Here is a 139,976-nt window from a genome sequence, read left to right on the forward strand (position 1 = left end):
ACAGATATTCTAAAGCCCAACTAGTGATGAAATTTGATAAAACAGCTAGCAACCAAAACAGACCCGTCAGAACAGAAAGCTTTATATAAATTACAATATTGTTTCGTTCTCCAGATTGTTTTCCTTGTTGTTTAACGCGAGAGATGGAGATAATTGTCAACAAAAAGAAAACAATATTTAGGATAATGACAAAACAAAACAATAGCCCACAAGTTGTTTAGAGGATAGATAACACACATTACCCCCATAACTTATCTCCATTCCCCCTGACAACGTGACATTTGTAATAATTATACAAACTATCAGTATCATTGGTAACCCATTGGCATAAGCAATGTATTTCAGTGTCTGAATACCGTGAGACGGAGCAGAATTTCTGACCAGTTTCTGTAAAACAAATACCTTGAACATGTGAAAGGTACACACATTCATCCATAGTGTCATACCGAGCCAAAGGTAATGGATGCTTATTCCAATACTTCTACACAATATTTTCTTTTGTGTTTGATCCAGGCCCGTAATTACAGTTAACTGAGCAAGAAAAAGATAAAGCATTAACCCTATGTTGGTGATGCCTGGCTGTGTTCTCATTTCTGGGAACATACCATATGTTATTAAAGCTATACATATAGATATCAAAGAGAGAGTGATCAAAACAATAGTTAAATACCAGAGAATCCAATCAAACTTTGTGTGGGTGTCATAGTACTCTATGGTTTCGTTACTGTGCGTAAAGTTTTTTTTATTGAGAAATGTCTGAAAACATACCCTAAAGTCATCGTGAAACACAGAAAACTCGTCATCAGATAAGGTAAGGTTGAGATGTTCAACAGATGCCAATGCATTATCGGCATCAAACGCTTTGTTATAAAATTCAATAAATGAACAGGACATCTGGTGGCTTATTGGTTCATAGTTGTATTTAGCGGCTATTACTTCTCCGACCTCTGAAACAGGCTTTTCGGAACAACACAGCTTCGTGGTTATGTTGGAGACAAAATGTCGCATAATAGGCTGCGAGTGAGATACGTATGTATAATTTATTTTACTATCAAGTGATAAAGCTTAAGCTTCGAAGTACCCAGCACCACTCCTGGAGATAACAGTTTCAAAGTCCTCTAATGTGATGTTGCTATTTACGATAAACCAAACATTCATATAGACATAGGAAGATCCCCCGATCAACACTGGTTTAGAAGTAGTGACTGTATAATCAGTAGAGTATATCAGTAACGATATTGATGTCATCATGTTTCCTATCATTTGTTTAAAGAATGGAACCCGAGCTCTGGTTGGTATCTTTAAATTAATCATCATTTGATAGGTATTACCCAATGCTGTCATATTATCATACTCACACTCTCCACCTCGTAGTACCTTATTAGAGTAACACTGAATGGGTCGACATTTGTTCTACAAATACAAAAAATAGAACAATAAATACACATGCCGCAGTTAATTAGTAATTTGAAGTAAATCGTACTAACACCAGCAATATAATCGTAAGTATTGTACGTACAAGTTCTAAAAAGTGATCACAAATCAAATCAAGTTGTTTTTTTTATCTTAAAGGGACCGTGAATTTAACCTGACCCTCAAAGACGATTGAATTAAATTTAAACGTATTGGGGCACAATTGGTACCCAACGGATTAACCATCACTTGCTGTGCTATCTATATAAACCTCAACCCCAGACTCAAGGTCGCATGTGACATAATCATACCATACATTATTAGGCGAAACAGCGTCGGGCTTAACCTTGACCCTGTGCATAAAATTTATAGGCACTTAATGATCTTTTTTTATAAATTTATTTCAAGTCGCCATCTTTATGAATTTGTAATAATTTTGAATTATGACATATAGGTTACGATATGTTAATCATTCTCATCATTTGATTGCATGTGACATTATCGGTGTTTAACTCTTATATCATACTATCAATGTGACATTATTGTGTTTAACTCTTATATCAAACTATCAATGTGACATTGTTGTGTTTAACTCTCATATCATACTATCAACGTGACATTGTCATGTTTATCTCTCATATCAAACTATCAATGTGACATTATCGTGTTTAACTCTTATATCAAATTATCAATGTGACATTGTTGTGTTTAACTCTCATATCATACTATCAACGTGACATTGTCGTGTTTATCTCTCATATCAAACTATCAATGTGACATTGTCATGTTTAACTCTCATATCATACTATCAACGTGACATTGTCGTGTTTATCTCTCATATCATACTATCAATGTGACATGAAATCCTCGCAGACAGCAACCCTCTTCCTATTGTATTTACATTTGCCTCGAATTTTCCAATTTGAACATGAAGTTTCTTTGTTAAGAAATGCACATTGATTGTTGATGTATGTTTTGCCAGTTTGTGGACAAGAAAAAGGTAGGACCGTAGGGTCACAGTTTTCTATAAACCCATCATGGCGTTTATAGTTAGCAACCATATAGAAACAATCAACGTTTGATAGGTCTTTAAATTGTCGTGTTTAATTCTCATATCATACTATCAACGTTACGTTGTCATGTTTATCTCTCATATCAAACTATCAATGTGACATTGTCGTGGTTAAAGCGAGAATTTCATATTTTCTAAGAAAGTCAAAACATAATTATTTCTATGTCTTTTGCTGTCTAGGTTGTCAACTCACTATTATACGATCATAGGTATCATCCTCACGCTTAAAAATCATTCACCCCGGAAATAATAACACAATCACCTCCCTTGTTTTTCTATTCCCCCCATGGAATAGCTATCTTCAAACGTTTGAATTTGAAGTTGAAAATGATATTTTTGCCAATTTCTCAACTGGCAATAGTGAATTATAGAATTAATAGGAATATTCTTTAACAAGGTAGGACTGTTTATACATACCATCTATTTTAAGGCTTTATTTTAATAAATTTTAAAAATATAACTTAAAAATATAAAATTATCGCTACTGACATTGTCATGTTTAACTCTTATGTCAAACTATCAATATACGGGCATATGATTTTAATTTATACCAGAGGTCGAATTCAGTGTAATATTATACTATTAAGATACTTACCGCTCGAATATCCATCCAAGAAATCCTTCCGTCGCATGATTTCACCGATTTATCAAACTGATCCGTGAAACCAACTAGAGTTTTCACAGGATACTCTATTGGCAATACAGGACCGCTAGGGAGTCGAATAAAAAAACCGTTGCACAAAGCACAATAAATGTTCCTGTAAACTTTATTGTTTTCTGGGTCCTGGAAGAGGACAAAGTATTTGGCACAACTGTCAGAATATTCTTGGTATGATGTTGGGAATTCCGGATCGCACTGAGAAATTATTGGTTCCGATCTCCGAATATCACAATATCTCAACTCTGCAAATTTTGGTGGTACAATGTAATCCTCGCAGACAGCAACCCTCTTCCTATTGTATTTACATTTGCCTCGAATTTTCCAATTTGAACATGAAGTTTCTTTGTTAAGAAATGCACATTGATTATTGATGTATGTTTTGTCAGTTTGGGGACAAGAAACAGGTAGGACCGTAGAGTCACAGTTTTCTATAAACCCATCATGGCGTCTATAGTTAGTAACCATATAGAAACCATCACCGTGTGATAGGTCTTTAAATCGGAATTTTGAATCGTTGGGTGTTGTGATGCACGTGAAATCCGACTGTATTTCCTGTGTGTGAAGACCGTTATTAATCTTTATATCAACACAACAGTCTCCGTAAAACAGACATTCCTGATCACACATACAACGAGGACACCACATTTCTGTGGGCGAGAAAACACACTTTTCAAGACATTTTGGGCACTTCCAGAGAAGACCCACATCGTCAGGAGAAACGATTGGTGGCAAGGTAACAACTACAATATAAACTAAGATTTTCACAGCTTTCTGAAATTAAAAATAAAAACTAAGATAAATATTTGGTTGAATTATCAGATAAAGTTGATTTCAACGGTTCAAGAGGCGCTATCGCTGTCACCAAGAAAATAAATGGAATTAATTTTAAATAATATTATATTTCAAATTAGCCTAGACCCCCCCCCCCCCCCCGCCTTTTTAATTTAAAATCCGAACACTCGGCTAGTTGAGGGTGGGGTATTTAGACCAAAACCCTTAAAATATTTGGACTCTTAAGTTGAAAATTAAAACATTTATATATCAGGAATAGCTGGATAAAGTTGTAACAGATATTGAGTACAATCTAATGTTGAGTTACATCACATCAATCGAAAGTTATTTGTTTTACTAACCGACCAAGCTCTAATTTCTATTTTAAGATCGGGCGCAAATTTAACTTGCCAGACAGGGATTTTCTTCAAGAATATATAACGTTTTACATGGACGATCGTGTACATGTGGCGTGCGAAACGAACCCAAAACAACGAAACACAATCTTTCGACATCAAACAAAATATACGTATACCGAAACAAAACGAATTAACAAAATACTGAAAAGAAACCTACTAAAAGGTAACGAGAGGAGAATGGGCGCAGCCCTCGTACGTCCATCAGTGCTTGTATTCACTTACTCTAATTGGAGGTACAAACGATTTCTACATGTATTTATAAGTACAATATAGGTTACTTGTTTTAACAACAAATACCTATCAGAGAAGAGAAATAAAACTCACCTTCATGATTTGTATATTGACGATATGGACATCCTTCCTTTAGTAATCGCAGTTTCAAAATAAATGTAGCTGGTAGAATAATATGGTTTTGTGGGAAATCATTTCACCATGAAATATTAATGAGCTAATTTAATAACCACCGTTTGCAGCAGAATATTACGTTTTGCCAACAAAATGCAATAGAGGTATGTGATATTTAGATTGGTCTGATCCGATGTTTAGAGTTAATGTCATATACTAAGCAGCAAAGGAAACGCCAGGTTGGTATGTTACTCTGAATGCAATAGAGGTATGTGATATTTAGATTGGTCTGATCCGATGTTTAGAGTTAATGTCATATACTAAGCAGCAAAGGAAACGCCAGGTTGGTATGTTACTCTGAATAGACGCATTGCATAAAACTTGTCAAATGTTTTTATTGTATTTTTGTGACCACATCTCCAACTTTACCAGAGCAATAAGGCTCCTTCCCAAACATAGAATTGAACCCAGGACATGTTCTCAAAACGCTACCTGACTTCTGAGATGGTAATGTGTTCTCCGTGATTTTCATGTAACTAATGCTGCACGTGCTGTTCACTGGGACCACCCCTATAAAATGCACCCCCCATTAAACCTGGTTGAATCATTCACACTACAACGTCAGCAGCATGACACGACTCACGACAGCCCAGAGGAACAAGGCGCTTGGAAGATTCGACGCTGGCCACACTGCCCAAGCCGTTGCCAATCACTTCCAGGTCAATGTTCGAACAATCTATAGGCTTCAGCAACGCTTTCGGGCCACCAACACCACGGATGATCACCCCCGAACTGGTAGCCATGGGTTACCACAAGGCGACGAGACCGCCATGTTGTGCCACAGCACGTGCAGAATCCCTTCACGCAGGCATCTGAGACAGCATGTCAGACAGTGGGAACACACGGAAGACCCATCAGTACCGATACAGTGCGCCGACATCTCACCAGAGTGAACATCCATTACCGAAGACCTTACCGTGGACCGATCCTCACCCCTCGCCATCGACATGAACGTCTACAGTTTGCCCAACAACACCAGAACTGGCGACACAGGCAATGGAGAACTGTTCTGTTCACAGATCAGAGTCGGTATTGCATATCAACTGCAGATGGCAGGACCAGACTATGGCGTCGACGTGGCCAGCGTCATTATAACCAATGTGTCATGGAACGAGACTCATGGGGTGATCCAAGCATAATGGTTTGGGTTGGAATCGACCTGAACCAGAGAGTGGGTAATGTGGTGTTCCAAAACCTTGGTCCAGGGAGAGAAGTCAGTATCACAGCAGTGCGCTACATCGATCAAGCTCTACATACCACATTTCGCACGCCATCGAAACAATGTTTTCCAACATGACAACGCCCGTGCCCACACCGCCAAAGTTACTCGGGAAAAACGGTGTCGACGTTATGCAGTGGCCAGCCCTTAGTCCCGACTTAAACTCGATTGAACATCTTTGGGATGAAATTCAGAGGAGACTTAATAACGTCGTACCGAGACCAAACACAGCCTTGGGTTGCGCCAGGCCTTTCTGATAGTGTGGTTCCAGTTGTCAATGGCGTTCATCAATCGTCTGGTCCACTCCATGTACAGACGCTGCGCTGCTGTTATTGCCACTCGCGGTAGACACACCAGATACTGGTGTATAGACTGTGTACAGACTCTAAACCTTCTCGTAATGCCTTGGAATTGTGATGAATTAATCACTAATGTGTCAACATACGGTTCACAAAAAATTGCTTTGATCCATTTAGTAAGTCGTTTTCTAGAATGATTTTATTAAGGTGCCTCTCTGATTTTGAAATCGTACTGACGCCTTTTTTGCTGTTTAGTATATATGAATTATTCAAATGAAATGAAATGGTGTTTACCGTCCTACTGTTCTGCTCCGACTGGGCTATGAAGACGAACATACGCCATACAGTGTGCTAGTAAGTAAATTTTGTCAGAGCAGCGGCACTATGGCCTACTCTTATATAGAATTCCAACTGCCAAGGGATCTTTTCGTGCACGCCAATGTATACACGGAACCTCGGTTTTTGGTCCCATCCAAACGACTAGACAGCTGTCCTTGTCAGGCCCTCTGTCCTACCCGACTGGCAAGGGGAAACCACGTCGGAAAACCCCAATGAACTTTCTCGGTCAACGCAGGGATCTAACATGCGACCTCCGGGCTAGCGAGCCAGCGTCTTACTGATTAACCACCGTGGCTCCTTCTACTCAACCACAAATACGGTAAGAGGGAACATTTGTAGATTATTGAAAATGGTTGTGACCTACCTTCATACTGAAGATATAAACATGCCTCTTCTAGAAAGTAAAATTACATAACAAATGTATCTGTTGCAAAGCATTATTTGTGTGAATTTATTTCATGCTGATACTAGTAATAAACTACCATTAATGATCATTAACCACTGTTTAATTGTTTGTGACATTTAGATATATTCTGGTCAGACATTTTGTTTTAATGTCAAACGCTTTATTTTATTTATTACTATTTAAAACCACAGAAACGGGCGTGATAGTGACAACATGGGGAGAGACACTATGCCTTGAGTTCCTCTCCCATAAGGCGGATGGATGGCCGAATGGTTTGCAGGTGCGCGCTGTATCATAAGGTCTGTCATTGGGTCAACTGGCGTGGTTTCGATTCCCCGGTTGTAGGTGACAAGAAGCAGGGTCGCCTGCCCAACATCTTGGGTTTTCTCCGGGTCCGGGTCCTCCGGCTTCCTCATACTGCTATAAAGACCCCTAACTGGACTAATGTGTGCACCAGATGGCTGGACATCAGTAAACCATATCCAGAAATAGATAGTAACAGAACTGTCAGTCGGTTGATCTGGGAATAATGCAAGGTACCTACTTAGCCCAGTTCTTGTTGTCACACTTTTGTTTAACCACTTCAATATATTAAACAGAACACCTTTCATAGAACTAAAATAACCCTATAGAATATATAGTATTACAGTTCCCCAGGCCAATAACTTGCCGTAGCACGTTGTCGAGATCCGATTGTGAAATAATGTGTTTGGGGGAAAAATGTATTTTTTAAAAAATTAAAATGAAATGACATGGGGTTTAACGTCCTACTATTCTGCTAATGAACTGGGTTAATGAAGACTGGCATACTCCATACAGTGTGCTACGAGGAAAATTTTGCTCGGACAGCGGCACTACGCCCCTCCGTCTTGCATCACTGACAAGGGGGAACACCCGACCTCCAGGTTAGCGAGCCAGCGTCTTACCCACTTAGCCACCGTGACCCCCCCTTTTAAAATTGAGCCCTGGAAGAGAAAAAAAACAATTACTGGGATATCTTTCATCCGGCTTCTGTGGTACTAATAGTCACAATCAATATAATACGTTCGACATTAAAACTAAATGTTGGACCAGAATATATGTAAATGTCGCGTTCTCCCATTGCGTTGTTGTGATGTGTTTCACAGTAAAGGTGGCTATTAATAATTTAGCTCATCACTATGAAATAAATCTACACAAATCATGCTTTGTAACAGATACATTTATAAAGTAATTTCACTTATTAAAAGAGAGAGATATTTATCTTGTCAGTATATGACGACAGGACTCTACCATTTTCATTAATTAACAAATTTTCCCTTTTACCATATTGCAGGTGCTGTGCACATTAAATGCCAAAATCATCAGTAGATCAATTTGAAGTTGGTGTTGGGGGAGGGGGCTTTGTACACAGTATGGAAGACCAAACAGCTCTTTATTCAGTGTTCTTAGTCCTTATTTCTTAATTCATATTCCTTAATTCTTATTTCGTCAATTTCGACATTTCTACACTAAAATTAACATTTGTATCTTAAAATCACTAGATCAATTTGAAGTTGGTGTTGGGTGTACACAGTGACAGATCTAGGGGAAGGGGAGGGGGCAAGCTGTATTGATCCTGCATTCGACACAATCTGATTAAAACACAGATCCTATTTCGTTTCGTTTTTATAGTTTAAAATTTCGTTTTACTTGTCTTTACTACACTAGGATCTAGAAGAGTGGTTATCATTGACGTGTTCTGAATGGTCTGTGGGATTGAAACGGTTTGTTACGGCGAGCTTTAGGCGGGTTTTGCTCGGAACTGTGGGTAATCCACTAGTAACATCAATGCTGATTGGTTAATCAAATGTCTGACGTCATAGGGTCAAAAGCCGCTCGTATGGCCTCTGACGCGACCTATCGCTACAACCGATCTTCATGTAGTGTAGGCCATCGAAAGTATAAAAAATCCTAACGAATTATAGATCTGTATTTTAATCAGATTGCATTCGACAGGGCACATTTTACACCAAAAAGGGCTTCGTAAGCAATTTTGACTTTGTTTTAGTCTGAGCGAAATCTATTATTGGCTGTATTTTTAGTTACACAACAAGCCATCTTCAGTAATTTGAATAATTCATATGACATTAACTCCAAACATCAGATCAGATCAATCTAAATATTACCTACCTCTATTGCATTTCGTTGGCAAAACGTAATATTATGGTGCACACTGTGGTTATTAAATTAGCTCATTAATATTTTATGGTGAAATGAATTCCCACAAAACCATGTTATTCCATCAGATACATTTATTTTGTAACTGTGATTACTAAAGGAAGGATGTCCATATCTTCAATATAAAAATCATGAAGGTGGGTTTTATTTCTCTTCATAAAAATATAATTGTTTTATTTCACTGTGTCAAATTGTAAGTAATCTTAGGTCAATCCACAGGTCCATGAGATAGACATAAAACTACTTATGACACAGAAGTAATGTTGATCATGGTGATAGATATTTTCTGTTAACTAGTAACCTATCTTGTGTTTATAAATACATGTGGTAATCTTTTGTACCTCCAATCAAAGTAAGTAAATACAAGCACTGGTGGTTTCCTTTAATTATTTGTTAATTCGTTTCGCACGCCACGGGTACTCGATCGTCCATGTAAAACGTTATATATTCAAGACGTATTTTAACCTCCGTTTTCTTGAAGAAAATACCTGTCTGGCAAGATAAAATTCGGTTGATAAAACAAATAACTTTGAATTAATGTGATGTGACTCAACTTAACATTAGAATGTACGCAATGTCTGTGACAACTTTATCCAGTCACCCCTGATATATAAACGCTTTTATTTTCAACTTTACGAGTACACATATTTTAAGGGGTTTGGGCTAAATACCCCATCCTTAACTAGCCGGGTGTTCGGATCTTAAGTAAGACGGAGGGTCTAGGGTTATTTGAAATATAATATTATATAAAATTAATTCCATTTATTTTCTTTATCTGATAATTCAACCAAATATTTATCTTTTTTTTTTAATTTCAGAAAGCTGCGCAATTCTTAGTTTATATTGTAGTTGTTACCTTGCCACCAACCGTTTCTTATGGGGATCTCTTGAAGTGCCCAAAGTGTCTTGGTGGAAATGAGGGTTTCAGTTTCATTGGGTTGGAATGTCTTCGTTGTATGTGTGATCAGGAATGTCTGTTTTACGGAGACTGTTGTGTTGATATAAAGGTTAATAACGGTCTTCACACACAGGAAATACAGTCGGATTTCAGGTGCATCGCAACACCCAGCGATTCAAAATTCCGATTTAAGGACCTATCACACCGTGATGGTTTCTATATGGTTGCTAACTATAAACGCCATGATGGGTTTATAGAAAACTGTGACCCTGCTGTCCTGCCTGTTTCTTGTCCCCAAACTGGCAAAACATACATCAACAATCAATGTGCATTTCTTAACAAAGAAACTTCATGTTCAAATTGGAAAATTCTAGGCGAATGTAAATACAATAAAAACAGGGTTGCTGTCTGCGAGGATTACATTGTTCCACCAAAATTTGCAGAGTTGAGATATTGTGATATTCGGAGATCGGAACCAATAATTTCTCAATGCGATCCGAAATACGATAGCATGTCTAACATTTGTGCCGAATACTTTGTCCTCGTCCATAATTTCGAAGACAACAAAATTTACAGGAACATTTATTGCGTTATGTGCAACAATTATGGATTGATGGGAATGTTAGGCCCATCAGGGTACCCTGTGAAAACGCTAGTTGGTTTCGCGGATCAGTTTGAAAAATCGGTGAAATCATGCGACGGAAGGATTTCTTGGATGGATATTCGAGCGGTAAGTATCTTAATAGTATAATATTACACTGTATCGCGTCTCTTGTAGGCCTATCCAGTCAGAGGCGTTTTGTCTTGGGGGCCCATACACTCATACAAGTTGTGAGGATGAAATTGTCTAAATATTCAGATAAAAAATTATGACTGTGTGAAATCACTAAATACTTCCATTCTCACAGCTAGATCATTTCGAATTCGATTTCTGGTATACACCTTACACTATATACTCGTATAGTGCATTGATAGTTTGATATGAGAGTTAAACATGGCAATGTCACATTGATAGTTTGATATAAGAGTTAAACACGACAGTGTCACATTGATAGTATAATATGAGAGTTAAACACGACAATGTCACATTGATAGTATGATATAAGAGTTAACCACGACAATATCACGTTGATACTACCCTTGTGTTATATCGTTAATTCACATGCATTCAAACCACGAGAATAATTGTCATCATGCGTTAACTGTAAAATACGATATTTAAATAAAAAATAATGAGAATAAATAAACCCGTAACGTTAATGGCATGATTCAAAATTATAACAAATGCATAAAAAGAGAGAGGAATGGGTTTTAACGTCCACTCGACACAACCTAGGTCATTTCGGGACTAAAATATGGTTTTTAAATTTTATTTCAATAATTCGCTTGCGCATAGGGGTCTTTAGCAGTGGGAGGAAACCGACGACCCTACTCATTGTCACGTACAACCGTGGATTCGAAACCCCGCCAGTCGACTCAATGACAGACTTTATGATACAGAGCGCGCACGCTAACCATTCAGCCACCCCCCCCCCCCCCAAATGAATAAAGATGGCGACTTGATATTAATCGTTAAAAAAAAGAACACTAAATGTCTATACGTTTTATTTGTAGGGGCAAGGTTAACCACGACTCTGTCTCGACTAATAATGTACATCCTCGGTATCCCCAGTGTCCTCATTCCGTTCTACTCAACTATACCCTGGTTTAATCCATAGGGTTTCCATGATTTCAAATTATCTGTCTTGGCGCTGTAAAGGTAGATAAGGGTAGATAACCATATTCATGTCCATTTACTGAATGATTTATGTAAATAACGTGCGGTATATATTTCTAATTCATTTACAATTAATTGTATTTTCAAAATATGTAGTATGTTTCCCTGATTTCAAATATGTATAACATCTATATGTGTGGCTTTTGTTATTATTGTTACTGTTCGTTCTTTGTCTGAAATGTTTCATTCTGTTATGTTTATTATTATTGAACTATACTTGGCAATTTGTTTCCCAATCTTATGTCCATGATATCACGTCGACGTAAAACTCCGGGAACGAATGAACGATTCTCAAGAAAACTCTTGGCCCCACATAGATATAAACGTCCGGTATTCATTAATTTAATATTATATAATTTTTTGTTAAGAAAGTCGCATTTAGAATAATTTGAACTTCTCTCATTTAGGCTAACTCTTCCTTTTCAATTAACGATGTATGGGATTGGTCGAAAAAATCGCACAGTTATCAAGGGCGAATAATTTGAAAACGTTTCTCCCCCATAGATTAACCCAGGGGTAAGTGGAGTAGAACGGAATGAAATCACTGGGGATACCGAGGATGAATAATGTATGGCATGATTATTTCACATGCGACCATAAGACTGGGGTTGAGGTTTATATAGATAGCACAGCAAGTGGTGGTTATTCCTATGGGTACCAATTGTGCCCCAATACCTTTAAATTTAATTCAATCGTCTTTCAGGGTCAGGTTAAATTCACGGTCCCTTTAAGATAAAAAAAACAATACACTTATGTTTAAAGTGATTTAGAACTTGTACGTACAATACTTACGATTATATTGCTGATGTTAGTATGTCCATTTATTGTTCTATTTTGTTTTAATTTTTAGAACAAATGTCGACCCATTCAGTGTTACTCTAATAAGGTACTACGAGGTGGAGACTGTGAGTATGATAATATGACAGCATTCGGTAATACCTATCAAATGATGATTAATTTAGAGATAAAAACCAGAGCTCGAGTTCCATTCTTTAAACAAATGATAGGACACATGATGACATACATGTCGTTACGGTTATACTCTACTGATTATAAAGTCACTACGTCTAAACCAGTGTTGATCGGGGGATCTTCCTATGTCTATATGAATGTTTGGTTTATCGTGAATAGCAACATCGCATTAAAAGACTTTGAAACTGTTCTCTCTAAGGGTTTTGGTGGACTCGGCCGGTATTCAGCTTTAGTAACTCATCGTGAAATAAATTATACATACGTATCTCACTCGCAGCCTATTATGCGACATTTTGTCTCCAACATAACCACGAAGCTGTGTTGTTCCGAAAAGCCTGTTTCAGAGGTCGGAGAAATAATAGCCGCTAAATACAGCTATGAACCAATAAGCCACCAGATGACGTGTTCATTTATTGAATTTTATAACAAAGAGTTTGATGTAGATAATGCACTGGCATCAGTTGAACATCTCAACCTTACCTTATCTGATGACGAGTTTTCTGTGTTTCACGATGACCTTAGGGTATGTTTTCAGACATTTCTCAATAAAAAAAACTTTACGCACAGTAACGAAACCATAGAGTACTATGACACCCACACAAAATTTGATTGGATTCTCCGGTATTTAACTATTGTTTTGATCACTCTGTCTTTGATATCTATATGTATAGCTTTAATAACATATGGTATGTTCCCAGAAATGAGAACACAGCCAGGCATCAACAACATAGGGTTAATGCTTAATCTTTTTCTTGCTCAGTTAACTTTAATTACGGGCCTGGATCAGACACAAAATAAAATATTGTGTAGAAGTATTGGAATAAGCATCCATTACCTCTGGCTAGGTATGACACTGTGGATGAATGTGTGTACCTTTCACATGTTCAAGGTATTTGTTTTACAGAAACTGGTCAGAAATTCTGCTCCATCTCACGGTATTCAAACACTTAAATACACTGCTTATGCCAATGGGTTGCCAATGATACTGATAGTTTGTATAGTTATTACAATGGTCACGTTGTCAGGGGGAATGGAGATAGGTTATGGGGGTAATGTGTGTTATCTATCCTCTAAACAACTTGTTGGCTATTGTTTTGTTTTACCCTTATGTCTCGTCATTATCCTAAATTTTGTTTTCTTTTTGTGGACAATTATCTCCATCTCTCGCGTTAAACAACAAGGAAAACAATCTGGAGAACGAAACAATATTGTAATTTATATAAAGCTTTCTGTTCTGACGGGTCTGTTTTGGTTGCTCGCTGTTTTATCAAATTTTATTACCAGTTGGGCTTTAGAATATCTGTCTGTAATTTTTAATGCATCTCAAGGGGTCTTCATTCTGTGGTCCTTTATATTAAAGAAATCCGTGCTTTCTAAATGGAAGCAACGACTATTTAGTGAAGCTGAATCTGGCGACAAAATCTAGGCAACTTAAGTCAGTGTAGATCCGGCTTGTAGTATAGTCAGGGTGTTCATCCATCGTTGACCCACTTAAAGCTCTGACATACTTAACCCATAAGTGCATAACCATTTTTGGTTCCCAAACCCCTTTCGGGCATAAGCCTTATTCCTGGCATTGCAGCGGAAATTGGTGCCAAATACAAAATTGAGGAAAAAAGTATTTTCTGACAATGACAGACCCTACAAAGTATATATATTTAGAAAGAGTATAAAAAGGGCTTTCTGAATCTCTAAAGAAAATAAGGGAAATATTTTTTACATGAATGTAGGTGGAGGTAGAATTGACAACTTGAAATCAGGAAAAAAAAAAAAAAAAAAAGTTCCCAATTCTGAGTGCAATAAAAAATATTTATTGATGCAGAGTGATAGAAATGAAGTATGCTACTGTCAGAGGCATCTCTTTGGACAACAATACAGTAATTTTTTTTTGAAAATATACAATAACTTTACAACAGCAGACTTTTGAAAAATATATGGTGGTCCAAATTTTTCTGGATAAATTGTCAAATTTACATGTAGTTAGTTACTGATATAAAAATGCATGGCAACCATTCTGGAAAAGGCTATATCACTTTCAAAATCATTTGAATACATGAATAACAATGAAATGACATAAAAAAATGCATTCTGACCAATTGTGCATCAACAAAATCTGAAATAATGTAATATAAATGGTATGAACTAAAAAAAACTCACCCAATCTTGACTTTTGGTACTACATATTCAAATCCAAAGTGAATAATTACAAAACTGATAAATGTTAATGTGTGATATCCAAATTTCCAAGATAATTGTGATGCTACAAAAATATCCACTAATCTACATGTAAGAACATAGAACAACGAATAGAATAGACGACACAGCTAGCCAAAGCACAACAAAAATCCTCCACCATTCACAAAAAGCAACGTTTACAAAATACACAAAATACAATGCACTAACTAATTTATATTCTAAGTATGAATGAATGGTTCCTTTGTTATTATCATGAGTAAAGCAGAACTACTTATACTTTCATTTTCTTACGGACTTTTGGTTTATTGCGTCGATTTGGATCATCATACTCGAACGTGTCCAAGTAATGGTATCTAAAGAAACAGGGATCAGGACACATTCTAACCTGACATACCCTGCAAATATATGATGTCTCACAACGTTGCATGTGTATTCTACAATTTACAGAAGTTGTCATTTTTTGAGGGGCATGTTGCAGAGTGTGATCTCGGCGTTGGTCATCATTACGTGGAGCGGCATCAGAGTGTTTGCGGTATGATCGACCACCCACAAGTCCCGTACTCAACGCCTCAGTGGGTGACATTTGATTGGCACTATCAGTATTATGCCTAGTAGTAGTATTGTCAGCTACTTGGTCTACGGCGATATCATCATTATCAAAATCGTGGTCTAGGCCTATATCATTATCAATATCGTCATCTGATGGCAAATCAGAACCTGAATCTGAGAATATCCCAGAAAGTTCTCCCCGGTTCAGAGAAGTAGCAGCCCTCTTATTCTGGTCATAAATCCTTTTGGAAAGGCCTAAGGGGATATCATCATCCGAGTCACTGCTGCTGCTGTTATACATTTTGAACACTCATCAAACTAAACTGAATCACAAATTTTAAATATCTACGATTTCTACGTGAAGCAGAAAACTGGACAAAATATCGCTATTTTGCGTAAAATTAACACACAAATGTAGCGTAATCCAACTCACACAGTAGTCCTTGGCAACTATGAATGACTGAATGGGATCCTGTACAAGTCTTGTCTTAAATCGGAGAAAATTCGCGAAAAATTACAGAAATTTTACTCAAAACATTGCCAGGACGGCCATGCTGGTTTTAAACAATGTCGTCACAACCGGATATCCCGTGTAACCACCCGTAGCGCGGTAAATTCAAGCGGTTAAAAACGATACGGGAAATTCCGTAGCCATGCAATTTCAGCCTTTGTTTACTCTACGGCGTAGGCCGTAGCCATGCACTTATGGGTTAAAGCTCGGAAATACTTAAAGCCCTGACTTTAAACACCCATAGCAGCTACATGTTGGTCTGGCTGGTTGTAGACATGACGTTAAACACTCAATACAATAGTATACATGATCATATGTACAGGACATTCAACGTTCAACACAATACCTAGAGGACTTCATCGTGGGAGAACGCGAGTGACGTTTATATAGTGTAGTAGTAGTAGTAGTATTCGTTTATTTCTGTATTCTCTAATAATAGTCTTAAGATAACCAGATGTTGGTTTAGTGATCACCTATAGGTTCCAGTATAGATCACTGGAATTAATATATATATAACTTGTCTCCAATAAATACACTGGAATAATATATATAACTTGTCTCCAATAAATACAAGTGCTTGTTTAACAATACAACTTTATAACCATGTTTAATAAATAAACCATAATGTTTGGCATTTAGAAATAAATTGTAATAATACCCTTAAGATTTTATTATATATATACGTAACTGTTTTATCAATTTAATTACTTGTAATTATTATCCTTGAGGGGCATGTTTTAGCGATATACTTGTAATATAAAACTAGAATAGCTGGTATGAATAGAAGCTCTAGGTTGTGGTATGGGCATGTGACCAAAAATAGTATGATAATCTTTCTCTTTTTGTCAATTTCATTACTTGTAATTATATATTGTCAATTATATATTGTCTATTATGTATTGTCAATTCCATTACTTGTAATTATATATTGTCTATTATATCTTGTCAATTATATATTGTATATAATGTATTGTCAATTCCACTACTTGTAATTATATATTGTCTATTATATCTTGTCAATTCCATTACTTATGTATTATCTATTATATCTTGTCAATTCCATTACTTGTAATTATATATTGTCTTTTATATATTGTCCATTCCATTACTTGTAATTATATATTGTCTATTATATATTGTCAATTCCATTACTTGTAATTATATATTGTCTATTATATAATGTCAATTCCAATACTTGTAATTATATATTGTCTATTTATTATATATTGTCTATATATTATATATTGTCTATTTATTATATATTGTCTATATATTATATATTGTCTATATATTATATATTGTCTATTATATATTGTCTATTATATATTTTCTATGTATTATATACTGTCTATATTTTATATATTGTCTAGATATAGTGTTATCAATTTTAATAAACTTTAATGTAAATTACTAATGATTTCTGATTATACTCCCTTCTTCGACTTCTACTAGTTTTTAACGTCAGCTTCAACAAGTGTTGTATCGCAGACAAATTGTCTTATTTTTATTCTATTATGGCATGCGCAGCGAGGTTGAGAAGGCGTCACTATCTCCAAGCCACATACGCTCACACCAGGGATCGAAATCACGACCAGCTAGAACTCGAAGCGCAACACTTTAGACCACTAGGCCACCCCAATGCCCACTCACTGGTCTCTTGTATACCCATGATTTCGGGGATGCGCGATTTATTTATTATTCGATTCGATAAATGGCACCGATACCTTATTTCGAGAATCTGACCAACCAATATTTCCTTATATAGAGATGGATTTCCTAATATGGTCAGCTAGGTATATTACGTCACCGTCCGTGCTATAAGATACGAGTATATTTAATTCTATCTAGGATTCATACCATTTCTATTGGACAATCATGCTTTTAGTTTGGTGAACCGGGAATTAAGGCTCAAGATGACGGTAAACTTTGACCGGACGTCCGGACCATACGTCCACATGAAAATAAAATATTTAGATCTGTCTTTGTATCCGACTGGATAAAAGAACAAACAAACAAAACTTACCAGTTTCACAGCGACTTCCGGTATATCCAGTGTTACACTGACAGGAACATGTACTGGTATCTAAACTTCCACAATTACCACAAGATGTTGATGTTAGACCACATGGTGCTGTAAATAAATATAATTATTACAAAATTACCACAAGATGTTGATGGTAGACCACATTGTACTATAAATAAATATCATTACTACAAAATTACCACAAGATGTTGTTGTTAGACCACATGGTGCTGTAAATAAACATTATTATTACAAAATTACCACAAGATGTTGCTGGTACACCAAACGGCTGTAAATAAATATCATTATTGTAAAACTACGTCTACTTTTTTTCCCGTTTTTAACCATTTCCCATGTCCTATGCTTTCAGGACGTAGACTACTAAGATAAATCCTCAAAACATCACCTTCCAAGTCATAGGAATAATCTTAACTAACAAAACTTTTACGTTTCGCGAAAGAAATTGCAAGCAAATTCTTGGTAACGAATGGTACAAAGGCGGCATCACAATTACATAATTTATCAATGGTATTTCTAGAGGAACAATTATATTCAATTGTAGTAATTCAATATGGCGTGGATTACGTATCATATTTAGAAAATCAATTGAAACGATTCCTAGATAACGTTACTTCTAGTTGGAATAAATACTTTCCCAAATTCACAATTGAAACCAAATATCAGGTCCTTGTTTGACGAATAGGATGCAGTCTCTGGTACTCACGATATACTCTATAAAGCACTATTTGTCAGATTTCATGGATATCCACGACCGCAATACTAATATCTAGACACAGGAATATTCAAATATAACGTACGAAGTTGACACTGTGTACCAGAATATCCCTCCAAACAAACACAAGAACACGAATCAGTAAGAAGAAAACCCTTTACACCACAATAACTCGAGGGTAAATTACAAATTTCTTAAATTAGAGAAACACCCACATATCATTCAGAGTACACCCACATTTTGCTAGAGATCGTCCTCTCATGATCTCAACGCTTCTAACCAAATTTGAAAAAACAATATGTTAAAAACTCTATTCACAATGTATTACTAAGTATTCGACTAAGGGGACTTCCTGAACTCTGAAATGAAAGCATCCAGATCGCAAAATTTTGATTTCCCGGTGTTGACTCCCATTGTCAGTGATGCAGGACGAAGTTGTTCGGATGGGAATGCAGAGTTTTTAACAGTGCCCGTCTTCATTAGTTCAATCGGAGCACAACAAGTAGGACGTTAAACCCATTTCATTTTCGTCTATATTAGCCCAGTAGTTGCAGAATAGTTGGACGTTAAACCCCATTTCATTTCATTTTCGTCTTCATTAGCGATTGTTGTGCAATAGAGATATATTTGAACGGTTATAATAATCGAATACAAATTGTGACCTCTAGACGGTCCACAAGGTATGTACGAAATTTCGAACAATTAGAGGCAATAATCAAGGAAGTTACAGTCTGACATGTGCTAAAATCTCACCCAACAGATTTAGTTGATATAAAAATGAATTTTAAGTTTGATAATAAATATTGGATAAAAATTATGACCTCTAGAGAATCCATACGGGGGAAATAATCCAAGACAGGTCGATACAATATGTGCCAAAATCAAACCCATCCAACATTCAGTACAATATGTGCCAAATCAAACCTATATCTATGACCTTTAGAGTGTCCACAAAAAAGTACGGGTGAATAAAAAATGAAATTAAATGTAATGTAATCAAACTGGATAAACGTGAAACAAACCAAAAGTTACCAGTTTCACAGCGACTTCCGGTATATCCAGTGTTACACTGACAGGAACATGTACTGGTGTCTAAACTTCCAAAATTACAACAAGATGTGTTGTAAATAAATATTATTATTACAAAATTACCACAACATGCTGCTGTTACACCACGTGGTGCTGTTAATAAAAAGAAAATGGGCGTGGCTCTGCCCCTGGGGGTTGGACATGACCCAAAACGAAAGGGGTATTCCTGAGGGTACAAAGAATATGTATGCAGAGTTTCGAGATGATACGTTAAGAAATGCGGCCTGTAGACGACAAACAAATAAATACAAGAAATGGGCGTGGCCCTGCCCCTTGGGATTGGGTATGCACCAAAAACAATAGGGATCATCCTTAAGGTATAAGGAATAAGTATGTAAAGATGATCACTTAAGAATTGTGGCCTGTAGGCGACACACAGACACACAAAAAGAAAATGGTCGTGGCTCTGTCGCTGGGGGTTGGACATGCACCCCAAACGATAGGGATATTCCCTAGCGTACAAAGAATAAGTCTGCAAAGTTTCAAAATGATACGTTAAGAAATGCGGTCTGCAGACGACAAACAAACAAATACAAAAATAATGGGCGTGGCTCTGCCCCTGGGGATCGGGCATGCACCAAAAACAATATGGATCATCCTTAGGGTATAAATCGAGTAAGAAATGCGCCCTGTAGGCGACCCACAGACATACATATACACCCCCTCCCCCACACACACAGATACAGGGACGACGGCATAATAAAGTGTGGACGTATAAAAATAATTCGTCGAAAACTGTAGCCTATATTTTTATACGCCCACATTTTCATGTGGACGTTTATTGTCGTTGCCCCTGTCCGTCCATCCGTCCGTCTGTTTGTGGACACTCTACAGGACACGATTTTTAACCGATTTTGACCAAACTTGAAATATAGGCCTTTCTCCAAAAGATCTCGGTTCCTTTCGATATTGGCATGTATTGGACCATAACTTCATGGATTATGACCCCTGACTGTACGAAAAATCACTTTTTTAGCTTGTAGACACTCTAAAGGTCACAAGTTTGATCCGATTTTAATGAAACTTGAAATACATGTTATAACCCAAATATCTCGTTTACTTGCGATATTCGCACATATCGGATCGTAACTTCCTGAATTATGGCCCGTGATTGTACGAAAAATCGCGTTTAAAAATCGTTTTAATATATCACCATTACAACCTAAAGATGCTTAAGTTCGAATTTCGTGAAAATCGGACAAAAACTGACGGACATAATGGCCGCCCCTTGTACGCAAATAGTGCAAAAATATGGTATATAAAGGTTGTGAACCCTCTAGAGACCATAGTTTTCATCCGATTTGGATGAAACTTTAAAGGAGCTAAATCGCTAACATTTGGGACCTAGAAATTGGCACAAGTGGGTCTCAACTCATATAATACGGTAATATGAATGTATATAAACTGATATACATTCAATGGTTTCCGTTTTTACTCTAATTTCAAATCAGTTATGTTCCGCGAAATAAGCCAGCAGTCTCAAATTTCTAGCGCCTGGTTATTCCAGTCTACATACGCCGTTTGGTTTGGTGCAATATGTTTAGCCTCGTTCCTCGAGTCTCTTGCTAGAACTGGGGCTGAAACGTATTATGGTACACGATTCGTGTACCAATGGTAAAATGTTTATTTTGTCTTAAATATTGGATATCAGAAGCCCATCTTTTTCCGGTAAGATCACAGCATTAATCTTGATTTAAGTTGGCAAATAATTTGTGTTTTCAATGTTGAAGATTTTGGATGATATTGAGTTAGTGACTTAGCTACTTTAAATATATGTTTTTATCATAAAGATCTTGGTTCCTTTTGATAATCACACATATCCGAACGTAACTTCCTGGATAAAAGGCCCTGATTGGTCGAAAAATCGAATTTTTAGCTTGTGGATTCTCTAGAGGTCACAGTTTTTTTTTCGATTTTAAAAACCGTTTAGATGTATCACCATTCCACCATAATGAAGGTTGAATTGGAATTTCGGGAAAATCGAAATGAAAATGACTGCCAAAATGGCCGCTCTTTGTACGCAAATTGTGTATAAGTATGTAATACAAAGGTTATGGACCCTCTAGAGGTCACAATTTTTATCCGATTTTGATGAAACTTAAAACATATCTTTATATTTCAAAACTCTGAGTTCCTTTTGATATTTGCGCATTTCAGACCATAACTTTCTGGATTATGGCCCCTGACTGTACAAACAAATCGTTTTTGTTTTTAGCTTGTAAGCTCTATCCACCGCTTGCAAAACGTGGGCGTATCCTGCCTAGCAGCCGCTGGTTTTCATCGCCTTCACAAGGTTTTAAGGTAATGTGGGATAACTCCGGAATGGATAGTTGTAGAGCCTGACAAGTTTTAATGTGTATTTTAATCAGACTGAATAAAAATTACCAGCTTCACAAAAACTTCCGGTATATCAAGCGTTACACTGACAAAAACATGTACTGGTGTCTAAACTTCCAAAATTACCACAAGATGTTGTTGTTAGACCACATGGTGTTGTAAATAAATATCATTATGTATTCATCTCAAAACATCATCCATAGTCATCTTGACTAACAACACTTGTAGGTTTGGTGAAACGAAATACAAACCAATTCTTGGTATAACGATGGGTACCAAGTCGGCACCACAATTACATAATTTATCAATGTAGAAATTCAATATGACATGGATTACAGATTGTATTTAGAAAATCGATTGAGACAATGTATTTCTTATTTGGAATGAACAAATTGAAAGTGTGCATCCATGCGTAAAGCTTACACACACTACACAATAAACATATATATCCCCGACCGAAATACTAGATACAAGAAAATTCAAATATAACTTACGAAGCTGACACTGTGTACCAGAATATCCCCCAAAACAAACACAAGAACACGCATCAGTAAGAAGAAAGCCCTTAGCACCACAATAACTCGAGGGTAAATTACAAATCTCTGAAAATAGAAAAACACCCACAAATCATACAAAGTACACACACATTCGTTCTCTCATGATCTCAACGCTCGTCACCTAGTTTGAAAAATCTCTGATAAAAACCCTGTAAGGTCTTTATCGAATACGCCAAGCATTCGGCTTAGGGAACTTTCTTAACTCTGAAATGAAAGCTTCCGGAAATCAAAATGAAATGAAATGATATTGGTTATAACGTTCTACTGTTCTGCTCAGACTGCCATACAGTCAGCTATGAGGGAAATTTTGCCGGGACAACGGCGCTACGACCTTCTCTTATATCGATTTCCAACTGCCAAGGGTCCTCTTACGTGTAGGCCAATGTGTACACAGGACCTTGCCATGGTTTTCCGTCCAATCCGAACGACTAGACAGCTGTTCTTTTCAAGCACTCCTTCTTGCACCATTGACAAGGGGAAAACTACGGCGGAAAATTCCGATGAATTTTCTCGGCCAACACCTCCAGGCTGGCGAGCTAAAGTCTTACATACTTGGCCACCGTGGCTACCAGGAACAAAAATTTGTGTATTCCGGTGTGGTTTTCCAATGTCAGTGATGCAGGGCGAAGTGCCTAGTCGTTCGGGTTGGAATTCAATTGCTGTCTGGGCAAAATTGTCCTCATAGCTCACTGTATATAGTATGTCCGTATTCGTAAGGTCAGTAGCTGCAGAATAGTAGGGGGTTCAACCCATTTCATTTTCGACTTCATTAGCCCAGTGGAGGGAGAAGAGTAGGAAGTTGAACCCCATTTCATTCATTCTTTTTTTTTCCCATCATTGTTGTGTAAACTGTGTAATAAACATATATTTCAACGGTAATAAAAATCAAATAGAAACGCGATTTTCGAACAATCCGAGAAATAATCAAAGAAGTTGTAGTCTTCGCTGTGTTAAAACCGAACCCAACAGAATTCTTTCATATAAAAATGAATTTTAAGTTTGATATAAAAATTGTGACCGCTACGTACAACGAGGGACAATAATCCGGGAAGGGTCGGTACAATATGTGCCAAAATCACACCCACCCGATATCCTTAGGACAGGAAGAGATATATGTGGGCGTATAAAATTCGTGGGCGTATGTGGGCGTATAAAAACGGAACTAAATGTATTTTAATCAGACTGGATAAAAGTGAAGAAATCATAAAACTTACCAGTTTCACAGCGACTTCCGGTATATCCTGTGTACCACTGACAGGAACATGTACTGGCCTCTAAACTTTCAAAGGTACCACAAGATGTTGATGTTAGACCACATGGTGCTGTAAATAAAAATTATAATATTATTATTATTTTAAAAACGGAAGACCGGCGAAAGCTGAACAAAGATAGGGTTCGTTCTCTAATTAAAACCTCAATGCGTCATGCCAAAGTTGAAAGATTCCGTTAAAATCAATAATCGCGTTCACAAGTTATTGGCTAAGGGGGGTAACTCCAGAACGAAATATCACGTAACGCTGAATACCACATTAGAAAGAGAGTTATTGTGTCCGAATCGTTTGACAACATTATACAATAAGTGAATAAAATGTTCAAAGAAAGAATTTGTGCCCTTTTTCTTTACGGAGTCCGTAAGGTTGATACGTTTCATAACATGCATGGGGGATCAAAGTAAATAACATCCCAAGGTGTGTTAAAATAAATATTATTATTACACAACACAAGATGTTGTTTGATAACATGGTGCTGTAAATAAATAATTAATGATTGCGACCTTTTCTTTCGATAGACGGAACCATCTCCCATGGCGTATGATTTCAGACCGTAGAATATTGACTTGACATATATTCTGAATGCAGTAATGAGATAATTTGTAAAAATATCCCCCATAGAGTCATCCCCACTAACAACACTTGTAGGTTTGGTGAAACAAATTACAAAAAAAAATATTGGTATAACGATGGGTACCAAGTCGGCACCACAATTACATAATTTATCAATGGTATTTTCAGAGGAACAATTATAGTAGATTACAGATTATATTTAATTTATTAGAAAATAAATTGAAGCGATTCCTAGATGATTTGTCTTCTATTTGGAATGAACAAATTGGCAGTGTCGCAGATTTGAAATAGATAATTGTTCGACGAATTGGAAACAAGGTTTGGTAATCAGGATATACTCTATAAAGCACCATTTACAGTCAGCTTTTCATAAAGAATTATCTTGCTATGAGGGAGAGGCCCCGGGATCCCCTCGCTGGTGTGGCCCTCACGCGGGCAAGTCTAGCGGCATCCGACCCCATGTCCATCAGTGGCGGCGCCAGCCGTCGATGGTTAGAGGGGCAAAGCTGGGGCAAAGTCCAAGGTTAAGGGGGCAAAGGCACGAGCTTCAACTAGGGGTAAGGGTGTCCCCCCAAATTTTTTTGAAAAACAGGTTACCGGAAATGCAGCCTGGCAGTATTTCAGGCACTGATAGTTGAGGTAAAGTGTCAAACGAACGGACTTGCGAACATCGACGTAGCCCACTGACGAGCGCCAAAGTAGGTAGTCTTTACGGAGGGTACGGACCTCCCCCAGAAAATTTGAAAAATAGACTGTCAGAAATAATGTGTGACAGTATTCAGTCAGGCACCGATCGTCCAGATAAATTTAATAGATCTGACCAGATACCGTCCGTCGCCTGATCACTAGTTTATCCAACCAAGGAAAAAATGTCAAACGAACGGACTTGCGAACCTCAACGAAGTAGCGAGTCCTAGTGGACCTCCCTAAGAAAAGTTTTAAAAATAGACTGTCGGAAATGCTGTCTGACAGTATTCAGGCACCGAATGTAATGATAAATAGAGTTCATCAGATGCCGTCTGTCTATCCGACCAAATACTTTTTTTTATTATTTTCTCAAATTATTGAGACCAGATGCCCCCCCCCCCCCCTGTAACCTTGCTGGTTACTTTTGCTTGACTCAAGGCCGAGAGCCTCTAGCCTCTCTTGCGAGGGACTAGATATGGATTACTCTCGAACCTTCTAGACCGCCCGTTGTGAAAACGGTCTAATTCCGGGTATTGTTCTGGCTGTATCGTTGTTTGACTAGTGGTTAGGACTATTCTTCTTTATTTGGTTCGTTTCAAGTTCCACGAGATAAATTATCACAAACTTCCAAATGGTTTAAATAGTTTATAGTTCCGTTAAGCACTTTACAGGTTTACAAAAGATTGGTAATAATCACACGCTTGACAGAATTCAATAACTTATACATAACTCTATGTACGTCTACAGCAATAACTTCACGTCCGATAAATTCCTAACTAGGAATTATCGTACTAGTTAGATTACGTTAATAAACTAACCTGTCTACAAATGTAGAAACGTGTGGGTCAAGACTTAGAGCCGTATCTTGACTTGCTGTACGTACCTGATATCCTTCCTATCGTAGACCAAAATCTAAGACAATCGTTCAAATTAGTTTAGAGCTTATATACCTTATTGTCAATTTCGTGATAAATGACACGTAAATTAAGAACAACTTGCTTACAACTTTTCCTGTCTATAAAGAAGACATATAGGTTGTGATTCACCGAATTTAATGATACGATTTATGTAGAAATGGCAAAGTTACATAGTTGTATCATTAAGCTAATAGAATTCTGTCAAGTTGGTAATAGTATACATACGTTCGTCATTATAATTTACTTCTAATATAGTTAACAGTGTAATTGAACGTCCAAAACCCACAGCTACAAAACTATCATATTTGTGAGAATTCGTTAGACAGCAGCTTGATTCCAGAAGGAGAAAGATGTAGCAATTTCTATCAGCAGAATAGCCCATATCGAGTCTGGCTGGCTAGGGTTTGAGAATGACTTTAGTATTCTAATCTATACTATGTTTGTGTCTATGTATCCGGCTATGCTATATAAAATGTAAAACCGAACTGTTGCATTGTTATAACTACTGAGAAAACAAACGTCTTATGAAAACAGTAAGAAGTAAATACACAACGTGAAGCAGAAGCAAAGACGGCTAGAGACTAATTCTAGACGATCACAAGGCTATTAAGATATGTAGTAAGAAAAGATGCAGGGGTCATACGTAGGATGTGGCGACCGGTCCGCAAACTCCCGCTCTCCACGTCAGACAGAAATGCCCATGGTGCTACATCGTGTACGCATTGACAGTTCGATATAAGAGTAAGTCATAGCGCCGCTGTCCGTGCAAACAAAAATTCTCCCATAGCACACTGTATGGCGTATGCCCGTCTTCATTAGCACAGTCGATGCAGAATGGTAGGACGTCTTACCCCATTTTATTTCATTTCATTTCATTAAAAATAGCAATATATCCAATAATGTTAAATAATATACTAACTGATACCTACCCGTGGTACAGAATTCACCAGTATAGCCATTGAAACAAACACAGGAACATGATGTTATATTGAGAAAACCATTAGAACCACAGACCTGGGGTTGTACATTACACGTCGGTGTTGGAGCTATTTACAGAAAAACAAAACAACATGGAGATAGGGTATATATAAATATTGAAATTTTATATACATCACTATTAAAGACTATATGCATCATTTTAAACAATAGGAATCCCTTGTATTATGAAGATGAATCTCTGATGGGAATATCAGTCCAAAATGGTTCAACACCGTTCTGTATTTACAAAATTATGTTGGACTGAATATTCATAGATCTATTTTAGTAGGTACTTCAATTTTGATTGGCTAAGCACTAAAATCAATCTAATATTATCCAATCAAATTACTAAAATTTGGGTTATATTTTAGTTAAAATTTCGTGAAACAGGCCCCAGAAATGATAGGCCTTTTTAAAATCCAGCTGAATCCAAGCAATTGGTATTTTTGATAATATTTTCTAAACTAAATGTTAAATGATCATATCAGTGTCGATTAATCAGTGAGAAATTTGATAATTAGTGAAAAATGTATATAACGCATGGTTATTGTTTAAAATTATCATATATTATATGATACACAATTCAATTGTCGTTTACTCGAGTTTCACTTTAAATTGAATCTAACGTAATAGTTGATTTTAAAGGAGTTAAGTCTCTAACTCAATATTTTCCATAATATTCGAAATTAAAAACACAAATTAGAATTCAATATTGGTCCATTTCAATCCATATTGATGTTGTTACGTTGCCGTGAAAATGTCGGATCCTAATATCCAATATCTAAGACACAATGAACAAAGAAAAACATATCCTTTTTTACAATACGTCACTAAATAGTAATGCCTGATTCACAAATCATAAAATAATAATTAGGCGTTAACGATTGTCGTTCGGTTTGGACTGTTCGCGAACTCTATTGTGCTTTACAAAGCTAAAACCTACCCGTGATACAGAATTCACCAGTATAGCCATTGAAACAAACACAGGAACATGATGTTATATTTAGGAAACCATTAGAACCACAAACTTGAGGTTGTACAGTACACGTCGGTGTCGGAGCTGTTTACAAAACCCCCCAAAACAACATGGAAATAGATCTGATGTTAATGATGGTATAGACCCGGGTTTGTTTGTTGCGTGTCTGTGTACATTTCATTTTTACAGAGAGAGATTCGGGGTTTAACGTCCATTTGACACAAACCAAGTCATTTCAGAACTAACATATGGTTCAATTTTATTTGAATAATTTGCTTGCGCGTAGGGGTCTTTAGCAGTGTGGGAAAATCGGAGGACGCGGAGAAAACTCACGAGGTTGACAGGCAATCCTACTCCTTGTCACGTACAACCGGAATATCATAACCGCGCCAGTTAAATCAATGACCTTATCATACAAGGAGCACGCGCTAACCATTCGGCCATCCAATCCCCCTTATTTGTCTATGGGAGTTTGATACTAGTCTATATATTCATTAGAACCCTACCCAAACCTTACGCCCTGAGACCCCATGACTCCGCTACATTTTAGAGAGAGAAAACATGTCATGATGTAGCCAAATTTCAGAAATAATAAATAAAGCTAATACAATTTTACCAATTTGACAGAATTGTCCAGTGTATCCTTGGTTACAAGAGCACGTGCATGTCTCCTGTATTAAAGAACCAAATGGTGTACATGCTGTTGGCGATAAATCACATGGTGCTAAAATAAATTTATTCATAAAATAGAATTTTATCTAGAATTTCATTTAAAAATGAATCTTGAGCTGCATTGAAAGGATGCTGTAATAACAGTGCCACCCGTTTCAAAAAAACCCTCTATATTTATTGAAAGTGTTCAACGGAACCGACCATTTATGTTATAAAAGTCTAGTCCTTTAAAAATTATCTTTACATGAATTATTCGAGTCATGAGTTGGTTTCGCATTTGCACCCAAACCAACTTACGATGCTGACACCGTTTCGATGCTACAGTAAACTTACGCGTATCACAAAAACTCAATTTAATGTCGGGTAACTACTTTTTTAAAATCACATAGTAAACATACGCGTATCACAAAAGCCCAATATATTACCGGGTAACTACTCTGTTTTAATCATATAATAAACTTACGCGTCTCACATAAAGTTCCGGAATATCCATTAATACAATTACAGGTACAGCTATTGCTTTCCAGGTTTCCAAAGGTACCACAAGATGTCCCCGTGAGACCACATGGCGCTGTAAATAAAAAACATCCTTCACTTTCCTATAGATCGACAAAAGTTTAGTGATTGAAACAAAGAGACATTTTAGATTTTTAAAAAAAAAACCTTGTAAGTTTGGCATCCTGGTCCATTTTTATTTTAAATCTACTAAACCGGCATTATGTAGGAGCTAAATCTGCCTATTGTGGGCCTTAAATGTTATACAAATTCTTAATTAGACATTTTTTTACATGGCACGACTATAATCATCTCTCGATGTCATCGGATGCCTCCGATTTTCAGTAGATTCGAACACTTCAGTCATTTAATGATTTAAGTTAAAATTGGAGAAGCGAGGCCAATACTCGAATGACCAGTACGGTGGCTACGATCAATACACATATCTTGTCAAAACTACAAACATTGACTACTTCTCCAAAAATAACGTATTTTTCAATATTATTCATTTTGCATTATCTTTTTTTGAAATAGTAAAGCGAGAACGGCCCGCTCTTTAAGTAAATCTTACATAATGGATCTTTAAGTAAATGTCTAGGAATCGATATATAAAATGAGAAGTCATTGCTCCGAACTGGGATAATGAAGACGAGCATACGCCTTTGGATGGACTGTATATGGTAATGAAAACTATATTGAACGCTGCTCCCCAAAGGGCATCGTTTCTTTATCCAAAGGAAACGGAGTCGTTTACGTCTCTCAATCGTTCACCCGTCTCCAACCCATGCGAGATGAACCTCTTATTTGCCTCGTCCAGCAATTTTCCAAGTATATTAATGTCTGCGATATCACTTTATACGGAAGCGGGCGTTAAGCCTCAAGAAAGAAGAAGGAACGACGTTGGTTCCAGTCAGCAGATCAGGCAAGAGCGAATTCAGAAAGAGACCTTAATTTTAGAGATCCGCTAGATTATAATTTGTGCCTTTATATGTATTATATTTATGTTATATAAAGACGTATTTCAAAGAACGCGGTTCTTCTGAGTTTTCGTGTTTAACGACCACAACGTGAAGTCATTGATTAAGTCATCTTAAAGTCCCAATGAAGTCCATTTTAAAAGACAACGTATTCATTTACTTTTTTGAATTATCAGATATCCTCTCACAGCGTCACATAACAACTTTTGGTCTTAGAAGGAACTATTAGAGAGCAGAAATTCACCAGTCACTTCAGTCAGTTATATTAAAGGACAACTCGTGTTTTCCTTTTGCGTTCGTCACTTCCCTTTCTTGAAAGTTTCATAACGCATCTATCGTAGCAATGATCTCTGTGTTAAAATTATATTTGGAACGTGTTTAACCAGTTCTATCACATATGTGATAATGACTGGCACCAATCTGGTCTTTTAAGTTGATAAAGACATAAACATTAGGATAGAATACGGAAAACACAAGCGCTATGTCAACAGCAATCTGATTGAAACACAGATCATATTTCGTTTTTGTATTTCAAAATTTCGTTTTACTTGTCTTTACTAAACTAGGATCTGGAAGAGTTGTTATATAACACGCATTCTGGTTGATGTGATGGATTAGCCAATGAAACGGTCTGTTGCAGCGGGTTGTTGACGTGTGATACACGGAAGTGTGGGTATCCTACTAGTAACATCAACGCTGATCGGTTAATCAAATGTCTGACGTCATAGGGTCAAAAGCCACTCGTATGCCCCCTTACGCGACAACCACTACAACTGTTCAGATGTTTGAAGGTATAAAAAAACAAAACGAAATATATATCTGTATGTTAATCAAATTGTGTCCACCGATGCTGAAACAGCGTTGACAAGGTTTTTGGAAAAGTGGTATACATATCGATAGGGTCCGTCATCTCATGTCCTCCATAATCCACAACAAGACTGTAGCGCCAGTTGCGACAAGAGGAGGTAACTCCGGAATGGAAGGTCGTGAAACGCGAAATATAAATAGTGAAATTGGAGACTCTACCTTCAACACAAACGAATCGTGAATGTTATCCAAAAGAAATACACCCATATACTAATATCTACAAGACAATGAATGATATACCTTACGTATTTGACACTGTGTACCAGAATATCCCTCAACACAAACACAAGAACACGCATCAGTAAGAAGCTGACCTTTAACACCACAATAACTCGAGGGTAAATTACAAATCTACAAATCTCTGAAATTAAATTTAATAGAATATAATATTTACACGACATGCACGGTTATTAAAAAAAACCAATGCAACGTTTATTGATATACGCATTTCTATCAATCTGAAACAATTTTAGTATAATTCATTTCCCAGGTACGTAATTATTTACAAAAATTATAAGTACATTGTTTAAAATTAGAATTATATAAAGAGATATTTTAAAAATCACACAAGGAAGGATGTATATCATCAATGGGGTCATGGCGGCTAGGTTGGTAAGACGCTGGCTCGCTAGCCTGGACGTCGGTGTGTTCCATTCCTGCATTGACCCAGAAAGTTCATCCAGGTTTTCTAGCGTGGATCCCCCTTGTCAGTGATGCAGAACGGGGGGTCTGACAAGGACAGCTGTCTAGTCGTTCGGATTGGACGAAAAACCGAGGTCCCATGTACACATTGGCGTGCACGTAAAAGATCCCTTGGCAGTTGGAATTCGATATAAGAGTAGGCCGTAGTGCACTTGTCCGTCTCCATTAGTCCAGTTCGGAGCAGAACAGTAGGACGTTAAACCCCATTTCATTTGTATATCATCAAAGAATGGTATTGTGCAGCTACTGTGTTATCGGTTGATAGAGTCGTTTGCCAGTCCACTGTTAGTGTCATCTTTCCTCATCACTCGGCAAACCTCGTCAGATTCCGTTACTCTACATCTAGCCTCGGGTGTATGACGGCAAGAGACATGTACCTATGCCTATACAATTGCGATGTGGCACCGGTTTATTTATTAGGAAACTTGCCGCTTTTAAAAAATAAGTTGTCAAAATTGCGTCGTTCGAAGCATGTGTAGAATTTTTAATGCAAAAGTGTCATTTTTTGAAGAAAATGGGATAAACTTGAAATAAAAACAGCTTCAGACTCCGTTGGAAATCCGGGAACTTAAAAGTAGTTCCAATGGCGGACTTCGTCATACAGCCTTGGCTAGATGTAGGGTACTGGAATCTGCTGAGGTTTGCCGAGTGCTGTTCTCATAATATTCAGCTTAGATGAATTTAGAGATATTTTTTTATGACATTGGTTTTGCAAGATTGATATTTTTAGATTTGTATTTGGACATTGGTTGTTCTAGATTTGTTTTTCGTTGAAATGTAAATGCAATTTTTTGATTTCGAAAAGAAATTTTATCCTTATATAAAAATACAATTAAATTAAACAGAGATATAATTTAAAAATCTGATATGTCAAATGTCTGATTTGTAAACAAATATTGATTCTAAGACACAAATGTTAATTTTAGTACACAAATATCGAAATACGACAACACACGAAGAAAGGGGATTTTACTATGAATTAAGAACACTGAATAAAGAGCTGTTTGGTGTTCCATACTCGAGTATTACCTAATTGGACGGGTACATGTTCTATTCAGTTTCATTGGGCGATATGACGTTAAGTTCGGATCACGATTTATGTTGTTAGAATACAATCTGATTAAAACACAGATCCTAATTCGTTTCGTTTTATATAATTCAAAATTTCGCTTTACTTGTCATCACAACACTCGGATCTGTAAGAGTTGTTATAGAACAGGCCTTCTGGTTGATGTGAGGAGTTAGCCAATGAAACGGTCTGTTACGGCGAGTTCTTGGTGTGCTGTGTACGGACCTGTGGGTAAACACCCTGCACGTTTCAAGTCAGTAGCTTGAAGCGTATATATGGTATTAGTGTCAGTGGCTTGTGGCACGAAGTAACAGTATATTGTCGCATACACAATATATTATGTCAACGCTTGGGCGACATAATATATTGTGTTGACGCTCCAAGCGTGTTAGCATATTAGACCTGTAGACTCAGTGGAATGTACGCGTCATCAGAGCGGATCCAGGGGTTGGACCATGGGGACCGGTCCACCCCCTTAACAATAGAAAGTGTCCCTGTAAATAAAAGAGGGCATCCTTATCAGAAAAAGGGCACCTGTGATGTCAGAATTTCAAAAAAGGGCACTTTTCTTTCGGATTAGGGTTAGGTTTAAGAATTTGGGGGGAGAGGTTAAGTCTCCACATAAGCACTGACCTAGGATGATGAAAAATTAGTTCGTGATATTTCCTAGTTTTATTAAAATACATACAATACATTAGATTTATATACAAAGGCGATTTCACTGTTTATTGGTGTTGGTGGCGCTGATGGTCTTCCTTGGGTGGTGCTTCTGGTATTCTGGTATTGTTGTTTCTGAAGAGAAAAGAAAATAAATTTGAGGCTCTCGGGAGAGAGCCACATTAGTGTGTTTCCTACAACGGATTGGATTTTATAAAAAAATCGTGTTTGTTCCACATCACCGGGTTACGGCTAGGGATTCTTATATCTACTTGATTTTAATTACTAACGGTTAGGCATAGGATTTGATATATGGTTTGTTTTGGGTCAGGGTGGAGACTGGTCTTATTTAATCTAATTTACTGTGCACTAGGATGTCGTTCAGATTTTTATTTTTAGAATATGCAATTATAAGTTTCTGTGTGAATATTTTCGGGTGATTTTCTTGGAGATCAGTATAGTGTTTTCTGATGATTTTGGACGCACTTGCTGCTGTTGCGCTAAATGGAACTACAAAAGGAGCTATTGCGCTAGCCGTATGAATATTCAAACCTAGGGGGGCTGTTGTTTTCAATTTGTCAATCCAGAATTTTTCTCTTGTTAGCCTAAACGTTTTAATTTCTTCTGAAGTTTCAAAGTCGCTCTTGGTCTTTTCTATTGGCGTGACAATGAGATCTGAAATGTCATGATTTGGTTGGTTGAAATGAATTGAGACAGGTTTGTCTTTTTTGGTGACTATGTCAGACCGGTGACCGTTAATTCTTTCCCTAAGTGCATTTTGAGTCTCCCCTACGTATTGCTTGTCACATTTTCTGCATGAGATAAGATAAATTATGTTTGAACTACTGCATGAAAGTTGGTCTAATATTGGGAATTTTGTGCCAGATGTTTTGTTATGGAAATGGTCGGATATGTTTAAGATTTTGCATGTTTGACATCTTGGATGGCCACAAATATTGGTTTTATGTGCTGATTGTATATTATTTGTTTCTTTTGCGGCAAGCTCAGCTAGAGTGTTGTTTTTTATACGTCGTAGATAGCGTTTGGAGTATCCCCTTTCCCGTAGTTTGCTAAATACCAATGTACATGCTGACTCAAAGTCGGTCTTCTGAGTACATATCCTATGAAAACGGAGAATCTGAGATTTTATGATGCCAGAGAATGTATGTTTTGGGTGAAAGGAGCTTTTGAACAATAATTGATGTGTGTCGGTTTCTTTGAAAAATACTTTAGTTTCCAATTGGCCTGTGATTTTGGTTTTGTTACTTTTAAAAACGGTAGTATCAAGGAAATCTATGCTGTTATGGCTTACATTTGCGGTTAATTTGATAGATGGATGATGATTGTTCAGGATGTTGAAAAACGTCCAAAATTCGTCTAGTGTGTAGGTCCAGACTATGAAAACGTCATCTAAAAACCGCCCATAGAAATCTGGTTTTAATGGACAGAGTGGCAGAACTTCCCTTTCCCACTCCGCCATGAAGAGATTTGCATAACTCGGGGCAAATCGTTTTCCCATCGCAGTTCCGGAAGACTGAAGGTATACTTGGTCGTTAAAAGCGAAGTCATTCCTCCTCAGACAAATGTTGAGTAATTTGAGGATTTCTTCGTCCGGCCTGGATGCTTGCGGGTTCCTAAGAAATGCTTTCCTAACTGCTTCAATACCTATGTTATTATCAATGTTCGTGTACATGCTTTGTACGTCGATTGATATTAAAACGGTGTGTTCGGGGACTCTTAACTGTTTGATTTTCTGAATGAAATCGTTAGTGTCTTTAAGGTAGGATGGGTGTTGGCATGCTAGGGGTAATAAGAAATGGTCTATATATTGTGATACGTTGTATGATTCGCTGCCACAGTCTGATATTATTGGGCGTCCCTTGGGTATTTTATTAGGTATAAACCATTCTGATTCTGGATTTTTATGTATTTTTGGTAGTGTATAGAGATGTCTTTGTCGGCAGTCAGATTTAGCAGATAGATAATCATATTGTTTTGCTGTTATGTATTCCTTATCCTGCAATTCATATAAGATGTTGTTTATTAAATTTGCGGTGTCCTTAAAGATTGGTTGGTCTAATTTAGTGTAATGTATAGGATTACTTAATTGTTTTTCTGCCTCTGAGATATAGTCTGCACGATTCATTATGACACAACACGAGCCTTTGTCGCTTTTCTTAATTATTATGTTTTTGTCCTTTTTAAGGGTGTTTAATGCCGTTTTAGTTGCTCGGTTGAGATTTGGTTTTTGTGACTGTGGTTGAATGGATGATATTTCTATATTCATTTCGTCGAAAGTTTTTAGGATGGCTGGTGATAATGACTTTTTAGGTGGTTTCCATGTGGATTTTACTGTGAATAATTTTTTACCTCTGCCGGGTTTGTTCCTAAAAAAATAAGTCAACGAAAGTGTTCTTTGGAAGCGATCGGTTGCCTGGGTGATGGGGTCTATGGATGTTATTGTGGGGGTTGGGATGAATTTAAGGCCTTTATCAAGAATGTTCATTTCTAGGGGGTTGAGAAGTCTGTCGCTCAAATTGACAACTGTCTGTCCTAAAGACGGCTTCTCATTCCTTTTCCCTAATCCTAGTTTAAATTCCTCATCCAGCAGTTGATGATCTCTCTGGCCGTGTCTGGGCTCCAGTGGATTGCGTCGTTACCTTTCAGTTCTATTTTGCCCTTGAAGGTTGGTAATGTGGTGGCGTTTGGTGAGGGTGCAGTGGAGATCAGTTGGTTGTAGCTGGTGATGTTTTGGTAGGCGATCGGATTTTCTTGTCGGAGTCGGGAAGAAGTGGGGATCTGTGTGGCGAAGAGCTTGGTTGTTGGGAAAGCTGCTCTGGTCACCTTGAGTAGATCTAGCATCTGCTCGTGTATCCTTGGTCCACTTTCCTCCCTGTTGTTGAGCCCGACGTGTATCACTAATTCCTCTGGTGCAGGACCCATGTAGTTCTGGATTATCTGTCTGATGTGGCTGATCTTGGCTCCAGAGTAGCTATGGATCTCCCAGTCCCCGACGAAGGATGCAATCCTAGCCAGGTTAGAGGATCCAATAACCAGGGTCTTTGCCATGACGGGTGGTAGGAACCATAAATCCTTCTCGTCTTTACCTTTGTAGCTGTGAGGTCTCTTTAGGGATAGGTTGAGTGATCGCCTACATCTGGTGGAAGATCTGGTGGCGATTCTAGGGTTAGGAATGATGGGCGATCTAGGGGACAGACAGTCGACAAGCGCGTTTAGTGGCGATATAGATCCCGAGGAAGTAGGTGAGCCAGACACAGCCCGGGGCGAACTGGTTGATCTAGCTGCACGCTTCGAGGGAGTGTTAATGCAAGTGCCTTCTCCAGGGGATAATTTTCTCTTGTTGGGTGTGTATCGTTTTGGTGTGTCCCGGAGAAGGTTGTGCGTTATGTGCATGGGTGATGGGGGAGGGGGTGTGACAGTTTTAGAGACCGTGGACAGTAGGCGGTGGAACTCTGTCTTCACACTATCCTGAAGTCGCTTGCCGTAGGACTTCTTGGCCCATGCTAGGGCGTGGCTAGAGTACTCTTGTACAGCATCTTTGGAAAAGTGACGTGACTTCAAGTACTCCAGTTTCTCCGCTAGCATGGCTCGGTAGTGTGTCGACAGGGATGAGGCGACGTCCTTGGCCCATTTCAAGTTCAATGTCTCAATGGTAGTGGCTATGGTAGGCGTCTTCATGGCCGGCTTCACGAACTTATTCAGGTCTTGGATCTTCCAAGTGAAACTTCTGGTTGGTGTTCCATTCTCCTGACTCTCCATAATGGTCAAGTGGTGGAGGCATTGGAGGACCTGAAAGAAGGCTTTCACGACACCTGCATTTTCTGGGGGTGGTTGGCGCTGGTTTGGTTGTCGTTTTGGTTGGCGCTGGTTTGGTTGTCGACTTGGTTGGTTTGGTTGTCGACTTGGTTGGTTTGGTTGTCGACTTGGTTGGTGCTGGTAGCGGAATCCGGGTGGTGGTTGGTGGAATCCTGGTGGTGGTCGGTTGAAGCCTGGTGGTGGTTGGTGGAATCCTGGTGGTGGTCGGTTGAAGCCTGGTGGTGGTTGGTGGAAGCCTGGTGGTGGTTGGTGGAAGCCTGGTGGTGGTTGGAATCTGCTTCGTAGCTGTGGCCATTCCATTGGTAGTTGAGTTGGTGTGGGAAGGAGTGGGCGTCTGGTGCGGGGCCTATCCATGTTCCAGTAGTGGTGGGATTGGGGGAAAAAACTGCTTGTGTGGACGTGCAAATGGGACAAGATAAGAAAGCTGTAAAGACGAGATACAGTAGAGATTGAAGAGAAGAGGGGGGGGGGGATAAAATGTATCTATATAGAATGTTGTGCAGTATTTGTTTACTGTGGTATTTGTTCTAAGAAATGGAAAATGCGAGACAAAAAGTAAATTAGCAGAGAGACAATGTTAGATATTCGACGTATGTGAGTAGATTGGTAGAAGAGCTCGTGCTCAAGCGTGTACTGATTTCACAATATGTACTGGTAACGTAACGGAATGAAACTAGAAATATAACACGTATGAAACAAAGGGAAATCGTTTGAACTTTGAGGTTTATTAATTACACAGTATAGTATATTGTGTAATGTCAATTGTTCAATTTAAAACTATTAAAAGATATAAAAATAAAAATACATAAAAATATAAAGAGAGAAAAAGAATCTTACATATAATATAGATGGGTCGTTCCTCGATTATATCGCGATGCACATTTCGGAGTGGTATCCTTTATCAAGCGATGATAGTCTAACTTAATTGAAACTTTCTAGCCTATTTGTACCCATCAAGAAGAGATAAGCCAATCAAAATTAGTTTGGGCAAGCCCTGATTCTAATTAAACACATGAGTGATATGTTTGTGAGTTATTGAGCGGGTGATTAAGTAGCGGCTTTAATTGAAGCGATGAGTAAATTGAACAGATTAAGATGAGTATTCAGTATGGCAGCTCATTGTTTTGATTGACTTGAAACGTATCGCTGCGGTAAACCACTATAAAGGCCAACGCTGATTGACCAATCAATGTCTGACGTCATAGGGAAAAAAGCCGCTCGTATGACCCCTGGCAAGACCTCCAACTACAACTGGTCAGATCTTCATATAGCAAAGGCAATCGAAAATATAAAAAAACGAAACGAAATATAGATCTGTATTTTAACCAGATTGGTTAGCATATGGATGGCGTTTAGGAGCGTGCATGAGGCTGCGAAGAAAGTGGGCACGTTATTGACGATGGGCGGACATTGGGAAGCAATATGGTACTATAAGTTAAATAGAAATAGATACATTATGAAAGAATCAATCTGCCTAATGTAAGTCTTTTTTCAGCTTCAAATATTATATAAACTATTTAGACATTTATTCACAGAACAGTAGGACGTTTTATTAATGATTGGGGAGTTGAAACTTGCAGTAGATGTTTAATGGGCGCATGCGGTTACTGAAATCGACAATGAGCATTTTTCGCTTAGGATTAGAAGTCTTTCGGGCAGCCAGTCACAATCGTTGGATCACAATAAGGCTGCTTCTATAATTGAGATAGAAATAATAATACATTCATTAATGTGTTTATCAAGGAACAAAGGGAAGGGGGTGGGGCGAATGGTTAGCAAGTGCGCGCTGTATCATTGAGTCAACTGGCGCGGTTTCGATTCCCCGGTTGTTCGTGACAAGGAGTAGGGTCGTCTGTCTAAACCCGTGGGCTTACTCCGGGTCATCCCACTGCTAAAGGTCCCTACGCTCGAGCGAATTATTGAAATAAAATTGAACCATGTGTTTGTTCCCAAGTGACCTGATTTGTGTCGAGTGGTTGTTACCCCTCCCCCCCACTTTCTCTCTAGCTGACCATATTAGGAAATAACTCCAGCTAAGTTACAAGTAAATGTGAATATCCATCTCTATATAAGGAAATATTGGTTGGTCAGACTCTCCAAATAAGGTATCGGTGCCATTTCTGGCACCTTTTAACAAATTAACTAAATAAATTGCGCATTCCCGAAATCACGGGTTTAAAAGAGACCAGTGCGCGGGCATTGGGGTGGCCTAGTGGTCTAGAGTGTCACGCTTCGAGTTCTAGCTGGTTGTGGTTTCGATCCCTGGTGTGAGCGTATGTGGTTTGGAGATAGGGACGTCTTCTCAACCTCGTTGAGAGTACTCAGGGTTCCTCCTACAGGAAAGATCCACTGCGCATGCGGTAACAGAATAAAAATAAGACAATTTGTCTGCGATATTACACTCGGTGGAAGTGGACGTTAAAAACTAATAGAAGAAGAAAAAGGGAGTATAATCAGAAATCATTAGTAATTTACATTAAAGTTTATTAAAATTAACAACACTATATCTAGACATAATGTAATATATAGACAATATATAATAGACAATATATAATAGACAATATATAATAGAAAATATATAATAGATAGACATTATATAATATATAGACAATATATAATTACAAGTAATGGAATTGACAATATATAATAGACAATGTATAATTGGCAATGTATAATAGACATTATATAATATATAGACTATATATAATATATAGACTATATATAATATATAGACTATATATAATATATAGACAATATATAATTACAAGTAAAGAAATTGGCAATAGGAAAAAGATTAGCATACTCACAATTGTTGTTACTATTCTGTCCATACCACAACATAGTTCTTCTATTCATACCAGCTATACTAGTTTTATATCACAAGTATATCGTTAAAACATGCCCCTTAAGGATAATAATTACAAGTAATTAAATTGATAAAACAGTTACATATATAATAAAATCTTAAGGGTGTTATTACAATTTATTTCTAAATGTCAAACCTTATGGTTTATTTATTAAACATGCTTATGAAGTTGTATTGTTAAACAAGCACTTGTATTTATTGGAGACAAGTTATATATAATAATTCCAGTGATCTATACTGGAACCTAAAGATGATGACTATATCAACATCTGAAGTCCTCTAGGTATTGTGTTGAACGTTGAATGTCCCAACATATGATCATGTATATATAAGTTAATGTTCTGTCTACAACCAGCCAGACCAAAATGTAGCCGCTATGGGTACGTCGTATTGTATTGGGTGTTTAACGTCAGAGCTTTAAGTATGTCAAAGCTTTAAGTATGTTAACGATGGCTGAAAACCCTGACTAAACTACAAGCTGGGTCTACACTGACTTAAGTTGGCTAGATTTTGTCGCTTGTTCAATGGAGCCAGATTCAGCTTCACTACATAGTCTTTGCTTCCATTTAGAAAGCACAGATGTTTTTAATATAAAGGACCACAGAATGAAGACTCCTTGGGATGCATTAAAAATTACAGACAGATATTCTAAAGCCCAACTGGTAATAAAATTTGATAAAACAGCGAGCAACCAAAACAGACCGGTCAGAACAGAAAGCTTTATATAAATTACAATATTGTTTCGTTCTCCAGATTGTTTTCCTTGTTGTTTAACGCGAGAGATGGAAATAATTGTCCACAAAAAGAAAACAATATTTAGGACAATGACGAAACATAAGGGTAGAACAAAACTATAGCCAACCAGTTGTTTAGAGGATAGATAACACACATCACCCCCATAACCTATCTCCATTCCCCCTGACAACGTGACATTTGTAATAATTATACAAACTATCAGTATCATTGGTAACCCATTGGCATAAGCAATGTATTTCAGTGTCTGAATACCGTGAGATTGGGCAGAATTTCTTACCAGTTTCTGTAAAACAAATACCTTGAACATGTGAAAGGTACACACATTCATCCATAGTGTCATACCAAGCCAGAGGTAATGGATGCTTATTCCAATACTTCTACACAATATTTTATTTTGTGTCTGATCCAGACCCGTAATTAAAGTTAACTGAGCAAGAAAAAGATTAAGCATTAACCCTATGTTGTTGATGCCTGGCTGTGTTCTCATTTCTGGGAACATACCATATGTTATTAAAGCTATACATATAGATATCAAAGAGAGAGTCATCAAAACAATAGTTAAATACCAGAGAATCCAATCAAACTTTGTGTGGGTGTCATAGTACTCTATGGTTTCGTTACTGAACGTAAAGTTTTTTTTATTAAGAAACGTTTGAAAACATACTCGAAGGTCATGCTGAAACACAGAAAACTCGTCGTCATCAGATAAGGTAAGATTGAGATGTTCAACAGATGCCAATGCATTATCGACATCAAACTCTTTGTTATAAAATTCAATAAATGAACAGGACATCTGGTGACTAATTGGTTCATAGTTGTATTTGGTGGCTTTTATTTCTCCGACCTCTGAAACAGGCTTTTCGGAACAACACAACTTTGTGGTTATGTTGGAGACAAAATGTCGCATAATAGACTGTGAGTGAGATACGTATGTATAATTTATTGTATGATAAAGTGTTAAAGCTGAAGCCCCGAAGTATTCAGTACCACTACTGGAGATATTAGTTTCAAAGTCCTTTAATGTGATGTCGGTGTTCACGATAAACCAAACATTCATGTAGACATAGGAAGATCCCCCGATCAACACTGGTTTAGACGTAGTGACTGTATAATCAGTAGAGTATATCAGTAACGATATTGATGCCATCATGTTTCCTATCATTTGTTTAAAGAACGGAACCCGAGCTCTGGTTTTTATCTCTAAATTAATCATCATTTGATAGGTATTACCCAATGCTGTCATATTATCATACTCACACTTTCCACCTCGTAGTACCTTATTGGAGTAACACTGAATGGGTCGACATTTATTCTAAAATAAAACAAATAGAACAATAAATGCACATGCAGTTAATTAACAATATAATCGTAAGTATTTTACGTACAAGTTCTAAAAAGTGATCACAAATCAAGTTAAGCATAAGTGCATTGTTGTTTTTATCTTAAAGGGACCGTGAATTTAACCAGACACTCAAAGACGATTGAATTAAATTTAAAGGTATTGTGGCACAATTAGTACCCATAGGAATAACCATCACTTGCTGTGCTATCTATATAAACCTCTACCTCAGTCTCAAGGTCGCATGTGACATAATCATACCATACATTATTAGGCGAAACAGCGTCGGGCTTAACCTTGACCCTGCGCATAAAATTTATAGGCACTCAATGATTTCTTTTTTTATAAATTTATTTGAAGTCGCCATCTTTATGAATTTGTAATAATTTTGAATTATGAAGTATAGGTTACGAGATGTCAATCATTCTTATGATTTGATTGCATGTGACAGTGTCGTGGTTAACTCTTATATCATACTATCAATGTGACATTATCGTGTTTAACTCTTATATCAAACTATCAATGTGACATTGTCGTGGTTAACTCTCATATCAAACTATCAATGAGACATTGTCGTGTTTAACTCTCATATCAACCTATCAATGTGACATTGTCGTGGTTAACTCTCATATCATACTATCAATGTGACATGTAATCCTCGCAGACAGCAACCCTCTTCCTATTGTATTTACATTTGCCTCTAATTTTCCAATTTGAACATGAAGTTTCTTTGATAAGAAATGCACATTGATTGTTGATGTATGTTTTGCCAGTTTGGGGACAAGACACAGGTAGGACCGTAGAGTCACAGTTTTCTATAAACGCATCATGGCGTTTATAGTTAGGAACCATATAGAAACCATCACCGTTTGATAGGTCTTTAAATTGTCGTGTTTGATTCTCATATCATACTATCAACGTTACGGTGTCATGTTTATCTCTCATATCAAACTATCAATGTGACATTGTCGTGGTTAAAGCGAGAATTTCATATTTTCTAAGAAAGTCAAAACATAATTATTTCTATGTCTTTTGCTCAGTAGGTTGTCAACTCACTATTATACGATCATAGGTACAGTGTAATACTATTAAGATACTTACCGCTCCAATATCCATCCAAGAAATCCTTCCGTCGCATGATTTCACCGATTTGTCAAACTGATCCGTGAAACCAACTAGAGTTTTCACAGGGTACCCTGTTGGCCTAACAGGCCGCCCTCCGGGTCGAAAAAAACCGTTGCACAAAGCGCAATAAATGTTCCTGTAAACTTTATTGTTTTCTGGGTCCTGGAAGAGGACAAAGTATTTGGCACAACTGTCAGAATATTCTTGGTATGATGTTGGGAATTCCGGATCGCACTGAGAAATTATTGGTTCCGATCTCCGAATATCACAATATCTCAACTCTGCAAATTTTGGTGGAACAATGTAATCCTCGCAGACAGCAACCCTGTTTTTATTGTATTTACATTCGCCTCGAATTTTCCAATTTGAACATGAAGTTTCTTTGTTAAGAAATGCACATCGATTGTTGATGTATGTTTTGCCAGTTTTGGGACAAGAAACAGGTAGGACAGTAGAGTCACAGTTTTCTATAAACCCATCATGGCGTTTATAGTTAGCGACCATATAGAAACCATCACCGTTTGATAGGTCTTTAAATCGAAATTTTGAATCGTTGGGTGTTGCGATGCACGTGAATTCCGACTGTATTTCCTGTGTGTGAAGGCCGTTGTTAACCTTTATATCAACACAACAGTCTCCGTAAAACAGACATTCCTGATCACACATACAACGAAGACACCACGGCCCTATGGGCGATAAAACACCCTTTTCAAGACATTTTGGGCACTTCCAGAGAAGACCCACATCGTCAGGAGAAACGATTGTTGGCAAGGTAACAACTACAATATAAACTAAGATTATCACAGCTTTCTGAAATTAAAAATAAAAAATAAGACAAATATTTGGTTGAATTATCAGATAAAGTAGATTTCAACGGTTCAAGAGGCGCTATCGCTGTCATCAAGAACATATATATATATGGAATTAATTTCATATAATATTATATTTCAAATTAGCCTTGACCCCCACCTCCACCCCTTTTTTTGATTTAAAATCCGAACACCCGGCTAGTTAAGGGTGGGGTATTTAGTTCAAACCCCTTAAAATATTTGGACTCGTAAGTTGAAAATAAAAGCATTTATATATCAGGAATAGGTTGATAAAGTTGTAACAGATATTGCGTACAATCTAATGTTGAGTTATTTGTTTTACTAACCGACCAAGCGCTAATTGCTATTTTAAGATCCGGTACAAATTTTAACTTGCCAGACAGTGATTTTCTTCAAGAAAACTGAAGTTACGAGTAAAATACGTGTAGAATATATAACGTTTTACATAGACGATCGAGTACACGTGGCGTGCGAAACGAACCCAAAACAACGAAACACAATCTTTCAAAATGAAACAAAATATACCACTATAAACCTCAGAATGCCTCGTTTGGCATTTTTGTCCAAATGTAACAAAAGCGTGGTAAAATTTCTGCTACGATTTTGCCACGTTGTAAGTGGCAAAACAATTGCCACGTTTGTCTCGAGTCCCGAAACGTAGTTTTTTTTTTAAATTGCCATGTTTTTGGAGCGTGGTATTTTGTCCAGAACGAGGCTAGGTGAAAATGCATAGTTTACTAAACGTAGTCTTTTTTTCAAGATAATTATTAGCGGTATTTGCTATCACCAAAAAAAGAGCCACACAAATAATGTTCCGACCATCACGTGACCAATGACAGATCTACAAATTAGATTATTTATTGGGAATGATATGATTCATTAATATGATTTACTTTACTGGAATTCTATTCTAGTACGAGTGACGCAGTCAGGAGCCGAGCACCATAGGTGCGAGTTTTGTAGGGGCCATGTGAAGTAGCGGATGTAGATAGGGGTGGGGGGGGGTGGGGGCAAATCTAAGGCGCCACCCCAGCCACAATCCCACCCCACAATGAATGTCAACAAAATACTGGCTATAACATTAAGCGTCCTGATAGAACATAGATAGTATTGTATAATTATATAGTTGTTTGCCGATCGTTGTCTCGCTGGAAAGCAGTTTTATTTAAGTTGACATAAAGTTTATGTCATATATGATTGTGCATATAACACTGAGCAACCTGAGAACATTATGAAAAATTGAGTCAATATCTTGGCATTTAAGGTCATTGCTGGGAGAAATTCTTCTGGACGAGAGGACCAGACATGTGAGTCAATTAGACAAAATCTCGAGATCTACCCCTGTCAATTCCGCCTGTTTTGCAAGAGTTGACAGTGGTACTACTAACATAACTAGGCAGTTCAGTATAACCGTGAATAAGATATTGCTGAGACAGTATAAGACAACAGAGGAGTGGAAAAATGATGTTATAATGGAATCGAGCGCCGCAGGCGCGAAAAAATTTCAGATGTGTAACCGAGCTTTTGATTTTTGGGACTGGGCCTGACAATTTCAGTCAATGTCATGGCAAATGGATCCAAATTCTCGTTAACAAGAGGATAAGAAATGAGACAGAATCTTGAGGCCTATCTGTCAATGTCGCCTGTTTTGTGAGAGTAGAACTAACAATTCTACAGTCTTTTGACCAACGACTCACTCACTAGTTGTACTACTAACTGGACGATTCACTTTAACTGTGAATATGATAGTGATGAGATAGTATAAGACAGAGAAGGGGTTGAAGAATGATGGCATAGTGGAATTGAGCGCCGATATGTAACTGAGCTTTTAATTTTTGAGGACTGGGTCTGAGGGCACTTTAATGGGGCGCTTACTTGGTCTCTGAAATGCCCTGGACTTTGGGGAGAGATTTTGCAGAATTATGATGGTCAGAAAACTCCCCATAAATTCATTTAGTCTGAGACTGACTGCGGTGAGCACTTTTTTTTGAGACCGACTATTTTTTTGCCATGGGGTGAAAAACATTTTTTTCAAACAGGATAAGTCGACAAGGTTATTTTATACTAAAGTTTTGCGTGAGTAGAGTGACGTGTGCAGCGAGCACTTATTTTGATACCATCTGCTCATATCTTACGACCGACTGCACTGATTTTGCGACCGACTAGTATTTGGGATCTATTCTGGCATTATTTGTTTACCTCATTAATTCACTATGACAGCGATGCATAATTTTGAGACCGACTGCAGTGACTGCACTTATTTTGAGACCGACTATTTTTCTCCCTGGAGGAAATTTTGTTCTTAGACCTACATACTCACAACAGAATAAGAGTGAAACACATCATTTTTTCAAACATGATAAGTTGACAAGGTTATTTAATACTAAAGTTTTGCGTGAGTAGCGTGACGTGTGCAGTGGGCACTTATTTTGATACCGACTGCTCTTTTTTTGCGACTGCACTGATTTTGCGACCGACAATTCTTTTTCCTGGGGGGGGGGGGGGGGTTACGCCCCTGGTTGTAGGAAAAATTGTGTGTTCCCCGTGGTTCACACAACAATGAATAACAATGCCGGTTTTATGATATCGTGGAAGTGTAGGGGTCGGCTATATAAAGGGTGGGGTGTGTTGGAAGTGGATTTATTGGAACAAGAGAATTAATTTTCCGAAATCAAAAAATAGATGACTGGAACATTTATTGAATGGAAAGTGGATAATTTGTATTCTAGTCTGGGCGGATTTGTGATTTGAATCCATGTAACGAAGACAGTAAACAATTCGATTAAGGTACACTATTTTAAACTTTTATAGGATATTAAGTTACATATAGGCCCTATTTGTATTAGCTTCTTGTCAAATATCTGTATTATAATACTGCTTGTGAACTATACAATATCAACCTTCGTACTGTCCATAAATTCAGTGGCATTTGCTAGTCAAACCCGAAGTCAGTGTTTTATACATTTTATTATAAAATTGTAATAAAGATTTTACATGAATGAACAAAGTAAAAAATAAAATCAAAATCTACAATTTAAAACATGTTGGGATTGGACGCCCTACTAATCAATGAAAGTATAACTAGTGTCACTCATCAAAGTTTTTTTTTCAAATGCAGCAAATTCCAAGTCGCAAAGCCTACTGAACTGGTTTCTTCTGTTGTATTTAAGTTATTTTTTTTAAAATATATTAAAAAAGAATACGTATTTTACAAATTTCAATATAACCACAAATATGTGATTACTTTGATACATACTGTCATGCTAAGATGGGTATTAATGATTTGTATTTGGAAAATAAATTATACAAGAGAAAAATATTTAATTATATATTAAAATAACGCCTTTCTCAGTTACTGCTTTGAAGAAGATCGTTTGATAATTTAAGTGATCAGCCCTGAACACCGTTTTGCTATGTTATCATTCTTGAATGAATGGGGTGGAGAGTATATTTAATTAGGGGATTGGATTGGGGGATTATAGCTACCACCTTATGCAGGTTTAATGTGTGGTGAATTAACGGTCTTATAAAGCTCTATTCTTACATATAGTAATTAAATGGTAAAGGTATGCAACTGAGGTCTCCATTTATTTATATTTATTAAGGGTATATAGTTATTGAAATATTGAGACTTAATGTGTTCTAATTTAGATCTAAATATATAGTAAAATCTCATTCGTATAATTGAAGAATGTTACTTCTGAATACCCGAAATGGATTTATTATGGCTTAATGTTATATTAAAATTACGTGTAAGGATAATTTTTAGCATTTCGCTACAGCTTTTTTTCGTTCAGAGGGTGGATTGGGTTAATTTTAATTTACATAGTATCGCGTCTGTATATGTTTTTTTTATAACTACATGTATATTGATATTGGAATTCTAGAGTGCAAGATTAAAGATCGTTCAATTATTTCGATTTCTAATTCTTGTTCCCATTTACCAAAAGCCAAAGGTTTTACATTAAATTAAACGGATTGATCCGCGCGGAATCGTGTTAGCCGTGATCATTTTAAATCATGTGTCTGCCAAGATGTGGGTAAGTATTTATTTTTACCAGAAAAGTTCCACGTTTTCAGAAATTTTCTGTCGACTAACGTACTGTTTATGTAAAGTTTACAATATTAATCAGTTCTCTTGAACTAGTTTCAATAAAATCATACATTATAACTATTTTTATCCTTTAATTTGATTCTTAGGATGTATCAAGTTATAATCAACGTGTTTATTTTATAGTGGGGGAGTTGGATGGCCGAATGGTTAGCACGCGCGTGCTGTATCATAAAGCCTGTCATTGAGTCAACTGGCGTGGTTTCGAATCCCCGGTTGTACGTGACAAGGAGTAGGGTCGCCTGTCCAACCTCGTGGGTTTTCTCCGGGTCCTCCGGTTTCCTCCCACTGCTAAAGACCCCTACGCGCAAGCGAATTATTGAAATAAAATTGTAGGAAAGTTCTACATATATTGAGATGTTAATGTCTAATATTATTCCTATTTATTTGTATATGTTTATGCATACTTTATTTATTTATTTACTAATTATTTTGATTGTAAAAAGGTTGGTCCCAGTAGAATACACACCTGAGGTATTTCGGCTACCTTGTTATGAGTAGCTTATCTTGTTCAATGGACGGACAAGGTCACTTTAATTAGTACATTGTCTTGTTCTATTGAAGGTGGACACACATAAAAAAGGTTTGGTATTGTATTTTCGTGTAATCCGCAGTTGTGGAATTTTATGTTATTGTTTCTGTCAGAAATAGATTGATAGAGCATGACTTGTTTACATCCTCGGCTACCAATATAAGTGAAGATCTCTTCTTCATTAAGAGCTGATTTTGGTCTGTCTTCTCAGGTGTCAAGACGTAGTACCCGTTTCTTTAGGCAAACGGAGATTATCTACCGAAGTAATTCTACTGGGAGCCACCTCGAATAATTCAACAGTAATAAAGTTTACTTAGAAGATATACTGTGTTAGTCGTACAAAATCAACGTGAAGTCCAGATCAAATACCATAGACGATCACAGGTCAAAACAGAGAAAACCTGGGAGATTTAATAGACAATTTGTTGGACAATCTGTGACAACAACAACACAACGAACATCACTCTGTTACAACTGGTGCCGCTTGCAGGATAAAGGAGAATAATTCCTGGAATCATCATATTGCAAGAAGAAGAAGATATAACAGAACCGGTAAGTCTCTCTCTTAGATTTGTCGAAATCTACTGGCCACACGAAAACTATTAGTTTAAGCGTTATATTTAGTTAAGATTTTTTTTCATTTTTATTTAATTAAGTTATATTTTATATTGTGATAATATGGCAGAAGCATACGCTGAGAGTTTTCAAGCATTACAACTTGAGCTACGCGCACAAGGTTTACCTCAACAAATTAAAAATTAAAACCGAACGATTTCACCGATGGCTTAATGACACGATTGCCAAATATGTAAATAACAATCATACTGATTAGGACACCTACTTGCCGGGCATTCTTTTAGGGTATCGCACTTCCATTCAAGATAGTACTAAATATACTCCATTTCTTTTAATGTATGGTAGAGACCCTCACTTACCCATGGATACTTTACTAAAACCTAAACTAAAGTATATGGGAGAGGACTATGTTCCCACAATGCTTCAACGAATTCACAACGCGTATGTGGATGTGAAGGACAATACACGCGAAAGTCGCGAAAATAATAAACGACTATATAATGCTCGCGCGCGTAACACAACGTTCGCGATTGGTGATCCGGTTTATTTTTATGATACAGCAACCAAGTTACATAAGTCTTCAAAATTAACTAATCATTGGCAACCATATTATCGCATTATCAATCAATTTTCTCCTGTTAATTTTAAAATCAAACACCAACAAATCGGCATCACAAAATTAGTCCATGCGGACAAATTACGACTGGCACACCCCGAAAATACTTGGGATGCAGAGCGGGATGCATTTGAAAGTATTTTAAGCAAGTATGACAAATCTTGTAAAAAAAGAGGCTATCCCCTCTGCGCGTACCCAACCTATGCGTACCTGCAGAGTAGTCCACCCAACAAGTTTAAATGACACGCGGTCTATGACTTGTAATCCCAGCATAACCGGTGCTGAGGACGTGGGGAATAAATTGACTAGTAATGACATTACTATCCCTGACCATGACACCGAAGACAATGACCAGACAGCGGAGGTTCAAGATGACTCCCTGCAGTGAGGACGACATTCCTCTAGCGGACCTTAGATCACGACTGCGGGAAGATACAACTGCTGATCACAGTTTCTCCCGTCACCCTAAACGCTCGTTCAGTTCTTCGCTTAGTCCAGAGTTGGCTCGAAAACGCGTTCGTTTAGACGATGTGGTCGTATCATCCGACGATGATAACGACATGGATATTGAGACTGAAGTTTCTCATCGGAATACTACCAGCACGGTAGCTGACATGTTCGCACTTTTCATAAGTGCGTTGCGAAGTCTTTAGTAAGAGGCTATTGTAGGACTACGTAGTGTTTGCGCTACTTATAGGTTATTTAGTTTCATTCGCGGTGGCACAGTCTTGCGGGAATTTTGTATATAGTTTGTTAGACCTTGTATTTTATAATTATATATTTGTTTTCCTTTGGCTTGCGGTCAAAATTATTATTATTTTTACAGGATATCATGCAAGTCGGTCGCTGTCTCTCATTCATTTTTATTCTTGTTTTCAAATATTCTACGGCCAACGAAAATCTTAAATTTGTACATGTAACGGACAGCTATGCATCCTATAGTAGCTGGCTATTAACGTTTAATTTTGATTTGAATCCTATTAAGAAGCTGATATTCGATCTCTACCTCTGTATCCCTCGAGTGATCCTGAGATTCCTCGAAGCCATTCAAACCTTACATCTGTTATGACTATCGAATATTATCAGTTACAAACTGAATTTACGAAATTACGCCTTTCCTATAAAAATTTGGCTCTTCTCATTTCAAAGCGGAACACGCGGAAGTCTCGACCAAAACGCAGTCTCATATCTATTGGTGGTTTCCTGTCCGATCTCTTTGGAACCGCAGATCAGGCAGATGTCGATAAAATAAAAAGCCAAGTTGCAGAGCTTAAGACATCTCAGAAGGCCATAGTTCATGTATTAGAAAATAGTATTTCTGTTTTAAATGTCACTAGTAAGCAAGTAGCTTTAAATCACAAAGCCATAAATGCATTAATTGTACATGCCAATGATGTTACGCTTAAGATTACTAAATTGTATCACCAAATAACTGAGGGTTTACAACCCGCCATAGCTCATACGGCTGCAGTTCAACAATTAAACTTAATTTTTCATTTAATTCGGTCAACTATGTCCAACCTTCATTTAGAAATAACTACTTTACATGGACATGTAATTGATGCTCTGTCAGGACAATTGTCATCAACACTTGTCTCCCCTAAATTATTTCTGAAGGCATTGTCAGGCGTCTATGAACAGTTACCACGTACTTTGCAAATGCCCTATCCTTTGTCAACAAATACTTTGCAATTGTATTATAAAAGTTTAAAAGTTTCTATTATCCCCGATTTTAACGCTTTTCAAATTATTGTAGCTTTACCTTTATTACAAAAGTCAGGAATGTTTGAAATTTATAAGATTGTATCTGTACCCTCACTATTACCTAGTAATAATGATACTTACATTGTTCCGTAAGAATCAGAGTATTTAGCTGTTTCCCAAGATCGAAATACGTACATGATGTTAAATGCTTCGGATGTCATTTTATGTAAACATCCTATGATAAATTTTTGTAAATTTCAAAAACCTATCTTCTCAGTTCAGTCTAGTCCTTCATGTATTTCTACCTTATTTTTTTCAAGATATTCAAATGATCTCTAGACACTGTAAACATGTATTAACAACCATGCCCCCAAGACCAATAATCCGATTATTACGTCCAGGTCATTGGTTAAGCTTTCTGCCTCGGCCAACTGGTTTAGACTTAGTTTGCCTTTCTAGTAATACCCCACCCCCTGCTATTGCATTGGAACGGGGGGTAAACACAATACAGTTACCTGCTAAATGTTTTGCTCATTCGCCCTATTTTAGTTTACCCTTTACTATGGAAAGAAACTCAACTTTCACGGTACGAAACACACCCTCCGATGCTTTCGATCTATCTAAGTATCTTTCCACATTCCATACTATTAACATAAGTCGAGTTTCCAATGTTCAACTGGCGAATAATACATTATTATCGACTCTATCGCCATTTGTTGTTCAAGATTCTCATTTAAATTCTTTATTTAATGACTTATATTACCTCAAACAATTGAGTACCTATGATACTCCCAAGTTTATTGGCCATTTACCATGGAGTGTATCTCTTGCCATTGTATTATGTATCTTTCTTATTATAGTTCTATTTTGTTGTTATAAGCATAAGTTTGTAAAATATTTTCGTGTGGCCAAACATGTAGATAGTAGGCATTCCTTTATAGAGAGAGACACGACCGCTGCCAACGACACGATTGCTGACAACGACACGACCGCTGAAGACGAAGCCATGGATACTACATCTCATCCTCTAACACCTACACCCCTGATGTTAAAACGTCTCTTGCCTGAACCCACAGCCGATCCTTCACCACTCAAGAAATCCCGTCTGTTGTAGCTGTACTACCAACAGCCCAACTCATGCCGTGTTGAGCAATTATTTGCACGTGAAGAACTATCATGCTTGTGTAGTGCTCTATATATTTTATATATCTCTATATATATAAAAAAAAAATCAAAAAAAAAAAAATCATTTTGATTTTTTTTCCCTCGGGGGTGAACGTATATGTAGGAAAGTTCTACATATATTGAGATGTTAATGTCTAATATTATTCCTATTTATTTGTATATGTTTATGCATACTTTATTTATTTATTTACTAATTATTTTGATTGTAAAAAGGTTGGTCCCAGTAGAATACACACCTGAGGTATTTCGGCTACCTTGTTATGAGTGGCTTATCTTGTTCAATGGACGGACAAGGTCACTTTAATTAGTACATTGTCTTGTTCTATTGAAGGTGGACACACATAAAAAAAGGTTTGGTATTGTATTTTCGTGTAATCCGAAGTTGTGTAATTTTATGTTATTGTTTCTGTCAGAAATAGATTGATAGAGCATGACTTGTTTACATCTGCGGCTACCAATATAAGTGAAGATCTCTTCTTCATTAAGAGCTGATTTTGGTCTGTCTTCTCAGGTGTCAAGACGTAGTACCCGTTTCTTTAGGCAAACGGAGATTATCTACCGAAGTAATTCTACTGGGAGCTACCTCGAATAATTCAACAGTAATAAAGTTTACTTAGAAGATATATTGTGTTAGTCGTACAAAATCAACGTGAAGTCCAGATCAAATACCATAGACGATCACAGGTCAAAACAGAGAAAACCTGGAAGAATTAATAGACAATTTGTTGGACAATCTGTCACAACAACAACACAACGAACATCACTCTGTTACAAAATTAAAACCATATGTTAGTCCCGAAATGACCTAGTTTGTGTCGAGTGGACGTTAAACCCCATTTCTCTCTCTCTCTTTATATAGAGTGTCAATTTTTAAATGTCAATTTTTAAATTAGGGAATAAAAATGTTTTTAAAGCAGGTCATATTTTTTATATATCTCTCTACCATAAATATTACCCCAGGCATTTCACAGAATATCTGGATTTAACTATACTAAAAGAAATATAACCAGTTTTTATTGTCAGTTTAGAATATTGAGCAATTCAGATATGACTGCGGAAATTGTCACGAACACGCAGGTTTATCAGGCTAAAGTCTAACCAGAAAGCTTACATAATTATATAATTTAAATTAAACGTGGCATTTTGAGGTTTATAGTGTAAATGCACCACACATTAAATCTGCATAAGATGGTAGCAATAATCCTCCAATCCAATCCCCTAATTACACCTCACCCCATTCATTCAAGAATGATAACAGCAAAACGGTGTTCAGGGCTGATCACTTAAATTATCAAACGATCTTCTTCAAAGCAGTAACTGAGAACGGCGTTATTTTAATATATACCTAAATATTTTTCTCTTGTATAATTTATTTTTCAAATACAAAACATTAATACCCATCTTAGCATGACAGTATGTATCAAAGTAATCACATATTTGTGGTTATATTGAAATTTGAAAGACATATTCTTTTTGAATATATTTTAAAAAAATAACTTAAATACAACAGAAGAAACCAATCCAGTAGGCTTTGGGATTTGGAATTTGCTGCATTGAAAAAAAAAACAACAACTTTCAGTGACACTTGTTATACTTTGAGTGATTAGTAAGGCGTCCAGTCCCAACATGTTTTAAATTGTAGATTTTATTTTATTTTTTACTTTGTTCATTCATGTAAAATCTTTATTACAATTTTATAATAAAATGTATAAAACACTGACTTCGGGTTTTGACTAGCATATGCCAATGAATTTATGGACAATACGAAGGTTGATATTGTATAGTTCACAAGCAGTATTATAATACAGATATGTGACAAGAAGCTAATATAAATAGGGCCTATATGTAACTTAATATCCTATAAAAATTTAAAATAGTATACATTAATCAAATTGTTTACTGTCCTCGTTACATGGATTCAAATCACAAATCCGCCCAGACTAGAAAACTACAAATTATTCACTTTACATTCAATAAATGTTCCAGTCATCAATTTTTTGATTTGGGAAAATTAATTCTCTTGTTCCAATAAATCCCCCACCCTTTATATAGCCCACCCCTACACTTCCGCGATATCATAAAACCGGCATTGTTATTCATTGTTGTGTGAACCACGGGGAACACACAATTTTTCCTAGTCATTTATTGAGTGCATCCACCAGATAATTCTTTTACGTACCTGCCTTATTATTTAACTATCGTTTTTCGCCTTGTAATGGTACAGGCCGGGTTTAATAATCAAACTGACAGCCAATTCTTTTTTTGAATTGTCAGATATCCTCTCATCGTCTCATATAACAACTTTTCATCTTCAACGGAATTATCAGTGAAATGAAATTTGATCGTTTGTCTGCTACCGCTCGTTACTTTAGTCAGTTATATAGAAGGACAACTCATGTTTGTCATGTTTGACGTCACTTCCCGTTTCTTCACGTGCTTGTTACACATCTCCCATAGCAATGATCGCTGTGTTAAAATTATATTTGGGATATATTTAACGAGCTCTATCACATAGTTTATAATGACTGACACCAATATTGTCCTTTAACAGAAGTTGAAAGTCATTTATGAGTGCATCCACCAGATGATTCTTTTACGTAACTATCGTTTTTCGCCTTGTAATGGTACAGGCCGATTTTAATAATCAAAAAAAAGAACGACTTTATCCGCCATAATATTGTTATGTGTTGTTTCGCTTGGGAAGCGTTTACTATACACGATATAATTCCACTAAAGTAAATCATAATAATGAATGATATCATGTCCCAATAAATAATCTAATTTGTAGATCTGCCACTTGTCACGTGATGGTCGGAACATTATTTGTGTGGCTCTATCTTTGGTGATAGAAAATACCGCTAATAATTATCTTGGAAAAAAAATATGTTTAGTAAACCAGGCATTTTTACCCAAACCTCGTTCTGGACAAAATGCCTCGTCCCAAAAACATGGCAATTTAAAAATTGCGGGACTCCAGACAAACGTGGCAAAATCGAAGCAGAAATTTTACCACGTTTTTGCTACGTTTGGACAAAATGCCAAACGAGGCATTTTGAGGTTTATAGTGATACCGAAACAAAACGAATTAACAAAATACTGAAAAGAAACCTACTAAAAGGAAACCAGGGGAGAATGGGCGTAGCCCTCTACATCCATCAGTGCTTGTATTCACTTACTCTAATTGGAGGTACAAACGATTACTACATGTATTTATAAACACAATATAGGTTACTCGTTAACAAAAAATACCTATCACCATGACCAACAGTACTTCTATGTCATAAGTAGTTTTATATCTATCTCATGGACCTGTGGATTGACCTAAGATTACTTACAATATGAGAGAGAGAGAGAGAAATGGGGTTTAACGTCCACTCGACACAAACTAGGTCATTTCAGGACTAACATATGGTTTAATTTTATTTACATAATTCGCTTGCGCGTAGGGGTCTTTAGCAGTGGGAGGAAACCGGAGGACCCGGAGAAAACCCACGAGGTTGGAGAGGCGACCCTACTCCTTGCCACGTACAACCGGGGATTCGAAACCACGCCAGTCGACTCAATGACAGACTGTATGATACAGCGCGCGCACGCTAACCATTCATCCATCCAACCCCCCTCTTACAATATGAACATAGTGAAATAAAACACTTATATTTTTACTGAAGAGACATAAAACTCACCTTCATGATTTGTATATTGACGATATGGACATCCTTCCTTTAGTAATCGCAGTTTCAAAATAAATGTAGCTGGTAGAATAATATGGTTTTGTGGTAAATCATTTCACCATGAAATATTAATGAGCTAATTTAATAACCCCTGTTTGTAACAGAATATTACGTTTTGCCAACAAAATGCAATAGAGGTATGTGATATTTAGATTGATCTGATCCGATGTTTAGTGTTAATGTCATATACTAAGCAGCAAAAGAAACGCCAGGTTGGTATGTTATTCTGAATAGACGCATTGCATAAAACTTGCCAAATGTTTTTATTGTATATTTGTGACCACATCTCCAACTTTACCTGAGCAATAAGGCTCCTTCCCAAACATAGAATTGAACCCAGGAAATGTTCTCAAAACGCTACCTGACTTCTGAGATGGTAATCTGTTCTCCATGATTTTCATGTAACTAATGCTGCACGTGCTGTTCACCGGGACCAGCCCTATAAAATGCACCCCAATAACTGGTTGAATCATTCACACTACAACATCAGCAGCATGACACGACTCACGACAGCTCAGAGGAACCAGGCGCTTGGAAGATTCGACGCTGGCCACACTGCCCAAGCCGTTGCCAATCACTTCCAGGTCAATGTTCGGACAATCTACAGGCTTCAGCAACGCTTTCAGGCCACCAACACCACGGATGATCGCCCCGAACTGGAAGACCAAGGGTTACCACAAGGCGACGAGACCGCCACGTTGTGCCACAGCACGTGCAGAATCCCTTCACACAGGCATCTGAGACAGCACGTCAGACAGTGGGAACACACTGAAGACCCATCAGTACCGATACAGTGCGCCGACATCTCACCAGAGAGAACATCCATTACCGTAGATCTTACCGTGGACCGATCCTCACCCCTCACCATCGACATGAACGTCTACAGTTTGCCCAACACCAGAACTGGCGACACAGGCAATGGAGAACTGTTTTGTTCACAGATCAGAGTCGGTATTGCATATCAACTGCAGATGGCAAGACCAGAATATGGCGTCGACGTGGCCAGCGTCATTCTGACCAATGTGTCATGGAACGAGACTCGTGGGGTGGTCCAAGCATAATGGTTTGGGTTGGAATCGGCCTGAACCAGAGAGTGGGTAATGTGGTGTTCCAAAACCTTGGTCCAGGGAGAGAAGGCAGTATCAAAGCAGTGCGCTACATCGATCAAGCTTTACATACCACATTTCGCACGTCATCGAAACAATGTTTTCCAGCATGACAACGCCCGTGCCCACACCGCTAAAGTTACTCGGGATTTCCACACCAGAACGGTGTCAACGTTATGCACTGGCCAGCCCTTAGTCCCGACTTAAACCCGATTGAACATCTTTGGGATGAAATTCGGAGGAGACTTAATGACGTCGTACCGAGACCAAACACAGCCGATGGATTGCGCCAGGCTTTTCTGAGAGTGTGGTTCCAGGTGCCAATGGCGTTCATCAATCGTCTAGTCCACTCCATGTACAGACGCTGCGCTGCTGTTATTGGCACTCGCGGTGGACACACCAGATACTGATGTATAGACTGTGTACAGACTCTAAACCTTCTCGTAATGTCTTGGAATTGGGATGAATTAATCACTAATGTGTTAATCACTAATGTGTCAACATACTGTTCACTAAAAATTGCTTTTATCCATTTAGTAAGTCGTTTTCTACAATGATTTTATAAAAGTGCCTCTCTGATTTTGAAATCGTACTGACGCTTTTTTTTGCTGTTTAGTATATATGAATTATTCAAAAGAAATGAAATGGAGTTTACCGGCCTACTGTTCTGCTCCGACTGGCCTTATGAAGACGGGCATACGCCATATAGTGTGCCAGGGCAGCGGCACTATGGCCTACTCTTATATAGAATTCCAACTGCCAAGGTATCTTTTAGTGCACGCCAATGTATACACGGGACCTCGGCTTTTCGTCCTATCCGAACGACTAGACAGCTGTCCGTCTTGCCCTCTGTCCTACACGACTGACAAGAGGAAACCACGTCGGAAAACCCCAATGAACTTTCTCGGTCAATACAGGGATTGAACATGCGACCTCCAGGCTAGCGAGCCAGCGCCTTACTCACTTAGCCGCCGTGGCTCCTTTTACTCAATCACAAATACGGTAAGAGGGAACATTTGTAGATTATTGAAAATGGTTGAGACCTATCTTCATACTGAAGATATAAACATGCCTCTTCTAGAAGTAAAATTACATAACAAATGCATCTGTTACATAGCTTTATTTGTGTGAATTTATTTCATATTGTTATTAGTAATAAACTACTATTAATTATCATTAACCACTGTTTTATTGTGTGTGACATTTAGATATATTCTGGTCAGACATTTTGTTTTAATGTCAAACGCTTTATATTATTTATTACTATTTAAAACCACAGAAACGGGCGTGATATTGACAACATGGGGATAGACACTAATGCCTTGAGTTCCTCTCCGATAGGGGGATTGGATGGTCGAATGGTTAGCACATGCGCGCTGTATCATAGTCAACTGGCGTGGTTTCGATTCCCCGGTTGTACGTAACAAGGAGTAGGGTCGCCTGTCCAACCTCGTCAGTTTTCTCCGGATCCTCCCAGATCAAGCGAATTATTGAAATAAAATTGAACCATGTGTTAGTCCGGAAATGACCTAGATTGTGTCAAGCGGACGTTAAAACCCATCTCTATCTCTATCTCTCTCTGTCCCTCCTTTTGAGAATACCATATGATGTCTGACTGGAAGTTAATCCCGCCGCTCTTTAATTCTTTTCAACTGTTTGGCTATTAGGGCGGGAGGCAGCTTCTTACGTCAACTTTATTGTATATAATTGGACTAATGTGTGCACCAGTATTGGACAACATTAAACCACTTCCAGAAATAGATAGTGGCAGAACTGTCAGTGAGTTGATCTGGGAATAATGCAAGGTACCTACTTACCCCAGTTCTTGCTGTCACCCATTTGTTTAACCACTTCAATATATTAAATAGGGCACCTTTCATAGAACTAAAATAACCCTATAGAATATATAGTATTACAGTTACTCAGGCCAAAAACTTACCATAATTTCGCCGTAGCGGGTTGTCGAGGTCCCAGTGTGAAATAATTTGTTGGGCGAAAAACGTCTTGTTTTAAAAATTGAAATGAGATGAAATGAAATGGGGTTTAAGGTCCTACTGTTCTGCTCCGAACGGGGCTAATGAAGACGGGCATACGCCATAAAGTGTGCTAAGAGAGAAATTTTGCTCGGACAGCGGAACTACGAACTACTCTTATATCGAATTCCAACTCTCAAGGGATCTTTTACGTGCACGCCAATGTGTACACGGGACCTCGGTTTGTTGTTCCATCCGAACGACTGGACAGCTGCCCTTGTCAGGCCCTCCGTTCTGCATCACTGACAAGGGGGAAACACGCCGGAAAAATCTGGATGAACTTTCTCGGCCAATACAGGGATCGAACACCCGACCTCCAGGCTAGCGAGCCAGCGTCTTACCACTTAGCCATCGTGACCCCCCTTTTAAAATTGAGCCCTGGAAGAAAGACCAATTGTTGGGAAATCTTTCATCGCAATTCCAGTCGGCTTCTGTGGTTCAAATAGTAATAATCAATAAAATACGTTCGACATTAAAACTAAATGTTGGACCAGAATATATGTAAATGTCGCATTCTCCCATTCCGTTGTTGTGATGTGTTTCACAGTAAAGGTGGCTATTACTAATTTAGCTCATCACTATGAAATAAATCTACACAAATCATGATTTGTAACAGATACATTTATAAAATAATTTCGCTTATCACAAGAGAGATATTTATCTCGTTAGAATATGAAGACAGGCATTTTATCATTTTCAATAATTTACAAATGTTACGTTTTACCTTATTTGTGCTGTGCACTTTAAAATGCTGAAATCATCAGTAGATCAATTTGAAGTTGGTGTTGGGTGTACACAGTGACGGATCTAGGGGAAGGGGAGGTGCCAAGGTGGGGCAAATGACCCTGTCTCCGCCCCCCCCCCCCCCCAGTGGTTGACCGAGAGATTTTAATACAAATTTAACAATATGAAGGTTATTCTTCAGACCGTATTCGACCCACTGTATGGACCCTATTTTAACCCCTGTCTGCTGCATTCGACAGGGCCCCTTTAATATTAAAAATGGCTCCGTGGGCAATTTTACTTTGTTTTATTCTGGACGGAATTTATTATTGGCTGTATATACTATATGTTTAGTTACACAGCAACCCATCTTCAGTACTTTAAATAATTCATATATGACATTAACTCTAGACTGGAATCAGACAAATTTACTTATCATATAGCTATATTGCATTTTGTTGGCAAAACGTAATATTCTGTTGCAAACGGTGGTTATTAAATTAGTTAAGTCCGTAACTCAATATCATCCAAAATCTTCGACATTGAAAACACGATTTTTGTTGCAATTTAAATCAGCATTAGTGATCTTACTTGGAAAGATGGGCTTCTGATATCCAATATTTAAGACAAAATACCATCGTGTACTATAATGCGTTTCAGCGCCATTTGTAACAAGGTGCTCAAAGAATGAGGCTAGACATATTCCACAAGTCATGTCAAACGGTGATATCATATTCTTATTTGGAGAGCATGCGCAATAAATAATATCGGTGTTGACTGGAGTAACCAGACGCTAGAAACTGACTTGCGGTTGAGACTTCTGGCGTATTTCGCGAACATAACTGATGACAATTCACAGTAAAACGGACACGATTGAATGTAAAACAGTTTATATAAATTCATATTACATTATTATATGTGTTGCGACTCATTTGTGCGAATTTCTAGGTCGAAAATATTAGCGATTTAGCTCCTTTAAATTAGCTCATTAATATTTTATGGTGGCATGAATTCCGACGAAACCATATTATTCCATCAGCTACATTTATTTTGAAACTGCGATTACTAAAGGATGGATGTCCATATCGTCAATATAATAATCGTGAAGGTGGGTTTTATTTCTCTTCATAAAAATATAATTGTAAGTAATCTTAGGTCAATCCACAGGTCCATAACATGAGGAGATAGACATGAAAATATTTATGACGAAGAAGTAATGTTGGTCATGGTGATAGGTATGTTTTGTTGTGTTTATAAATACATGTAGTAATCATCAGGGTAAGTGAATACTTTCATTATTTTGTTAATTCGTTTTGTTTCGGTATATTTTGTTTCATTTAGGAAGATTGTGTTTTGTTGTTTTGGGTTCGTTTCGCACGCCACATGTACCCGATCGTCCATGTAAAACGTTATATATTCTTGAAGAAAATCCCTGTCTGGCAAGTTAAATTTGCGCCCGATTTTAAAATAGAAATTAGCGCTTGGTCGGTTAGTAAAACAAATAACTTTCGATTGATGTGATGTAACTCAACATTAGATTGTACTCAATATCTGTTACAACTTTATCCAGCTATTCCTGATATATAAATGCTTTTATTTTCAACTGAAGAGTCCAAATATTTTAAGGGGTTTGGGCTAAATACCCCACCCTTAAAGGACAATATTGGTGCCCATCATTATCACATATGTGTTAGAGCTGGTTAAACACATTCCAAATATATTTTTAACACAGAGATCATTGCTACGATAGCTGAGTAATACAGGTTTCCCGTATCGGAAGTGACGAACGCCAAAGGAAAACACGAGTCGCTGCTCTTTATAACTGACTGAAGCGACGAGTGATAACAGATACACGGCCGAATTTCTACTCACTAATAATTCCTTCCAAGACCAAAAGTTGTTATATGGGACTGTAAGAGGATATCTGACAATTCAATTGAATGTCATTAGATAAGAGAACACGAGAAAAATAGAAATAGTCCGTACATTTCCTTGTTTATATTCATTATATACCTTATAAAAACATGGTAATGCACGGACTTTTTCTTATTTTTATCTAGTGGCAGTCAATTCTTTTTATGAATTGTCAGATATCCTCTCACAGTCTCACACAACAACTTTTGGTCTTCGAAGGAATTATTAGTGAGCAGAAATTCGGCCGTGTATGTGTTATCACTCATCGCGATAGCTCCTCTTGAACCGTTGAATCTACATTATCTGATAATTCGACCAAATATTTATCTTACCTTTATTTTTAATTTCAGAAAGCTGTGATAATCTTAGTTTATATTGTAGTTGTTACCTTGTCACCAATCGTTTCGCCTGCGATATTTACTGTATTGGAATCCGATCTAAAAATGGATAATCGAGACTATTGTTTTATCGGACCGACTTTATTAATTATGCTCGAGGCTAGGCAAAAAATAAAATCCCTAAATTTTCGGTTCAGAGTGGATCAAAGTGACTAAAAGTTTCAGCAAATTCCCTTTACATAATTCCCTTTATCTAATCTCCCATAAGGTATCTTTAAATGTTTATCGATCGTCCTTCAGTGTCTTGTATGTATGTGTATATATATATAAATATTTTACCAATACTTTCACATTTTGCTAGTCACTTGGTAAATAATCCACCTTTTATATATTGAATTTAATTGTCTGCGATACCACTTCGGTGGAAGCGGACGTTAAATAAAGCTATTTAACACACACACACCCACACACACACGCTTTGACAGTCTCTATTCCCATTTCAACGCTTCAAGCTGTACAGATCAGAGAGAGAGAGAGCGAGCGAGAGAGAGAGAGAGAGAGAGAGCGATGGGGTTTAACGTCCACTCGACACAAACTAGGTCATTTCGGGACTAACACATGTTTCAATTTTATTTAAATAATTCGCCTGCGCGTAGGGGTCTTTAGCAATGGGAGGAAACCGGAGGTCCCGGAGAAAACCCACGAGGTTGGACAGGCGATCCCACTCCTTGCCACGTAAAACCGGGGAATCGAAACCCCGCCAGTTGACTCAATGACAGACCGTATGATATAGCGCGCGTGCTAACCATTCGCCCATCCACCTCCCCCGCCCCCCCCCCCCCTGTACAGATCAAGCCATTCAAATATAGTAGTTCAGTTGTCCCCTGTGATTCGTCATGTCTCCATGGAGAAGTGTTAGAAGCAATGTCCGTGTGATCCAGATACTAGTACTGCTCGAAGATCACCAAGCCCCAGTCTCCCTAGCCCTAGCAGGATCAAAGTACGGTAATTCCGTTTAGAGCACGGCACTTCCGTTCGTAGTACGGCAATTCCGTTTGTATTATGTCCATCTCGTTTCAAGTACGTTGTCACTCTGTTTAATTGAAGGACTAGGACAATTTTTGAAAGGGCTCAACGTTCTAGGACACCCTTACCGTCCAAGCCGGTCCGAGTCCATCCATGAAGTTGTTAAAATATCGTAAACAGTTGCTACTACGTTTACATTTTCTAGAACTAGTCTCGTGTAACGGGGCGGAGCGTAAACAGATCGATTATATCCACAAGGTATAAAAGTTATCGAATGTTTTTGATAAAACAGTGTTATAGAGAATTACCCCGAGGGTCATCATTAGTAGATAAAGGATTTAAACACACAGGTAATCCGTAATACACGTCAACATACCTTACAGCAAGCTCATTATTACAGGTGTTAGTCGGAGAGAAGGTAAGTTCTAAAATCTAAAATAATAATAATATCGTTATTTATAAAGTGCGTTAATACAGCAAGCTCGTTATTACAGGTGTTAGTCGGAGAGAAGGTAAGTTCTAAAATCTAAAATAATAATAATATCGTTATTTATAAAGTGCGTTAATACAGCAAGCTCGTTATACTATAAAATTTGGATTTTATCTTAGCTAAAATTTCGTGAAATAGGCCCTGGGTTTTGAAACAAGAACGTTTCTAGTTAAGAGTTTAAATTGCCCGCAGACGTTAACTGTTTTATTGATTTTGGTAAATAAATAACTGTTTTCTATATTTAATGCATTTGGAAATGAACTGAAAAGAAATGAAATGGAAATGAAAAATGAAGTGAAATGGGGTTTAACGTCCTACTGTTCTGCTCCGAACTGGGCATACGCCATGCAGTGTGCTATGAGGGAAAAATTTGCATGAGTGAAATTTTGCACGAGGAGCGCCACTATGACCTACTTTTATATCAAATTCCAACTGCCATCTTTTACATGCACGCCAATGTGTACACGGGGTCTCGGTCTTTACATCCCATCCGAACGACTAGTCAGGCCCACCGTTCTGCACCAATGACAATGTGAAACCATGTTGGAAAATCCCGATGAATTTTCTCGGCCAACGCAGTCGTCGAATACGCCACCGCCATGCTAGCGGGCCAGCGACTTAATCCTGTATCTTACAGGAGAAATAATTAGGTAAATAAACTAGATTTAAAATACACGAATGTTGGCATATATATATATATATATATATATATATATATATATATATAAACGTTATACATAGTGTTCCCAAAAACATATATATATATAAGTGTAGTAAAGGGTGGGGGTCGGGGTGGGGGTGGGGTGGGGTGGATTATAATAAAATAATGATATATTATTATCTTATAAATGTTCGTGAACAAGTTCCTGGAGGTAGACAGGTGTTGATACGTTACAGTCTGATTAAAATATAGATCTGTATTTCTTTTCGTTTTTTAAATACTTTCGATGGCCTACACTACATGAAGATCTGACAAGTTGTAGTGGAAGGTCGCTTCAGAGGACATACGAGCGGCTTTTCACCCTCTGACGTCAGACATTTGATTAATCAATCAGCGTTGATGTTTCTAGTGGGTTACCCGACAGTTCCGTGCACCTCACACCAAAAACTCACAGTAACAGACCGTTTCATTGGCTAATCCCTCACATAATCCAGAGCACTGGTTATTTAACATCTCTTCCAGATCCTAGTGTAGCAAAGACAAGTAAAACGAAATTTTGAACTATAAAAAATGAAACGAAATAGGATCTGTGTTTTATTCAGATTGTTTATTTTAAACACAGTAATTTAAATTCACTACATTCAATGATAAAACAGAGTACATGTGGTCATGAATATACATATTTAAACAACATTTTATTTACTTACAGATGCTAGCAGGGAAAATCCAAAAATCCCTTACATTAATATTTGTTGTATGTAGTATCGTACTTTACTTCATATATCTTAATGGAAATATTGGTTTTAAACCAGTACCTGTAAAAACGGTGGTTATAACTACTCCAACCGCATCTCCATTTGTTTCCCCAAAACCCAACCGAAAGATGCCAGCCAAAAATAAGACTCTGGTGGAATGCCCAAGAACCCCGCCCAATTTAGGTAAGCTGTTAAACATACATTATGCAAGAGCTAAATCTGTCTATTGCAGGTCTTTCTTTAGGCCTGAAATGTTATCTAAATTATTAATTAGACATTAATTAACCTATCCAGACCATATTTAACTCTAGATGGCATTGCTAGCCTGTGATCTTTAGTGGATTATGAGCCGATTTACAGCATACCGATTAAATGGATAATCGAGAGTATGTTGTTTATCGTACTGAATTTAGTAATGATGATCGAGGCTAGGCGGAAATTTTAATCGCTTAGTTCTCGGTTCATAGTGGATCAATTTGAATGAAATTTTCAGCAAATAGCCTTTACATTATCTAGTTTTTAACTATTATAGTGAAAACTGCCAACTCGTTATCGAATCGTCCATAACATATCTTTAAGTTTCTATAAAAACGGAGTTGAGTGTGAATGGTAATACAGCCGATGGCGCAAACTATCGGTCAATAATGCAACGGGTTTCATGTTGTGTACCACTTCTCAATTATTGTTTAGGGTGTGGACATGGCTTACACTTCATCACTCTGTAGTCTGGGTTTTTAACCCTTGTGCGGACACGTCGCTCGAAAAACATTGTCGGAAACAAGGGGTAATCTAAGAACCCAGACATAAATTGGTTTTTGGATGCATGATTTTATTCGAGTTACAATTGAAGTCACAACAATGTATTTATCTCCAAAAATGGCACCGTGTGAAGTCTGTCGCTGGGTGTCTTGTCGTAAACAAATAAAGGATGTGTCCAGACCCCCCCCCCCCCCCGCGCCCATATTCTGGGAACTACAACATCACAAAAGGACTTATCGCAGACAAGGGGTCTTATTTTATTACTTTTCGCGCACGTGTCTTTCCTGTGGTGTACCCGGAGTAAATCCAAGAGGTTGAGAAGGCGCCTCTATCTTCAAACTACATACACTCACACACTCAAGCCACCCTCAATAACTTTGGGAAGAAAGGCAAATCTTAAAGTAGCTAAGTCTCTAACTCAATATCATCCAAATCTTCAACATTGAAAACACGATTTATTTGTCAAATTAAATCAACATTCATGTTGTGATCTTACCGGAAAAAGATGGGCTTTTGATATCCAATATTTAAGACAAAATAAACATATTACCATTGGTAACGAATCGTGTACCATATTGCGCTTCAGCCCCAGTTGTATCAAGAGACTCGAGGGACGAGGCTAGACACATTCAAACGGCGTATTTAGACTGGAATAACCAGACGCTAGAAATTTGCACTCGCTTGAGACTGCTGGCTTATTTCGCCAAACATAACTGATTTGAAATGGAAGTAAAAACGGAAACCATTCAATGTAAATCAGTTTATATACATTCATATTACAGTATTATATGCGTTGCGACCCACTTTTGTCAATTTCTAGGTCCCAAATGTTAGCGATTTAGCTCCTTTAAGTATCTTTAATTTGATTCATAAAGGTATTAACACCAGATTGTGGGGTTACCAATATATTTACCGGTACACGCATTAAATTATTTATTAATTGGCTTAAAAGAAATTAAATGAAATGGGGTTTAACGTCCTACTGTTCTGTTGGTTAAAAAGGATCTTCGGTGTGATATTCATGTTATTCCATTATTTCTCAGGAATCACGAGTAACGTATAAAACATGATTTTTTTCAAAACCTCAAAAATGTCCTCATTTGTTTTTTCTTTCGATATAACATAATATTTAGTGGCGTTTCTATTTTCAAATTTTGATATTTATAATACATAACGCAATATTGCTACCGAGATGGCCTGGTTTGTATCGATTGGACGTTAAACTCCATTTCATTGTCAGTAAGTGTGATATTACTAAAACAGAACAGCAGGTTACATTTCAGTAAATGAAAAAGATGATCGGATGACATCAAATAACCACTGATTTATGATCAGCTAAAAACAGCAGCTATTGTGTATAATTGTTAATATTCATCTGAAATCAAAGACTGGTGTTTCAAATAACTATTTTATTTTGCAGTCATTGGAAACTTGTAATAAAAATGTTAAGCTCACATAACCTCATGTTTCGATATCAGTTAAACCTTTACTTTTTGTCAAACGAAATGAAATGAAATAGGGCTTAACGTCGTATTTGTCTGCACCGATGGGCTAGTGATGACAATTTTTACAGCAGAATAAAAAATACGCGGAAAGTAAAGGAATCCCGATCATCAAGTCGCAATATCCCTATTTTTGGCCTTTGCCTTTTTGAGATACCGTTTGTTTCTCTATCTCAGACATAGTATTTGGAGGTGAAGATCACAACATCAATGTTGATTTAAATTGACAAATAATTTCTACGGGTCCTCCGGTTTCCTCCTAATGATAAAGATTCCTACGCGAAAGTGAATCGTTGAAATAAAATTAAACCATATGTTAGTCTCGAAATGACCTACTTTGTGTCGAATGGGCGGTAAACCCCAGTGCCACTGTCCGGGAAAAATTTCCCTCATAGCACACTGTATGCGTATGTCCGTCTTCATTAACCCAGTTCGGAGCAGAACAGTGGGACGTTAAACCCCATTTCATTTAATTTCATATCTATTCATATCTAATACACTTAAATAAATGAATGATGGATTGACACATAAAACCAAAAACATACCTGGATCTATGTGAACAACAGAATATGTTTTATCACTTGTGTTGGAAAATTCCTATTGCATCCATTACTATTCCTATAGTAACCAATCATCATGATAATTACGTAATATTTGTAAAATTAAAATGTTGTAAATTAGATATTTTAAATTTGGCATCTATCAAAGCAGAACGTGTTTATTTTGCTGAATGGTTAATCCATCTCTGGGCCCAATCGGCGCAGAATAGTCAGGCGTTTAACTCCATTCCATTTGTCAATATACTTTGCAGTTGGTGATTTTCTATATAATAAATTTAGAGGAAATGTAAGTGAATTGGATATTAGGTATTTACCGTATAAGCCTGGACCTGGAGGCATGTTTAAACCAACCACGTGTAAAGCCCGACAGAAAGTAGCTGTAATAATACCCTACAGGGATAGGTGGCGAAATCTCATGGATTTTTTATCGAACGTACCACCGATGTTAATACGTCAACAAATAGAGTTTACTATATACGTCATTGAACAAGTAAGTATAACTTTATTTATTTATTTATTTATTTATTTATTTATTATCTCTTATATTAATCTTTATTTATTTATTATTTATTTGCTTCAATGAGTAAGACGCTCGCTGCTTAGGGTCCAATTTTCTGCACCGGTTGGACTAATGAGGACAAACATAAGCCATACAGTGTGGCATGAGGGACATTTTGCTCGGACATATTCTGATATCTGCCAAGGGTTCTTTTAAGTGGACGCCGGTGTGCATACAGGACCTCGTTTTTTTACCATACGAAGGACTAGACACGGATTTTGTTAGACCATCCCATCCTGCACCACCGACAAAGGCAGATCACACTGGAAAATCCCGACTAAAACCGGGATCAAGCCCGAGACGTCTCAGCTTCTTAATCACTGAGCCACAGGTGTTCCCTCATTTGTCGGATGTCAACTACAACATTGTAAAAGTTGAAACTCTAAAAGCGGTTATCATTGCAGATCAGTCCAAAATTGTTCAATTTTGTTCGATATTTACAAATATATGTTGAGTTGATACTGTCCCGAAATTCGGCATTCTGCAGACGATAAAAATGGGATACGGTCAAAAGCCAGTCCAATCTGTTCCAGTCGAGCGCACAATCTTAATATGGAAACCACGCCACTTGACTCTATGACAAACTTTATAATCTACAGCGCATGCGTTAGACCACTGAGAGGACGCATAACCCCCATTATTTTATATAATCGTATAAAACTTAGATATGGTAGATTTACATCAGTTGTCACTGTAGGGCATTGTCTGGATCACCATACGATACTGATCTCAAAGCAATACACGACACGCTCGTTAATTTTTAGTTATGGATGATGTGAGCGCTAAATCTGTCTATTGTAGACCCTTTTTCAGACATCATATAAACTGTTATTTAGACATTTATAATAATAATAATGACAAAACCTCAATCATCACTCGGGGATCACAGTGGCTAAGTGGGTAAGACGTTGGCTCGCTAGCCTGGAGGTCGGGTGTTCCATCCCTGCATTGGCCAAGAAAGTTCATCCAGATTTTCCGGCGTGGTTCCCCTTGTCAGTGATGTAAGACGGAGGACCTGACAAGGATAGCTGTCTAGTCGTTTGGATGGGACGAAAAACCGAGGTCCCGTGTTCACATTGGCGTGCACGTAAAAGATCCCTTGACAGTTGGAATTCGATATAAGAGTAGGCCACGGTGCGGCTGTCCGGCTAAATTTCCCTTATAGCGCACTATATGGCGTATGTCCGTCTTCATTAGCCCCGTTCGGAGCAGAACAGCAGGACGTTAAACCCCATTTCATTTCATTTCAATCATCACCCTAGGACATCGGATTATGCATGGATTGGATCATCCTTGAAATTTGATAAATTAAAATGATAAAATGGATAAGGTGAGTTGGGTGGCCAAATGGTTAGCACGTGCGCGTTGTATCATAAGGTTGATCGTGACAAGGAGCAGGGTCGCCTGTCAAACCTCGCGACCCTCCGATTTCCTCCTACTGCTAAAGACCCATAATTGAAATAAAATTGTTAGTCACGAAATGACCAAGGTTTTGTCGAGTGGACTTTAGCCCCCCCCCACCTCTCTCTCTATCTCTCTCTCTCTCTATTTATTTCAGGATTCCCGAGATTATAATTGAATATTGGCCATTTCAGGATTCGTCAGCTACATTTAAACGAGGGTAATGCTAGGAATCGTGGCTTTAATCGTGGAGTAATCGTGGTGATCCTTCAAGTCTTATCATATATTGAGGTCAGTCGTAGCAATCGTGTTGACCGCATCGAAACATATGTGTAGCAGACCATGGACTCAATAGGGAAAATCCCATTGTAAAGCATCGCACGACAGTGGAAACCTGGCATTATTAATGAATATTCATCAGTTATATTTAAGCGGGAGATTTTTTTTTAATGAATATTGGATATTTCAGGATTCACCTGATATATTCAACCGGCGGTTATTAATGAATATTCATCAGTTATATTTTAGCGGGTGGTTATTAATAAATATTCATCAGTTATATTTTAGCGGGAGGTTGTTAATGTATATTGGATATTTCAGGATTCACCTGCCATATTCAACCGAGGGTTATTAATGAATATTGGTTATTTAGAAGCCCTAAAGATAGACAATTACACCTGTTTTATCTTCCACGATGTCGACCTGTATCCCGTCCATGATTATAACCTGTATAGATGTGATTCTAAACCTCGTCATATGGCGGTGGCTCTTCAAAAAGCAGGATATCGGTATGTTTCTATTGAATCAATTCCTAAAGTCATATCTAGAAATATATGAAATGAAATGGCATGAAATGGCATGAAATGAATGAAATGAATGAAGGATATCGGTATGTTTCTATTGAACCAATTCCTAAAGTCATATCTAGAAATGAAATGAATGAAATGAATGAAATGAATGAAATGAATGAATTAAAGAATGAATGAAATGAATGAATGAAATGAAATGAATGAATGAATGAATGAATGAATGAATGAATGAATGAAATGAAATGAAATGAAATGAAAATGACATGAAATGGCATGAAATGGCGTATGCCCTTCTTCATTAGCCCAGTCGGACCATGTAATGTACCATAAGAAAAACCTTCCGCCTATACTATTCAATGACTTCAACGATCAGGGGTTATTTAACGTATTTCCTTCACGTCCTGCACAACTGAAAACCAAGTTGTTAAAATAACCATCGTCGGAATCGAACCGTGAACCTCTTGGTTAATAAGCTAGCATCATACTCACTGGGTAACCTTCGCTCTATCAAGGTATATTGACAATATCTTTTCCACCTTGAATGATTACACTAACCAACTGCTGTGCACAGTTCAAGATTTAAGATTAAGCGCTCGTAGCAATTATTGAAGGCCAGAAATTTGGATTCTATTATTCCCAGTTCTCACGCGCGATACAAATTCTCCGATTGGGTATAATCGAGAGGGAGAGAGAGAGAGAGAGAGAGGGAGAGAGAGAGAGAGAGAGATATCTTTAGTAGTGAAGGAAAACCTGGGACCCTGAGAAAACCAATGAAATTCGACAGTTGTGTCAATGACAGACCTTATGATCGAAAGCGCACGCGTTAGACTATTCGAACCCTACTATTTGCCCATAAAGATTTAGGACTGGATAAAATTATATCGAATATGTTCTTTACAAAGCTGAGAAGTGAATAATATGATTAATTTCCGTGGCAGAATTCGCTTGTGCCTAGGGGTCTTTAGCAGTGGGAGGAAACCGGAGGACCCGGAGAAAACCCACGAGGTTGGACAGGCGACCCAACTCCTTACAACCGGGGACTCGAAACCACGCCAGTTGACTCAATTACAGACCTTTCGGCCTTCCAGCCCTCCACCCAGTAAACTTCAAACTGGTTATGTTAAAATACGCGGGATATAATTTTAAGCAACATTGTGATAACCTCGACCCTTTCACATCTCAGCATATATTTATTTCAGACTTCTGTTCGAGGCAAACTTTGGTGGTATTACAGCTTTTCACAAGAAACATTTCAGCATGACTAATGGTTTCTCAAATTCATATTTTGGCTGGGGCGGCGAAGATGGCGATCAAAGAGAACGGTAATAAAATAGCTTTCATATATTAAACATCCCCGCATGTAGTTTAAATCACGATTCTAAAGTATTCCAGAACAATTCAAATCCTCCCCATTCTTTATGGTTTGATGTCCGAATGGTTAGCACGTTATTATTATTGTAGTAAGATCTTAGTATTAATATTATTGTAGCTTAAAATCTTGGTATTAATATTTCAGAGTGAAAAAAGTATTTGGAAATTTCTTACGTTATCCCCTTGTATATGGTAGATATGCTACACCTTATCACAAGGGAGACAAAACAAATCCAGCTAATCCGAAGAGGTAAATATACCCTACCTTTCCATAACACTTGATTGTATCATACCACGATACTACAATAAATTACTCACTGCATTGGCCGAGAAAGTTCATCCAGATTTTCCGGCGTGGTTCTCCCTTGTCAGTGATGCAGGACGGAGGGGCTGACAAGGAAAGCTGTCTAGTCGTTCGGATGGGACGAAAAACCGAGGTCCCGTGTACACATTGGCGTGCACGTAAAAGATCCCTTGGCAGTTGGAATTCGATATAAGAGTAGGCCCTAGTGCCGCTGTCCGGGCAAAATTTCCCCCATAGCACACTGTATGGCGTATGCCCGTCTTCATTAGCCCAGGTTAGGAGCAGAACAGTAGGACGTTAAACTCAATTTCATTTCATTTCATTTCCACTAAATTACTATACAAATTTAAGTTTTATCACCCTTGCCCTAACATATTTTGGATAAAACAGTTTGACCTTTCATTTTATGTCATAGTGCACTGAGCTTAAAGGACAATATTCAACCGTGTGTCTGTTATCGCTCGTTACTTCAGTCAGTTATATAGAAGGATAACTCATGTTTTTGACATTTTTGTCGTCACTCCCCGTTTCTTCAAACGTTTGTTACACATCTACAGCAATGATCTCTGTGTTAAAATTATATTTAGAATGTGTTTAACCAGTTCTATCACATATGAAATAATGGCTGACACCAATATAGTCCTTTAAACTTACAATGCCAATTTTCGATTAATGAGAAACACAAAGCTTAAGGGGATGGGGCGGGTGGATTTTTACAGATACCGTGGCCTTGACACCCTCGTCGTTCATCGAGTCCCCATTGGTCATAATTTAACCAATCGATCAAGGAATTACAATTCCTGTAGATATCGGTGTTGGTGTCGAAGATTTTTTTACTTTTACGATTCTTCAAATCGGGAGCTGCGGTGTCCCAGTTATCAACTGGCTCACTACCCAGGAAGTCTGGCGTTCGATACCGGCGTTGGCCGAGAAATTTCCCCGGGACTTTCCTACGTGGTTTTCCCTTGTCAGTAGCTTGTCAGTAGTTAAGGATGGAAGGGGCTGGCTGGTAGGAAAAACCGATGTACCGTGTACACGTTGCACATAAAAGAACCTTCGACGGTTGGTATTCAGATAATCGTAGGCCGTAGCTCCTCTGTCTGGACAAAATTTTCTCATAGCACACTGTATGGCGTATGTCACTCCCGATTTGTCCAGTCGATGCAGAACAGTAGGACGTTAAACCACATCCAATTTCAATTTGTATTTCAGATTCAAGCTACTTCAAAATGCCGTGAAGAGAATGCCATATGATGGTTTAAATAGTATTGTATATACAGTCAACAAGATGCAGAAGTTAAAGATTTATACTCATATACATATATCAGTTGATAGACAAAAAATAGAACAAGTAGGTACATATTTACTGATTGTCCTAGAGTTGTATATATGTGGGAGGGTGGATGTGGCGTATGTGTGAGGGTGGGTGGGTGTGTGTGTGTTGGGCGGGGAGAGGGGATTAACACGTAGAACAGGTAGGTACACTTTACTGAGTGTCTGAAATCTCCTTTTATCTTAGGATTGTGTGTGTGGGGATGGGCGTTTGTGCGTGTGTGGGTGTGTGTGTGTGTGTGTGTGAGGGGGGAGGTTGAGCGGGGGGGGGGGGGGGGGTTAACACGTAGAACAGGTAGGTACACATTTAGTGATTGTCTGAAATCCCCCTTTATCCTCTGTGTGTCTGTGTCTGTGTGTGTTCTGGGGGGGGGGGGGGGTAACACGTGCGCGTTGCATCATAAGGCCTGTCGTTGAGTACAATGGCGTGATTTCGATTCCCCGCTTGTACATGACAAGGAGTAGGTGGCCTGTCCAACCTCATCCGGAAATGACGTAGTGAACGGTAAACCATTTCTCTCCCAAAAACCTGAGGAACTTTCTCGGCCAATATCGGCAGCGTGTCCGTCTGTGCGAAATAACTTCCACCGAAATGATATCGCAGAGAAAGGCACGGAGCCCCAGAGCTCCTGCTTATTGAACAAACGCTATACCCACCGAGTCTAGGGTACAGGAGCAGCAATACTGTCGAAGATTTAAAGAGGTTAGAAGTAAAGGGCAATAATCGGGCTTTAACTATATCCCAGTAATTGTATCAAGCACATATTCGGTACCCCACTATACCATGGGTCCATCCATTGGTATTGACGTATTCAAATTATCTGTTCTTGACCGCAGCGCGGCTCTACGAACCAGTCAAAAAACAGTTTACAAACCAGTCTTAGCCCCATTGTTAACGTTCACAACAATATGGCAGCTTGTCAACTCGATTATGCGAACATTTGCACGAAATTTAAAATAAAAGAATTGACATGCACACAAAAAGATGTCCTGAAACATCTTTTGAGTAGGAAAGATGTTTTTTTATGTCAGCCATAACAGGCAGTAATTATCAAGTCTCCCCCATGGATAAACCCAGGATATATGGGTGTTTAACGGAATGGGACCACTGGAGAAATCGTGGATGTATCACACCCTGAGCAATACCTTTGTAGATAAACCGCATTATAAATACACGCAGTACTATTATTCATCATTGTCAATTTCTGTATTTCAGAATATAAGCAACAAGAAAAAAGAGATAGAAGAAATAAGAAAAAGAAATGAAAAATTAAAGACAACACTAAGACCCAAATGAACTTTAGAATGTTATTTATTATGGTGATCTACGTTAATTATTTGAGTAAGATATATCTGGACAACAAAGATAAATTCTGTTGAAAATGTTGAAGTCTGCCTTAAGGCCTCGAAGCGTTTACTGCTCTAAATAAGACATTGGAACATAGCCTGGTTTATTTATTGTTTTAAGATACATTATGGGAGATTAGATAAAGAGCTGGAAGTTCTGACTATAATAGTTAAAAACTAGAAAATGTAAAGGGAATTTGCTGAAAATTTCAGAGAATATAGCGATTGAATTTTGGGTCTAGCCTCGATCATCATTACTAAAGTCGGTATGATAAAAAAACCATAGTCTCGATTATCCATTTTTTGATTTAATCATCAATGAGCGTTGAGCAGTAGATCGGGTTCTAATCCAGTAAATATCGCAGGCTAGCGATGGTATCGAGAGTTGAATCTGGTCTGGATAAGTTAATAAATGGCTAATTAATAATTTAGATAACATTTCAGTCCTAAAGAAAGACCTGCAATTGGCAGATTTAGCTCTTGCATAATGTATGTTTAATATGATTATTACAATGACATCATTATTAATGTGACGTCATAATGTATGTTTAATTTTGTTGTATTATTGAATCTCTTGTAACTTACAATATTGTGAATGTTGAACAAGGCGATTAAATCGTTAAAATAGGTTGGGTGCCATTTTCGCCAGGAGGTTCGTGTAGAGAAATAAACTATTGTTAAGGCTGGTGATAATGGAGGGCAAACACGATATTGATATCGACGGGCTTAATATAGAGACAAAGACGAATGAAATAAAATGGGGTTTAATGTCCCACTTTTCTGTATTAACGTCGAACAATACATAATTATCTAACCTTTGTTGCTTCTCAGGTAAAGCGTAAATCTCTTAATCTCATAATCTCTTTCTGTGATCATAGTTATCTGACTATCAATTAAACAATGCGTTTCTAATTAAACGTCTAAGATAGTATTTTTATAATTGAAAGTAAGTTGTGGGTTGTAGGTATTTTACTCTACTACAATACGGTGTACTGGGAGGAGGGAATTCCCACTGATACCGGGTAATATAGAGACGAGGCGATCTCTGTCTAAATAACCGGTCTCTATATTAAATGGGTGTTGGATTTACTTACAAGAACAACTGATCCGTCCAGTATTTTAATACGCATAGGGAGTCACGGTGACTAAGTGGGTGAGGCGCTGGCTCGCTAGCCTGAAGGTCGGGTGTTCGATCCGTGCTTTCGGGAAAAGAGAGAGAGAAAGAGAGAGAGAGAGAGAGAGAGAAGGAATTACTAGTGATCATATGAAGTTTAAAGACTTTGTTGCAGTCCGTCTACAGTTATTAGTATGTAGAGCATCCATAGTAACGGTCTTCAGCTATTATTTACAAGCATTTCGTTCCTCTTTTGCCACTCTTGCCATAATCTTACATGCCTAAAACAAAATAAACGAGCGAATTTTAATAAAATGTTATTCTAATCTCCTGCTGTAGTGTTTTCAATAAGCAGGCCCGTAACTAAGGGGGTGGTGGGTGCCCCACTACAAAACGTCCCCCTCCCTGTAAAAAAATAGATATACATTGTCCATCAACATTACAGCACCCCCGAGAACACTTCAGCTAGTTACGGCCCTGTCAATATGTAAGATCACCCTTCAATAGCTAGCTGGTTTTCTCCGAGACTTCCGGTTTCCACCCACTACTAATGATCCCGATTAGATCTATTTGATAAGGCCAACATCAAGTTTGGTCAAAGGTCACGAGATGTAAACAGGGTTATCGCTTATCCCAACCATAAAACGTAACCCTGGATCTAGCCCAAATGCTTACCCTAACCCGAACCGACAAGTTCGCCAACAATCACGTACCCTAACCGTGTTTACATCTCAGCGACCATGACATCATTTGAGCTGGCCTTAACAAATAGATTTAGCTAATGATCCCTAGGCACAATGGCTTCTTAAAATAAACTAGTTTGTTTTGTGCCAACGTTAAACAAGGTCTGCCCCCCACCACCCGCCCACTTCCGCAATTGTATTTTTGTCAGACGGATAAACCATACTTTACTTGGATCGTCTAAACAATTGATATTGTTGTATATAAAATATATGTAATTAACCAGAAAAGATAAAATATCAAAACAGATTTTTGTGAAATGCGCATAACGGAACTTTTTATTAACGAAATGAAATGAAATGAAATGGGGTTTAACGTCCTACTGTTCTGCTCCTAACCTGGGCTAATGAAGACGGGCATACGCCATACAGTGTGCTATGAGGGAAATTTTGCCCGGGCAGCGGCGCTACGGTCTACTCTTATATCGAATTCCAACTGCCAAGGGATCTTTTACGTGCACGCCAATGTGTACACGGGACCTCGGTTTATCGTCCCATCCGAACGACTAGACAGCTGTCCTTGTCAGGCCCTCCATCCTGCATCACTGACAAGGGGAAACCACGCCGGACAATCTGAATGAACTTTCTCGGCCAATGCAGGGATCGAACACCCGACCTCCAGGCTAGCGAGCCAGCGTCTTACCCACTTAGCCACGTGATCCCCCTTTTTATTAACAGTTTTGGACAAAACACTTAAACCTATTTATTGAATAAAGAATACTAATTATAGAAACATACAAGACTTAGAGTACCATCGCAGAAACCAGTTTTTCAATCTGATTAAAATACAGATCTATATTTCGTTTCGTTTCTTTTATAATACTTTCGATGGCCCCTACTACATGAAGATCTGACCAGTTGTAGTGGAAGGTCGCGTCAGAGGTCATACGAGCGGCTTTTGACCCTATGACGTCAGACATTTGATTAACCAATCAGCGCTGATGTTTCTAGTGGGATAACCACAGTTCCGTGCAACTAACGCCAAAAACTCGCCCTAACAGACCGTTTCATTGGCTAATCCCTCACATCATTCTGAACACGGATTATATAAGAACTTTCTAGTGTAGTAAATACAAGTAAAACGAAATTTGGAGCTATAAAAAACGAAAGAAAATAGGATCTGTGTTTTAATCATATTGACCAGTAATTGTTCAACCTTGTAGAATTTTCAATTACTACACGCCATTCACAAACGTTTTTATAACCTGAAGGAGAGGTTCATTCAATGGTCATTTATTTGAATTCGTGTTTACCATAGTTTCTTAAATGCCCCCCCCCCCCACTCAAAAAAAAAAAAAATGATTTCGGCGACGAGGACCCCGCTCCATAATACTCTCGACACGCACCCAAATGACGTGTGGTTATCTCCGTGCAAGGACAGACGAGGTTGGCTTTTTATAAATCCATAACAATATGTTTACTTTAAGATTATTAAATGTAGGTATTACCTCGATAATTTCTTCTTTAGTAGATAAAGCATAAGCTATTCTTACATATGGAGACGCAGGTTTTCCGGCTGTTGCGTTAAAGCCACCAAGAACGCTCAGTCCTTGTTGATCACATTTTTTCATTATGTCTGTAGCGTCCATACAATCTTTAAATCGTAACCATAAAAACATACCAGAATCTGGAATGGTCCATTCTGCAACGTCTGTAATACAAGTTACAATCGAGAACAATAATCGATGTTATACCACGTTACAATCGAGAACAATGAGCGATGTTATAGTACTTTACAAGAGAGAACAATAAGCGATGTTATAGCATGTTGCAATCGAGAAAAATAAACGATGTCATAGTACGTTACAGTAGAGAACAATAAGCGATGTTATAACAGGTTACAGTAGAGAACAATAAGCGATGTTATAGCACGTTACAGTAGAGAACAATAAGCAATGTTATATCACTTTACAGTAGAGAACAATACGCGATGTTATAGCACGTTACAATCGAGAACAATAAGCGATGTTAAAGCACGTTACAATCGAGAACAATAAGCCATGTTACAGCACGTTACAGTAGAGAACAATAACCGATGCTATAGCAAGTTACAATCGGGAACAATAAGCGACGTTATAGCACGTTGCAATCAAGAACAATGATGTTATAGCAAGTTACAATCGAAAACAATCAGCGATGTTATAGCAATTTACAGTAGAGAACAATAACTGATGTAATAGACAGTTTAAGCACACGTTACAGCAGTGATTCTCAACCAGTGTACCGCGAGATCCTCCTAAGTGTGCCGAGAAATTTTGAACGGCACACAAAGAAAATACGAATAACCACGTGATCCCCATTGAGTACTCACTGGTGTCTACTGATAAGTTCATAGCTGTATTTTATTTATTTATTCATTCAATTTGTCTATGGCTAGCCTCTGTCCAGACCTCGGATAGCCGAGATTTTAATGAGTTTGAACAAACGATACAATTGATAATCGAGGCTAAGTCTCGGTTATCAAGTACGGTTGCTACGATAATACACGATCTACGCTACATCTTAAAACAGTCATAAATTCGCCCCGAATAAAGTAGTTTAAATAAATTTTCAATATATTCATGTTGCATTATCTATTTGTGAACTATTATATCTAAATCTTACATAAGGTACCTTTAATATAAGTTACCTGATAAATATATTGTTGCAGCATCAACGAAATAACTTGCGTTTTGTTTCAGAAATTGTGAAACTCTGTCACATTGGTGCATAAAGCCTTCATAACCCCATTTCTTAAGAATGGCCATCAATGTCATCTACGGATGTATAAATAATATATAAACATATATAGAGACATTAACTAGAGATGTACAGAATTAACAGGTAGAGATGTACAGAATTAATAGGTAGAGATTGACTAACGATACACAGAATTAACTGACTAGAGATTGGATGGGGGATACAGAATTAACTGACTAGAAATATACAGAATAAACTGATAGAGGTTGAGTAGACATACACAGAATTAACTGATAGAAATTGATTGCGGGACCCAGAATTAAAAATATTAGGAGATCGGCTGCGATTAAGACTAAGAAATGAAATGTGTTTGTAACGGCCTACGTTTCTCCTTGAGTAAAGGAGACTGATATATACTCAGCCAAATTAAAAACTTGACACTGATGAATTTCAACAAATTTTTTTTTCTGGTAAGTCAAATAAATTTTAAAGTGTTTCTAACGATAGTAAGTAGTAAGAAGCCTTTAATTTCATAAAATTGTAAAGTCACGTGGATCACATGACTTTTGAGCATATAAAGATGAAAAACCTGAAAAACACGTGCAAACACAAACTCGTGAGGTCAATCGATGCAAGTTTGCTTAAACTGAACACGCACACGTAACTTGAACTGGAAAAACAAATTAAAATTGTTATTTTCATCTTTGTTAGAAAATGCCACGCCTTTCAAATGTAGAACGTCTACGTGCTATAGGTAGGCTCTATGCTGGTCAGTCTGTGGTCACTGTTGCAAGAGCCTTTAATTGTTCACGCCAGACAATAATTAATCTTAGAATGAGAGTGCTTCAAACTGGACATATTGCCGACCGCCCAAGGACGGGAGCGCCACGTGTGACGTCACTCCAGGAAAATCAAGCAATACGATTACGTCATCTTAGAAACAAATTTGTCACTGCAACCTCCACAAGCAGAGAGATGTTTGGTGGAAGAGTAACTGCACAAACGGTTCGAAATCGCTTGCAGACTGGTGGTCTTCGAGCTCGGGGGCTCATAATGGACCAATATTGACACCTCTCCATCGCCGTAACCGACTTGTGTGGGCCACAAGACACATAAGATTTACTCAAAGACAGTGGAATTCGGTTGTCTTTAGTGACGAATCTCGATTCACTTTGAGATTTGCCGATGGCAGGGTCCGAGTGTACCGCAGACGAGGTGAACCTTACGCTCATTTATGCGTCAGCAAGTGAATCCACCACTGACGTTGCAGGACCTTCAACATGCTCTTGCTGAGCAGTGGCGACGTCTTCCTCGGTTTCATGATTGTATTCTTCCATAACAACACAATGAGATGTCCAAGGCCACATCTAAAGATCACTATCACTGAGTGCAGGTTTTGGACTTTTACAGGTGTCTAACTAATATGTTGCTAAAAGGATTCAATACCGTCCAATCAACACATACTAGATCATTTTTGGATTAAAATACGGTACAATTTTATTCAAATAATGCGCGATGTGCGTGTCATTTATTAGCAGTGGGATACACCGTACAAAATCCACGAGGTTAGGCAGGCGACCCAACTCTTTGCCATGTTCAAGTGTAGGACCAAAACCCCACCACTCAGTGAGAGACCTTATAATCTAAAGCAAACGCGTTACACCTTTAGTCTCACTGGGGCTGGGGGGGGGGGGGGGTACACGGCACCCTCCCCCCCCCCCTGGATTCGCGTCTGACACCACTCCATTCTCACCCTCTCAGGATTGTGAAACAACGAAAGACGGGGATCCGAGGTGACTCAGTGGGTAGGATGTTGGCTCTCTTATTGGATCCCTGTGTTGACCGAGGAAGTTGGGGTTTTCCCCCGTTGTTTCCCCCCTTGTCAGTGGCACAGGACAAAGGGCCTGACAAAAGACAACGTATAGTCGTTCGAATGGTACGAATAATTGAAGTCCCTAGTACATTTGGCGTGCACGTAAAAGAACCATTAGCATTCAGAATTCTATATAAGAGTAGGCTAAACCCCATTTCATTTCATTTCATAACAACAAAATACATTTTACCTGTGACACGGCGGATGCTTGAGCTGTTGTAGACATATAAATGGCTAACATTTTCATCATTACTGGTCTTGGTCCACTCATACAACCGAGCCGAAAACTTTTTCACGCCAAAAATGTAAAACAAAAACGAAATATAACAAGAGCAAATTATTTCTTAAATACATTTTAATGCGTATAGCTACACATGTATTATAGCTGTTACATGTGTAGCTATACACAGAAGATATCTAATTTGAAATGAAATGAAATGGGGTTTAACATCCTACTGTTCTGCTCCTAACCTGGGCTAATGAAGATAGACATACGCCATACAGTGTGCTATGAGGGACATTTTGCCTGGGCAGCGGCGCTACGGCCTACTCTTACATCGAATTTCAACTGCCAAAGGATCTTTTACGTGCACGCCAAGCGGTTTTTTCGTCCCAACCGAACGACTAGACAGCTGTCCTTGTCCGGCCCTCCGTCCTGCATCACTGACAAAGGAAAACCTCGCCGGAAAATCGGGATGAACTTTCTCGGCCAATGCAGGGATCGAACACCCGACCTCCAGGCTAGCGAGCCAGCGTCTTACTTACTTAGCCACGTGATCCCCCAGGAGATATCTAATTAAAAATGTAACGTTATTGAATCCATCTCAATAGTAGGCCATATTATGAACCAGGAAATTTCACTTCTTGCATTCATCGGCGCCATCTTGAAATTATGATGTTATAACGAGGTGCCCTTGTTTAACGATCGAGTATGGTAATCGTACGGGAATTGGTGGAGTCTTAGAGTGTTTATTAAGACCATCGCTCCAAGAAAAACCAGGAATACAGCAAGACGTTCCTGGTTCAAATACATAACATGATCTGTTCCGAGACTGGTTTAAGATTGGCTCACTATGAACACTGGGAGAGGGTTTGCCAGGCTCTTGTTAAGGATATTTGACAGTTGACAATGCATGATGCCATCATCGTCTCTAAAGGTAGACATACACATTGGGCATTTTAAAGAGAGAAATCCAACACCGCGTTTGATGTCAATTTTTATAATGAATTAATACGAACACATTGTGATTCAATTTCATTGATGCAAAGCATTAATTGTGACACGACAAATGTCTATATCATTATTTCGCGCTTTGAATGCCCATCCAATCCCACCATCTGATGGTAAAGGATAAAGCACACGACCGTTACACTTTTCTCATAAAGTGTTGTTTTATAAAAAAAACATTTATGTAATTGAGCCCCCCCCCCTCCCTGGATCCGCTCCTGGAGGATGATGGGTGTTTTAAGACTAAGAAAGGCGTATGGCCAGTCAAAATATTATACACGTAAGCCCCAGAGATATTAAGCCCTAGGTTTTAACCTTCTAGGCCTATATGTAAATGCTCCAAGGTCTGGTATATTTGTACATAGTATTGTTAGATTGGTAGATAATACATACCCAGGGCACATAACCTTTGAGAATGAATCAAATCTGAGAACACGACCATCTACATCAATAGATAACATTGAACGAGGCAGAGGCTGTTTAAAATACAAAAATAAAATAATCAATAAAACAAAACGGTCATGCAGTGTGCTACGAGGTACATCTACTCTACTTTCGATTTCTAACTCGTGGGGATCTTTAACGTTCATTCGATTCTAACGAACAGACTAGACAACACGACAATCTACATCGATGGATCGTGGCAAAGGCCATACAGTATTTTAGTTTTGATCAATGCATAACCCTATTGTATGACATCTCAGTTAAATTAAATTTATTGATATGAAATAAAATCGGGGCTAACATGCACTAACATGAAAATGTTAATATTAAAAGATGCGACAGTTCTTGCAAATGAAGGTCAATAGTCTATAATATTACTATTTAACGTCTGATTTATCAATAATTGTATTTACTGCATATTTATTTACCTTTCTGTGTCGAATTACCGCTCAAGGGAAGTGCTGATTACGACAATAATTTCATGAATAATGTATTTTTTAAAATTATCAAGTCACGTAAATGACACTTCATTTTGTATTCAGATATGAATTAATCTTATTCCGCAGTTGTTTAAATTACAAATTTAAATTTTTTAAAATTAAAATTAACACTTTGTTCAATGATATTATTCACGAAAACTTAAACTAAGATACAATCGAAATTTTAAGAAATACTGCAATTCGATTGGCTGGTCAGTAAAATCAATTTGCATATATCCAATTTGCATATTGGTCAGCCAATCGAATTGCAGTATTTCTTAAAATTTCGATTGTATCTTAGTTTAAGTTTTCGTGAATAAGGGCACAGCACGCTAGACGTTCGGAGACGAAGACAACTCGTTCACAATGTTTACATTTATAAAACGGTGAAGTGTTTTACTACTAAACGGAATACGGCATAAGTGTATGTAAATAAAACTTTTACATATCGATATAATGTTCTGGTAGACTTTGTCAGTTCAACGATGATTTGCATCGCTCGTCTAAAGATATGAAGGGTCATTTTCAAGATTGAAAAAACAATGTCGGACCTACACCGCGTGGTAGCAAGGGTGCGGAAATCTCACATTACATGGAAACAGGAAAGCAACCCGACTACTGTACTACATGGATTAGAGATAAAAGCTGTCCCCATGTTTTATCTTCTTGTCTGTAGGCGTAACCACGATTGGAAATGAAATGGAGTTTAACGTCCTACTGTTCTGCGCCTAACCTGGGCATACGCCATACAGTGTGCTATGAGGGAAATTTTGCCCGGACAGCGGCACTACGGCCTACTCTTATATCGAATTCCAACTGCCAAGGGATCTTTTACGTGAACGCCAATGTGTACACGGGGCCTCGGTTTTTCGTCCCATCCGAACGACTAGACAGCTTTCCATGTCAGCCCCTCCGTCCTGCATCACTGACAAGGGAGAACCACGCCGGAAAATCTGGATGAACTTTCTCGGCCAATGCAGGGATCGAACACCCGACCTCCAGGTTAGCGAGCTAGCGTCTTACCCACTTAGCCACGTGATCCCCAACCACGATTGGACAAGACAGTGATGAAATTGAAATGTTCGTTTACATGACAACACGCGGATGTACGATTTAAAGGGGTATTGACAGTAAAATAGTGTATTGTGAGTAATATAGTTTATTTTGGTCTTTTGTATCCAGGGGCCACTTTTCTGTGTTAGGAAATAATATGTTCAGCCTTGTTGATGTCCAGACCAGTTGGTAACAAGATGGTGTCACATTACCTTGCCCTTAATCGGATTTCTTCGATTATGAATAAAATAAACTATTTAACTTTGGTTATTATAAACTTATATGTATGTTTGAAATCAACCCTCGTTAAATAAAATCTATTCCACAATTAAAAAAGTTCTCTCTTGAAACTTTAACGTATTTACTTGCATTTTTGACTGAGTTCAAGACAACATGGCTTTCGTCACGTGTTGCGGGGCTGGTTTAACCTTGACAACCACACACTGCAACCAAAACAAAGCGCCATCATTTCGATCGTTTGAGTTTGGGAAACGACAAATATCAACTGAAGGCGATAAGAAGTCTTCGAGTGTCTCGTCAATTGATATTATTTCAATCAACTGAAGGCGAGAGAGAGAGAGAAATGGGGTTTAACGTCCACTCGACACAAACTAGGTCATTTCGGGACTAACGTATGGTTTAATTTTATTTACATAATTCGCTTGCGCGTAGGGGTCTTTAGCAGTGGGAGGAAACCGGAGGACCGGGAGAAAACCCACGAGGTTGGACAGGCGACCCTACTTCTTGCCACGTACAACCGGGGATTCGAAACCACGCCAGTCGACTCAAGACAGACTTTATGATACAGCGCGCGCGCGCACGCTAACCATTCAGCCATCCAACCCCCCTCAACTGAAGGCGATAAGAAGTCTTCGAGTGTCTCGTCAATTGATATTATTTCAATCCAATAATAACCGTTTCAGTGACATCTATGAACGCGTTGCAGCAGCCCTGAAAGTGCTGTTTGGGTGGGTTTATAATGCTAAAAAAACCCTGTAAGAAGCGCAACATCAGCTCTCGATTCAACAGTTTTGACCGTACTATGATATGGTGCAATATTTATTGTTCATAATGTAAACATATTTTTTTTTATCATCAACTATCTTTCAATTTATTGTAAATGATTTTTAAATCACACCGTAACCGGATAATTTTACATTCCCTGTACATATACGTTAAATCTAACATGTTATATACCATATGAAAGATATACATAAGTAAAATTTAAGGTTCGTAAAACGAATGTCATTTTTTTTTGTGCCGCATTCGTGTTCAAACGAAAATTCATCCATTCGACTATCTAATCAAGAATTTGATTAAATCAGAAACCATTTTGGCATTTTTCGATGTTAAAATTTTGTGGGAATTCAACTTTTCAAGAGATAACTTTTTTATTCGTTAGGAGAGAGAGAGAGAGAGAGAGAGAGAGAAATGGCGTTTAGGTCATTTCGGGACTAACATATGGTATAATTTTATTTCAATAATTCGCTTGCGCGTAGGGGTCTTTAGCAGTAGGAGGAAACCGGAGGACCCGGAGAAAACCCACGAGGTTGGACAGGCGACCCTACTCCTTGTCACGTACAACTGGGGATTCGAAACCACGCCAGTTGACTCAATGACAGGCTTTATGATACAGCACGCACGTGCTAACCATTCGGCCATCCAACCCCCCTTATTCGTTAGGATATCTAATTGTGCAATGGATTTTATTTAACGGGAGGTAATTTCTAACACACAGGTAAGTTTATAATTGCTAAAGATAAGTAATCAGTTTAAAATTTACAACGGTTCAGAGGATAAGTATCTATTTCGTACAATATTTTGTATTGTGAATTATTTCAAGAGCGAGGGCACCGAGAGAACAATTAGGCTTAACATGGTCATTTCGAGACTAACATATGGTTTAATTTTATTTCAATATAATTGGATTGTGCGTGCTTTAGTGGTGGGAGGAAACCGGAGGATCTAGATAAAACCCACGAGGTTGGACAGGTGACCCAACTTCTGTCACGTACAAACGAGGATTTGAAACCACGCGACTTCAACATTCGACCATCCATGTCCCCTAGAAATTCAAACATTCACATACCCTGTTAAAATATGTAAAATAATAGGGATCATCTTCCATTATCAGCAGATTAAACTCTCGACATATCTGATATACAGCTTGTCTTCTTTCAAACGACCATGATGCACTTCTAGGGTTTTCTCCAGTAGGAATACAATACAACACCTTCGGTCTTGGAGCATTTTTATTTACTGGGTTTGATGTTTCCCAATTTTCTAGAAGAGTCCGCATTTTGCTTGCGCTTATTCCATGTTCATCTGAGTCTATCCCTACTGGTGTACAACCGATGGATTCAACCTGAGAAGAAATAATGCATGTTTTAATTCAAGATCATTCCATTATCAAAATAAATATCTATATTTCATATCGGTTTTCTATACTTTCTATGACCTACACTACTTGAAGATTTATCCAGTTGTAGTGGAAGGTCGCGTCAGAGGTCATACGAGTCGCTTTTTGGCCCTATGACGTCAGACATTTGATTCACTATTGTTACATAGTGTGAGAGACAGTGATAGGTAAAAGATTATAATTATCCTATGACCGCATGTGTAATAAACTCTCCACTGTTCTCTAATTGACCACACTATTGTTCATTTAATAAAGAACCAGATGCTGCCATATGTATAATGGTCAAGTTAGATAATCCGCTGATCACTAATGACGTTTACTATCGTTAGCTGTCACACATCAATTGTTCTGAAGCCTGCCATATGCTTATAGTGAGATAATCTATCAATGACAAATGATTTAATTATGTAGTCTTTACATAAGTCCTTTTGTTCCATATTATTAATTACCCGTGTTATCAAAGTGAATTTAGTATAAATTGGCTTTGGTTTTACATGTAAATCAGACCAGCTTTGGCGGCTGACCAGGTACGACTTTATAGTATATCTAGTATGCTAGAATAAAATGTTGCATCCAGATCATGTTTTATTTCTATTAACTCAAACTATGTTATACCAATCAACATTGATTTTTCTAGTAGGTTACCCACAGTTCCGTGCACCTTATGCCAACTCAGTGACTAATTCCTCCCATCTACCAGAACGAGAGTTATATAACAACTCTTCCAGATCCTAGTGTAGTAAAGACAAGTAAAACGAAATTTTGAACTATAAAAACGAAACGAAATAGGATCTGTGTTTTAATCAGATTGTTCTAATGATATGGTATCAGATATTTTGTTACGTGTATTATTGCATTACTAATCAAGAGAGAGAGAGAGAGAGAGGGAGGGGGAGAGAGAGAGACAGAGAGAGAGACAGAGAGACGGGGGGGGTCATTTTGGGACTAACACAGGGATCTTTAGCAGGAGAATCGAAACCACACCAGTTGACTCAATGACAGATCTTATGATACAGCACGTACATACTAACCGTTCGGCCATCTACCCCCTTTGCTTGATAGAGATACATGTAAGGGTATTTAACGTTTCATGTAATAAATCAAGAAGTAGTAAAATCCATAAAGTTGTGTTATTATGACTACCAACAATCATCACTACTCACCAGTAAACATTGATTACAACAACAGCAGGGTTTCCAGAAAGCTTCCAGTCACACAGGAAGAGAAGGTCGTACAATCACCAGTAACCACTGATGACAACAATAGCAGGGTTTCCAGAAAGCTTCCAGTCACACAGGAAGAGAAGGGCGTACAATCACCAGTAACCACTGATGACAACAATAGCAGGGTTTCCAGAAAGCTTCCAGTCACACAGGAAGAGAAGGGCGTACAATCACCAGTAACCACTGATGACAACAATAGCAGGGTTTCCAGAAAGCTTCCAGTCACACAGGAAGAGAAGGGCGTGCAACAGACAACGCGAGTGGCGGTACAACCTCGTAGACGCAGGGAAATTTAATTTCATAACGTTTGGGCATTTTTGGTTAAACAAAACTAATTCGACCGATTGAAATTGAACATGACTTTGCTACGATGTTCGTTTTTGGGCATTTTTGGTTAAACATAGAACTAAATAAACCGATTGAAATTGAACATGACTATGCTACGATGTTCGTCAAGTTACAGTTATGAAAAGCCATTTCCGGTCGAACTGTTCACTAGACGAGAACGGATAAATGAATAGACTGGGGTTTAACGTCCTACTGATATAGGGAATAACTAGGGTACGTGAACCACCCAGGCCATGTTAAAATGAGGATACTTACCATATTGAACATGGTCGGGTAAGATGGATTCTGAATTAATAAAGTATCACCTTCGTTCAGCAGTATCCGGAAACACTAAACATGAAATAAACATTTTATATTAGCAAGGAATTAAAGATAGTCAATTCTGATCGTGGACATTACATCGAATAAAGATACATTATGGAAGATTAGATAAAGAGTTGGCAGTTCTCACTATAATAGTTAAAAACTAGATAATGTAAAGGGAATTTGCTGAAAATTTCAATCAAATTTATCCACTATGAACAGAGATTTTAGCGATTGAATTTTCGGCCTAGCCTCGATCATCATTACTTAAGTCGTTAGGATAAAAAAAAACCCAACATAGTCTCGATTATCCATTTCATGATTTAATTATGAATGAAAGTCGAACATGCCAATAATCCAATAAAAATCGCAGGCTAGCGATGTCATCGAGATTTGATAATGGTCTTGATAAGTTAATGTCTAATTCTAACTAATAATTTAGATAATATTCCAGGCCTAAAGAGGAAAGACCTGCAATTATTCAGATTTAGCTCTTGCATAATGTATGTTTGATAATGAAGAAATACTGCGAAGAAATGGGATATAACATCATACGTGTGTCCACCAACCGGATATATTCTGAAGGGACATTGGCATTTCCGCCTACTCTTTGTCGAATTCAAACTTCCAGGGGAATTTTTACGTGTATGCCAACGTGTATTCGGGATCTAGGTGCATGCTCGTCATATACGAACGACCATGAGTTTTTCCGTTCGTTTCCACTGACACTTATTAGTTTATATTTGTTCTGCTCTAATGTTGATTTATGGGTAACAAAATGGCGACTAAGGTCAGACGGCGTTTGCCTTATCAATTGGACCTAACCAACTGTCTCGTTATATGACGCTGCCTTTAATCATAAAGTTACACACCAACGACTGATTAATTTTGAACTTGAGGAATGTTGTTTCAGCAGAGTTATCCCTTCTATCGGATTTAGTATTTCTTAGAGAGAGAGAGAGAGGGTGTTAACGTCCAGTCGACACAAACTATGTCATTTTGGGACTAACATATATGGTTCAATTTTATTTCAATATTCCGCTTTGCTCGTAGGGGTTTTTAGCACTGGGAGGAAACCGGGGGACCTGGAGAAAACCCACGAGGTTGGACAGGCAACCAGTATTTCAGAATTTTTTTTATCTTTTTTTGTGAACAATGAACACCCTGGATAACTCACCGTGCTGATTCCATCTTGACATCCTGCTATTATCATCAACTCCATTTGTCCGGGATGATCTTCTCTACCAAGTGTTGGCGGGTTATGTACCCTCCGCTGTAGATCTATTAACCAGTCTATCATTTCGGGCATGCTTTAGTTTAAAAGTTACAAATTCGTATAATTAATGTAGGAAGAAAATTTTGCCATCTTGCGCAAAACTCAAATTTAACAATATCAACTGGTCAAGCATTAAAGGGTCAGTCCTAGGTGTCACAGGCCATCCATCGATATCGACGGGGTTAGGTTAAGGTATGCAGAGGGTCGGATTTATCAATATGCATAGTATTAGCCATTCAAACTAATTTCAGGTGTACAGTGGTATTTTGGAGCCACTAACGAGTTTGACTTAGGGCCCACGGGCAGGCAAACCTGGCCTCGGGTATGCAAATTATGCATCATAGTCCGGCAGGCATTTTAAGCCTTGACATGGAAATATAGTCAACTGGTTTCTGTAGGATGAGCTTGGGCATTCCTCCTAAAAGCGACAACTAATTCCGCTAGGGGACCAAATTCAAAATGGAGGCTATATTGGGGGGGGGGGGAGGGGAACGCATAAAGTTCCACTAGTTCCCTAAAAACGTGTGTAATATATTGGAATATAGGTCTTCGGCGGATTATGTATCTTCACTATGTGTAGATTCAGAATCCGGATGATGCCACCCTGGCACCCTTGGGGAAATTCAAATATTTAAGATGGCTGCAACGAGACATTTTCTGGTTATTTAGTGGGGTAGAAGTTCTTTGAAAAGGTTCGAAATATATTAAAATATAGGTTTTCTGTGTCATTTACTTCAGATATCAAATAAAAACATGTTCCGACCAAAAGTTATTCCAGACTGAGCTCATATGCAAAAGGTGCCATGTTGGCATCATCCGGATTCTGAATCTTCACATGCTGAAGATATATATTCCATCAAAACACAAAAAAAATAGGTGGAATATATTTCCAGATTTGTTGACCTGCTGGCTGGCTACCACAATAGAAAATCAAACGTGTCTGAAAGTGTCAATACAAAATGGTCAAAATTCAAATATGATCCCCGAAGTTCAAATATGATCCACTAAAATTCAAATATGATCCAACAAAAATTCAAACATGATCCACCAAAATTTAGTGGATTCAAACATGATCCACCAAAATTCAAACATGATCCATGATCTATCAAAATCCAAACATGAACCACCAAAAATGCAGGGAGAGATTCAGTAACATTTTTAACGTTTCTGGCGAATAATGAGTGCCCTGTATCTTAAACTATGCTGCGATTACCTAATGAAATGGTTATTTGGACATTATTACAAACTGGCCATTTGTATTTTATTGGAAAACTTGACACAGAGATTCAGATCATTGCACGGAATATTAAATTAAATGGGGTTTAATGTCCTGCTTCTCTGCACCAACCGGTATAACAAATAGAGAAGGTGGTGGGTGTGGGGGGGGGGGGGGTAATGTGCCATGCAGTGTGCTACGAGGGAAAGGGAAATAGAACAATCTTACCCCCATGTGCTTTGGTATTGCAGGCCGTCCTCCTGGGTTTGTTCATCAATTTTAACTGTTGTTCCATCCCTGAAAAAAAGATTTTTGTGGGTATTGGGTTAAAAACGGGTATGCCAAGGTTTCAGTTAACAAAGTGATTGATCAGGATGCGCTCTTAGAATTGCAGTTGAGATGGGACTGACAGTTCGACAATACATGCATAGGGCGTTGTATGTAGACCTCGCGAGGGAGCCAGGGTGACTCACCCAGTAAGTCGTTGACTCGGTAACCTGGAGGCCTCCTGTTCCATCCTGATGTTGGTCAAAACAGTTCATCGAGATTTTCCGTCGTACTTCCCCCTTGTCATTGCATTGCAAGGAACAGCGTATAGTCGCTCGGGTGGGACGATAACCCGGGGTCCCGTGTACACACTGCTTTATTTGGGCTAATGGACTACTCTTATATCGAATCCTAACTATCACGGGTTCCTTTTACGTGCACTCCAATCTGTACACAGGATCTCATTGTTCGTCCAGCGCCACACCCTCTGTCCTGCACCACTGACAAAGTGGAAACTCCCCGGAAAAAAACTCGATTATCTTTCTTGGCCGGGATCGAGTACGGCACCTCCATGTCTTGCTCCCTGAGACTAGAAATGGCTAAACTGGCCAGTCTGCGTGCCCAACTGTATGCAATGTATGTTTGTTTCATTGGGTAATTCAAAGAATTCAAAGCAATTAAAGATACATTAGTTAAGAATTTAATAAAGAGTTGCGCATTCTTGCTATAATAATTCCAAAATACATGATAAAAAAAAGAAAATATTGAAAATTTCAGTCAAATTACTTTTTTCTGAACGGAGTTGCCACTGTTGGAATTTTGGACTAGAGATAGGCATCGACTGTGTCTGCACGAGAATTGCCGATCGTTTGATTGACAGACGATAACTCCACCCACATATTCTCGATTATCAAGTAACATTCTCAATGGCTATGGTACCCTCGCTTGGCAGGTCTTTCATCACCTGTCTCCGGTAGTGACGTCAGTGACAAACGGTAAACGTTTGCTTGGTTTAAATCCAAGCTGTATCCAAACCATCCGAAGGTCTACAGAGCTAATTTTGGGCTTGTCATGTAAATAAAGGTCTAATTAATAATTTCTACAACATCTGAAGCCTAAATAAAGACTTGCAAAAGGCTGATTTAACTCTTACATAATGTATGTTTAATAAACGTACTTTAGCGTTATTTCTGTAGATAATATTGGAAATAATTTAGGATTAGGAAGTCCAGCAACCATATTTACATTTTTCTGTCCACATCCTTCATCTAAAGAAAGAAAAATGAATTATTGCTTTATTTAAAGATGCATTGTGTAAGCTTTAGACAAAAAGAGCTGACAGAGAGAGAGAGAGAGAGAGAGAGACACACACACACAAACTAGGTCATTTCGGGACTAACATATGGTTTAGTTTTATTTACATTATTCGCTTGCGCGTAGGGGTCTTTTTAGCAGTGGGAGGAAACCGGAGGACCCGGAGAAAACCCACGAGGTTGGACAGGCGATCCTACTCCTTGCCACGTACAACCGGGGATTCGAAACCACGCCAGTCGACTCAATGACAGACTTTATGATACAGCGCGCGCACGCTAACCATTCAGCCATCCACCCCCCACCCCCCCATCCAAAAAAAAAAGAGCTGACAGTTCTCGCTAGTGGTTATACAATAGATAATGAAAAGAGAACATGTTGAAAATTTCAGTCAAATTACTTCATTCTGAGCTATAATACGATAATAAACCATAGCCTCGTTCATCCATTTCTAAATTAAATTATTAACTGGCTATCGAGATTAAATCCGTTAAAAATCAAAACCGTCCTATGCTCTTGAGAGTTAATGATGGACTTGGCATGTAAACAAATGACTAATTAATAATTTATATAACATTTGACGTCAACCAAGGGTCTTCATAAAGCAGATTTAGCTGTTGAATAATCATATATTCCAGATTACATATACTTTTAAAATGGTTATACAAGATTTCTACCATATCATTGTAAAATGGTTATACATGATATCAACAACCACATACGTGTCTGTAAAATGGAATGAAATGGTGTTTAAGGCGTCATAGCCTACTCTTATTTAGAATTCCAACCGTCAAAAGTTCTTTTAAGTGCACGGACGACTATAGACGCTTTTCGTTTTCTTGTCAGAGGGAAACCTCAAGGTACCGAGCGCCCTTGTTTTTTTTAGCAAGCGTCCTAAGCACCGAGTCACCGTATCTCCCATATGTATAAATTAATTATTCTCGTTTTCCTTCTGTACCTAATTTTCCCGCCTCCACTGGGCCGTTTGTTCTGGCCTACGTATGACTAGCGGTTGGCCCGGTGTAGCACGTCTATAGGCATGAACCGGAAGTAACATAAAACTGAAACCGGAAGTGGTAATCCATCGTCTCCAGGCCTATGTTACTCTCAGGTCGGAGCTACCCTATGCACCAAATTTCAGCCTCGGGACAGCCCTAGTGTAGCCGTCAACATTGAACCGACATACATACAGACAGACAGACAAACAAACGACAATCATAAATATTAGTATTAATCTAATAATATGACAATATGATATTTTTATTTTATTACATATATATATAACTTAAGAGGTTACACTCGACCGACACACCCAATTCGCAATTCACGAATATATAATAAAGTATGAAACTATATTATTATGGTAAATATACGCCAATAAAATTATATCCTGCAACAAATTTCAAACATAAAATACGGACGGAAGCTCATTCATGTGCCATTCTATATTCGAACTGGCTACATTTTATTGGCCCTATTTCAAGAAGCTTTCAATCATGACGTCATATTTATGGAAGTCATCGACGCCATATTGGTTAATCCAAAACAGCGCCATTATAGTTCTTTTGACGATATGCAGGTCTGCTCTTCTATCGGTTGCACCATAGATAGTATCTATGGTTGCACTCAACGGGACAGAACAAACGCGATTACACTTCATAGATTATAAGTTAAGTTTCTTGGCGAAAATGTCCGATAATTTCAAGTAATGGAGAGGCATAAGGTTAACAATAACAAAAACTCGTTTAAGTTTTACCGAAAGTGTCTCTAATTGCTGAATTTTTTGACCTGGCCCCTATTCTACTGACAAATTGTTGATATTCTGGAAACTTGACATCCCTAAAATAAAATCAAACAACATTTAGTTTACATTTAAGTACTTTAAAAACAAATTCTAAAGAATTAACAAAGTAAAGTTTACAAGTCATATATCTAGCAATCTGTAGTAATATCGGACTTTCTTGTTTCCTTCGTGATAGTAAAGAGAGAGATAGAGAGAGAGAGAGAGAGAGAGGGAGAGAGAGAGAGGGTTTTACGTCCACTCGACACAAACTAGGTCATTTCAGGACTAACATATGGTTTAATTTTATTTCAATAATTTGCTAGCGCGTAGGGGTGTGAGGAAAACCGGAGGACCCGGGGAAAACCCGCGAGGTTGGACAGGCGACCCTACTCCTTGTCACTTACAACCTTCGTGATCGTAATAAAACTACAGATTAGTTGGTTTCTAGAACTTTATTGTTAAACTAGTTGGTCCCGAGAGTCCCTGATCGTTCTCAATAAAGCATAGATGATAGCTTCTCGGAATATCTGGGTGAGCTCTGATCAATTTCGCTCAACACCCTCTTTTATAACCCCCTTATTTCTGCACGTTATAGACTGAACATGGGGTTAATTTCCTTTCTAAATATGGAATAAACAACCCAATTCTCCCAAGACCAGGGGGGTGGGGGGAGAACATTATCTTATTTGGTCTACCAGACACATGTAATAAACAGCTAGAATTTAATGAATATTTTGACAATGGTAAGGATTTTTGCAAAAATATCACTGTTTTGTTTTATGTATAAACATGTCATTTACTTTCATTAGTACGTGAGATTTGATTCTTAGTCCACGTGACAGACAGATATTCATTACCAATTTGATGAATTGGTTTAACTATGGTTTTCAGTTAGCCTTGCGTCTAAAGTCTCCAAAATTGGTTGATGGACTTCCGGGTCACTTTGCCAAATGTCAGTTTGGCGGTCATCTTTAAAAATGGCCGCCGTTTGCTTTATTTGAAATAGTGCGAGTCGGGGAAGCCTTCATGACTCCTGAACAGTTTCACCTATGGATATGTAATATAACTATATGTAATATAGCTCAAAATGTTCATAAATATTTCTGTATCTGCTGGTATATGATATATGTTGTTTACTCAATACTATCAGTTTTAAAATAAAAGATTAATCTTAAAAAAGCAACATTTTCGGTGGGTTTTTTTCATGTCTGTTCATAAATTTACTAACAAATCGTGTTCAGACCCATATAAGCCGAATTTATCTATTTGGTCACCTAAAGTGATTTAATAGATGTCATTGCTTGTCTATATATAATTACCCTACACATTTGTTACTGTTTGAAAAAGTTGAGAGAATACTCTGCGAAACGTCGCCTAAATAAATCAGTAATTGTTCTTGAATAAGTATGTGTTATAGTTTACGAAGTGTATATTTTGCCGCCCGACGGTTCCTTACTTTATTTACTATTTAGCCGCCACTTCCGTTCGACATGCGCAGTTGTCGGTTCCTGATATATTCCACCATTTTGGAATATTAAAAACAACTCGTCTTTCAAGTTCGGAGCAGAAGCACGATTTTACGGGGAAAACATAAACCACTGACAGTCTAATTACTTAAATTAAAAACCAAAATCCGCAGAAATGCGCTCTCGACCAAAATAGAATAATATTCTAAATGCTTTTCTACAATTTGCATTTATTATCTTATTTTCTTTTAAAAATAATTCTCCAGTTTCTACCATCAGAAATTAAGTATGGCTATTTGCTTCCATATAAGAAACGGAGAAAGAAGCATTGTCAGACAAAGGACGAATAGAACAGACTGGTGGTCAAGAAATCAGACAACTGCGCATGTCAAACTGAAGTGACGGCTAAATAGTAATGAAAGTAAAGAACCGTCGGACGGCAAAATATACACTGGCTGTAATTTAATAGTTTATTGCTCTATTCAGTTACTATTTATGATATATCCAGTTGTTAAGAATTTCAGTTCTTTTATTCGTTTAGAAATGGTAATGTGGTCCGTTTTTACATTAACGACTCTATGTCCGGCAAGTCTTGTTGTATTGTCTAGTAGGCCTGCGGCCAAGATTATTTAGCTTGCTTAGACACATAGTTCCGCTACAAGGTCCTCCCTATTAAACAAACTATATATTTTTGGAAAGCTTATAACACCAGGAACACAAATCCAAGCACAATGTTTTAAAGCCAGATGAAAATTGTGATAATTGTCAAGTAAATGTTATATTTATACTGACAATTGTGAAGTTGACATAAAATTACACATATGATACCTAGGATAGGACAGGCTTATCTTTGCTCCGTGAGGTGAACGACGGGGTTCTCTCCAACCAGGCTAGGGAAGCGAAAGGTATGATGTTAAAACGGGTTTCAATTTCCCGCATCACTTGAATACATTAAATATCAGTAAAAATACGCCATTTAAAGGGCCAATCCCGATAATATTTTGGAGAATTAAACTGCTTAATTTTGTGCTAAAATCCTTTAAAATTCTCTACGTTAGGGTCGAGCAACTAACTCAACATTATGTGATACGTTTTCAAACAACTTAAACCCGTCAGTCTTTATCTTGAAATGGAGACCGGTGTCCCAAGCTGTATTATGCGGTGTCTGGATAAAACCAGACTTTTATTTTATAAAAATAATGTGTAGGTAAAATTTACATTTCATTATCAAGTACAGCACATGGGTCATTCATTGTAGAGACCTCTAAAGGAACGGGGGTTGATTATCAGGTCACCCAATGAAAAAATTGACCCCAAATCTTAAAAGGGTTACGTGTCCGGATAAGGAATTTTGACGTTCACGTCCAAACAACTCAATATATTGAGCACAAGGTAAATACACCATTCCTCTATATTTTGGCGCTTCAATTTTATACGTACTCGACTTTTATTTTTTAAACTCTGTTCAAATCGGGATAGTCCCTTTAAAATGATAATTCGTTATATAAATGAACAATTTATTGCAAGGTCATGTAGAAAGATATGGTGCTTAAACGTGTTGCAAATTTCCGAATTACATGGTAGACTTCAATTTATCATATAAACAATTGGTATTTATTTTACAAGTATACAAAATGTTTCCGTTTTATCGAATGAACTATTTATTGTTAATTCGCGTAGAAGGATATGATGTGAAACATGTTACAAATTAACAACTGGTATATTTGTCGAGTATTTTACAGCTACAAGTAAGTTTACGTTTAATCGATAATTCCAATAAACAATTTATTTTTTAAGTTGCAGGGAGTGTCCTACAGGTGATAGACCATATTAAATTTTGTTTGAATGTGTATTTTCATAAACTTTGTATGCAGGTAGATTATTATACTGAAGGTCCGTCTGGATAGAAAATAAGATTTTGTGTGAAACAGGTGTCCTGGAAAAAATGGGTTCACTAACATCAAATATCTGGTTCTACAAATTGTATTTGACCCTTAGCTAGTTCCTGTGCGGAACAAACCTTTCCGTTTCATCGAAAATTCCAATAAATAATCCATTTTTAGAGATCAATTTTAAATTCAGTGGCTGCGTGATACTCACCCATACTCACCCACCCTAACTATTAATTCGTTTTTCGTTAACTTGTGGCGGCCATTTTGGAAATCGGACAGAACCCCAACCGAAAAAGACGTCACAGAAGTGACATAATATCAAAATTGTCTTCAGTGGCAAATTGTGACACAGAAACAACCCGTCCCCAAATATCGTTTCGACTGTGGCACACTAGCCAAAGTTGGTGCCCTGCCTCGCCGACGTTCAACATTTTAAATTTGACACGTCTACTTAAGACTTTTGTTGAGTTTGTGGCCACCGCAGCTGTACATGGAGGACCACTGGCCGTGTTTATTTATGCTAAATAAATAACTTAAGAAGACCACACACATAATTTGGCTAAACTTGCTCTGAACATGATTTAGAAGTACACTTAAAAAATAAATCATGAAAACTTGAAAAAAAAGCCAAAAAGTTCATCAACCAAATTTCAACAATTTAGGCACCAGGCTAACTGAAAATCATGGTTGAATTTAGTCATCAAATTGGTAATGATGCTTCAAAATCCCAGGTCTGTCACATGGACTATCTATAGAAAGTGTAAACCAATAATAAGTTAAAGATACAATATGGTCTTAAGGACCAAAGTATTACAAATCTTTCTAAACAGGTATATTGATCAAGGAGACTGTGCGGCCAAATGGTCTTTAAATCATCCAGTCTGTCTGTGGTGAGTTTATGATCGATCATCAAAATCTATTGTTTATAAGCATTTTGTGCAATCAAACGTTCTAGAATCATCCTTTAGGAACGTTTGTAACCTCAGAAACTTCTAGAAAACACGGAAACGTCTGGAAACAGTGTTTAGAAATTACTGGAAGGTTCTGGAGGGTTCTAAAAAAAACAAGTTGGAAGGTTCTGGAAAGTTGTGAAAAATTTGAGAATAAACCAGAAAAATTCTAAGGTTTTTCTAATATTATATAAGCCGGACCTGATCAGTCCGAGGACAGAACTTTCTTGGCGTTTCAGTGCCATTTGTAACAAGGGACGCGAAAAACGAGTCTAGAAATATTCCACAAGTCATGTCAAACGGTGACACTATATTCTTATCTGCAGAGCAAGCCCAATAAATAATATTGGCGTAGACTGGAATAACCAGACGCTAGAAATTGCCATTCGATTGAGACATCTGGCGTATTTCGCCGAATATAACCGATTTGAAATTAGAGTAAAAACGGAAACGACTGAATGTAAATCAGTTTATATATATTCATATTACATTATTGTATGCGTTGCGAACCATTTGTGCCAATTTCTAGGTCCCAAATATTAGCAACTAGCAGGATACCCGGCTTCGCTCGGGGTCATAACTCCGAAACCGGAAGTGGTAGACTAACGCCACCCGGCCTATGTTACTCCCCGGTCCGAGCTACCCCTATACCCCAAATTTCAGACTCGGGGCAGACCTAGTGTAGCCGCGAACCCCGAACAGACCGGCTTCGCTCGGGGGTCATAACTCCGAAACCGGAAGTGGTAGACTAACGCCACCTGGCCTATGTTACTTCCCGGTCCTAACTACCCCTATACCCCAAATTTCAGACTCGGAGCAGACCTAGTGTAGCCGCCAACCCCGAACAGACAGACAGACAGACAGACAAACGACAGTCACAAATATATATACAGATTTAGCTCCTTTAAAATGGATAAAAATCAACAGAAACTAATACAAATTTCAAATGACAAACAGTTGTTAGACAAAAACAACGATTATATCCATTGTAGCATAGTCGGGAGAATATGAAAACGTAATGCTAATAGATTTCTCACAATAGTTAAAATATAACTATACTTTACCCTATTCCGTTATGTACACCTTGCGCCATTGCTATTGTTATTGTCAAATTCAAATTGTTAACCAATGCCTGTATTCCAATAACTTCCTCAACCACACTACTGTTATAGTCCTCGTGTTATCGCTGTATATTCACCAACTGCACGTGGATGTAATAAAAGTATATCACCTTTTATAACGATATTATGCTAGAACATGCACCGGTCACCGCTAATAATATATAATGTTTATTCCAGGCACAGTTAACTTGATAACAGCATACGTTAGATATAAGGTCGAAATGCTTAAAGACCACGTAAGATAAAAAAATCTAAATTTAATGTATGTATAGCCAATGGTTTCTTAACTATATCCACTTTACGGCAAGTTCACACCAATCTGATTAAAATTAAGTCGGCTGTTAACGTTTAAGTATCCGACACGACAAAACGCTTTTCAAGTTTTCAATTACGACCTTAATCCGGTTGATTGGCCGTTGACGTCACAGACACTACACATAGTATGTACATTATCTATATAATATATCATTGTGTACAATATAGCATTATAATAATTATAAACAACTGATGAGTCAAACTTAATTATTTTATACAATTAATGTGTGTGTGTACGATTCTACCATTAGTTCATTCGTGGGGTATTACGCACACGTTCCACCTAGGGTGATGTCTTTGATCTGGCCGGCGTAAAGAAAAGATAATTACCTAATCGGCATTCTTAATCCCACTAATACTCACTGATATAACAGAGATGTAAATTAATTTATGATCCCATGTCTGTATAACTTTTATAGTCGGATTGATTAATTAATGACAGGTATTAACGACACTACATTTACCATATTATTATCAATACGCATGAATTCAAATCCGCATGCAGAAAGAAAGGCGACGTACGATGGTAACGGATCGTCATGTACAAATCGCGTTTCAATCGTGTTTGACTTTTATGATACATTTTGCATTCGGTCACTGTGAAGTCACTGGCGTCTGAGGGGATTAGGAGTGTTTTCGATAATTGGCAAAGTCGTTTTTACGGGAGGTCTATTTTTACGGCTTTGAGTGAAGATAGCTGAATTAATTTCAATCAGATTGGTGTGAACTTGCCTTAAAGTGGATATAGTAACCATTGGCTACACGTATAGAAAAGTTTTCAGGTCCATCTAATGTGCACTTTAAATTGCTTTATCATTAATTATACCGTTAGGAGCGTCACACATGGGGGGGTCCGACCCCCCCCCCCTCCAATTTTTTTTCTGGGGGGGGGGGGCTGAATATACTTGGACCCCCCCAAATATTTACATAGTAGACCCTAACTCCTATTTATTTACAACAATTATTAGGGTTAGTTAAGATTCTATCTGTATAAAACCTGTACATATCCCAATATGTATTGGGAGAATATTATCCCAATATGGTTTACATTGCTAAAATAAAACACAGAGAGAATCATCCTTGAAACATGTGTGAAGTAAAAACTAACTGGGTTCCATAAAATTGTGTCTAGTTAATTTTTTTCTGCCACTTATCAGGGTGAATCGCATGTAGGTACCCAAAAACATTATCGCCTAAACCAAATATTTATCGCCCGCTCAGCCAGCCACGTAACCATAATACTTTGCACGCGGTGGGCCAATCAGCAAACGAGTTGTGTAGACAGCATGGCCACATGGTGTTTGTTTATATTTTTTAGGGGTTTTAAAATAGGGTTAGGGTTAGGGTTGCGGACCCCCCCCCCCAATATATATTTCACGGCTACTCCTCTGGACACTATGGGGACATATGTGACTGTCCTGTTCACGGATTCCAAATAAGAGATAGGCCGCGACACTATCGCCTAGGATTTTCTTTGACTTCACGTTGTGATAACTATTTCTAATGATTAAACATACATTATGCAAGAGCTAAATCTGTCTATTGCAGGTCTTTCTTTAGGCCTGAAATGTTATCTAAATTATTAATTAGACATTAATTAACTTATCCAGATCATAATCAACTCTAGATGGCATCGCTAGCCTGCGATCTTAAGTGGATTGTGATCCGATTTACTGCATAACTTTCTTTCTCGATTAAACGATTAAATGGATAATCGAGACTATGCTGTTTAACGTACTGACTTAAGTAATGATGACCGAGGCTAGGCAGAAATTTTATTCGCTTAGTGCTCAGTTCATAGTGGATCAATTTGAATGAAATTTTCAGCAAATTGCCTTCACGTTATCTAGTTTTTAATTATTATAGTGAGAACTGCCAACTCGTTATCGAATCTCCCATAATGTATCTTTAATCGAGTCTGAAACACTGTTTATGTTGTTACTTTGTTTATATATCGGGGGGTTGGATGGCCGAATGGTTAGCACGCGCCCGCTGTATCACGAGACCTGTCACCGAGTTAACTGGCGTGGTTTCGACTCCCCGGTTGTACGTGACAAGGAGTAGGGTTGCCTGTCCAGCCTCGTGGGTTTTCTCCGGGTCCCCCGGTTTCCTCCCACTACTAAAGACCCCTACGAGCAAGCGAATTATTGAAATAAAATTAAACCATGTATTGGTCCCGAAATGACCTAGTCTGTGTCGAGTGAACGTTAAACCCCATTTCTCTCTCTCTCTCTCTCTTTCTCTCGTTTGTTTATATATCGAATACAGCAAATGCAGCAAACTATACAAAGGTTAAATACAGGAAACTACAATATCTATGATAGTACTTTAGGAGTTATTAAAATATCCCCGGTCTGAGTTTAATATCCTAACGGCTTAAACACTACATATTGTCTCTATCCCAGCCTCTCAGACGAGGCGGCCGTGGGTATGACGTTCCCCTAGGAACTCACAGATTATGTCTTCTCTATGGTCTCATCATGATGTCTTCACCCTAGCCTCTAAGCCGAGGAGGCTATGGTGTTCACCTCTCGGACCGCTCTATGATGTCTGAAGGGGAATTTAACTTCGCTCTTTCTTATATACAAAGTATGGATGTATCAGCTATTAGGGCGGGACAATTACCAGTTTGGAGTAAGTGTTTCGTATGGGCACCGTTTTACGTCAACCTTATTCTAATTAATTGTACTAATCCGTGCACGAAATACCTGGAAGATAGTAAACCCCTTCCAGAAATGGATACTGGCATAACTGTCGGTGAGTTAATCTAAGAAAGTAGAAGAATAATGCACTGTACTTCATAACCGTAATTTTCGTCACACATCATGTAGGTAACGAATTTCTATATTAAACACAACTCCTTTCTTAGAACTAAAATAACCCCTATAGTATTACAGTCACATCGTTTGGTTTAGTACAAATAATATCTCTGAAACACTCGGGTTAGGAAAACCAAGATACTAGCAGTAGTTTCATTTTACTTTTACAAGGTTCCTAAAACGATTGTTGAGTTGCCTAACGTGCGTGTTTCTAAATTAAATTTCTTGTTCCAGCTTTCTGTTATGTTTCTTAAAAAAGTTTTCTTGATTGGTCGGTGGACTGGTTAAGCGAGATAATTTCAAAATAAGGGCACGTAACCTATTTTTTACTCACAAATGCCCGGATGTTATGACTGACACTCGTAACCATCTTTCAGTGTATTATTTATAGATGGTTAATTAAATGGTCATAGCTTATTAAGTACAACATGACCTTTTATTTCGTGACTATAAATGTTTGAAACTGATTTACGGCTTGGTGTATATATACATGTTGTGGTGTAAGTGTCAAGATATTTGGAGATCTTTATTTATGGTGGGGCACCCTATGTATATTAGTGTGTAAGAATGCGCTGACCCGTTTATTACATTAAACTTGTTTGTAAAAATGCACAGACACGTTTGTTATATTACACCGGTATTTACACGTTTATTATATTACACTGGTGTGTACACGTTTATTATATTACACTGGTGTGGTCACATTTATTATATTACACTGGTGTGGTCACGTTTATTATATTACAACGGTGTGTACACGTTTATTACATTACACTGGTGTGTACACGCTTATTACATTACACTGGTGTATACAAGTTTATTACATTACGCTGGTGTGTACATGTTTATTATATTACACCGGTGTGTACACATTTATTACATTACATGGGTGTACATGTTTATCACATTACACGGGTGTGCAAGAATACATTGACCCGTGTATTACATTACCGTGTTGTGTATGATATATACCCATTTACCCTTTTGCACTGTTTATTATATTACACTCGTGTATAAAAAGTATGTGTCTGATGCTATGATCTTGTGTCGTCGTCTCCTTTACCCAGTACGTGGGATCTGGGACAGTTGTCAATATTGGACGAAAAGTCCATTGCCACTTCCCATAAATCGCCCATCAATATAAACAATTAGGATTAATTCAAATAAGCATAGATATGGCCCATAAAGAGGGAAATTTTACAATAATTTCTTTTAATAGGGCTGGGTATTGAACTGGCAATGCAATCAAATGAATTTTGTGAAATGGCACTCTTAAATTAATTCCATGGGCGTCAACATCCTGTTTTAGGACAAGTTACTTCCCTTAGCCTTTGTTTTTGATAATGTAAAAGACCGGATAATCTAGCCAATGACCTATTATTCTCAAATGTTGACCAACGCATCCAGACTAACAAATGAAGACGGTAATATGCTATACAGTGTGCAGTGTGGGAAATTTTGCAAGGACAGTGGCACTACAGCCTACTCTTATATCAATTGCAACTGAGTTAATAAAGACGGGCATACCAATTTGTAACCGGGCGCTACGGCCTGCGATTATTTCGAATTCCAAATGTCAGGGATTCTTTTATATGCACGCAAGGTGTACACGGGTTATACAATTACGTACATTAATTACGTATTGTTAAACTTTTCAGATCGTTATACCACTATTGGAAATGATAACGTAAAAAAAACCCCAAAAAAACACTGACGTAAACCTGGTGCTGTGATTTCACGGTTACAAATATAATAGCCCTCAAACCAATATTTCGATCCCTGCATTGGCCAAGAAAGTTCATCCAGATTTTCCGGTGTGGTTTCCCCTTGTCAGTGATGCAGGACTGGGGGCCTGACAAGGACAGCTGTCTAGTCGTTCGGATGTGACGAAAAACCGAGGTCCCATGTACACATTGGCGTGCACGTGAAAGATCCCTTGACAGTTGAAATTCGATATAAGAGTAGGCCGTAGTGCCGCTGTCCGGGCAAGATTTCCCTCATAGCACACTGTATGGCATATGCCCGTCTTCATTAGCCCAGTTCGGAGCGGAACAGTAGGACGTTAAACCCCATTTCATTTCATTTCATTTCGTTGACTTATTGAGTAAGACACTGGCTCGCTAGCCTGGAGGTCTCGGGTTCTCTCCCTTTGTTGGTTCCTCTGTATTTTCCGGCGTGATATCCCGTGTCAGTGGTGCATGATGGATGACCTAACAAGGACAGCTATATAATCTTTTGGATGGGATGAAAAACCGTTATATTCATGTAATATAGGAAGTGGATATAGCATAAAATATAGACATTTGATACTGATTTACGAAAAGACACATCCGTTAACGTTTATTATTTATATTAAATTGTACAATAATGCCCCCCCCCACTCCCGTTGATAACAAAATACCCCATCCCGACCTCTTGTTGATAGCAAAGTATCCCCCCATCTCCCACCCCCATCTCTTATCTTGATAACAACCCCCCCCCCCAACAACTTCTACCCCCGTCTATTATCTTGATAACAAAACACCCCCATCTCCCAACCCTTGTTTCTTGTGTTGATAGCAAAGTATCCCCATCTCCCACCCCGTCTCTTATGTTGATAGCAAAATACCCCCATCTCGCCCCCTCCCCCCGTCTCTTGTGTTGATAACAAAACACCCCCATCTCGCCCCCCCTCCCCCCGTCTCTTATCTTGACAACAAAACACCCCCATCTCGCCCCCTCCCCCCGTCTCTTGTGTTGATAATAAAACACCCCATCTCGCCCCCTCCCCCCGTCTCTTGTGTTGATAATAAAACACCCCCATCTCGCCCCCGCCCCCCCCCCCCCCCCAATCACTGTCTGAGGTGTTGAATTAGTGAAAATTAGGATTAGTTTTCAGGAATTCCTCTTAGTTCTTTTGACACTTTCGCTAAAATCTTGCATGCCTGAAACAAAAGATAACATAGCTGGTGTTCAGGGTAAATAATAATACATTTTGAGTAATGGAGTCAAAATTTGGAACAAAATCTGGACAGATATCAACAAGGGCTTTCGGTGCAACAACTAGGTCTGGCTTGGGAGGGAGGCGATTCCTGTAAGACTCAACCGGCGAATCTACTTTTAACCTTGCCTTATCAGAGAGGTCTGTCAGAACTTGTTATTGACCTCAGGATATGTTAAGTGGAAATTAAGATGCATGAGCATGCCATATCATGATCCAAACCAAACCCTACCTGATAGCGAGAGAGAGAGAGAGAGAGAGAAGAGAGAGAGAGAGAGAGATTAACGTCCACATACTAGGTATTTTCGGAACATATGGATCAATTTTATTTCAACAACTTGCTTTAGCAGCAGAGGAAACCTAGGAACCCGGGGAAAACCCACGAGGCTGGACAAGCGACCAATGGACAATACTCTCGAACAGATGGATTGTCTGCTTATTAACCAGACTGAAATAAATAAATTTATTTAATTGTTTTTTTTTTATTTGAAAGATCTATGAAATTTTTAACATCTTACCTCGATCATTTGTTGTTTTGATGCTATGGCGAATGCTATTCTTATATATGGTGACATAGTTCCTCCTGGTATAGCATAAACTCCTTCAATCAGAAGCAAGCCTTCTTCCTTGCATCTTTTAACCAATCCTCGTGTATCTTCGAAACCTTTCATTTTCATCCATAAAAACATACCAGCATTTGGCGCTTCCCATTCAGCTACATCTGTGGGATGTGATAAATTGTTATTTGTATGAATAAATAATAATAATAATATTAAACGCATACGCCTGTTTTATTTTGGATAAATTTGTTTGAACTACAAAACGGATGATATGTGGCATCAGATGTCCAAGAAGGCGTAAGCTTGTCCAGTCCCGTCTTTGTTGTTATTAATGGGGGAGGTAACGCCCACTTCCACTGTGGCTGATATAGCAGACAACGTTTGTTTCGATATATTCAGCACGTCCGCAAGGAGGGTATTTCCTGTCTGAGGAAGTGGGGTTGGATGGCCGAATGGTTAGCGGGTGCGCGCTGCATCATAAGTTTTGCCATTGAGTCAACTGATGTGGTTTCTATTCCCCGGTTGTACGTGACAAGGAGTTGGGTCGCCTGTCCAATCTCGTGGGTTTTCTCCGGGTACTCCGGTTCATCCCACTGCTAAGGCCCTCGCGCCGGAGAATTATTGAAATAAAACTAAATCATGTATGTTAGTCCCTAAATGACCTACTTTGTGTCGAGTGGACGTTAAACCCCAGCTCTCTCTCTCTCTCTCTCTCTCTCTCTCTCTGCGAGAAAGCGGAGTACCCGGAGTAATTCTCGAGGTTGGAAATGTACCCCTATCTCCATTTCCTATAAGTGAGTAAGACGCTGGCTTGCTGAAGGTCGCGGTTTCTATCCCGGTATTGGCCAAGGGAAGTTCATCGGGATTTTCCGGCGTGGTTTCAACTGGTTACTGGTGCATGACTGGTGCATGACGGAGAGACTGGCAAGGCCAGTTGTCTTGACGTTCGGATGGGACGAAAAACCGAGGTCCCACATTAGGGTAAAAGATCCCTTGCCAGTTAGAATTCGATATAAGAGTTGGCCTTAGCACCGCTGTCCTGGCAAGATTTCATCAAATAGCACATTATATGGCGTATGCCCGTCTTCATTAGCCCGGTCGGAGCAGAACAGTTAAACCCCATTTCATCTCATTTCTTTTATTTCACTTCACATACAGTCGTGCCAGGGATCAAAACTACGACTGCCAGCGACGGTCGGCCAGCTAGACCATTAGGCGCCCTCACGCCTAGTCTGCCCCGTAACATTCGTCTCATTTTACAGCTAACCTAAGCGAGCTGTCCTTGTGGGTATAACCAGAATCGGGATGAAATCGTTTGTATGTTTTATAACCGACCGTTGAAACCAAACGGATATTGCCAGGCAATAAAACATGAGCCTACCAGTAGCTATGATGTGGTTATGACCATGATGTTTTTCAACACCAGTTTGCGACAATGGTGACCTACCTGATAGATACGTATTGGCTGTCAGTAACAAATAATCGGCCTGTTCTTTCAAGAATTGTGCTGTTCTGTCGCATTGCTGAATGAAACCTTCGACACCCCATTCTCGTAAAAGTGTCATTATTATCACCTACAAGAACAACATTTCTAATACAAGAATAATATTTCTAGTAAAAGTGTCAATAATGTTGCCCACAAGAACGTACCTAGTAAAAGTGTCATTATCATCGCTTAGAAAAGAGACCATTTCTCCTAAAATGTCATAATTATACTCTACAAGTACCATTATTGTTACCTACAAGAACAACATTTCTGGTAATTGTGTCATCATTATACTCTACAAGAAAGGCACTTCTACTACAAGTGCCATTATTGTCACCTACAAGAAGCCCATTTCTAGTAATTGTAACATAATTGTCGGCCACAAGAAGATCATTTTTCTAGTAAAAGTGCCATTATTATCGCCTACAAGAACAACATTTCTAGTAAAAGTGTCATTTTTACCACCTACACGAACAACATTTCTAGTAAAAGTTCCATTTTTACCACCTACACGAACAACATTTCTACTAGAAGTACAACATTTCCAGTAAAGGTGTCATTATTATTGTCGCTTACAAGACGAACATGTCCAGTACAAGAGCCATTATTGTCACCTACAAGAACAACATTCTACTAAAAATACAACATTTCCAGTAAAGATGTTATTATTGTCGCTCACAAGAAGACTATTTCCCGTAAAGGTGTTATTATTCTCGCTCACAAGAAGAACATTTCAAGAAAGATGTTATTAAAAACAAAACTATACAGTTATATGGGACAACAATCACTGGTTTATTATACACAAGCACGACGTTTCGATAAGTATTGTCTTATCGTTATCAAGCATTGTGCTTGATAACGATAAGACAATACTTATCGAAACGTCGTGCTTGTGTATAATAAACCAGTGATTGTTGTCCCATATAACTGTATAGTTTTGTTATGTTTCCAATTGCTAAATGCCACTAAAGGATTATAAAGATGTTATTATTATTGTCGCTCACAAGAACATTTCCAGTAAAGGTTTTATCATTGTCGCTTATCCTACCCCCACCCCCCCAACATATTTTGTATATGTATTATGTGTGTCACTATAATATAAGCATGTACATATTGTATATTTGTTAATGCATGTTATATCTATGTATTCAAGCTTTCTGTTTTATGAACTCACATATATACTGTATTTAATCTTTTTTTTAAGATTTTGTATATTTTTCCCATCTCCATTGTAAATTATTGTGGCGTGTTATTTAATTCTTCAGTCTATATATTTTTGTATTATATTTTCAACGAAGGGCAGGATGTTAGTAAGGCTATTATAGCCTAATCTTCAACCCTTCTGAATTAAAGTCATTAATATTATTATTATTATTATAATTTTAACTGATTTGTATCTTTATATTTTTCCTCTGTTGTAAATCATTGTGATGTGTTGTTTAATTTATTAGCTATATCTTTTGTAATATATTTTCTACGAAGGGCAGGATGTTAGAAATGCTATCATAGCCTAATCTTCAACCCTTCTTAAATAAATTCATTATTATTATTATTATTACATTTCCAGTACAGGAGCCGTTATTGTCACCTACAAGATATAAAATAATATATTATACCTGGGAAAACGGACAAGCCAAAGATGTAGAGGTCTGATATAGTAACATCAATTTACCAACTAAAGGTCTTGGACCAGTCAAATATCCTATACGCAACCTATTAAAGAAACAGAAATGGGTTATAAATAACCACAGTGTTTAACAAAAAAATAATACTGTATTTATGGATAAAGATTACCTTGTAAATGCTGTATTTATGAATAAAGATCACCATGTAGTAAATGCTGTATTTATGCATAAAGATCATGATGTAAATGCTGTATTTATGAATAAAAATTACCTCGTAAATATTGTATTTATGAATAAAAATTAACATGTAAGTGCCATATTTATGAATAAAGATTACTTTGTAAATACTGTATTTATGAATAAAGATCACCATGTAGTAAATGCTGTATTTATGAATAAAGATAACCTTGTAAATACTGTATTTATGAATAAAGATTGCCTTGTAAATACTGTATTTATGAATAAAGATTGCCTAGTAAATATTGTATTTATGAATAAAGATCTTCTAAATACTGTATTTGTGAATAAAGATTATCTTGTAAATATAGCATTTATGAATAAAGATTAACTTGTAAATGATGTATTTATGAATAAGAGTACCTTGTAAATATTTTAAAAATATTGTTGACCTAACCCAAACCCTAACCCTAGGTCATTGAAGCTAACAAGTGCGGAAAGCGCTGCTACGCTCTATTCTTATTTCGAATCCCAACTGTCAAGGGTTCTTTCACTTTTGGACTGTTTTTCGTCCTATCCGAACGACTAGACGCTATTCCTAACTAGACCCGTCGTCGTGATGTCTATATAATATAATATATTTGGAACCGAATATCTTTCAGTATTGATAAAATATAAAGCAGTGGTGATCATCAACTTACCCAGGTCCTAGTACTTTAGAAAAAGTATCAAATCTTAGAACACGGCCATCTTCATCAATTGATAACATAGATCTAGGAAGTGGCTGTAAAACACGATGATTGTTTACAATGTATTACATTATATAGTCAATTCAAATTGATTAACAACCTCAGATATTGGATGCATTCTTTTATAATTAATGTGGGGGTTGGATGGGGGATGGCCGAATGGTTAGCGCGCTGTATCATTAGTCTGTCATTGAGTCAACTGGTGTGGTTTCGATTCCCCGGTTGTACGTGACAAAGAGTGGGCTCACCTGTCCAACTTCGTGGGTTTTCTCGGGGCCCCCCGGTTTCCTCCCACTGCTAAAAGACCCCTACGCGCAAGCGAATTATTGAAATAGTCCTGAGATTTTACATTAGAGACCGCGATGCTAACGCGTCTTGGGTCCTAATGATCCTATGACACGTCAATTGCACAATAACACCCCTCCAAATGCGAAACAGGAAGTGTTTATCTCCTAAATGTATGTTACTGTTTTCATACCCAGTTAATATGTTGATGTTCACGTAGATGAGCCCTCGGTGCAAACAAATAGGACGCTGGACCCCTTTTGAGTATTCGGTGCGTGTTTTAAACGAAAATATAAGTTTATGCTTACCCTGTTAAAATATGTAAAATATAAGTTTATACATACCCTGTTAAAATATGTAAAATAATATGGATCATCTTCCATTATCAGCAGATTAAACTCTCGACATATCTGATATACAGCTTGTCTTCTTTCAAACGACCATGATGCACTTCTAGGGTTTTCTCCAGTAGGAATACAATACAGCACCTTGGGTCTTGGAGCATTTTTATTTACTGGGTTTGATATTTCCCAATTTTCTAGAAGAGTCCGCATTTTACTTGGGATTATTCCATGTTTATCTGAGTCTATCCCTACAGTAGAACCTCCTAACCGTTCCACCTGTATAACAAAAAACCCAATTCTTCTGTGGTATCTTTATATACAAGCACAAGAGGCGGGAGACGGGTGTAGACGAATGGTTTAATGCATGCGCTTTTGGTCATAAGGTCTGCCATTGAATCAAGTGGTGTTGATTGATTCCCCGTTTGTACGTGACAAGAAGTTCACTGGATTGCCCAGGATCATTGGCATTCTCCAGTTCACCCGGTTTCCCTCTACTGCTAATGGCCCTTACGCGCAAGCGAATTGTTGAAATACAGGAAGGGGTGAACGAATGGTTTAATGCGTGTGTGACGCGTCATAAGGTTTGTCATTGAGTCACGTGGTATGGATTTGATTCACCGGTTGTACGTGCCAAGGAGTAAGGTCGTCTGCCCAACCATATGGATTTCTCCTGGTCCTCTAGTTTCTTCCCATTGCCAAAGACCCCTACGCGAAAGCGAATTATTGAAATAAAGTTAAACTATAGGTTAGTCCCGAAATAACCTAGTTTGTTTCGAGTGAACGTTAAACCCCATTTCATAACCGCTAACACAGACAATGAGAACATATGTGATCCTTTAGTAGAAGCGGTGTATCGGTTTTTAAATTAGGAAAAGTTAGTCGATGGTTACCATGCTAAACACAGACGGGTAGGTGGGATTCTGTACTATCACTGAGTCCCCTTCATCGATTAACATCTGAAAACCCTGAAATACAACAGCAAAAATGGTTAATAGATTCTGTATTGGACAAAAAAGTAAACAACGTATTTACTTGTAAGATGTTGGACGGAGGGTCTGCCAAGGAATATCTTGGTTGAGAAGGGATGTAAAACAAAGGTCCTGGATATACATTCAACTGCATATTAAGGGACCGTTAAGATTAGGAATCCGACGAATGAAGAGTGGGCAAAAACGCCACTGACCGGGAAAATGTACCCGGTAACACTCCTAAGGAATCTTACGACTTTCATTCACCCCACCCGTCCCGCTTTAACACCCCCCTCCCTCTCCCTCTCAATACAAAACCACACACACAAAAACAAAACCACCCAAAATACATAAATACCCCGCCCCATCCCCCCCATCCCTCCCCACCCAAAAACAAAACCCACAAAAAAAGCAACACAGAAACCTCCGGCGATCACTCACAGTGCTGATACCATCTTGACTACCAGCAGTAATCATCAACTCCATCTCTCCGGGGTGTTTGTCTTCACCAACAGATGGTGGATTATGAATCTTTTTCTGGAAGTCCTTCAACCATTGTCGTAAATCATCCATCCTTAAATGAAACACGGTAATATATTAGAGTCGGGACGAATGATAGAAGGCACTGATTGGTTTTGGTTATGTCCTGTTTATATCGTCTGTAGGATTGTCGACCAAATTTCAGTTCGTCATATCTTTGTAAATAAATGAACGGAAATGAATCATTAACCTTCCCTTCTCATCCCCTCCCACCCCATTATCTTTCTCTTCTCATCCCCTCCCACCCCATTAACTTTCTATTCTCATCCCCTCCCACCCCATTAACTTTCCCTTCTCATCCCCTCCCACCCCATTATCTTTCCCTTCTCATCTCTCCCACCCCATTATCTTTCCCTTCTCATCTCTCCCACCCCATTAACTTTCCCTTCTCATCCCCTCCCACCCCATTAACTTTCCCTTCTCATCCCCTCCCACCCCATTATCTTTCTCTTCTCATCCCCTCCCACCCCATTAACTTTCCCTTCTCATCCCCTCCCACCCCATTAACTTGCCCTTCTCATCTCTTCCACCCCATTATCTTTCCCTTCTCATCTCTCCCACCCCATTATCTTTCCCTTCTCATCCCCTCCCACCCCATTAACTTTCCCTTCTCATCTCTCCCACCCCATTATCTTTCCCTTCTCATCTCTCCCATCCCATTAACTTTCCCTTCTCATCCCCTCCCACCCCATTAACTTTCCCTTCTCATCCCCTCCCACCCCATTAACTTTCCCTTCTCATCTCTCCCACCCCATTATCTTTCCCTTCTCATCCCCTCCCACCCCATTAACTTTCCCTTCTCATCCCCTCCCAACCCATTAACTTTCCCTTCTCATCCCCTCCCAACCCATTATCTTTCCCTTCTCATCTCTCCCACCCCATTAACTTTCCCGTCTCATCCCCTCCCACCCCATTAACTTTCCCTTCTCATCCCCTCCCACCCCATTAACTTTCCCTTCTCATCCCCTCCCACCCCATTAACTTTCCCTTCTCATCCCCTCCCACCCCATTAACTTTCCCTTCTCATCCCCTCCCATCCCATTATCTTTCCCTTCTCATCTTTCCCACCCCATTAACTTTCCCTTCTAATCTCCTCCGTTACCTATTGAATTTTAAATCTTGTAAAAGCGATAGGACCCCCTCGTTAAAGGCCCCGATGACATATTTTACAACTGTGTATGGTTGGTTACTGTGGTGGAATAGAATGGGAACTGTCGGACCCTGCCACCCCTCACTCCCACCTCCATTATCATTTTGAAGCTTCAATCTTGTGAAAGCAAGCAATAGGACCTCTTACGTAAAGTCCCCGATGGCATATGTTAAAACTTATGTGATACAAATCGGTTAAGAACTCTGATCTGTAGAGTATTCACAAGAAATTATGAACGTACGACAGATGATGATAACGACAATATAAACATGTTTTACCCCCAAGTACTGCAATACTGTAGGCTGTCTTTTTGTGACTCTTCATCTATTTTCAAAACTGTCCCATCTCTGAAGATATAGTAAACTTATATTTTTACAATTTTCACAGGACAATGGGGCACAGAGGTTTGATGATTCTCGGGCCAACCCCCTGCCTGTATACCCACAAGACTCGAGTATAGGGTTTTGAACTTTAACAAGACAGTGGCGTGCAGAAGTTAGCTTGTACATGGGTCAACCCCTTGCCTGTATACCCACAAGACTCATGTATAGGGTCTAGCACTTTTTACAAGACAGTGGCGCACCGACGTTTCATGATGCACGAGTCAACCCCTTGCCTGTATGCCCACAAGACTCGGGTATAGGATGCAGAAGTTAGTTGATATCCGATTCCAACAAGACTCGGGTATAGAGTTTAGTACTTTTTACAAGACCGTGGCATGCTGAAGTTAGTTGATACCTGATGCTAATCCCTTACCTGCCTTCCTACAAGACTGAGGTATAGAGTTTAGTACTTTTTACAAGAAAATGGCGTGCAGAAGTTAGCTGATGCACGGGCCAACTCCTTGCCTGTATGCCACAAGACTCAAGCAGACATGCGAAGAAGGAAAACATTGTGTTTATACACAAATAAACCAAGTAGACTAGGGGATTGGACTCGCCCAGGTGGATCGTGGCCTGGCCCTATTACCCATTTGCCACGCACACAAAATCACTGGTGACTAGGCACTGTGTGCTGGTGGAGGTTGGAGTGGGCGTAAGGAGTATGCAGCGAAGATATCATTATATATATTACCTTAAAGTTAGCTGTGAAGATATTATTGGAAAGATTTCAGGACTAGGGTATCCACCAGACATAATTATCTTATTCTTCAGTTCGGATGCTTCTATAAATATGAATTCACAGAACTTAACTGAATTGAACTTCTTGATAAGAGCTTTTTATTATGTATATAGTTATGGCTTCCTTAGGTTTTACCTATATGTTATCATTTGCTTGATTAAAACGAGGATATCATCGTCGAAACATTGCATGTTAATAAAACATTAATTGTCATTCCATAAATAGTGTTTCGTGTGTTACCGTCTTCATTAGCCCAGTTCGGAGCAGAGCAGTAGTACGTTGAACCCCATTTCATTTCATTTCGTGTGTTAACTGGATTGATATAAAGGTTAATATAGATATACTGAAAACACCTGGTGACGACTGATAAACGGCAGACAACTACATTATGATTTGATGCATTTCATGAGAGAGAGAGAGAGACAGAGAGAGAGAGAGAGAGAGAGAGAGAGAGAGAGGGAGAGAGAGGGAGGGTTTAACGTCCACTAGACACAAACTAACATATGGTTTAATTTTTTTCAATAATTCGCTTCCGCGTAGGAGTCTTTAGCAGTGAGAGAAACCGAAGGACCCGTACAACTCCTTGCCACGTACAACTGTGGGTTCGAAACCACGCCAGTTGACTCAAGGACAGGCCTTATGATACAGCGCGCACGCGCTAACAATTCGGCCATCCAACCCACCGCATATCATAATGAAGTAAAGTGGTTGACTTTTTACCTGGGCGTATTTTTATTTATTTTTATATATTTAAGAACTCTCTATTTTGGGTCCAGTTGCCTAGACCCCTGACTAGAAGGTCCAGGGTTCGCAGATAACTGCCATGCTAGTTTTCCGAGACGCCGTTTAAAACAATGAGGTGTAGGTAACAGTTAAGCTAGAGGTGTCTTTCAAAACAAGAGACGCTCTCTACAACAATGAGATGTAGATAACAATTATGCTAGGCGTGTCTTTCAAAACAATTATGTGTAGATGTGTAGACATGCTAGTGTTACGTGTGGCTTCCCTCAAAACAATAATATCCTAGATACCAGTTATATTTAGTTTAGTTTAGTTTAGTTTAAACAATATTTTATTCATTTGAAAAGGATTGAAAAACAGGCAAAGCCTCTATAAGTTCTTTCCCAGTGATACAGAAAATAATAAACGATATATATAACATATACATAAAAATAAAATTAAATATATTAAATTGTAAAACCGAACATATATACAATTTCATGTGGAAATGATATATACGATGCAATTATTTGATATTATACAACAATAATATGTAAAAGCGAATCAAAACATTTGAGTACTTTTAATAAAATAATGGACTGCATTTGTGTTATATTTGTATTACCCGCAGCGATGCATAAAACTATGATGTTTAATTGATGATATGCTAGGTTTACCGCGGTGTTTACCGTAGATAACTGTCATGTTAGAGTTACTCACGGCGCGACTCAAAACACAGCTTGGTAGATAACTGCCATGCTAGAATAAACACAGCTTGGTAGATAACTGCCATGCTAGCCTAAACACAGCTTGGTAGATAACTGCCATGCTAGACTAAACACAGCAATGTAGATATAGATAACGGTCATGTTAGAGTTACCCATGGTGTTGCTCAAAACAAAGTTGGGTAGATAACTGCCATGCTAAGGTTACTCGCAGCGTCGCTCAAAACAATAATGTGTTAATAAATGTGATGCTAGATTTTGTAGAAATGAAATGAAATGGGGTTTAACGTCCTACTGTTCTGATCCTAACCTGGGCTAATGAAGACGGGCATACGCCATACAGTGTGCTATGAGGGAAATTTTGCCCGGGCAGCGGCACTACGGCCTACTCTTATATCGAATTCCAACTGCCAAGGGATCTTTTACGTGCACGCCAATGTGTACACAGGACCTCGCTTTTTCGTCCCATCCGAACGACTAGACAGCTGTCCTTGTCAGGCCCTCCGTCATGCATCACTGACGAGGGGAAACCACGCCGGAAAATCGGGATGAACTTTCTCGGCCAATGCAGGGATCGAACACCAGCACAGGCTAGCGAGCCAGAGTCTTACCCACTTAGCCACGTGATCCCCTTATAAAACAATAATGTGGAGGTAATCCTCGTGCTGGTATTTCCCGTAGCTTCGTTCAAAACTATGCTAGTTTTACCATTAGCGTCGTTCAAAACAATGGTGTTTAAATACTCTTCCTGCTAGGTTTTCCTAGACGCTCTCTATTCTAAAAAAAACCCATCATGTGTTATAGCTAGATTTACCTGCCGCGTCCCTCAAAACTGAACTTTTTGTTCTTCTTGCAAGCTTGCTAAAATATTTCTCGTATTGAATACGACAGATGTTCCTTTTTAAAAAAAAAAATAAATAAAACGAGAGATTAATATCATTGTCATAAATTATCATTATTATTTCCAAATATGTGTTCATTAGTTTAGCAATTACTACTGTACTGTGGACCAGAAGACACGTAGGACGTCATCGCAGCCATCTTGGAATTGTGACATTATATGAAAAATCAAATTCTCTTAATCCAACAAACACGCATTTTTAGTTTCATGTCGATCGAAGCTTATATGAATTGGCAGAGAGAGACAGAGAGAGACAGAGAGAGAGGGGGGGGGAGAAAGGGGCGGTAACGTCCACTCGACACAAACTCCTTCTCCTTGCCGCGTACAAGCGGGAAATCGAAACTTTATGTTGCAACGTGCATTCGTTAACCATTCGTCCCCCCCCCCTCCATCCCATTTTTACGAAGAGCGTCGGCCTCAAGAACGAGAACAACAAATGTATTGTAAACCTAAAAGCATAATGCTACTTATGAAACCCCAATCTCAAGTACCTACCATCGTGAGATATGAAATTTATCCCTTGTTTTGAAATACATAAAATATAAAAGAAAAAGAAAACAACACAAAAACTTTACCCAAGACCATAAAATATAAAAGTAAAAACACAATAACTTTACCCAAGACCATTTTGTTTTGCCATACTGGTGAAGAAAGAGTTTCAGAAACGTGTTTATACAGGAATTTCTTAGGTATAAAGATGTGTCGTACATTGCTTTTATATATTCGTCGACACGGTTGAGCCATTTAAAGAGAGCATTGGTCTGCCACAGAATCATAAACATTAAAAAGTGGCTGTACTTTCACCCATATACAGTTGTAGTTTAAGCTAGTATATAGTTGTAGTTTAAGCTAGTATACACGATATAGTTGTAGTGTAAGCTAGTATACACGATATAGTTGCAGTTTAACCTAGTATACACGATAAAGTATAACCTATATCCACGATACAGATGTAGCCTCGTATACACAACATAGTTGTAGCTTAACCTAGTATACACGATATACACGACATAGTATAGCCTAGTATACACGATACATACGACATAGTATAACCTAGTATACACGATATACACGACATAGTATATCCTAGTATACACGATATAGGTGTAGTTTAACCTAGTATACACGATATAGTTGAATTTCAACCCAGTATACACAATATACACGACATAGTATAATCTAGTATACACGATATACACGACATGGTATAACCTGGTATACACGATATAGCTTTTGTTTAACCTAGTATACACGATACATTACGTAGTCGTAGTTTCGTTTAGCATTAAAGGATTTTTAGAAAATGTATAAATATATAAGGAATTTTGACATGATCAAAAAACAACCAAATATTTTACTACATTTACTACCACTTTAGATTAATTTGAATGAGGTCGGGGTGTATATGCGAAATCACGAGTTAGTTATACTTGAATAACTTACAGATAATTATGGAAGTGATGAGTGAATTTTTATTAAAAAAGAAAAAAATAATGATCTGATGTGAACCCCTATTGAACTAGATCTAGAGTATAGTTGAAATCGTCCATAGAATGATTGGTAGTTCATATTTACTATCATTCAGATGTCGGGTAACTAACGAGAGAGAGAGAGAGAGAGAGAGATTTGATTCAATAATTCGCTTGCACGTTAGAGTCTTTAGCAGTGAGAAGAAAACTGGATGGATGACCGACCTTCCCACGTACAATCTTATTGTTAAGGCCAACTAATCGAACCCGAAGCACAATCAATGATTAATCGAAACAAGATATCTTCATCTGATAGTGTATAAAAGTTTCAATAAACTACCAAATTATTTATGTTCCGGATTAGTTGGGTAGCTAATTAAACTGTTTTGTTTTGTTCTTACAGGTGTGTTTGGGTTGACGCTAGTGTTATAGCAACTATCAAATTATTTACGTTCCGGATTATTTGTGTTATTAATTAAATTATGTTCTTACAGGTGTGTCTAATGATTAATTAGTTTGTCAAGTGCTCTATGGTTGATAAATTCACAAGACCTTCTGTAATCATCATCTGATCTTCAGGTAGATCTCAATCTTACCGATGACACAGTTAGAAGTGAAATAAATGGGGCGTTTCCATCTCGGCATTTCCGCGCGTGGAAAATATTTTTCTCTCACGTGAAGGGTGCGGATGTTTACTTTCTGGCGTACAACATGGGTTCTCTTTTAATAAGTAAGTGTGTGTGTGTGTGTGTGTGGGGGGGGGGGGGTTGCGGATGGTTAGCGCGTGCGCTTTGTATCATAAGGTCTGTCATTGCGTCAACTGGCGTGGTTTCGATTTCCCGGTTGTACGTGAAAAAACAGTACAACCTCGTGAGTTTTCTTGGGATCCTCCGGTCCCCCCCCCCCACTGCTAAAGATCCCTACGTGGTAGCGAATTATTGAAATAAAACTGAACCATATGTTAGTCCCGAAATGACCTAGTTTGTGTCGAGTGGACGTTAAACCCCATTTCTCTCTCTTCCATTAATTCAATCAACCGCTATTGTTGCTACAAATTCGTGTAAAAAATTGCAATTTTTTCTACTTAATAAGAGGTGGCGATTGAACGTCGGGCTTATACTGAGCGGGAACGCGACAGCGGCCACGAGCGCGACATGCTGTTTCAATAAGTCGTTTAAACTGACGGCGAACCCAAACGCAACCGAATTTTATTTCGCGCGAAAAACTGTAGAGAGTGTAGAGCACCCCTGAATGAACACATGCAAATTTTGTAATTATCAAAAATAATAATCTACAGGAGAATAATTAGGTTGACTTTCCATTATTCGTGAATCTAGTGAAAAATAAACTAGTACAGGTAGGTTGACTGTCCATCATGGCTGAATCTAGAGAAAATGTCTAATAATTAATCTTGAATTATTCAAAGGTTACAGGTAAATTATTTTTCAATTATTCATATTATTAACATACACATTTAACAAATATTAATAGGTAACATGTAAATTACGATATATTCAAAGTATTTATCTAAAATATTTACAAAAAGTGACTATAAAACACTTTAATTAGTAGCGTGCTTTGGATTCACAGCGTGTATGTGACAAGGTGTATGGTCGCATGTTTATCCTCATTGGCTTTCTCCGGTCCCCCCCTGCTGCTAAACACCCTTTACTCGAAATGAACCATGTGTTAGTCCCGAAATGACATAGTTTATATTGAATGAACGTAAAGCCTCCCCCCCAGTCCACAATCAACTCTCTAGGTCATCGGATGGCTTCGATAGTGAGTGGATTAGACATATCTATCTATGTTTATGGTACCTGACTCCGAAGATAATGAACTCTCAATCGGCGATCGCCCGTACAATGTAGAATATTCCTTGACAAAACTTCAACCATTCATAACATTGCTGAGAATAAAATCAATGAGTAAAATTTTGACTATATTCATTTTTCATTATCTATTTTTGAACTATAATAGCAATTATACATAATTTATCTACAATGGGCCATTTTTTAAAATAATCACCGTCATATTGCGTACTCGGATGACGTTATGTCTATTTATAACTTTTGTTGCCGCAAATCAAGAAAATGCAGATCTATATTTCTTTTCGTCTTTTTTACTACATGAAGATCTGATTGGTTGTACTGGAAGGTCGCGTCAGATGGTACGAGCCGCTTTTGACCCTATGACGCCAGACATTGATTAATCAATCAGCGTGAAAGTCGCCAAGAAGTCTCCGTAACAGATGGTTTCATTGGCCAATCCCTCACGCAATCCAGAACGCAGGTTATATAACAACTCTCCCAGATCCCAGTGTAGTACAAATAAAACAACATTTTGAACTATAAAAAACGAAACGAAATAGGATCTGTATTTGAATTAGATTGCAAAAACTAGCATCAAGAAAGGGGTTAATTAGTTGTGTTTCATAAGTAAACCAGATTTCTTTGAAAGGTGCAGGGTATTAGAACTAACTTTACAAATACTTTTTTCAGGCTTCAAATTTTTTTATAAATTATTAATTATGGATTTAATTACACTACTGCTACATTTGTACACAGACCTATTCGCTTCGTTTCATATTTTAATAACTTTCCCAACTCAGCATGTATCAGAGTGTAATTAACGGAAATGTTATAAAAAAAACAATGTGTATTTATTTATTCTTTCCTACAAGATCTACAATGACAACGGTCGAAAATCAATGGTTAGTTCTAGTGTGATTAGTGTTTCAAATTAAATAATATTGTACAGAATAATATGTATAGAATATCGTCACAATCCGGTGAACAAATTGCCAATTAGAAAAGAACAGGGTGATGCCCCGAGGTCTCTTGGTAAGATCAGGTTGTCAAGTTAAACTGATGAACCATTATCGTTCGAGAAACGTACACAACAGCCATTTTGGCGTGTCTCCTGGAACGAGTACTTAAACGTTATCGTTTAGACAATGTGCACATTAGTTATATCATTTCAGTTGGGGGGGGGGGGGGGTAAAGAGAGAGAGAGAGAGAGAGAGAGAGGGAGAGCGTCAACGCCCGGTACAATTTCATTACAATATTGCAGTGGGAGGAAATGGGAATCGAAATCACGCGTTATACCATTCGGCCACCAAGCCCTCCTGGCAAGATGGACGTACTGTTTCCATATATAACAGTGCTACAATGGTTTTACTGGATATTATATGTTAATTTAGTTCATCAAAACGTTGCGTCAAAAGCCAGTGCTAATGTCCTACTTTTCTGCTCCGACTGGGCTAATGAAGACGGACATACTCCATACATTGTGCTTTGGGGGAAATTGTGTCCGGACAGCGACACTACGACCTAATCTTATATTAAATTCAAACTGCAAATGGATCGGTTACGTGTACGCCAATGTGTGCACAGGACCTCGAACGACTATACGTTGTCCCCTGCCAGGCCCTCCGTCCTGCACCACTGACATGACTTGACTTGACTTTCCCTAAAACCATCCAATCGGATGGTGAGTCCATTTTTCTTTAATCGCTGTCCTTCTACCATAAATATCGAAGCCTAAGTAAATTCTGGAATTATCATCTGCCCCTGTCTTTTTCCGACTTGTTGTATGTTTAAGTCTCTCACTATCCCCACAACCGCGTTTGCTACGCCCGAACGGAAACTGGTTCAACCATAATAATAAAAATGTACGCTGCTCTCTTCAATGCAGTGCCACAAAAACGTTTACTTAACGATAAAGCAAGTTTGCTTTCCCAAAACTTTGTTATGACCGAATCAATTTCCTATGGTGTCAAATTTCCGGAGCGTCTGCCAAAAGTTTCGGACTAGGGCCTATGCTGAAAAAACCGTACCAGGATATGATAACGACGATAATCAAAATGTACGCTGCTCTCTTCAATGCAGTGCCACAAAAACGTTTACTTAACGATAAAGCAAGTTTGCTTTCCCAAAACTTTGTTATGACCGAATCAATTTCCTATGGTGTCAAATTTCCGGAGCGTCTGCCAAAAGTTTCGGACTAGGGCCTATGCTGAAAAAACCGTACCAGGATATGATAACGACGATAATCAAAATGTACGCTGCTCTCTTCAATGCAGTGCCACAAAAACGTTTACTTAAGATAAAGCAAGTTTCCTTTCCCAAAACTTTGTTATGACCGAATCAATTTCCTATGGTGTCAAATTTCCGGAGCGTCTGCCAAAAGTTTCGGACTAGGGCCTATGCTGAAAAAACCGTACCAGGATATGATAACGACGATTTGAAGATTAGTTATAAGGATGATATTCACAGAAAAATAAATAAACATAAAGCAACTGAATATCCAGAGTTTATTTACAGAAACGTAATTTATATTTACAATTTATATTTACAATTTATATCAAACTAATGTTTATTTGTATTATTGTTTATTTGTATTATTGTTTATTTTTAATTAACAGAATCGTTTGTCTGTATTATTGTTTTTCAATCTGATTAAACCACAGATCCTATTTCGTTTCGTTTTTTATAGTTCAAAATTTCGTTTAACTTGTCTTCACAACACTAGGATCTGGAAGCAATGGTCTGGAAGAGTTGTTATATAACAGGCGTTCTAGATGATCTGAGGAATTAGCCAATGAAACGGTATGCTACGGCGTGTTCTTGGTGTGCTCTGCACGGAGCTGTGCCCCCCACCCCCTCTAGATACGTCAACCCTGATTGATTAATCAATGTCTGAGGTCATAGGGTCAAAAGCCGCTCGTATGACCTCTGTCGCGACCTCCCAGTACAACTGGCCAGATCTCCATGTAGTGTAGGCCATGGAAAGTATAAAAAACGAAACGAAATATAAATCTGTATTTTAAACAGATTGATTGGGTTTTTTTTAAAATAAAATTCACAAATGGGATTTTTTTTTCCATCAAACTAAGAAAATTCAGAGACTATTAAAAGGCTAGTGTAGTTTTCACATTCATCAGCTTAGTTTTTCACACGTTTGACTGAGCTTCGATGAGTTCGATCAACAGATTTACCGTAATACTTTCACTTTCACAATTTCAGTTGGATATCAGTCTCGGTCGAATTGAATGAAAAAATATACAAATTACTTAAATATATTATCTGAATTTAAATAACTCAATCTTTCTGGGACAACATTGGTAGTTTAAGGACGGGGAGCCTAACAAGTACAGCTATCTAAAAAAATGAGGTCCCGTGTACACAATCGCGTGCATTATAAACATCCCCTGACTGTTGGAATTCGACACAAGATGAAGCCGTATAACGTATACACGCCTTGATTAGTACACTCGGGGCAGAACAGTACAACGTTACATCGCATTTCTTTTTATTTCATGTACGAGCAGGCTAACGTTTCGTCCTTCAGAGTAACTACTACTGAAACACGAAACCAGGGTGAAAAATTCTTATGAACTGCGTCCATAGTGATAAAATACATCAGTTGGTCAACAAATTGTTTCAGGTTTCTGATCTGCGTTGTTCACGTCTAACAAAACTAAAACCGTGATGATGCCTCTGGGTGCCTTGGGAACAAACACAAAACTAATGGGCGTCTTGGAAACGTGCAAAAGGTAGAATATCTAGAAGTGCTTAAGTTCTGTTTAGTATTTACAAAAATATGACGTATTGAAAACTTCACAGCCTTCGCTATGTTCTGCGACTAGAGTGGTGTGCCTCATTTTGATCCGATTTAATTTTTGTCGGGAGATTATGTGTATTTACTATTCTTGTTTCTTTTTCTCGCGATTACGTCAGGAGTTTATGTGTATGACGTTTCATTGTTTAACTTTCTTCCATTTTGAAATTAGTATTTAGAATGATAAAATAAAACCTGTCCAACTTTCCATTATTTCTAAATGATGGGGAAACAGGAATTATAAGTTTAAAGTAGCTACGTCTCTAACTCGATATCATCCAAAGTCTTTGACATTGAAAACACGAATTATTTGTCAATTTAAATCAACATTGTGGTTGTGGTCTTACCGGTAAAAGATGGGCTTCTGATATCCAATCTTTAAGACAAAATAAACATTTTACCATTGGTACACGAATTGTTTACTATAATGCGTTTCAGCTCCATTTGTAACAAAGAGACTCGAAGAACGAGGCTAGACGTATTCCACAAGACATGTCAAAATCAAAATAGAGTCTTATTTTGTTCGTATTAGCAATTGATGTAGAACTAATTTTAAGGAATGGTTTCTGCTCACTTACAATCGGGTACAATAGCCTTGGTCATTTTGGGTTGGTATTCCTTGTTGGAGTCCAGCCATACGTCTGGAATTGAACAGCCAGACCATGTTCCGTTTGAAGTTTGGTTATTGTAAGAAAATGTTACATCGCTTCCTGGCCAACTGTTGTTGGAGGCAATGAGAAAACTAGTATTGCGAAGATCTATTTTAAATTGTATGATGTGGTAACACGTTACCGATGTACTGTATGTCGGTCTGTAAGAAAGTGAAAATTCAAAATCCGTAAGATTTAGCTTTCTATCTCGCAAGCGCAGTTTATTGAAGGTGACGTTAGATACATCGCAGTCACTGCACTCAAATTTTATGATTAAGTTTGGGTGGTAAAGTGTGATGAATTCAGACGTAGTGTTCCTTTCCAGATCATGGCAGTATATCTTCTGAAGTAGCTGTACCCCTTGATCAAAAGAATGATGGAGCCAATATTCGCCGTCCTGGTATTTATTACATGTTTGTAATTCAGAACATGTTGATGGATAAGGTACACACGCGGACAAAGTTCCGTTACCGTCGCATATTTGGACGCGTGTTTGTGTCGAGGAACCTAGTTCGCATTCATAAGAACCAAACTTCACAAACGGAACTCCTCTAGCGTCTCCGGATGGTACCAAACACCCAATCGGATTGCACGAGTAATCGTTGGACTTGGTCACAGAACATAAATGGTTAGACGGGCATGAGTGGTTCCAACATGCCCCAGCTAACTGCTGGGGTGAATCTGTAACGTCGCTGTGAACGATTGATTGGTTGGACCCAACTTGATGGCCTCTACTGACTTTATCATAAAGGTAACACATCTCCATCGGCTTGTTGTAATTCATAGATCGACAGGCCGAATTCCGCATACAAAACACAACGCATTGTAGAATTTGCACGTTTTTGACAATATAGTATGGATTAACATCTTTAAACTCACCATCGTTAACTGATGGAAGATGATTGTTCAATGAGCACGTCTTGTGAGGGAAAACAAACACAAGCTTCCAAAGAATACACAAGAAGATCGAGAGAGACATCTTTACTGCTCTGCTGCTTATTAACGAATAAAGAAATCAGCTCAAACTCGACGTTTCTATGTAAAATGTAGTTGATAATTAATCAATATTTACACGTGGGGTCTGAGTACTATCGAAGAATAAAACAATTCGATTTTAAAACATAAATAAATAATTATTAATACGGAGATGATTAGCTGATTTAAAGGTTCACAGTCTGCATCGATCAACAATTAAGAAAAATAGAATTGGGTCCAGATGTATTAAATTAAACACATCAACCGATGATAGATTTTAACATGCGATATAATGTAACTGTCGACACCTAAACCATGCCCAGTAGTTCGAATAACTTTAGTGAGGCGAGGTGATTTGGGGGGGGGGGGCTTTTGCAAATGTAGACTACCATATGTTACTCTCTGTGTCTGTCAGTCTGTCTAGCTGTGTCTGTCAGTCTGTCTAGCCGTGTTTGTCTCGCCCTCTGCGTCTCTCTGCCTCTTAGTGTGTGTGTGTGTGTCTGTCTCTGTCCGTCTATCTGTCTGTCTGCCTGTCTCTGTGTCTGTCCGTCTGTCGGCCTGTCTCTGTATCTGTCAGTCTGCCTGTCTCTCTGTCTGTCTGCCTGTCTGTCCGTATGTCTGCCTTTCTCTGTGTCTGTCTGGCTCTGTGTCTGTCCGTATGTCTGCCTGTCTCTGTGTATCTCTCGCCCTCTCTTTTCTCCCTCTCTCTCTCTCTCTCTCTCTCTCTCTCTCTCTTTGTGAACATTGTTTATTCAAGGTGTTCCACTAAGGCAATGGGTATATCTATGAAACATTATAATCATGTTGTTTTAAAACTGTTACCTATGCATTTCAGAGGTAATCGATTAACAATTGTTCTAAATAAATATGATGAAATTCGATTTTTGAAAGAATAACATTACAAAGAAAACAACTGATAGAAAGCTATATATATGCTATTCAAAAAAAGTAGGGGATATTTGATTTTGGGGGCATAATACTAAAATATGCAAATGACTACGAAAAAAGTCACTATAGAACCTAACAGAAGAAACATTTCAAGTTACATGTGACGCCCAAACGCACCAATAGCTACCGCATGGAATGCAGGTGATGCTTGGGATCATCATGGGGGTCCAACCCAAGATTTGCACGACTCTGACTTTGAATGTTACAGTCATTGTGGCATTGTATTCCAGGGTGGAAACATCAGTTTAATTGTTTTAGTGACCAGAAAACAAATTTTGATATGCGTCGGCTTACCCAAAATGAAAGGTTACGTGCCCTTGGCATGCTACAGATCGGCACAACACAGGCGGTTGTGGCGCGGACGATGAATGTTTCTCAGTATGTCATAAGCAGGCTATGGTCCAGATACCGTGATACACAATCTGTACAGGACAGACCACGCTCAGGTCGACCAAGGGCGACAACTCAAGCCCAGGATCGATTTATCCGTACCTTGGCCTTGAGAAATCGTGTCATCACAGCAAATCAGATCAGCGCTCGTCTTCAAACAGACACTGGTGTGAGAGTGAGTGGCCAGACGATTCGGAATCGACTGCATAGGGGTCACCTTCGCGCCCGACGTCCTCGCGTGATCCCTTGTTTGAGAGATCATCACATTCAGGCAAGACGTCGTTGGTGTAGGGATCGTCAACACTGGGATAATCGACGCTGGAGCAATGTGATGTTTTCAGATGAGTCAAGGTTCACTGTTGATTTTTTGGACAGACGTAGGAGGGTGTGGCGTCGTCGAAACGAGCGCTTCCAAGACGTTAACGTCATCAGACATGATCGATTTGGGGGTGGTTCTGTTATGGTGTGGGGAGACATCACTGTTGCTGGAAGAACGGCTTTACATGTTGTTGCAGGGCGTGTTACAGGCCAGTACTACCGGGACAACATCTTGGTAGTCCATGTTGTGCCGTTCGCACGACGTCATGGCCGCCGTTTCATCTTCCAGGATGACAACGCAAGATGTCACAGGGCCAGGATCGTTACAGGTTACCTCCAACAACAGAACATCACCACATTACCTTGGCCAGCACTGAGTCCCGACCTCTCCCCCATCGAGCATGTCTGGGACATGCTTGGACAGAGGTTACGTCAACGTCAACAACGTCCTGCCAATGTCCAAGAACTTGCTGCTGCGTTGCAACAGGAATGGGACAATCTGGACCAAAATGACCTTAGACGTCTCATTAGGAGTATGCCACGTCGGGTCAATGCTTGTTTGGCAAACAGAGGAGGATTTACCCGTTACTGACTTGGTTGTGATGCTGTGGTAACTTTGCTGTTTGACCCCGGGTATCATTTTACCCTTATAATGGTCAGGCTGTGCCTTACTTAGTCTAACGATCATTTGGAATAAATCGATGAATGTGAACTTCATTTCATTTGTCATTTGTTTCTTCGTCAGTTTCATTAGGTGACTTTAATAACACTTAAAAATCAAATATCCCCTACTTTTTTTGAATAGTATATATAAATCAATGATAGCCCTATTCAGATCGTCTTACATTATTTTCAAATAATTATCAATACATGTATTTGTACTGTCATACTCACGAACAATTGTGTGATCGTTTGAGTTGTCTCAGCAATTGTATGATAATTGTTTCAATGCTTTTATTGAACTGGGATACACTGGGATATTGTTTCAGACAGATTAAATAGTTTAAGTGCCGGTGTAGTACTATAGGAGTTATTTTAGTTCTATGAAAGGTGCTCTGTTTAATATATTGAAGTGGTTAAACAAATGGCTGACAACTAGAAATAGGCTAAGTAGGTATTTTGCAAGATTGAACTTTCTTAGACTAACTCATAGATAGTTCCGGTCACCATCAATTGCTGAAAGTGGGGTACCATCGTCCAGTCATCTTGTGCACAGATTATTCTATTCCAATTAAATAGAACAACGTGCGTAAAACGGTGCCCATACGAAACACCTACCCAAAAATGGTAATTGTCCCGCCCTAATAGCTGACGTATCATTACTTTCTATTTAAGAAAGAGCGGGTTTAAATTTCCCTTGAGACATTATTTGGAAGTCGTAGAGAGAAATCATTGTGACTTCGTAGAGCGGTGCTAGCGGGACGTTTAACCACCACGGTTAAGAGTCAGGGACAGAGACAATATTTTAGACACAGCGTAAAGTCCTACCCACACGCAGCATATAATGTCACGCAGGGGGGTCGTATTAACGCAAAACAAAACCAACGAGACAAACCAACTGAGAAGACAACCTACAAAGACATTGCCAGAAATAAATAACAAATATCAAATCAAGTGAATAGATCCGGGAACCAGCCCTAAGCTTCCACTGTACGTTACAGTCCTGGGTCTGTAGGGGTACAGGTTTCACACAAAAAGAAACAAAAAAAAAAAAGCGATTTAGAAACAAGTTAGACGTAAGAAAGATAATGGGACCAATCTTGGCGGTGGTCGTCTCTTGAATGGCGATAGTCTGCCAATTGACATCATCAGTTAGAAAGTCAGAACATTTTAACCATAAGGGCGATAATCCGGATAGAATCTCGGAAATCTCTAAAAAAAAATAATATAAAAATAAAGTGTAGCGAGCAAGACGACTAGCTGAAACGTCACTCAATAAATACACTGTAATTGTATTCCATAGAATGCCCTGCGTCAATTGTCTGACGTTAAAATATTTGCTGTTCACATCATTTCAATAACCAATGAGAAGGTTTATATTGGTCATGTGGAACAGCTGTATTATGTCATTAACGTCTTTATTATACCGGTTGGCGCAGAACAGCAGAGCGTTAAACCCATTTTATTTCCCCTCTTTATTCCATTCTACATCATACAAATGAAAATGAAATGAAATGGGGTTTAACGTCCTACTGTTCTGCTCCAAACTGGGCTAATGAAGAGGGCATACGCCATACAGTGTGCTATGAGGGGAATTGTGCCCGGACAGCGGCACTACGGCCTACTCTTATATCGAATTCCAACTGTCAAGCGATCTTTAACGTGTACACGGGACCTCGGTTTTTCGTCCCACCCTAACGACTAGACAGCTGTCCTTGCCAGGCCCTCCGTCCTGCATCACTGACAAGGGGGGGACCACGCCGGAAAATCTAGATGAACTTTCTCGGCCAATGCAGGGATCGAACACCCGACCTCCAGGCTAGCGAGTCAGCGTCTTACCCACTTAACCATCGTGATCCCCGTCATACAAATGCTAAATGATGTTGGACCGTGTGGACGAAAATCCATAACAAATTCCAACAATTCTATATAGTCTTTATGGTGATGTTTATGACAAATGTATGGTCGTGTGGACAAGGCTTGAGGAGATAACCTCAAGGAAAGTATAAAAAATATAACCATTAAAGCCGCCGTCAGATCAAAGCACGATTATACGACCAATCACAATTCAGCACGCTTTGAGCAGAAATTCAAGCCCAGAATACTATTTTCAATTCACATTCTTCGGTAAAAGTCCCCATCGATTAAATCGCCTTTTCAACAAGATCTGCTCCCGATTCACCAAGACCTGACAGCGACCTTCACGATCCAGCATTACAACGCGACTCAAAGTGGTTTGACTCAAATATTTTTTTTATTCTGTAACCACGGTAAATTTTATGGGTATCCGCCATATAATGAATTACAAATATTTATCTATTTAGTGTTTTTACCACTTTAAAAGTTTGGTTCAGCATCCAAAGATCGATCCAATGTTGTTTTATAAGATCTAGTTCTTGGACGACAGTCCAGATCCTAAATACATTGATAAAACATATATTCTAAGGATAAAAAAAGTTGAGACAGAGAGAGAGAGAGAGAAGGGGGGGGGGGTAAACAATTTTTATCTCTTTATTCTATACTCGAATTATTAAATATAAATTAAGATGAAATGGGGCTTATTTATCGTCAATAAACGCTGTCACGGGGAACAGAAATAAGTCGTGGTTAAACGGCCGGGATAATGGAGACAGGTATACGCCATGCAAGGGTTCTTTTACGTGCACGTCAACATGTAGAAGGTATCTTTATTCTTCGTCCCATCCGAAAGACTAGACACTGTTCCTTGCCGACATCCCCCGTCCCGCACCACTGACAATCCTCGGGTAATTTTGGGACAATACAAGGTTCGAACCCGATACGTTTTGGTTAGTAAGCCATCGCTTTAATCGCTGGGTCACCTTGGTTTCTTTATATAATCATGTCTCGTCGGGCATATCAGAGTCTTCATGGACTTGTTTAATCACAAAAATGAAATGGGGTTTAACGTCCCACTGTTCTGCTCCGACTGGGCTAATGAAGACGGGCATACGCCATACAGTGTGCTATGAGGAACATTGTGCCCAGACAGCGCCGCTCCAACCTACTGTTATATCGAATTTCAACTGCCTAGGGATCTTTTACGTGCATGCCAATATATACACAAGACCTCGGTTTTTGGTCTCATCCGAAGGACTAGACAGCTGTCTTTGTCAGACCTCCCCCCCCCCCTACGCCGTGCACCACTAACAAGGGGAAACCACGTTGGACAATTTGCTGAATCGCGTTACTTGAAAACCGTAATGGGGGGCTGGATGGCCGAATGGTTAGCACGTGCTGTATCTTAAGGTTTGTCATTGAGTCAGTTGCCGTGGTTTTGATTCCCCTGTTGTACGTGACAAGGAGTAGGGACGCCTGTTCAACCTCGTGGGTTTTCTCCGGGTCCTCCCGTTTCCTCCCACTGCTAAATACCCGTACGTGCAAGCGAATTATTGAAATAAAATTGAATCATGTGTTAGTCCCGAAATGACCTAGTTTGTGTCGAGGGGACACCCCATCTCTCTCTCTCTCCCCCCCTCTCTCTCTCTCTCTCTCTAAAAACCATAATAATATTTTATTTATAGCAAATGGGTCGGAGTCTATTTTCATCTGAAGATTGACGCCCATGTTTCCTGCCATAGCTATTTAAACTATCAATAAAATCGATAAAATTTAAACAAACATTAAACGAAATCTAAACGACTCCCTAATTACTTAGCTGAAATAATGAAACGATAAAAAAAGCTAAATAAAATTCACTTTTTGTGTTAGAAAAAATACAATTCCGTCGATTATAGAAAATAACAATGAACAACAGTTTCTTCTTAAAATATCCATACGTTATTTGCATCTTTCAGAAAATAGCGTTGACGTAACCGAAGCTCTTGACTTAGTGTGTGTGAACTGCCTCTCACAAAAACTCTACAACGCAAAAATCAAAGGTCGAATATATAGATAGATAGAGAGAGAGAGGGGAGACTTTCTAAACATAAGCCATATTAGGGTACGAGTAACAGAGTGCATGCTTGAAATATTCTAAATGTAAAACGGAACACCCATCATCAGCCCAATGTCATGATAAACGGTCATCCGGACTATACACAGATCCTATTTCGTTTCGTTTTTTATAGTTCAAAATTTCGTTTTACTTGTCTTTACTACACTAGAATATGGAAGAGTTGTTATATTACCGGTGTTTTGGTTGAAGTGGGGAATAAACCAATGAAACGGTCTGTTACGGCGACCCATTAGAAACGTCAACGCTAATTGATTAATCAATGTCTGACGCCATAGGGTCAAAGCTGCTCGTACGACCCCTGACACGACCTTATAGTACAACTTGTCAGATGTAAGTATAAAGAAATGAAACGAAATATTACAAAAGATTACAGGTAGTTCTGGCCTTAGACCGTATCTAGTCGTTCGGATCGGACAGAAAACCGAGGTCCCGTGTATACATTGGCAGTTGGAATTCGATATAAGAGTTGGCCATAGTGCCGCTGCCCGGTCAAAATTCCCCTCATAGCGCACACTGTATGGCGTATGCCCGTCTTCATTAGCCCAGTCGGCGCAGAACATTAGGACATTAAACCCCAATTTAATGTCATTTCATTTTCCAGGTTAAAGGGAAATAACCCGTCTTATAGTCCTTACTGAGTAGGATACAGACCACTAATTCCTAACCATATTTGGGTAGCAATGGTAGTATATAAAAGATAATTGAATAGACGAGCAGAGCGATGCGTATTGTTTTTCTTAAAATGATATTTTAATCGTTAAAAACATCGACCCGCATCCACTTTGACTTCGCAGACCAGAAAATTATTTTCACGGACATCCAATGATCCGCGGGTCAGAGGTTGGGAATAACTCAAATGTCCGCCTGGTTATCTCCTGGCATATTATTTTCATCAGTTCTTGACACCAAAATTTACATTTCCTCTTCATGTCTGAAATATGTAATGAACAGGGCCGGTTGTAGAAAATGCGGGGTCCAATTTGGGAGGCCCGAAGATAAAGGATATGAATACATGCATTCCCTTTTTATACGCCCACGTGAATGTATATTGTCGTCTGCCCGTCCACAATTTGTTCGTGGCACTTTACAGCTTACAAATTTTATTCGATTTTGACGAAACTTGAAATAAAGGTTTATCTCCCAAATTTCTCGGTACCCTTCGATAACGTCCTGGATTTTTGCAAATGATTTTGGGGAAAATGTTGCACTATTGGATCTTTAATCTTCACTTCTGTGACTAAAACTATAACTACCGTTCAGATTCTTTTTCTATATTTTATAGTCACAAATCTTCCTCCTTTTCAAATAAGTATATGGCTGATATAACAGGTGGTGTGAGTTATGCCGAATGCTATTCCCCCACTATCTTTAATAGTACCAACACCCTACTTGGTTTGCCTCATAGACTGACCATAGATTCCAAATATGGAATAGGCATACCTCATAATTTGCACCATGGCAGAGACTGTTGAAATACGTGTTTATAAGCCAACAATCTCGGTTCCTTTCGATATTCGCGCATATCGGACCGTAACTTTATGAATTATGGCCCGTGATTGAACGAAAAATTGCGTTTTTAGCGGGTGGTCCCTCTAGAAGTCACAATTAATTATCCGATGTAACGAACAGTTTAAATATATCGCCTGTACTCCATAATGATGGATGAGCTCGAATTTCTTGAACATCGGACCAAAATGGCCGCTCCCTGTATGCAAATACTGCGAAAGTATGTAATATCAAGGTTTGTGCCCCCTATAGGTCAAAATTTTTATCCGACTTTGATAAAACATAAAACAAGATCTCGGTTCCTTTAGATGTTTACGCATAACGGACTATAACTGCCTGGATTATGACCTGTAAGTCTCGATTATCCATTTTATCGCTAAATATATGATTCATTAAAACATTTGCTATCCGATTATGGATTTGTCTTGTTAAACATAAATTATGCAAGAGGTAAATCGGCCTATTGCAGGTCTTTCTTTAGGTCTGAAATGTTATCTAAATTATTAATTAGTCATTAATTAACTTATCCAGACCATAATTCCAACTGCCAAGGGATCTTTTACGTACACGCCAATATGTACACGGGACCTCGGTTTTTCGTCCCATCCGAACAGCTAGACACCGTTCCTTGCCATCTCCTCCGTCCCCCACCACTATGACCTACTCCTATTTTGAATTCCAACTGCCAAGGGATCTTTTACGTACACGCCAATATCTACACGGGACCTCGGTTTTTCGTCCCATCCGAACAGCTAGACACCGTTTCTTGCCAGCTCCTCCGTCCCCCACCACTGACAATCCCGAGGAACGTTTTTGGACGTCACAAGGTTCGAACCCGGTACGTCCTGGTTACTGAGCCACTTTGGTATCTAACATAATTATGGCTCGTCAACAGACTTCAGAAAATAAATTTCTTGGAAACCATAATACTATTTTATTTATAACAAATGCTATGAATCCTTACGTTGAGTTTCTAAAACGATGGAACATGTAGGAGTCTATTTTTATCTGACGAATGACGTCACGGAAAGCAATGACATCAACGTGTCCTGTTATAAAAGATTGAAACATTTAAAAAAAATTCGAGGAAAATACTAAACGAAATTTAAACGACTTCTTAATTACTTTGCTGAATTGATGAAAAGGTAATAAAAATAACCACTGAATAAAATTCAAATTAAAAAAAAAAAGAAAACAAAAAAACCAAAAAAAAAAACAGTTACGTCGATTCTAGATAAAAACAAAACAATGGCAAGCAGTTTAATCTTGAAATATCCGTGCGTCAGTTGCATCTTATTTCGGAAAATGGGGGGTTGGATGGTTAGCACGTGCACGTTGTATCAGAAGGTATGTCATTGAATTAACTGGCGTGGTTTCGAATTCCCGGTTGTTCGCGACAAGGGCCGTCTATATTAGCCCAGTATAGGAGCAGAACAGTAGGACGTTAAACCCCATTTCACTCCATGACAAGGAGTAGGGTCGCCTGTCCAACCTCGTAGGATCGCCCCACAACTAAAGACCCCTACGCGCAAGCGAATTATTGAAATAAAATTGAACCATGCGGTAGTCCCAAAATGACCTAGTTTGTGTCGAGTGGACGTTGAACCACATCTCTCTCTCTTTCTTCTAGAGTGTCTTATATTCACCGATGTTATCCTGTTATGCCATTATATAGGAATATATTTTCTTTTTCAAAAACCAGAGACAGTACGCTTGACGTGATTTAATAGAAATAAAAATGTTATTATAACATTGTTGATGTAAGTTACTGCACTTTTTGACATAGCAACAATAGAAAATCAAACTATGAAATATTCATACAAGCTTGGTTTGTCTTTGTATGATATTTATCACGAATGTTTTAGGATAATAATACATAGCAACAATATACATAACCCTATAGACTATAATAATACATAGCAACAATACAAATACCAATTATATAATATTTATTATTCATAGCAGCGTGTTTTGCATTGGTATGTCATATGAACTCAGCATCATCGAATCTGATTAAAATATAGATCTATATTTCGTTTCGTTTTTTTTTTGTACTTTCGATGGCCTACACTACACGAAGATCTGACTGATTGTACTGGAGGGTGGCGTCAGGGTCGTACGAGCGGCTTTTGACCCTATGACGTGAGATATTGATTATTGATTAACGTTTCTAGTGGTGTACCCACAGTTCCGTGCATTGCACGCCAAGAAGTCACTGTGACAGATGGCAAGTTATATAACAACTCTTGCAGATCCTAGTGTAGTACCGACAAATAAAACGAAATTTTGAACTATAAAAAACGAAACGAAATAGGATCTGTATTTTAATCAGGTTGAGCATAACCTTGCATTTATAAAAAAAAACCCGATAAAGAAATGGGGTTTAATGTCCACTCGACACAAACTATTTCATTTCAGGACTAACATATGGTTTAATTTTATTTCCATTATTCGCTTGCGCGTAGGGGTCTTTAGCAGTGGGAGGAAACTGGAGGACCCGGAGAAAACCCACGAACGTACAACCGGGGAATCGAAACCACGCCACTTAGCTCAATGACAGACTTTATGATACAGCGCGCTAACCATTCAGCCATCCAACCCCCATAAAAAAACGAACACATTTTTTTTGTAGCTGTAAAAATGCCTTTTCTTCAAACAAAATATATAAATTATTAATTTGTGCGACTGGGCCGTTTGAAAGGTTATGTGTAAATATCTAATCATGACGTTGAATGAAATTTTTGAGTTACAATCAAATAGCTGCCAAATTATCAACCATGTGCATTGATCGTTTATCGCTAAAATTAAATCAAGCCGAAGATAGTGAAACTCATGGTGAGATGTTATCGCTAGAGTTTAATCATGATAAATGTTGTGAAACTGATTGGGATTTTATAATAACTGAATATAAAGGATGTTATGCTGGTTACTATGGAAGCGTGTTGTGTTTTCAGGGAGCCACGGTGGCTAAGTGGGTAAGACGCTGGGCCGCTAGCCTGGAGGTCGGGTGTTCGATCCCTGAATTGGTCATGAAAGTTTATCGCGATTTTAGGACGGAGGGTCTGACAAAGACAGCTGTTTGGTCGTTCGGATGGGACGAAAAACCGAAGCACCTTGTATACATTGGCATGCACGTAAAAGATCCCTTGGCAGTTGGAATTCGATAGGCCATGGTGCTGCTGCCCGGGAAAAATTTCCCTCATAGCACACTGTATGGTATTTATTAGCCCGGCAAGAGCAGAACAGTAGGACGTTAAATTTCATTTCATTTCATTTCCGTATTGTGTTTTGAGGTTTAAAATCATATGTAGACATATTGCCTTATTAAACATACATTATGACGTCACATTAATAATGATGTCATTGCTATAATCATATTAAACATACATTATGCAAGAGCTAAATCTGTCTATTGCAGGTTTTTCTTTAGGCCTGAAATGTTTTCTAAATTATTAATTAGACATTAATTAACTTATTCAGGCCATAATCAACTCTCGATGGCATCGGATTTCTCCGATATTAAATAGATTAGAATAGTTCAGCCCTATGTTGGTTTAATCTAAAAATGGAGGAGCGAGGCTTAGCTTCGAACAACCAGTACGGTGGTTGAAATTATTGCACACGTCTTGTCATATCTTCATTCGAAATAGAGTAATTTGAATAAAATTTTCAAATTATTCATTTTACATTATCTATTTTCGAACTATTATAGCAAGAAAGGCTAGCTCTTTATCTAAATCTTACATAAAGTATCTTTAATATCGCGATATCTTTCGCGCTATTTACCCCTATACTCTTCCGTAGGTTACAGATGTATTATTTAAGAGCTCAATTTGCAGATCTGTCCTCATTATGAAGAGATAACACAATTTCAAATACCGAGAAATATCTGATAGAATTACACCTCCACATCAATAAATTACTAAATCAATTTCAATTTAAAAATCAATAAATATCAAGAAATTTTATAACCTATTTAACAACTGTCAAATGGTCCTGTCATTACGGCAAAATAAATGCTGCGAATTCGAAAACACACGAGTATAATATAGCGGTAATTACTTTACTATCAATCCCTACAGCTCTATAATTATTGTATCCGGCATGAGCATGGATATAGGTCAACAAATGATCCTGGAGGTCACCGCTTGGTAACGTATTAATAAGACGGTAAAAATGTTCACCGTCTGGTAAGGTGGTAAAAACGGTCACCGTCTGGTAACGTCTGGTAACGTATTATTAAGATGGTAACGTATTATTAAGATGGTAAAAATGGCCACCGTCTGGTAACGTATTATTAAGATGGTAAAATGGTCACCGTCTGGTAATGTATTATTAAGGTGGTAAAAGTGTTCACCGTCTGGTAACGTGTTATTAAGATGGTAAAAACGGTCACCGTCTGGTAACGTCTGGTAACGTATTATTAAGATGGTAACGTATTATTAAGATGGTAAAAATGGTCACCGTCTGGTAACGTATTATTAAGATGGTAAAAATGTTCACCGCCTGGTAACGTAGGCTATTATTAAGACGGTAAAAATGTTCACCGTATGGTAAAAATGTTCACCGTATGGTAAAAATGGTCACCGTATGGCAAAAATGGTCACCGTCTGGTAACGTATTATTCAGATGGTAAAAATGTTCACCGTCTGGTAACGTATTATTAAAACCTTAAAAATGGCCCTGTCTCCAAATGGTCCTGCTAACAAATGATCAAGATGTCACGTAGGTCACCAATTGGCCCTGGTAAATTATTATCAATACATTAAAAATGGTCCTGTAGGACTGCGGGCTACCAAATGACCCTGGTAACGTATTAGTTAAACGTTAAAACTGGTCCTTTAGTTCATCAAATGATCCTGGTTAACGTATTATCAAGATATCAAAAATGCCAAATGATAATCGGGGCCGTAACTAGCTCAGAGGA

General features: G+C 38.3%; 4 protein-coding genes across 5 annotated transcripts; 1 reads left to right on the top strand and 3 right to left on the bottom strand.

Annotated features, from left to right (window-relative positions):
• Nucleotides 1-40,324: 40,324 nt before the first annotated feature.
• Nucleotides 40,325-56,977, bottom strand: LOC126827402 (uncharacterized). The gene is made up of 3 exons (XM_050556705.1): nucleotides 56,847-56,977; nucleotides 43,586-44,419; nucleotides 40,325-42,457 (listed from the first exon to the last, which is right to left on the bottom strand). The coding sequence occupies exons 1-3, from the start codon at nucleotides 56,850-56,852 to the stop codon at nucleotides 40,874-40,876; spliced, it is 2,424 nt and encodes an 807-aa protein (XP_050412662.1). The 5' UTR covers nucleotides 56,853-56,977; the 3' UTR covers nucleotides 40,325-40,873.
• Nucleotides 56,978-69,098: 12,121 nt separating this feature from the next.
• LOC126828128 (beta-N-acetyl-D-glucosaminide beta-1,4-N-acetylglucosaminyl-transferase-like) lies at nucleotides 69,099-74,639 on the top strand. The gene is made up of 3 exons (XM_050557709.2): nucleotides 69,099-69,251; nucleotides 71,322-71,425; nucleotides 74,418-74,639. Exons 1-3 carry the CDS (start codon nucleotides 69,099-69,101, stop codon nucleotides 74,623-74,625), a joined length of 465 nt encoding a protein of 154 aa, XP_050413666.1. The 3' UTR covers nucleotides 74,626-74,639.
• A 229-nt stretch (nucleotides 74,640-74,868) lies between these two features.
• On the bottom strand, nucleotides 74,869-101,166 carry LOC130010384 (kynurenine/alpha-aminoadipate aminotransferase, mitochondrial-like). Of its 2 annotated transcripts, XM_050556710.2 has the most exons (12): nucleotides 101,013-101,166; nucleotides 95,614-95,696; nucleotides 93,724-93,814; nucleotides 92,508-92,576; nucleotides 90,965-91,097; nucleotides 89,740-89,814; nucleotides 87,584-87,859; nucleotides 83,912-83,994; nucleotides 82,481-82,577; nucleotides 80,368-80,494; nucleotides 79,187-79,389; nucleotides 74,869-77,279 (listed from the first exon to the last, which is right to left on the bottom strand). In XM_050556710.2, the coding sequence occupies exons 1-12, from the start codon at nucleotides 101,039-101,041 to the stop codon at nucleotides 77,226-77,228; spliced, it is 1,320 nt and encodes a 439-aa protein (XP_050412667.1). In that variant the 5' UTR covers nucleotides 101,042-101,166; the 3' UTR covers nucleotides 74,869-77,225. The 2 variants fall into 2 exon arrangements, with proteins under 2 accessions (XP_050412667.1, XP_050412671.1); XM_050556714.2 differs by lacking the exon at nucleotides 92,508-92,576.
• A 5,861-nt stretch (nucleotides 101,167-107,027) lies between these two features.
• On the bottom strand, nucleotides 107,028-119,230 carry LOC126827405 (kynurenine/alpha-aminoadipate aminotransferase, mitochondrial). Its single transcript, XM_050556711.2, has 12 exons — nucleotides 119,153-119,230; nucleotides 118,449-118,531; nucleotides 116,142-116,232; nucleotides 115,346-115,414; nucleotides 113,819-113,951; nucleotides 113,300-113,374; nucleotides 112,410-112,685; nucleotides 111,733-111,815; nucleotides 110,846-110,942; nucleotides 109,191-109,317; nucleotides 107,702-107,904; nucleotides 107,028-107,127 (listed from the first exon to the last, which is right to left on the bottom strand). The coding sequence occupies exons 1-12, from the start codon at nucleotides 119,173-119,175 to the stop codon at nucleotides 107,071-107,073; spliced, it is 1,317 nt and encodes a 438-aa protein (XP_050412668.1). The 5' UTR covers nucleotides 119,176-119,230; the 3' UTR covers nucleotides 107,028-107,070.
• Nucleotides 119,231-139,976: the final 20,746 nt, after the last annotated feature.

This window comes from Patella vulgata, chromosome 7 (genome assembly GCF_932274485.2).
Source record: "Patella vulgata chromosome 7, xgPatVulg1.2, whole genome shotgun sequence".
NCBI classification, from domain to species: Eukaryota; Metazoa; Mollusca; class Gastropoda; family Patellidae; genus Patella; species Patella vulgata.

What these genes read in the sequence shown, in the direction of transcription:
- LOC126827402 (XM_050556705.1), bottom strand. An exon ending in CTTGGATGGATATTGGAGCG is followed by an intron (nt 42,458 to 43,585) that starts GTAAGTATCTTA and finishes GTTTTATTTTAG; the next exon opens with AATAAATGTCGACCCATTCA.
- LOC126828128 (XM_050557709.2), top strand. Translation starts at nt 69,099, where the DNA reads ATGTTTAAACCAACCACGTGTAAAGCCCGACAGAAAGTAGCTGTAATA. An exon ending in CTATATACGTCATTGAACAA is followed by an intron (nt 69,252 to 71,321) that starts GTAAGTATAACT and finishes TGGATATTTCAG; the next exon opens with GATTCACCTGCCATATTCAA. An exon ending in ATCTTCCACGATGTCGACCT is followed by an intron (nt 71,426 to 74,417) that starts GTATCCCGTCCA and finishes TTTGTATTTCAG; the next exon opens with ATTCAAGCTACTTCAAAATG.
- LOC130010384 (XM_050556710.2), bottom strand. Translation starts at nt 101,041, where the DNA reads ATGGCGCAAGGTGTACATAACGGAATAGG. An exon ending in GTCAAGATGGAATCAGCACG is followed by an intron (nt 89,815 to 90,964) that starts GTGAGTTATCCA and finishes TTTCATGTTTAG; the next exon opens with TGTTTCCGGATACTGCTGAA. An exon ending in TGCAACAATATATTTATCAG is followed by an intron (nt 79,390 to 80,367) that starts GTAACTTATATT and finishes CTTGTATTACAG; the next exon opens with ACGTTGCAGAATGGACCATT.
- LOC126827405 (XM_050556711.2), bottom strand. Translation starts at nt 119,175, where the DNA reads ATGGCAAAACAAAATGGTCTTGG. An exon ending in ACCCGTCTGTGTTTAGCATG is followed by an intron (nt 112,686 to 113,299) that starts GTAACCATCGAC and finishes TTTGTTATACAG; the next exon opens with GTGGAACGGTTAGGAGGTTC. An exon ending in CAAAACAACAAATGATCGAG is followed by an intron (nt 107,128 to 107,701) that starts GTAAGATGTTAA and finishes CTTTTGTTTCAG; the next exon opens with GCATGCAAGATTTTAGCGAA.